Below are 144,179 nucleotides of genomic sequence, written 5' to 3' on the forward strand. Positions count from 1 at the left end.
GGTGGGGCAGGGGGAGGGAGAGAAAGGAAGTGTTCTGAAATAACTTCCCTTTACAGCAAGATCAGTTTAATCATAGTCAGTTTACAAATTCTAGCTTTGATTCAGAAAATCAGTGGTGATGTTATCTTACAGGATACACAATGTTTCTATATATGCCAAACTAACACATTTATCTCTTTGGTACATATACCAGGCATCTCTGAACTCTCTTCTGAAAACTATGTAGTAGAGAAAACAAAACTATGGAAGAATTCCAGCTTAATTTAAATAGATATTTGAGAAATAAAAACAAGGAATTTAAAAGCAGACTTGCAATATGTTTTCTACAATTATCTCCCCCCCCCCCCCCCGCCCCCAGGAAATGTCTTCGGTGCGAACCAATAAATATATATCAGCCTGCCATCACAGCCATCCTATGATGGCAATCCTGGCAGAATGCTTGTGAAATAGGGGATAGAGGAAGAAAAAGAAATTAATAAGGATACAAGGAAGGCTGTATTTTCATATTTTGTTTGAACAGTCACAGAAACAAACCAAAAAAAACCTATGCAGAGGCAAATATGTGGAAAGATGGTGGAGCAACAAATATTTTGTGCAATTTAATGATTTATAAGTCAGAGGACCCTTAGGTATTATAATCCAGGGCAATCTCTGAGACATTAGTGGTTTTATTCAAAATCTCGAGTGACAAGTGACGATTCAGGCAACTATAGAAGGGTCACGTTAATGGATCAATGCATAATGGAAGGAGGATAAAATATCAAAGTTCTGATGTTTATCTAGGATACTTATTTCTGCAACACAAGGACATAGTGAAACACCTCACAGAAACATGTTGACTTGTTCCATTGCTTTAATTCTAATGAGATAATTCTGGAGATGTATGAAGCAGTGTATATTAAAAATCCTGAACTGTAACTTGAGTACCCTGATATGTATTTATGAATTTTAGATTCATCCTACATTTCTGCTCCACAAAAGAACGCTGATGCAGTTTCCAGAATAAAACCACAAAAATACAGTAAAAACAACAATATAAAAACCAAATACCCCAAAGCTTGGGAATTCTAAGAAACCAATATATCCGCTTTGAAAACAGTAGTTAGAAACAGCACAGTTTTGAAAAGTTCCGTCAGCCATCTTGATTCAAAATGGCATCCAACTGTATTGAAACATAGATGGTAACCTGCTCCTTAATCTCAGGAACTATCATACAAAATTTGGTTACAATACCTGAAGAAGTGCCAAATACATACAAACAACTTTCCAAAATATATAGTAGATTAAAAAATTAACTTGGTCAATTTATAAACACATTGCCATAGGCGAGGGCTGAAAAAGATTCAAGGCATGGTGAAATATAATAGTCCTTTGCCTCCATCCTGAAATATTAGCTATTGCTGTCTTATGAACACACTGATATATATTTAATAGTATATTTCCCCCACGTTATCAGTCTCAGAAATTGAAATGGAAACTGTATGTACTCCCTCAGATTTTCTATTCATTTGCCATGTAGGTGAGCAAGGTCCTGGCTTCCTGCTGGTATATTGTAGTCATTCAGAAACATGGAGTTTGGAACCAGTTACAATTAGCAGGCGCTAATGTTTTACTCTAAACTTAGACTGGACATACTATGTCTTCAGATGCTATTTTCACATTACAGGAGAGGCTATTAGCTGATCACTGATATTAGTTTTCTAGTGAAAGATGCACAGGCATGCTATATTATGGCATGAAGAAGGGAAAGGTTTTCCCTTAGGCAAGAAAGGTTGATACAAGATTATAATTAATAAACGAAAGATAGCTGTCTAAAATTCAGGAACTATTAGAATCATAGAACTGCAGAGTTGAAACGGACCCCGAAGGTCAACCACCCCAACCTCTTTCATTGAAGGAAATTCAACTGATTCATACATGCTAGACGGCCATAAAGGTAAAGGTAAAGGGACCCCTGACCATTAGATCCAGTCGTGCCCGACTCTGGGGTTGCGGCGCTCATCTCGCTTTATTGGCCGAGGGAGCCGGCGTACAGCTTCCAGGTCATGTGGCCAGCATGACTAAGTCGCTTCTGGCGAACCAGAACAGCACACAGAAACGCCGTTTACCTTCCCGTCAGAGTGGTCCCTATTTATCTACTTGCACTTTGATGTGCTTTCGAACTGCTAGGTTGGCAGGAGCAGGGACCAAGCACCGGGAGCTCACCCCGTTGCGGGGATTCGAACCGCCAACCTTCTGATTGGCAAGTCCTAGGCTCTGTGGTTTAACCCACAGTGCCACCCGCATTCCTCCAGATGGCCATACAAGCTGCTTAAAAACCGCCAGTGTAGGTGAGTGCACCACCATTCCACTGTTGAATAACTCTTACTGTCAGAAAGTTCTTCCTGATGTTTAGTCGGAATCTCCTTTTTTGTGACTAGAAGCCAGTGGCTTGGGCCCTACCTTCTGGAGCAGGAGAAAACAAGCTTGCTCTATCTTCCATGTGACAGATACTATTAATCATGTCACTGACTACTGAGATTGCATATTTAGCTGAGAATAAGCAGTGCTGGATCCAGGAAAATAGGTACCCTATGAAATTCATTAACCTCTCTGTTGTTACTCAGATGGTTACTTACCACCAGTAGTGACCCATGTGGCAGTGTAAGCAAGCCACTGATGCTCCCACAGCTTCTGAATACAGCAGGGTGCTTACAAGGTGGGCAGGGGTGAGGTACAGGGAGCTTGTGGCTGTCCGGTATGTGTGACACACTTGTTGTTACATGCCTGCAGAGCCCAGGGATCCTCGCACCTCCTTTTCTGGTTAACACCAGTGATACCCTACCTTAGGAAACCAAGAGAGTAGTGGTATGCCACCTATGTATCACATGAGGGACACTGTGGTCTGAACCATTGAGCCTCTTGGGCTTGCCGATTGGAAGGTTGGCAGTTCAAATCCCCGTGACAGGTCCCTTTGCTCTGTCCCAGCTCCTGCCAACCTAGCAATTCAAAAGCACGCCAGTGCAAGTAGGTAAATAGGTACCGCTGTGGCGGGAAGGTAAACGGTGTTTCCATGTGCTCTGGTTTCCGTCACGGTGTTCTGTAGTGCCAGAAGCGGTTTAGTCATGATGGCCACCTGACCATCATGTCATGCCTGTGGACAAACACTGGCTGCCTCGGCCTGAAAGCGAGATGAGCACCGCAACCCCATAGTCAGTCCAGGGGTCCTTTAGCTTTAGCTTTACCTTTATGCCATCACATGGGGCACTACTGCTTATTGAAAGCCTGCGGCGTCTCACCTTGGGATGGTTTGCTCATCTGTGAGATTCCGCCAAGAGATTCCACATATGAGGTGCAGAGGGTAAAATGTCTATGCAGAAAACAGTATTCACTCAGTATTTGTGAAAATGGAATTATACGTGACATGGCTTTGTTTTGGTTATGTATGCTCAATATTTTATTTTATTTTTTAACATGATAAAACAACAACAACACTAAGACTTTGCCTCCTCAAGAATGGTTGTGCAAATGGTATGTTACTTCTGTTGTTACTTCTATGACTTAAAAAGAAAATACAGTAATATAAAATATAATTTTGAAGCGCCTCTTTTGGTCTTCAGGTGAAGTTCAGAAAGATGAAAAGAATACTTCCTCTAAAATAAAATCAAGATATTTGAATACCTCTTGTTTGCAGTCTTTAGAATAAAGGAAGGAAGGAAAGAAGGAAGAAGGAAAGAAAGAAATCCTTACGCCTGGATTCAGAATCTCTCAGAACAGCTCGGTAAAGCATTGACCCTCATCTGAGCATTACCTTAAACATTACAAGCTCCACTGGCTCCTTCCTGGTAGAGCATTTTTGAATTTCCAAATGGAGCAGAGGGGCAATATTATTGCAAGGCTTGAAACTGACCATAGCAGACACTTTTAGATTTAGCAATGCATTGTAATGAAGCGCCAGCCTGACAAGCTGACAATGAACTTTCACAGTGTAAGGGGCTTATTCCCTCCAGTAGATTGCCCGTTCTTTGAAGTGTGTATGAATGAGTGTCTGTCAGTATATCTATTCCACCAGCAAACATTCAGATAATACTTAAGGAAACTACAGTCTTAGAGCAGGAAGTACTGAAATATTAATTTTTTTGCTTCTCTTCACAGTTATGTCTGACTTTAGATTTGATTCGATTGTGTTTGCACACCTAGCTGTCTTTGGTGTTTGCAGAGTTGTTGCGTCAGGGAGTTTTCTTATATAGTCATCCTTGAGTTGTCTGTTGAACTTCCCCTGTTGAATTCAGGCTCCACACAGGTGATAGTAATTGAACTGACTTATTTACAAGGTTATATACAGTTCCCTGGAAGAGCTCTTTACACAGGCCTGCTTGCTGTTTCTCCTAGAAGAGATAAAAGGCAGGGAGAAGTCTAGAGGTTACTAAGCTGTACCCAAAGAGACAGTGCACACTTAATTCACTGCCTCAGAAACCAGAATACAACATGGCCTTGTTTCAGTAAAGGAGAACCAAAATGACCAGAAAAACGCCCAATTAAGAAAAGTTTAAACATTTGAATTTATTAAGTTTATGAAAGGGGGAGGGTAAGTCAAAGTGGTGTAACAAAAGTTTATAAAATATGTTTGGGGTGGAAAAAGTAGATGGAAAGGTGTTTCTTCTTCTTTCACAATGCTAGAACCCAATGTAGTAGTAGTAGTAGTAGTAGTAGTAGTAATTTATTTATACCCTGCCCATCTGACTGGGTTTCCCCAGCTACTCTGGCGGCTCCCAATCAAATACTAAAAATAGAATCAAACATTAAAAACTTCTCTAAACAGGGCTGCCTTCAGATGTCTTCTAAAAGTAGAATAGTTGTTTATTTCCTTGACATCTGATGGGAGGGCGTTCCACAGGGTGGGCGCCACTACTGAGAAGGTCCTCTGCCTGGTTCTCTGTAACCTCACTTCTCACAGTGAGTGAACTGCCAGAAGGCCCTCGGAGCTGGACCTCAGTGTCTGGGCTGAACGATGGGGGTGGAGACACTCCTTCAGGTATACTTGGCTGAAGCTGTTTAGGGCTTTAAAGGTCAGCACCAACACTTTGAATTGTGCTCAGAAATGTACTGGGAGCCAATGTAGGTCTTTCAGGACCTGTGTGATATGGTCTCGGCAGCCACTCCCAGTCACCAGTCTAGCTGCCGCATTCTGGATTAGTTGTAGTTTCTGGGTCACTTTCAAAGGTAGCCCCACATAGAGCGCATTGCAGTAGTCCAAGCGGGAGATAACCAGAGCATGCACCACTCTGGCGAGTCAGTCTGTGGGCAGTTGGGTCTCAGCTTGCGTATCAGATGGAGCTGGTAAACAGCTGCCCTGGAAACAGAATTGACCTGCGCCTCCATGGACAGTCCAAAGGGACTCCCAAGCTGCACACCTGGTCCTTCAGTTACCCCATTCAGGACCAGGGAGTCCTCCACACCTTCAATGAATCTGAATGGTGGAAGATTTGAGACAAACGAATGCAAGCACTTCTTTACACACACTTAAGCTGTCACATTTGCTTCCATGGGATACTGTTGACTGCCACCAACTCAGGTGCCCTTAAAAGACGATTAGACAAATTCATGGAGAATAATAACAGCTAATAGTTGTGATGGCTATATACTATCTTTAAGTTCAGAAGCAGTATGTCTTGGAATACCAGTTGCCTGGGAAGCATAGCAGGAGAAGGAGATTTTCCTCATGTTCTTCTTGTGGGTTTCCCCATATGCATTTGGTTGGCCACTGCAGGAAGCAGGATACTGAACCAGATGTGCCTCTGGTCTGATCCAACAGGGCTCTTCATATCCTTAGAGCAACATTGGTATGAAACAGAAGGGTTCCTTTTCTTACATTTTTATTTAGTACATTTATATCCTACCTTTCTACCTAGGAGATCAAGGTGGCGAACATAGGTCTCCTCCCGATTTTATCATCACAACAACCCTGTGAGGTAGGTGAGACTGAAGAGTGAGTGACTGGCCCAAGGCCACACAGGGAGCTTTATGGCTGGGTGGGGAATTGAACCCTGGTCTCTCAGGTCCTAAGCCAACACTTGTATCACCACACCACACAGGTTCTCACTTGTTCCTGTGTCTCTCTTCCATGTCAAACCTGCAAATGGTATGATCTCTTTAAAACTGTTGGGAAAAACTGAAAGGGGGTGTCACAAATTCCCACGCTCCTTTCCAATGCAGGCAACCCAGCACCCAACAAAGATTACTATCCAAACTCTGCTTGAAGATCTCCAATGTGGCATAGCCCACCACACCACTGGATAATTTTTTGGTGTTTATAAAATTTCACTTCCACTGTTCCTTCCAGAGGAGTCCAGGCTGGCAAATAACAAAATGTAGAATAGTACAGTCGTACCTTGGATCCCGAACGCCTTGGTATTCAGACGTTTTAGCTCCCAAATGCCGCAAACTCAGAAGTGAGTGTTCCGGTTTGGAACCCGAACAACCAACGGGGCTTCCGCAGCTTCTGATTGGCTGCAGGAGCTTTCTGCAGCCATCAGAAGCCGTGCTTTGGTTTCCGAACGTTTTGGAAGTGGAACGGACTTCCGGAATGAATTCCATTAGATTTCCAAGGTACGACTGTACTATTGGGGGGGGGGACCTATTTCAAACAACAACAATAACACTCAAAGCAATCACATATCCTCATGGTTACTAATTTCAAGTTTGCCGTGACTGGTCTCTTTCAGCCATCAAATGCCTGGGTAAATAGGAAATGTTTTTCAATTTCTGCTGAAATTTGGTGATGAAGGAGACAGACGCACCTCACCAAGAAGAACACTCCACAAACAGGGAACTGCCACTGAGAATGCCCTGTCACAGTCAACACAACTGGGCAGCAGCCCAAGCTGACACCACCAACAGGAATTCATCTGGATGATATTGGGGAAGGCACTCTTTTAGGGACTTGGGCCCCAAACCCATTTAGGGCTTTGTATGCCAGTACTAACAGCTTGAATTTGGTCTAGTAACTAACTGGCAGCCAGTGCAAAGCTGTCAGGACTGGTCCTATTAGGTTGCCCAGCTTATCAACCTTGCAGCCACATTATTGCAACCTCTGGACCATCATCAAGGGCAGGCCAGCAAAGAGTGCATTACAGTAGCATAACTGGGAGATGACATAGAGCATGGACAACGGGTTCAATTTTCAAACTGCTCTGGCTGTTCATAAATCTATCCATGTATTCAATTGAAATCTACTCTCCAGTAAGCCCATGTATATAGGTTTACACTCTGAGGCAGCAATGAGCAATTTTTTGGCTACTCCTGGGTTGTTGTTGTTGTTGTTGTTGTTGTTGTTGTTGTTGTTGTTATTTATTATCATCATCATCATCATTACATTTATACATACATACATACATACTCCACCCAGCTGACTGGGTTTCCCCATCATGTTCCCTCAGCCCTTTAAGCTTTTCCAGGACCATTCTCTATAAATTTGTATTTCTTCTGAACCTGTTCCTGCTTAATGTCCCTGTTGACTCATTCTCATAACCTTGGAGTTATGAGTTCATGGAAGCTATGGTTCTTTGCTAGCCCAGATGGATTTTCCCCCACAGTCTCTAGTGTTTGTGTAAATACAACTGCTGTTGCCAGATATGCATGGAGAAATCTTTGGCAGTGTTCATGTTTGTAAGAAAGGGTCATCCAGCTCATTAATTGCAAGCATACCTTGTAATCGTGCATACTATAGCAAGCCTTTCTATTGTGGAGCGAGGAGCACTGTGCAAAAGGGTAGCGTGCTCTCCTAATATAGGGTACGGACAACCCATGTATTGAATCATGGTAAAATCAAAACTGGAAGAATGAATGGCTAGCCCTGTGCAGAACGGTTGTGCGAAGTGGCCCTAAGCTGATATATGATCTTTAGAAGTGAAAAAGCTTTTTAACAATAGTAATATTGTTTTCCCTGCTGTTGCCCCTCTGTAGGGATCATCTGTAGTCAGACTCTGTCCCTATCCCCCCCCCTCTCTCTCTCACACACACACACACAGAATGTGCAAGGTGGTCATCTGCTTATGACGTGCAGACATTTAAACAAGTGATCTATCTAAGGGGAAACAGATTTCATTTGCCTGAATGCAAATCTGTCTCAAGCAGCCTTCCACTATCCCACTTCCTTACTCCTTCCTGCAGACCTATTCCTTCACACTCCAAGGTCTCCAAGTATCCCTATTTTCCATACAAACAGCATCCTGGTTGTATGAGTTGTACAGGAAACAAAACACACAGCATTACCGAAACATACTTTTGACCCCCAAAGTTGGAAGGTCCCTGGCCTATACAGGCACGCATCCTTCACCCGTATACAATGTGTGTTGCAGAGCTTATTCACGTAACTAAATGGATATGAGAAATTGTGTGTTGGATGGGGGGAGGCGGCAGCATACAAAGTCATCCCTAATTTGGAAGTGAACCTACGTTTACTACTATGCTGTAGGAAATCAGATGAATGGTGGTGAGTTTACCTGACAGTTTGGCTGAGAAGTTAAATCTCACTAGGATTGCCTCTTCCTGGGTAACAACAATGAAAACAAAAACAGAAGTGGTTGGTGGGCCCCATGAATTCACAGGAATCTGCCTTGCACCAAATCAGACCTTTGGGTCTACTAGCTCAGACTTGTCCACACTGATTAGTAGTAGCTGCCCAGGGTTTCAGACAGTGGTTCTCCGAGCCCAGCTTTGTGGCATTGCTTTCTCTCTAGCTTTGATGAGCTAGGCTAGTTCTCAGCTGGTTTCAAGCTGAACTGAAAGCAGAAAGTTTCAGCCGAGTCTATTTTTTCACCTACAAAAAATGCCTAACCCTTTTAGCCTAGGGAAACTGAGCTAGTTTCTTAAAGGCTAGCCCTACCCTTTTTAAATTTAAACTGATTCTCCCACTAGATAGATCAATATTTTGTGGAGCTATACACTTCACTGCTGCAATGTGCATTATTGCAGCAGACCTTTTCTGAGCCTTAAAAAAAACAAAGGGGGGGGGAGCATGAACAGCAAATGTTGATGCTGTGTGATTTTTTTTTAATAAAAAAAACAGATTGACTTGATGAACTCTCCTGTAAATGCTTAAAAAGTGATATTTGGATGTATCCTTAATGTTGTTCATGTTGTCATATAATAATAGCCAGCATCTGGGCAAAGATTAGAATGCATATAGAATGTACCTATAGTCATCTGGAAATGCAAATATATTTGCAGCCGTCACATCTGCATCCATTTAAATCACATAAGGGGTAGATTCAAATGACCAGTCAAGTAGCATTTGATAGGCGATTAATAAACTACTCACCATGTGAGCCCGGATGCCAGTCATCTAACAAGAGGTATGGACGTACGTAGTACTTAAAAGGGAACTGGAGAACAGAAGTACTTTTCTGAATTTGGGCCAAACGTTATTTTGAGGATTTCCAGTCACTTTTGTGCTTCTTTTTCTAAGGGTCCTAGGAAATAAGTCATTCAGCAACAATGTTAATTCAACAATAGTTACCATTTTAAGTTTAGATGTGTAACTGTGTATAAAAACAAGAGTATGCCACAAAATAGCTACATGGTCTAGTGCAGGGATGCAGGTAGCACTGTGGGTTAAACTACAGAGCCTAGGACTTGCCAATCAGAAGGTCGGCGGTTCAAATCCCTGCGGCGGGGTGAGCTCCTGTTGCTCGGTCCCTGCACCTGCCAACCTAGCAGTTCGAAAGCATGTCAAAGTAAAAGTAGATAAACAGGTACCACTCTGACGGGAAGGTAAACAGCGTTTCTGTCCGCTGCTCTGGTTCGCCAGAAGCGGCTTAGTCATGCTAGCCACATGACCCGGAAGCTGTACGCCGGCTCCCTTGGCCAATAAAGCAAGATGAGCGCCGCAGCCCTAGAGTTGGTCACGACTGGACCTAATGGTCAGGGGTCCCTTTACCTTTACCTTTACTAGTGCAGCCTTCCCCAATGGTCATCCCTGGGAGTTGTAGTCTTATGGGAGTTGTAGTCCAAAACATCTCAAGGGCACCTGGTTGGGGAAGACTGCTTTAGTCATAAGAGCTGGAAGAACATTTACTACTTCAGAAAATGTAATTATAAATCCTAAATGATAAATGCTGTGGGGTTTTTTGGGGGGGGGGGGTTAGTAACTTGTATCAGCAATCTGCATTTGAGAAAACACTAATCAGCTCTCTGCAACACTGATGCATTAAAGGCAATCTTGTACATTGAGTTCAGTCGGGGCTGGTTCCCCTTGTGCCCCTCAGATAAATATTACTATGAATATAGAGTTTCTGACAATAGTTTCTGTACCATGTGTCTGGACTCTTACCTCTCTGGAGGCACCATTACAAAGTCAAAATTAATCAAAAGAAAATAAAGGAAACCCCAGTGTTGATTTTCAAAACTGAAACCCAACAGAATCGCTGCTAAAATAACATAACTGCCTGATGCAAAAGCTACAAGTACAAGGAAATTCTGAGTTAGGGCAGATGCAGTAACCTTAACGCAACCCTGCCGAGCCAACCAATTGCATACATATGGTATGTAAACTAACCTGCTGCTCTGAGACTCTGTCAGAGGACCATATGTCTTGTAACGGGGAGGCAGAGGAGAGCTAAGTGTAGGGGGTATTTGAGATTGTCTCTGTTCAGAATGTCTTCATGTCTGATTGGATTACATTAACACCTTCATGCTACCGTAATATTTCCTGCTTCTTAACTCTGGTCTCCCCTTAACCCTGTACTGTTGGATTCGGTACGGCTACACCAAGTGCAACGGCACAGGGCCTTTCGCTGAAATAAATCACGCACCGCAAAACATCCTGAGCTTACATAAACATTTGATTGTAGGCATTTTCTGTCAAGTTGCCTTTTTTTTCATAAAGGCGAGCATATATTATCATGCCCTTCTGCAAAAGCCAGAAGTCCTGATTTTGATTCCATCACCTGCCCGCCCGGAACCTCAGAGTGTTTCTAGCTCGGAAGAAACTCTATATTTTGTCCTACCGGATGTGGCAAGGGGCTCTACAGTGTATGTCAGGCTTGAGCTGCAACATTTCTCAGCTTTGTTCTTTCCACCACTTCGGCTATCCTCTGGACAATTCGGCGCAGATTAACACAGCCCATTTTCCTGTAAGCAGTAACACAAACCAAGATGTGTCTTTTACTCCATTAAATATTAATTCGCATCATTTAATATTAAAGAGGTTGCATTCCTACTGTTCCCCCTCCTTCCCCCCACACTTCTCCTCTGATCCATACAACCCATTTCTGAGTGTCTCAAATATATATATATATATATATATATATATATATATATATATATATTACAAGGCCCATTGTATGAGGGGGGGAAAACATTGTTAATTCTCCAAGGAGGCTGAAGATGCCAATTGGATCAGTGACCTGCTTCAGCCGCACACACAGAAGAAACATACTGAACAAAACGCTGAGGAGGAAATTGTTCATCAATTGAGAACACACAGCAAGATGCCAGCTTATACCAGAATACCTATAGCACAGCCACAGAATACACCTTAGATATATAATATATGCTGTAAGAAATGGGTGGACATGCCTAGGGATGTTGGAGAATTGCAACAAAAACTGAAACGGGATCAGAAATTGCTGGTGTTCGCTCATTTGTCCCATGCCGAGAATGGAAAGCAATCCAGTGAACACAATTTGTGCTTGCAGTTGCTGTTGCTTTCATTCTGTGAATGATACGTAGTCTGTTACTTTGCCCCCACCCGCCTCCATCGGCATTGCGTTTCCCTTGCAGTGAAATGAATGGGGGTGGAAGGACACGATGAAAAACACAGTTTACAGGATTTATGGAATTAATTACTCGTGTAACTTTGCCACAGGGTACAGCAAAATAACGTGGTTTTTGGTGGAAGGCGAACTGCAGTGGGACAGAAACAGTGCTACATGCAATGAATACAGGGCAGAAAGAAAGCGCTGCCTTCATCCATCCCTATTCAGGCTGCAGATTTGTCAGAACTACCCTTATTTTTTTACTGGAACTCCATGATCTATCCATGAAGCCTGCTCTTAAAACGAAGCAGAGTGTCTTAAGATGATATTTTTTAGTATTTCTCTTTGGGGATTTTAGACCTAAGTGCATTCAATAACTTTCATGAAAAAGCAGGATATAAAAATGAAAATAAACAAACTGTTGAAGAACTATTACTGAGTCTTTCCACATCCCCAACCTCCCATGTTTCTGGACAAAACCCAGTGTATGCTTTGAAATGGGATGACAAATGCTTTTTCACATCTGTACTGAATCATGATAATATTAGTAAAATCAAAGGGCCCTGGATACCTAAGACATCCCCTTAACTTTCAAATGGGCAGGGGAGCAGGAAGAACAGAAAAGCAGGCACCACCATTTCCTCTTGGGTTAATAAGAAAGATTCCTAATTGAGGATCCATTAGTACTTAACAAAATTTGATAGGCTTCAATGTACATATGATGGCAATGTATGCCAATTAACTCCCACTTTTCTAATGCACCTCCATTCACTCACTCTTGTGGCCTATAGGCCGATGGAGGGGGATAAATGAGGAGTTCTCTCAGATTTGTTGCCAACAACAGATGGTGCTAAGAGCCCAGGCAGTGAGTTGGCAAATCCCTCTCCCTCCCATTTCCTCGTTCCCCAAGCTCTGTAACCAATTTAGCCTTTGGAGCTGGCATTGCTCCGACCATTCTGACTCAATTCCCAACCTAGGCTTGCTAGCATGCTACTCAATATGCTACTGGTTAGCCTGAGGACTGCTAATCATGGATTCTTTCAAATGCTATGAGAATCAATTAGCACTGGGGGTGGGGGAAGGAGAAGAAGAATTAAAGGCCATGCCCTTAATAAGCAAATCCGAGCAGAAAGAGATCCCTTGTTTAAATACAGTGTCTTCCCAGGATGCTGGAGGTTGCGAACTGCATCGCTCAATACAGTTACCAGCACAGCCACTCTATGGTTTTTCTTAATAAGGAGCGAAACTTCTGCAACACCTTTCCTGGGTCTGGTTCTTCCATTCAAATTGAAGTTTGCTTTGTTGATTGGTCCCAGTTTATAGATGCATATATTTATTTCTCCCCTGGGGTTACAGAACAGCTTTCTTGGCATCACGCAGATTTTGGGAAGGCCAGGGATGCTATGGGGAGAGGAAAAGAGATGCTGTATTAAAAGCAATTAGCTTTAACCAAAGAGTTAAGGCAAGCTTGTTGGCTGAGAAGTGAAGAAACTTCACCTGGCAGGGTTGCTGCGTCAAAGGGGGAAAATACTGTAACTATGGATACAGCGGCTAACTGAAATATAATTCACCCACCAAAAAGGCCCGAGCAAAAGGAAACAAATCACTTTGCCACCAAAGCCTTGGATATCAAACTCCCGGCATTAGGCCAAAAACGGAAACCCTTTCAACGGAGAGACTGACAGGCACGTAAATTTCAACAGAAAAATTTGCAGCATGAATGTCTCTTTTTTAGTGTTGTGTTTCTCCTGAGAGACTTTGTGTGTACAATAGGATGTTTTCTCGTGGATTTTTTCAGCTCCATTTCAGACACAAAAGACAGCCTGCTCCCCTTCAAGTTCTCAAAAGCTTCATTCAGAGCAGCATTCAATAAAATCTGAAATAGTGGAAGCGCAGATACGTTAGAAGATTCTGAATGGAGAAAAATATGAGATGACGGCTATTGGGATGCCATAAAGTTACACAGGGAATTCTCTGTCTAATTCTAAAAGATGGCAACTCATAGATTTGAAGTTTTGCATTTTGGCATACATAAATAAAAGGTCACAAGGTTGACTCCATACCCCTACTTTTGAGTCAGTGCAGCACAGCTGAATAACTGCAATGCCTGCATTGATGCTACTTGGCAACTGAAATTTTATGATTTTATTGTTTTCTTTGTGCTGTATATCACCCTGAGAACTTCGGCTGAGAGGCAGGCAAAAAAAAATCTAATTGATAAAAATAAATAATAAAATGGGTCCAATTTAGTGAAGGTGAACAAATCACTGTCTCTCGGATTCAGTTTGTATCAATGCCACTGGAATCTCAAGCTCTGAAGGCACATTAAAGAATTGTAAAGGACTTGGCAAGGCAAAGATGATTAAGGGGCTGAAGCAACTTGTTGACAAGAAAAGGCTAAACCACATGGGAACAGTTTTTGTCAGGGTCACAGAACAGTAGGGAAAGGTGCAGCTTCCACTGCCTTCACATTGCATTCTTGAATATAATCCCACATTTTTGGTATCTTTCTTTTAGGCAAACAAACTGATATAGCTGCATGCTACATATTTAATGTAGCGTATGGTTTGGCCTAAGGGACGCGGGTGGCGCTGTGGGTTAAAGCCTCAGCGCCTAGGGCTTGCCGATCAAAAGGTCGGCGGTTCGAATCCCCGCGGCGGGGTGCGCTCCCGTTGTTCGGTCCCAGCGCCTGCCAACCTAGCAGTTCGAAAGCACTCTTGGGTGCAAGTAGATAAATAGGGACCGCTTACTAGCGGGAAGGTAAACGGCGTTTCCGTGTGCGGCTCTGGCTTGCCAGAGCAGCAATGTCACGCTGGCCACGTGACCCGGAAGTGTCTTCGGACAGCGCTGGCCCCCGGCCTCTTTGAGTGAGATGGGCGCACAATCCTAGAGTCTGTCAAGACTGGCCCGTACGGGCAGGGGTACCTTTACCTTTACCTTATGGTTGGGCCAACAGTGCAATTGATTGGCAGTATAGTGGTACCTCAGGTTAAGAACTTAATTCGTTCTGGAGGTCCGTTCTTAACTGAAACTGTTCTTAACCTGAGGTACCACTTTAGCTAATGGGGCCCTCCCACTGCCACCACGCTGCCGCTGCACAATTTCTATTCTCATCCTGAAGCAAAGTTCTTAACCCAAGGTACTATTTCTGAGTTAGTGAAGTCTGTAACCTGAAGCATCTGTAACCTGAAGCGTCTGTGACCTGAGGTAGATTCTAGGCAAAGAAAGGCAAGGCCTTCTTCCACACAAAACAAAATGAATCCCCAGAATTCATTCTCATAAGATGTGATGGTGGCTGGACAGCTCTACAAGTGGATTAAACAAATCCACAGAGTGTGGGGCTATCAATGGATGTTAGCTACATGCCATCACCACTGAGGCCTAGGGGTCATGGGGCTATTGCTTTCATAGTCTATTTGTAGGCTTCCTAGAGGCATCTGTAAAAGAGGATGATGGACTAGATGGGAAAGCAGGGGTCTTCTAATGCTTGCCCACTTCTAATAAGGTGGAATAACACTACTATTTTAAATCTGGCCACATGTCTGCTGTGCTTGCACGCCATGATTCCAGATATGGGCTGGCATCTCAACTGGGGACAGTGTAGCTCCCAATCTGTCTCTATGAAACACATGGCATGTAAAATTGGTGTCGATGAAAACCTGGGGAGAGGGTCCAATAGGTTAATGAACTAGGTCACACGGTTTCAGCCCATCTCTAACAAAATCCTGGAAAACAAAATCTAGGTGGATAAATGTCACATTTGGGGACATTAAATTAAACAGTAGTCCCAGTGAACAAAGGAATTTGCCAAAGAGCAGCCAGATTTGGAAAGTGAACCATTATGCTCACAGAACGCAATATGCAAAATTCCAATGCAATATGTTTTCAACAAAAGGAAGAGGTCAGAGAGTGTAACTTCTAGCATGACTTTGCACAGAGATTTGGGCCTAGTCTATTAATCAGAAGCAAGGGGTAAAGGCAATGCCCCATGTTCATAAAAGCTCAGTGTTATAAATAATAGCAATGCTGATGCTTCAATATACAAAGAACTCAATGAATGCAATGGTCATATCTTTGAACAGTGAAATTTCTTCTACTTTAGGGCATGAGCTCAATCCCAGAAGCCCTCCATTTTAGTCAATAGCAAAAAAACTATAGTTTTTACTTTAAGTGCTCTGTGAGGGGCAATTCATATGTTGCTTTTTGTCAGTCAACACACCACTATTGAGAGTGATATCTGCGCCTAAACTTCCAGAGAAACATAATGTGTGATTGCTTCTCTGCCAGTGTGTATACTGCAGGGCTCCATATCGATACTGAAAACACTCCATTATCACAGATGGATATATAGTCCCTATGCTGGAACAAAGAACACTGAAATTATCTTCTGATTCGAAAATCCATCATATCTCATTATGCAGAGTCACAGAGTTGCATGAGATGGCACCTTAGTTTTGTCATTGATACAGCATGGACCAGATTGCAGCAGCCAGACTGAGGGGAGTCTCAGTGGACCTTTAGGATGGTCTGTCTTCAGGGAGTAATGCAGTCCAAAGGATTCCAAGTGATGCTGAAGGCTGACCCGGGACATATTCTAGTTGAAATGTGGAGCTCAAAGCAGCATACCAATTGTATGCTCTCAGCAGCCCTGTGTGGCAGGTTAGGCTGATAGGCTGCCCAAGTGTCACCTAGTGATGAGTGCCATGGCTCAGTGGGGATCTTAAACCTGAGTCTCCGGGTCCCCCTCCAATGCTCTAAGCACTACTACACACTAACTCACTTAAAGAACTGTAAGTCCATCCAGCCTGCTTAGAGAGCTCTGAAAAAAGATGGAAGGGAAGTTCCTTTGGGAACATGTCTCACATTCACTTACCAGATACATATGTGGATCACCTTGGTATGCTATGGGGACTTTAACTCAGTCTGTGGGTTTCTGTTCCCTCTTCTTCCAATCAGCCCCTTCCAACACTCTCTGCAACTGTTTTGGTGGGTTATATATAGAAATAATGAAGAAGGGGGGGGGGAAACCCTCAAAATACCTTCTCAGTAACTGTCTTGCTGCTGAGGTCTGATAAACAATGGGACTATTAGCAAGAACGCATTATCATGCCTGGTGATATTTCATAGGGTATTTGACAATCCATAGGGGCTGCTTCTGCTGCTCCATAAATAAGATATACTATTTAATGGGTCTCTTTTATCATACACATCATGGTGAATCTACAAGAACATCACTTAACTTGGCCTATCCATCTTTCACCCACCACGTCCTTACAGACATCAACAAACTGAAATAACATGTTGGATTTTCTATTATGAATATGTATTTTTGTACTTTACATGCTCAATTTTGCTTCCTCCCCATCAGGTCGGGTAGTGCCCGATATATTATGAAGAGTGATTGACTGAGGGAGTGTAGTTCTCAGACACCTGAGGGGTTATGTAAAACACTGTGGAACCAAGTGATTGTGAGCTATAGTCCACACACTTTAGCTGTAAATTTACCCCGTCAGCTAGGTACACTGGAAATACATATTATGCTAATACTCTCTTGCCCTCCCTCAAGAAGCTCCCTCTGCAGAGATGCACTGTACCTACGACATGCCATGTTTTCTCAGATACAGTTTTGTTATACATAAAACAAGCCAACATGCAAATTTGAATATTCCGTTCTATCAACCCATTAGTTATGAACTCATTAAAATAATGCATCAAATGAACTGTGATTCAATGTTTTAAGGCCAAGGGATTGGGCGTTTTGCAACCACAAACTAATAAACTTCTATAGCTTTTCATGGCAATGTACCTCTGCTGAAAATAGCTCTAAACTTGCTCTTCAGATTAGTATAAATGAATTCTTGCTATATTGGTTAATGTCAATTTTTGTATCAATTTTATTTTACTTTTTTATATATATTTTGCAAAGTCTTCTGATCATTATTATCGTTTCTATGTACAGCCTGCCTTTGATTTCAACAGGGCCTCAAGACAGCTTACAACTCATCAGATTTGGCTCTGATCCACTGGCTCTGAGATGCCAAGGGTTGAACCCAGGACTTTCTGCCTGCAAAGAGATTACAGTCTCTTCCCATGTATGCATGTAAAATAGTACACAAGAATACAGTGGTACCTTTGTTCTCAAACAGCTTAGCTGCTGAACAAATCAGCTCCAGAACGCCGCAAACCCGGACGTAAGTGTTCTGCTTTGTGAATGTTTTTTGGAAGCCGAACGGATGCTCCTGCAGCCAATCCGAAACCATGCCTTGGCTTTCGAATGGTTTCGGGTGTTGAACAGATTAAGTTCAAGAACCAAGGTACTACTGCATACTCATTACAGCACTAAAGCTTTCATGCTCGCTTCCTGAGAAAGTTATGACTATTTGCCCCACATCTTCTGCAGTGAAGACAGGGACAAATAATTCATTCAGCTTTCTTGCAGTCTCCTTACCTTTATTTAGCACATCTTTTACTCGCTATTCATCCAATAGGCCAACAATCTCCCTTTCTAGTTTCCTGCTCCTGACGTATTTAAATAAAGATTTCATTGTTGTTGCTGCTCCTAATGGTTTCAGAAACATAGTCCTCAGATTCTATTTTTGCATCTCTCATGGCAGTCACAGGGAACCTGTGGCCCTGTGGTGATGTGTTTCAACCACAATATGTAGTCCAGGGCCTGATTCAGTATCTCAGAAAAAGACTCAATTCGACTTGGACCAATTTGGAAAGTGCCTATTTTGGCTCAGATCTGCCTGGCTTCAGAAAATATGAAGATGCCAATATATATATATATCAGTAGCTCTTGAAACGTCTACCTCAACTGTCGGAAGTATTAAGCCTCTGAATATTAGCTCCAGGAAATGACAAGTGCTGTTCAAGCTTTCCATAGGCATCTGGGTGGCCACTGTGAGAACAGGATGCTGACCAAGATAGGTCTTTGGCCTGATCCAAATGGCTCTCTTCATGTTCTTATTTGGATTCAGATTCTAACGTATTTTGGGTACTAAATAATAGAAAACCACAGAAGAAATTGTAGACTTTAGAGAAGAGAATAAATAGTTTCATTCGTATATATTGTTCCACAATTTAAAACTACTGTCATGGGCATTTATCTCTCTCTTTGCTTCACCTTCTATGTAGGAGACCCCTCCCATCCCACATAATTCAGTTTGGCTCACTACCTTCCATACAACACTTTAAGCTATTTATCTTCAATCATACACCCCAGGGCTCCATTTTAATATTGTTACGTTAAGTTCTGAGGAATAAAATACTGAGGTGCATAGCTCACCTGGTGGTACAGATTGACCTGAGATATAAAGTTATATCATACAACCTGATATTTAAAGCTGGAAAAGCAAATAATCTGTAAGCAAAAGTTTTCAGAAGTCTGAGAATGTTCAACTACATCCAAACCATACTACGGCTCTCAATCCACAATTAGTTTATCATAGCGGCATGAGGAATCTTTTTCATCTATACAGCCACAGTACAAAGTGGATTACTAGACAGTTTGGCAAACTTACATAGCAATCAGTGAGAATCCTTAAGAAATGGTTTCTAAATTAAAAACACAGTTGTGATGGTGAACTTAAAGAATCAAATGATGACAGTAAATAAAATTCTAGGTCAAGGTCACAATCAGTAAAGTCTAAAATATAAAGTCTAAAAGGGTTGTACTGTATGACTTCCAGGGTTCCTTCCAAATATATGATTCTGTGAGTATTGTTCTGATCCATTTTGCTGCAAAAGGTGTCTTTAGATGGACCTTTGGATAGTGTTGAATTACAAACTAGTTTTTTTTTAAGTACATAAAAAGCAATGAGTAGGGTAGTTCCCCTAAACTCTTACCTCTTCCAAAGCCACTGGCAGCATGTGTGGCACAGCTACATACCAGATAATAACATGGTTCTGCCAATGTGGCAAGAGCAGAGCTTAGGAGTCACGTCTATTATACCGTATCCTAGAAGCTGATGCTTCAGTGCAGTTGCTCACAGGACTGGAATTCCTTTATGGTCTTGACTGGGGGAGGGGGAAACCTAGGGCACTCCAGATGTTGCTGAAATACAACTCTAACCAGCAAGCATGGTCAATGGCTAAGGATGATTGGAGTTCTAGTGCAGTAACAACTGGAAAATCAAGATGAAGGGTTGGGTAATCACAGGACCTGGAGCCAAATGTGGTCCTCCAGGCCTCTCTAGCCACTTCAGGACTGTCTTCAGGCCATATCGCCTCCCAGACCTGCTCTGTGTCCACTCCTTGTTGCTGGATTTTGCATGGCTGGAATGTGTCCTTGGATCTTTGGTCCAGGGCTGGAATGTGCCCTGATGTCTCTTGCTTGCCCAGATGGAGGATGCTGAGGTGTTTGTGTGCATCTATTGTAGTAGTCTCATTGCTGAGCAACGATGTGCAGAGCTCAATAGAGTGGGAAGCCAGCCAACCAGAAGAGTCTCTGAGGTGTACTTTCCAAGAGGCAGAAGGCAGCATCCAAAGTCCTAGGGCCAGGCAACTAGCAATCCATGTGGTCAAACAGTCTAGGGGTCAGGGAATCTAATGATCATGGGGTCAGGGGTCAAGACAAGCAGGAAGCAGCAAGGTAGGGTCAGGAAATCCAATCACTGTAACCAGCATCTGACTGCTGCTGAAAGCTCTGCTGAAGAAGGCTCCAGCCATCTAGTTCTCACCAGCGCCTTCTCCTCTGTGTCCTTGAAGGCTGAACAGCTGCAGGTGAAGTCACTCTGCCTTCTCCTCTCCCTTCAGGGTGGCTATTCAGAAGGTGAAGCTGACTTCTAGCCCATGGCAACTGGGTGCAGAATATATGTGTGTATAAAAAGAAGAGTCACATTCATTGCTCTGCCCATTTTTGCCCATTACTGGCACGCCCATGAGGGCTATGATGTTTCCCAAATTTTGGGGGCAGAAGTTGGCAAAGGGTGATACTGAATGGGTTGGAAGAAGAAGGGTGAGGGATGGCATGCTATGTGCAAAAGAATGTAAAAAAACAGCACTGTTATATCAGACCAAAGGCCCATCTAGTCCAGGGTCCTTTTCTCACAGGGGCCAACTAGATGCCCAAGTGAAGCCCAGGAGCAGGACCTGAGCTCAACAGTGTTCCCCTCACCAGCAGCTGGTATTCTGTGGAAGTAGAATAAAGCCACAAAGGGAAGCTCTGGTTGGTGCCCTATCTACCATCCCATTGACTCCACCTGCCCCACTGGCCTTTAACTGCTTGCGAATAAATAAATAACATTCAGGGGGAAATAATCAAATGTATATGGAGATAAGTTAATATTGACAAATTGTCCTCCACAAATGTGATGCTCTTTTGTGCTCTCCCTCCCTCCAAATTTCTCTACAAGCGTCGTGCCAGGGCTTCTCGTCAAGCCATGACTCTCTGCTCCATGCATCAATTGGGGTAATTGGGAATAAGCCAAAAGCGTGTCTGTGCTTCCTTTCATTGCCTGCAGTGCTCCTTTTGAACTACATGTTCAAGTGCTTCTTATTCATTTCCCCCCTCACAAACATACAACCTGAAATCCCAGATCAGTTCTGAAGCCTCAGGATTAGAAGCCAAAACTGAGCTGGTATTTGAGGATTCATATGGTTTTGAGCCATTTTTATTTTTCACTGCTAAAAAACAACAGCAACAAGAAAACACTCCTGACATATAAACTCCTAACAATTTCTGCATTTTATCTTGACATTAGGCATAACTGAGACAGAGTAGTCTCAACCTGCCGATAATTCCCATTTTACAAAAGCAGAAGCTGTATTATAATGGGAGCATACAAATAAGAGCAGTTTCCTGCCTCCTTGTATTTCAGATGCAGAGCAGATAAAAAGCTAGATTCAAACTGATAGTTCTCATCAGGGAATGAACATTAAAAAGCTTAGTGTCTAAGGCAGGCTAAAGAAGAAATGCCTTTAAAAGAGGGGCTCTGACAAGAATTGCATCTGCAAAGGAATGCGCAAGCACAATCCTGCACATGTTTACTGAAAACTTAGTCCCACTGTGCACCTCAGGGTGGATAAGTGTGCAAAGGGTCACAGTCTTAGAGACCCAAGTGCCAACAATTGTTGTGATGTTTAATAATATAGATTAGAAGGTGTTGTGCTGGATTACTGCTACTTGTTCTCCATGGGGCTGCCCTTGAAGACGGCCCAGAGGATGGTACAGAATGCAACAGCCTGAATGTTGATGGGCATTTCTGCAGGACACCATAAAACACCAGTTTTCAAAGGCCTGTGCTGGCTGCTTTTTTGTCACTGGGCTGCCAGGTTTTGGCATATAGAGAGCTAAACAGCTTAGGACCCAGTTATCTGAAGGAGCTCCTCTGCCCATAACATAAACAGCCTTGATATCTTGTTAGATGAAAGGCAGTATAGAAGCATAGGGAATCCTTCCACACACATGGTGTACAGAAGCAAGCTGTGGGCTCCTGTACTCTCCCACAACGTATAGATAGATGATAGATAGATATAGATATAGATAGATAGATAGATAGATAGATAGATAGATAGATAGAAGAACCCCAACCACCCAACTGAGTTGCCCCAGCCACTCTGAGCAGCTTACAACATAATATAAAAACACTGTGAGACATCAACCATTAAAAATTTCCCCATACAGGGCTGCCTTCAGATGTTTTCAGAAAGTTGTGCAGTTGTTTATCTGAAAGGAAGGTGTTCTACAGGGCGGGCACCACTACCGAGAAGGCCCTCTGCCTGGTTTCCTGTAACTTCACTTCTTTCAGTGAGGGAACCACTAGAAGGCCCTCAGAACTGGCGGCCTTAACTGCGAGCCAGAGCTCATGTTCCTTCAAAATGCAGCCATACATGGAGATGCTGAGGACCAGACCTGAGACCTTCTGCATGCAAAGTAGATGCTCTGCCACTGAGCTGTGGTTCTCCCCCTCCCCCAAACAGGCCATCTGTATGTGGTCCATCTGTAAATAAAAAAGGGGGAATACATGCTTTCTTCCCATGATAGTATCAACAGTGGTGAGTGTAAATCTTTCCCCCGCTCCTAAACTGTTTTTGGAGGAGTGAAGAATAAAGTGATGGGGAATCCACTTCACCCCAGTAATGTGAGAAGGGGCCCTTAATCTGGTGGTTTTTGTTATCCTTAAATTTTCAAGGGCACTGTCATATGAAACCTGACCAATTTGAGTAATTGTTGGATGTACGGATTTTTTTTTGAAATTTAGCTACTTCTTAAACTGCAAAGCATCTTCCATATCCACATAGATATTTTTAGGTGACTTTTTTGTAATATGGCCCAAGTGCTGTTGCAAATTATTTCCTTCCTTTGTTTTTCCCCTCTCTCTCTTCATGAAACATCTGAGCATTTGCTATTTGCCTTTAAAGCTTTGAAGCTCATATGATAGGAGAATCAAATTTTGTTTCTGCCGGCAATAAATCAAGTGCTTAGTTCTCAAAGTATTATTTTTAAGACCAGTGAGAAGAATTTGGCTACTCTCTCTGGCAAATGCTCTTATTTGTATCATGTGCAGATCAGGCAACTCATCCATCTAGCTCTGTAATGTCTACACACTGACTGGCAGCAGCTCTTTCAGATGGAAGTCTTTCCCAGCTGTACTTTAAGATGTCAGGGACTGATTCTGAGACCTTTTGCATGCAAAGTTTGTATTCTGCCATTGGGCTGCTCTGTCTTGCCAAAATAGAAGAGTCAGAAGCGGGGGCTGCAACAGGATCAAAGCTATGGTTTGTTGGAAGAGTATTTTTTTATTGCAAATAAATATTACCGTTAGAGATCAATAATGTATAAACAGCTTTATGATATATGTCAGTTGCACCTTAGTGCCATATAATAACAGTTAGATTCTGCTATCCACCACCATCAGTGACTTCTTAAAAATGCTTTTAAGAATTTTCCCAACCAAAAATGTAGAATCTTTTTAAAATATTTTTCTTCAGTGGAAATGTGTTGGAATTCAAAAACTGTTTCATTATTTTTTCTCCAGAAGGCCTGTAATCTTGGCAAGTCCCTGACTTCCACATACTGCCTCAAAAATACAGTAGTAGAAAGAGCAATACCCATCTTGAATATTGCCACATTGACTTATAGAACTGTGCCCTTGAGAAAAAGACTCAGAGAAAAACGGAGAGCCATGTGGTGACAAAAATGAAATAGAACTGTCATCTAGCAGTTCTTCATAGTCCATCAAGTAAACTATTAAAGATATAAGAAGAGGCACAGTGTGCTCGGGCAAAGGTTGTTAAACCACTACTCCAAGGGCAGGTCACAGCACATTGCTAAAGATTGTTAGTAAAAGATAAACCAGTTTTCTCTATGAAACCTGACACCGCCAGTTCCCAGCCTCACCTTTAATGCTATGTGCTTGCAAACAGGGAGCCAGCTGGATAAAGTAATATTGTAAGACCTTTCAGAGAGCAATTGTACTTCAAGTTCAGGATATTTTGCATTAAAGAAGCTTCACAACCTTGTCGTACTGTTGGACTTCTTACTTCCTTTAGCTCACGTATCTTAGCCTTACTGTAATTTAAATAAAGGCGTTTTAGTTATATATTAGAATTTCCAGCTGTTCACAGCTCCGAAAACTCAAACAGGCAAATACTCTTTGCCATGTAAATTCAACAATTCAACAGCTTCAGAATGTAACAAATATTCAGCCTCAAACCCTATTAGAAAGCTAAGCCAGATTGAATTATGTGTCTTCCACCCAAATCTTGCTTAAAGGACAAGGTAGAAGAAGAAGAAGAAGAGTTTGGATTTGATATCCCGCCTTTCACTCCCTTTAAGGAGTCTCAAAGTGGCTAACATTCTCCTTTCCCTTCCTCCCCCACAACAAACACTCTGTGAGGTGAGTGGGGCTGAGAGACTTCAAGGAAGTGTGACTGGCCCAAGGTCACCCAGCAGCTGCATGTGGAGGAGCGGAGACGCGAACCTGGTTCCCCAGTTTACAAGACTACCGCTCTCAACCACTACACCACACTGGCTCACTACACCAAGGTAGGCTCTGAGGGAGCAGAAGTAGGCTGAAACTTAACAACTAGAGCTAATTGGAGGCAGGATTCAGGGTGTAAGTCAAGGGTCAAAAGGAAGTAAGTACTCCTAGTGTGTGACACCAGTTGTCAGCAGTCAGGAGAGGTATGCACAAAGAACCAAGTAGCAAACTGGGTCTGGGGATTTAGAGGAGATGGGAACCTGCAGAGCAGGCATATGGAGTCATTGGACTGCAACTCCCATCACCCCTGGCAATTAGCCATGCTGGTTGGAACTGATGGGAGTTGGAGTACAACAACACCAGGATGGGGAATCCTCTCCATCTCTGCTGCAGAACAAAGATTCAGAAGTCTGAGCTGTTAGCTTTTGTATGTGCAAAAGCCTACACAACATGTATTAGAAGCTTGTTCTAGTCAGTTACACTGAGAATTATAATGTTGCTTCTGCAGTAATTTGGACAGCCCAAGTGCCTTGGGGTATCTCATAGACTATTGAAACAGAATGTCCTCACCTTCTACCAGTTTCCCAGACTCTCAGGCTCTACTCAGTTATGTTCCCAAGAGGATAGAGTTTCAAGCTGTTGGGAAGTTTCCAAATATACTTCTCTCTCTAGCTCACAGCCACAACTATTGGGAGGGCACCACCAATGATCTTATGTAACATGATGAAACATAGAAAAGGATACTATTGCTGAGGTGCATCGAGTCTGGGCTGCTTGAATCTTTATGAGTCACATCCAAAATCCAGTGTCTTTCATTACCCCTGGAAGACTAGTTGTAGCTAGCGTAAACAGTGGGGAGTCTTGTGACACCTTAAAGACTAACAAATTAATTATGGCAGAAGCTTTCATGGGTCATAATCTACTTCATCAGATGCATACATTGCCATCCTAAATTGGCAGATATATAAACATGGGGGGGGGGGCAGGGGGCCAGATGGTAGCAGTAAGATCAGAGGGGAATGAAATGCAAGGAATACAAACATCTGACCTATCAATGTAAAAACAAAAACGATATGGTGAACATTCTTAGAGTTCTTTGAATGCAAAAATAAGATAGCCAAATGTTACTGGTTGTAGAGAAACGAGGAAATGCTCATCTATCAAACATCAAGCATAACTAATCAGTGCCTGCTTTCATTTGAAACACTAGAAATAGTTCTCCCCATGTCTGAAAGTGGCTGAGACAAGTTTGAGATCCCCCCTCCCATACCAGAAAAACTAGGACCTCCTCCTCCTTCTGCAAATCCATATTTGGATATATATCTCTTCAAGTTCTCTCCATCACTTTCTGTTACTCCCTGCTTCCACATAAGCCCTGCAGTTAGTTTTAGATTGTCCACATATCACATAGGTGGTCATACCCTTGGTCTTTAAAAATTATAGGGATCCACATGAGAACTGCTACACACTTGGACCTTCTTATACCCCCCGTAATTTCACAATAAGCTTCCTTTAAATATTCCCAAACACCATATTTCATCACTTCCACCTCATTGCACCAACCCTGTTCCTCACAAAAATAGCAAACTTCATTACATGTTTCCATAGCTTGATCATCTAATAACAGTCTCTTGTCCAATATCACCGTAGTGGATATCTCAATTGTTTAACCATGCATTGAGCATTCTGTACAGCAGGAATGGAGAACCTGCAGTCTCTCAGATACTGTTGGACTACAACTCCCATCATCCATGACCACTGGCTCTGCTGGAAGGAGCTGATAGGAGCTGGAGAACAAAGACATCTTGAGGGCCATGGGTTCTCCATGCCTATCATAAAGGTTGGGTCATCCATTTCAAAACAGGCACATTAGGACAGGTAAACAATAGATTTGCAACAGTGATCATGTGTGTGGAAAGCTTCTGTGAAGTTATTAAAAAGATTAAATGGATTAAACCAAGGACCAGAACTGAGTATCTTAGGAAGCTACTGTGGCTTTCAGAGACTCCATTGACACTGTCTGATTCCCAGCAGAACTGAAAGTTATAGGTCATCCCCAGTTATGCCCCAAATAGCCATATATCAAGGAGCAGTGTAGTATTTTCAGAATGAGTGAGTTCGTCTTGCATATTTGCAGCAGCAAATCAGTGGGGTAGGGTTTTTTTAGCGATGTAACTTTTCTCTAAAGATACATATTTTTCTTTGGTTTCTCATGAATGCCTCAAGCCCAGCCTGCTAGTCAAATGACCTTGACATTATCGAAAGGGCTCTGACACACATCTGGGGAACAGAAAACACTTCAACAGATCCATTATGTAGATCAAAGCAGAACTCACTTCTTTTGCCATGAAAGAGGGATAGAACACTTGGTAGAAAGAAAACATTTTCTCTGGGTTAAATTAAAAGTAAAGATTTTCAAAGCAATTTCACATGCATGTAGTCATGGTGTGGGTATAGTGGTCTAACATCTACCAGCTGAAGACAAACTCGAGGTCTTGTGTTGCCTACAAGATATGATTGTGTTTCTTTTGATAAGTTGAAGTTTGGGGAGGATGTATCTCAAAGTTGCTGTAAATCTGTTCTAAAGAAAACCAGAGCAGACGTCTGCTGTCTAGAATTTCTGCAGCAAATATTAAAAACATTTTATGATGCATTCTCATAATATCTTTCTCACCCCACACATTCCTATCATTTTCCTGAGTTCTGACATTTGATCTTTGCAGTACAGGGAATGGTTCAGAGCAGCTTCTGAAAACCATTGCCCTTTTCTTGGCTCATGGGTTTCTTTGTGAAACAACGCATGTAAAGAGGTCTGCAGTGGAGCCAACAAGCTGTGCAGAAGCTTGTCGTTCCTGACACCTTGACAGGATCAGGAAACACCAGAAAGGTGTTGCACAAATGCACCAATGAGGTTTAAATAATGATAGTGCTTTTGAACCATCTGATGCTCCCAGCCAATCCTCCCCAATTCATGTCAGGTACAAGATGTAGAGTGTTGTAATAAATTTAATGACTCCAAGTGGGTAATAGGATATCATACAAAGTGTTTGTTGGGAGGCTACATCTTCCTAGATACTCGGGACCACCATAGTGTAATTCTTCTTATGCTGTGGTGAACTGCATGTGGCAATCTTTGCCTGCGCAAACTACAACTTGCTGTTTCTATAGCCACATTCTGGATAGCATTGGAGTTGCCTAACAAGTTGGCAAAGCTTATTGCGTCTGGTGGAACCTAATACTATGTAATGATAGCTCTGCTAGCACAGCAGTGGTCCACATCAGGACATTTGCATAATGTTGACTGTCACTTAATGATCCATAGGCCAATATTATGCTTGGTGTTTGCATATGTTAGAATGCTGGTGCCAGTGTTCACTAATGCTCACAGTTGTCCTAAAAGTTACATGTGTGTAAAAAGCGTATTTGCATGTGGCCATTGGTTTGGGCTTCATCTTTAATACAAATGTCTTTCCCCACTCAAATCAAGCTGTGTTAATTAAGTAGGTGAGGAGACAATGTTCACCTTATTCAGGAGCACCCACAGCATGGCCACATCTCTTGGCCTGATTGAAGGCTACACAGCTAACTACATTATCTGTTAGGACAGTTATATTCTCTCATATGACAATGACTCCCAATATGTAGTCACAGTCTTCTGGGGGAAGGAAAAAAACAGCAATTACCGTGCAGCACTCGAATCTGCCTGCCAACAGCAGAACAGTGATTTGTGAGACACATCAAGAGCTTCTGGCAAGATCAATCTACCAAGATCCCTCTGATAGAGGAATAATGAGTTGACAAAGACCAATGTTCAGTTGGGTCCAAGCCCAATAAGATTACTGTACAGCATCATCAATATTGTCTGTGTTTGGAACTGACACAATCAGAATGGAATCAATTGCATTTTCCACAGCACTGTCACACATGATTTTTAACTTTGGCTCACAGCGGTGTGGAGGAGCTTGCAGATGTTGGCAGATTTTTTGCTAACTTATGGAATGTCATTATTAAGTAGGAACTGCGCAGTACAGTAATTTGCAGTTCTGCTGTGTTCCCTTGTATGGTCTCTCGTTTGGAGGAGGGAGGCGGAGGAGAAGATGCAGTAGCCGGAGGGATTTGTCTGTTATCACCCTCATCTTGCTGTGATGGCTGAAAGTACCACATGATATACAAGGTACAGCTTGCTCTTTTTCGTGTTTGTGTGTGCACAGGTTTAATTTGAACTGCATAGTCTGAGCAATGTACACAGATGCACGGATTCCACCCCTTCTTTGACACAATAAAGAAAATAGTTTGTTTGGGGTATTTTAAGAGCTCAGTGGTTATGTAGATGACCCTATTTGCCAGATCATCATTCCAGAGTTTTTTTAAAAAAAGCTTAGAAATGGATGGAGGCAGTTAAAAAAAATCCTTCAACCTCTACTTGGGTGTTTTATAACCCAATGTTCAGCTGCAAAAAGCTATCAGTGATATGTTCCCCGCAATCTATTTTATGCAGTCCATCCTTTATATAGCTTGTGGGAAAGCCCCATCTATTATGTTATTTTACTGGTGTGGTATATAGCATGATGGTAGATTTGTATGTAAGGGGAAATGAAAACATCTTTGAAATGAGAGGGAATATTCAATATGCAGGGCTAGGTTCCTTTGGAAAATGATTATGCAGATAGGTGTAGAGAATCACAAATGCTGGAAGAGGCAAAGTGGCCACTCGTAGGGCAACAACCCTCCACATCAACACCCCTCCCCAAGAGATCAGTGGATGCAATCCATACTAAATGTGGCATAAATCGGGATGGTTGCTTAAGCAGGAAAGCTGAGTCAAGTGCTACTGGGCAGGGGCGAGGTGCATGCATCTAACTGGATATAATTTCTTCTCAAATGCAAACATAGCAATCAATTAGATATTGATGGTGAATTGGACCCATTCACTAAGTTTTACTTGGTTTAGGGTAAGGGTTTACCAACCTTTTTTGGTTCTGTGGGCACACTTGCAAACTGGATAGGCTACTGCGAGCACACACTCTGCAGCCAAGCACATTCCACAGCCTACTCTGGCTACAAGAGAATGCTTCTTACAAGCCGAACTCTGGGGGGTGAGTGGGGCTTTGTGGGCACCAGTGGAGACCTTTGTATGCCTCAAGTACAAAGTTGACAACCCCTGGGTTACCCATGTTACCCAACATTATGCTTCTATCAACCACCTGGTGAGCCAATGCCCTCAGAGAGATTGCCCTTATTGCGCTTGGGAAAACGTTTGCAACAAAGTCCTGAAAATGTCGCCCTAAATGCTGTTCTGTACCAGAGTGTTCTGTTTTGGGGCTGCAAGTGCTTATCACAGTTATGGTTATGAGCAGCATTACTACTGCTCAAAAGAGTTTCCATTGGGCAGTGGTTCCATGTGAGGGCTCAGGTTTTGACCCAATGGGCCCTATGAAGTGAAAAACCTCCATTCCTGAACCACTCCTTTCTGGGAGCTGCTGGTATGGAACCTTTCCACAAGCTAGCTCTGGTCATTCATATATGAAGAATAAGCTGCCCCTACCATGTAAACAGGGACGCGGGTGGCGCTGTGGGTTAAACCACAGAGTCTAGGACTTGCTGATCAGATGGTCGTCAGTTCGAATCCCCGCGATGGGGTGAGCTCCCGTTGTTCGGTCCCTGCTCCTGCCAGCCTAGCAGTTCGAAAGCATGCCAGTGCAAGTAGATAAATAGGTACCGCTCCGGCGGGAAGGTAAACGGTGTTTCCGTGTGCTGTTCTGGTTCGCCAGAAGCGGCTTAGTCATGCTGGCCACATGACCCGGAAGCCAATAAAGCGAGATGAGCGCCGCAAACCCAGAGTTGGTCACGACTGGACCTAATGGTCAGGGGTCCCTTTACCTTTACCTTTACCACGTAAACATTGTATTAAGGGGGGGGTGCTAGAGAAGGGTGTGCAAAACATGCATGGGATTTACAGAACAACCCAAAAGCATAAGGGGAGTAGTAGAACAGAAGGCTGAAAAGTCACCTTTTCCTATGCCCTGCTGGGCTCACATCAGCATGGTGGAAGATGGAGGTTTATGGTTTTCCATTGTTCTGTTTCCTGTTCTGGGTCTTTTAAATATACAATGAAAAATCTTCACAACCTTTTCTGGGGGCAGGGCAGGGGAACAGCAGGACTCTCCCAATACAATCCCAACATGCTCTCCAAGAATCGCATCACCGCCATCATCATCATTTAGAGGTTGTTCTCTCCCCCCCCCCCCCCCCGGTGAACTCAAAGAAACTTACAACAAACATTAAAAACAAAGTACAAAATAAGAGTAAACAGAACATAAAATGCTTGCCAATATATGTATAAAAGAGCAGATTCAACATAACACAATCCTACTAAAATAAAAGCTGGAAATATTTTGCCCTCTCCAATGTCAGAGCTCCAACGCTAGAGAGGCATCAAGTTCCACAGCCTCACAAAGGCAACAAAGAAGGTCAAGCCGCCCTGTTCAAAGGGCTACCTCTCTCTCCACCCTTGGAGATGGCAATCCAATGAACGCTATGACTGTTAGGACACCCTCTAAGGGTCCTAACATCTTAAAAGCATGTCTGACCTTGAGGTCCTCTTTTCCTCTAGGTCCTCAGCGAATTATTCTGTTGTCCACTCCCAAAAAACATTCGTTGCTGATGTTATTCACCTGAAACATATTGGCCACAATTCAACACAGTGTGCTTAGGTTTGTGTTGGATTGTGCCCATTGCCTTGAGTTGGTTTTAAATGTCCTTTGACATACACTAAATAAACCTTTATTTTATTTTCTAGTATAAATTGCAATCTGAACTGTTTTATAGCAAGCATTTTTGTATAGGAATGGAATTTTCAGTGCCCTTGGCATGCTTGAAATGGAAAAAAAAAATTCAACATTTCTGCTGAAACAAAGAAACTGTTGAAATGAAGGGAGGCTGAATTTTCACATAAAGTTCAGCTTTTCCTGAATATAAATCTCTTCCTGGATATAAAACCTTTTCCTGGATAAAATCCTTTCTGGATATAAAATCTACAGAAGACAGGGTAGGTCATACAGGGGTGGTGTTGCCCTATTTGTCAAAGAAGGGATAGAGTCTAATAAATTAGAAATCTCAAATGGAGAAAAAATAAATTTATTCACAGCAACACTATGGGTAGAAATTCCAGGCCAAAAAAGGAATATAGTTCTGAGGGCATACTCCTGTCGATTCCTCCTAACCAAAACTTTGATGGTTATCTTGAGATGCAAATAAAAATCAGAGTAGCAGCTACATTAGATATTGCAATAGTAATAGGAGACGTCAGTGACCTGCAATCTAAACTGGTGAATATAAATATGAAGTTGAAGAAAAAATGCAAAAGACATATCCAGTTTTAAAAAGTTCAATCTGGTGATCTCCAATGGAAGTTTATCAAGCTGAATACCAAAAACACTGGTGTTTGACTGTCCTGGAATGGATGTAGGCTAGCCAAGGCCATAGTGTGTAACAGAGTGCTGCTACTGGAGCTCTCTTCTTCATCATTCACCATTTAGGATTTGGCCACATAGATTAAGCCATTGCAGCCTGTACCCAACCTGGTGCCATCCAGATGTTTTGTACTACATCTTTCATCAGATCCAACCTACCCCATCCTCATTCCCAGCATGCTTCACTCACAGAAGCTACTGCTAGGAGTTCCATGTGCATCCTTATTTTGCATTACACTGCTTAAATTGATCATTCACACAAGCTGTTATTGTGCAAGTATACCAGCTGATGTAGTCAACTGACTTTTAGATTAGATCTTTAGCAATAAGTCTTTGTCAATCTATAGCAGTCATGATCATCTTGATAAGCAAAAGGCAGGAATTCAAGGAAAGTAACTATATTTTTTACACTTGCCTTTAACTTTTCAAAACAACCTTCCAGCAGCCATTTCTGTTGTTAAAGCAAACATTCCAGATATTTTTTGAGTGCTTTGGTTTCGATGTTTTAAAATCCCTGTACAATAAGGTTACCAGATTTTTTCAATGAATCTGGGGACACTTTTCAACTTCAGTAGGAATGATAGGATTTTGTCAGGGGACTGATTTGTAAATCCGAGGACTGTCCCTGGGAAACAGGGACGTCTGGTAACCTTACTGTAGAAGCAGTTCAGGCCTACATTTTAGATTTATATGGCATGGGTTGCTGGTGCTGCTCTTAATATGGAATGTGGTTTAAATTCTTTGAGCTGCCTGGCTTGGATATTAGCCCATTCCCTTTGGGCTTCATTGCTATCTTCTGCTCACTTCCAATTCATTTGGATTCTGGGCAGGGGTGCCAACTTGAATAAAAGATTGGGGGACAGGGAAGGTAAGCCCCACACCACATAATTGATCATATGGTGTGGTGCATGCACACCATTTGAATGGCAATGCCGATCAACTTTGGAGAGGCCCAGCCCCCTCAGATATTTTACTGGGGGGGGGGGCAAAGACTGCTTTGACTCTAGGAGCAGGCTTCTATGATTCCAGGTGATTATAGACTCTTATACAGCTCCCTGAATGGAGGAATTGCTGCAAAAAGTTGTTTCAGTTGGACTTTTCCCTTCTCATGCATAAACATGAGCAAGCCAAACATATTGTCAGACAGAGATTAATGGATGTTGATCTATAAGAGCATTATAGTGTGTCTCGGGGACCTTGTTCACCCATCTCTTGGTTTGCTAGGTTCCAGTCCTAAGTATGACACACCTTATTTGACCTGGCTATCCATTTCTAGAAAAGCTTTTTCTTTGGCACATTTTAATGCCTAACCTTCAAAACTTTTAGATGGGAGATGTAATGAAATCCCTCTAGTGCTGTGCATGGGATCCAAGATTTGCTTATCTCTGCATTAATTAATAAATAAATAAAACGAGTTGCTCTGTGCCATGTCTGCTTTGATCTGTGTATGGGTTGTGAAACACTGCAAAATGAAGCACAGTCTTCATTTAAACGAAACAAAGCTCTTTGTTACTCTTTGGACCAAAATGGATGAAATTTTCAGGGACTGAAGCTCCTCAAGAACAAATTAAACCAGCCAAATTACAGGGACTGTTTGTGGGGAAAGTAAAAGGGAAAGTAGAAGGTCTAATGAGACACTAGGCATTGGACAAAGACTCCCTGACTGGTGAATTCCATAACAGGCTGCCTATTTTATTGGGGGAGCCATGCTCTAAACCAGCTGGAAAAAGTCCAGTTCCCACTTCCACTTAAAAGTTCAGAGGGACCAGCCATCCGCTTTACTGAAATCAAGAGGCGACCAAGTCTTGGTTGTAAACATTGCAGCTTCATACAGACTTTCCTAATGCTAGGTTTTAGGCAACATTTTGGGCAGTTTCACTTCTTGCAAAGCTCATGGGCCTCAAGAAACATAGAGATATTTAGGAAAACAGAGAGCTATATAGACAGAAAGAATTAGAAACAGAGAATTAGAATTAGAAACAACAGAGCAACATGAAGCTTTGTCTGGGCTCTGATCTAGCTTGAGATAGAAATTAACATTGTGGCTTCAACATAGGTGGTGTTTATCTGTTTGCTTTGTAACACAACCCCCCCAAAAAAAAACCTATTAAAAAACAAACAAAATAAATGATTCCCTAATTACCTTGATTTGCCTTGCGATTTGACCCATGCCCAGAGGTGATGCACACCCCTAACACATACTGTCATAGAATCATAGACTCTTAGAGTTGGAAGGGACCCAAAGGTCATCTAATCCAACTTCCTTCAGTACAGGAATCTCAGCTAAAGCATCCTTTAATAGCAAAGAGGTGGAGTCAGTACCATATGTTATTTTAAAATGTACTTTTTATCAGGGGTCTAAATAAGCTCTGAAGTACCTCATTACACAGGCCCTCCAAGGATGATTTTAAAGAGGCTCTCTTGATTGTTTTATTAGAGGACTTTAACTTTTTAATTACTAAGCAATTGAACATTACTAAGCATTACAATTATCCTTGGACAATTTGTGTTGGCTTTCTAAATTTCCTTTCTTTTAACGAATTTATGTATTTTATATTCTGGACATTTTGGAATGTTTTTTTATTTCTGGTTGGTGGACCATAAATAAATTACAATCATATTCATTAAACAATCTAGCTGAAACTAGGCTGGACAACTACTAGACGACTGAAACTACTAGACAAGGTAACTGCTCATGAAGGCTAAGTTATAAATGGTTGTATTATATATACCACAGGCAGTGGTATTAATTTTTCCATATTCAGCTAGCATTTTCATTATTATTCAGAAACTTTACCAGAAAGTGTTCAACAATTAGAATAACAGAATGACACCCAGCAATTTGGAACCAGCACTTACACAAGCAAACTCATTTAAGCCCAAAGGCCTTCTTCATAAACCAGGTTTTGGCCTAGAAACTGAAAGTATACAGTGATGGGGTTTGGCAGGCTTCCTAGTGAAGGCATTCCACAAATTTGGCACCACCACTGAGAAGACTTGTGTTTCCTAGTAGACATATAGATCAGGACCTTAGCTGTTGAATGGAATATGTGAGGGAGTATTTACAAGAGAATTAATCCCGCAGAGTGACCTCTCTAAAGTTATCCTTGAACATGGGCCCCAAAGTGCCATTCATTTTCATGGACAGCTATAAATTGCATTTAAATTATTACTTTATGCATATTTTGCTACTTCAGCTATAATAAAATACAAAATTGTGCTTAAATGGCATACACCAAAGTGAGGAAAAATATATGCAGGCTTAACTGTTCAGGTATTTAATTGATTTTTTGCGCCTTCCATTTAAAACATATTTATAAAATTGCTTTCTCCCGTACGTTGTACTGATACTTGGAAAGTCTTAACTTCTTCTTGTTGTTGTTCTGAAGGTGACAGGCAGTTCTCAGCCTCCACATACTTTTCATCTGTGAGCAACAATGTTGAAACCCATGCATTTTAAAACATCCTGTGGTGCCATCTCCCTTATATAATTTGTTGAGAATGCAACAATTCTATCTTGCTCCTTTTTTCATATTTTCTGTAACAGAATGTAAGACATTTTTGTTGTGTAGGAAGGCTGTGTCTTCATATTGTTATGCCATGCATATCCTTTATTTCCTTTTGTTGTTCATCATTCTCTCCCCATCCCTGTTTTATATGACATTTCTGAGATGGTACCCATAGCAACACCCACTAGTAGGGATGAGACTCTGAAGCTGTTTTAGTCATCCCCATAGCTGAGCACTGACAATGCCAGTCATTAATCTAGCGGCGTCTGCCTACTCAGATCTGTACAGTTCCTTGTCTGGTCTTTCCCCCCCTCCAGCAAGTAACCACCTAGTGCACAGAGATCCAGAGACTTGCAGTTAATGATTTGTCACTTATTCAGAATAGCTCCAGTTGGCAGCTGCGCTAGCCATCCGCTATGGCACAGCCACACTGTATTATGATACAATTAGGTATCTCTTGGACTTCAACATGGGTACCTGATATTTCCAGTTAATCAGTAGGGGTTTTTTTGTGTATGTGTGTGTGTTTTTTAAGTGACTACATACTTTAGATGTAGAGAAAGCTCCACAAAGGACTTAAGGAAAATTGATTTCAGTGTTCCTGTTGTGGTGGTGCTGTGTGGCTGCATCCCAAATGAGTTTAGATACTTTGCACACCCAATTCCAAACACTCTTCTGCTTTAAAGCCCAAACTTGTCATATTTGTCACCTGTGTGGCCAGACTAAAAGAAATGATTGGATTTTCTTTGAGATATGCATTCAGCATGATGAGGAGCTAAACTAGCAAAGGAAAACGTCAACTTCTGGAAACACTGATACTATTTTATACAAGTCAGCAGTGCTGAACTGATGGCTATTTCTCAGCTGTTCACCCACCTTGAAATCAGCTCCTTTGTTTTGCTAATACCTTGGGGCGAGGCAAATTTTTTTTGGCTGGGGAAGAAAACTGGAGAAGCTGCCATTTTCTTTTCCTCAGGGAGCCCTGTTCAGAGGTGTGTTTTTTAATATTGGAGAATACAAAATGGCTGTTACCATTTTTTTAAAAAAATCTCTTGCCACACCATCACAACTGCAATTATAATGGACAGCAATTGAATAGCTACAGAGAAACAGACACTTTTACTGAACAGAAAATCGTTCACCCACCACCTCATTTTATTTGAGAGGTGCAATGTTAAAAACCCTTCAAAATAAAAGGTAGTGACTGAAAAAAGTTAAAGTGTGATGTTGCATGCACATCTATTTTTAATTATGAGCTAGTGGGGGAAAACAAACCTTATTTTCAGAATATTTAAAATATAATAAAGGTAAAGGTACCCCTGACCGTAAGGTCCAGTCGCGGACGACTCTGGGGTTGCGCACTCATCTCACTCCACAGGCCAAGGGAGCCGGCGTTTGTCCGCAGACAGCTTCCGGGTCATGTGGCCAGCATGACTAAGCTGCTTCTGGTGAACCAGAGCAGTGCACGGAAACACTGTTTACCTTCTCACTGGAGCAGTACCTATTTATCTGCTTGCACTTGATGTGCTTTTGAACTGCTAGGTGGGCAGGAGCTGGGATCGAACAACAGGAGCTCACCCCGTCACGGGGATTCAAACTGCTGACCTTCCGATCAGCAAGCCCTAGGCTCTGTGGTTTAGACCACAGTGCCACCCGTGTCCCTTAAAATATAATGATGCCGTGCAATTTTTTTTTTAAAAAATCAAATATGATTTACTCAGAGGTTTGAAAAACTTATGCTGTTGGGGTGGGAGGGACAAGGGATCAGACATTAACAGTGCAGGCCTATGAGTGTGTATTTTTGAATCAGGTTATCCAGATTGATTTATATGCTGTCGAGGGATTTGATTTGAATGAATTTTATAATGAATGATTTTAGAGTGTTGTGTTGTGTTGTACTGTTTTATTGTTGTTAGCCGCCCTGAGCCTGGCTTCGGCTAGGGAGGGCGGGATATAAATAAAATTTATTTTTATTATTGTTGTTGTTGTGTTGTTGGGCTGTGTATGTGATAAAGGGGAACCAATGGTATACTTATTTGTATAACATTATTCTTGTCTGTTTGCCAACAAAGGTCAGTATAGTAAAAGCTATGGTTTTCCCAGTAGTGATGTACGGAAGTGAGAGCTGGACCATAAAGAAGGCTGATCGCCGAAGAATTGATGCTTTTGAATTATGGTGCTGGAGGAGACTCTTGAGAGTCCCATGGACTGCAAGAAGATTAAACCTATCCATTCTTAACGAAATGAGTCGTGAGTGCTCACTGGAAGGAAAGATTGTGAAGCTGAGGCTCCAATACTTTGGCCACCTCATCAGAAGAGAAGACTCCCTGGAAAAGACCCTGATGTTGGGAAAGATGGAGGGCACAAGGAGAAGGGGACGACAGAGGACGAGATGGTTGGATAGTGTTCTCGAAGCTACCAGCATGAGTTTGACCAAACTGCAGGAGGCAGTGGAAGACAGGAGTGCCTGGCGTGCTCTAGTCCATGGTGTCATGAAGAGTCGGACACAACTAAACGACTAAACAACAACAACAATTCTTGCTTGTAAAATTCAATAAAAACAAAAATTAAAAACAGTGTATGTCTATGCATATCTGCCCATGAGTTCAAATGAGACTTACTCCCAAGTTAATGGGCTGTGAAAAATCAGCAAAATGAATTGGAGTAGCAGCCTCCTTCTTGCCAGCCCTACAAGTCAGTAAAAGTAAGAAAAGAAAGGAGAATATTTTTATAAATATTTATTATCTGTAAAAGGAGTATCTGTATTAGTTAATACTTTGTTATCCCTTTGGATCTACACTGTATCTTTATATTTTTGTATTGCTGGGTTGTGGCGCTTTATGGTTTAAATTTTTGATTCTTTTTTTCTTTCTTTTTGTTATGTTTGTACTTTTTCAATTAAAAAAAAAGAACGAGGAGGGGAGAGGGGGGCAGGTCTGTTTCCCTTGGCTCAGCTTGCTGGTTCTTCCCTCCATGAGACTATTATATCACTTTGACCCATTTCCAGTTCTTTCAGGGAAAATACCAACTTTGTCAATTTTTGAATGACAGAATGGTGTAAAAAATACAAAAGCAAGCAAATCCAACTCAGTGACCAGGGAATGTGTGTGTGTGTTTAAAAATGGCATGTGCAAAGCCTTAAGAGGCAAACTTCCATTAATGGAAGCCCTACAATAATGTCTCCAGTTGAAGCTGACATTCAGAATCAAGTGTATTCTTCTGATCTAGCCTGTTCTTGTGGGCACTCCATGTCAGAGTGTCTTAATGCCCACAGCTGTTTCACTTAATGTCTAAAGTATCAGCCTTATTTAATTGAATGGGAAACTCCCATAAGAGTGCTGTGAGTGCATGGCAAGATACAGGGATTTTGGATCACATTAAAACACTTGGCCCATTAGGCGCAGCTCTACCGTTAGACAGCTAACTTGGGTGCCGTGAAAGAAAAGCAAATGGTTGATTTTGTTGCTGTTTGTTGTTGTATTTTTACTGTATGGGAGTTGGGAAGTATATGTGGGATTTTTCTGCCTCAGGTGAGAAAATAACTTGGCTAATGAAATATACTCAGAGTCGCAAAGTGATTTCATGCTCTTTATTCAGCTCATAGTGGTGGGGAGGAATGAATGAATGTCCCCTCAAAGTATCTGCTTTATATACATTATTTGCACAATGGGCTGCACATGATTGGCTAATTCCAGAATTCTACTGTAAGCCAATCAGGTTGTGGTTTTGCTTCTATCTGGAGAATGATTGGGTGGTTCCTGCCAACCAATCATACTGCTGCATTGTTCTAGGACCAATCAGACTGCTGCATTCTGAATCCTATTGTTCTAGGACCAATCAGACTGCTGCAGTTTGGATCCTATTCAACTCAGTACATAACAGCTAACTTTGAGCGCTCCTTGAGAGGCAAAGGAAGAGGCATTTGTTACTTGACCTCAGGCAGTAAAATGTCTCCAGCTGCCCTATAGTTAAGCATTGGTGAAAAGTGGCAGATCTGGGTATTGAACAAAGTACTTTATGCATGTCTTAAAATACAATTAATTCTCTCTGCCAAGGAGGATTCCACTGCTGCTGATCCATTGGAAACACTCCTGATCAATATTGACCAATTTACATGGAAATCTATAAGCAAAAGACTGACTTATACAGCAAAAATGAACTTCCTTTAATATATAACTCTATCCAATATTTGATCTTAAATTAGTTCTAAATTCTCAGCAAATTAGAAGATTACATCCACATTAATCCAAATTAAGTCATCATGATTAATGAAATTTCAAATACCAATAGAATTAACTATAATTAGTAACTTTTGTAAAGCGTTGCTGAATTAAATCTCTTGGGCAATAGATTTCCCACCCCAACCCCAGCATTGACAGTAAATTCAGTACATATTTAATTATATGGAAAAAGTAATAAGTATGCTATACACACTTTATAGGACTATCCAAGTATGCTAATGAAGCTGAGAAGAGTGTTTGGAAGTCAAGAAATTGGTTCAAGAATACTTGAAATGAGTGCATGTGGAATCTATCCCTAAGGTATCACAGTAGGTATGTGTAACGCCTAAAGCTATGGGTCACAGAGAAGTATAGCCACTCAATCTGCTGCTTCATGTATGCTGACATATAGTCCCCCCCCCCTATAATCTAGGATGCTAAATCATGCTATAATGAAGTACTGAATTACTGAGGCTTTTCCAATTTCCACTGAAATGGACTTTAATTCAAAACTATGCCCAGTTAATTAAACTTTCCCCATGATCTAATTTGCTCTAATTATTTCTATAAATTGAAATGAAACTGGGGTTGTATAAAATTACCCTAAATTGGAGCCAGTCTCCAGTTAGAGGAGAGTTTTTGAGAGAGGGGGAGAGAAGCTACAATGAGTGAAAGAGCAGAAAGTGTGGGTACTCAACCGCATAATGCTTGCTGATAGTTTGAACAAAGCTAAACAAAAAATTTAACTTTTATAACTTGAATTTGAAATTGTCCAATCTCATTCCATTTATTTATTTATTTGAACGGTTAGCTCTCCATACCTTGAGGGCTAGGTACAGGGAGTAATAAAATTAAAAAGCAAATGTAAAAGATTCCATTAAGCTTCAAATAAAATCTAATTAAGGAGATTAAAAATATAGCAAATGCTAACAACTTCAACACCGGCCGTGAAAGACCTGTTTTAGAAAGTGGTTCGAGCACTGGCAGATTTCCAAGGAAAGAGAGAGCCATCATTGTGGTGAAGCCAAATGGCTGCCGCCTTGTACACACTTACTTGGGAGAACGTCCATAGAATTCAGGGGGACTTACTTCTGAACAGACAAATATAGGATTTTTTCTCAGCAATATTTATACAATAAAATATTCATATTTTTTAAAAAAATAATATTTATTAAAGGTTTAATAGTTACAGGGGGGAAAGGAAAAAAACAATAAAAAAATTTAACAAACAATACATCGAAAATAAAAAGAAAAACAAAAAAACCATACATCAAAACAACAAGAAAAACAAAAACATTTAAAAACACATCCAATATTTCCATATCTTTACCTTTCATTTACTTGTTTCATCGACCTCCTCACACCTCCCTTTTTTGTATTCTAGTTCAATTAGCTATTTCAGCAAATCCTTTCCATCTTTCTCAATTTTTTGTTCTATAATTTATCTTAACACAATCTAACTTTAAATTTTCCACTTTGGCCCATTAACAATCAGTTTTTGCTTAATTCTTTATAACATTTCTGCTAAAACCATATAACTTCATTCCGGCATTCTTCTAACATTCATTTATACAATAAAATATTCAATACCATGTATAACACAATAAGCCAAACAAGAAAGGAGAACATTCAAGCAGCAGATTACTAAGGAGAGCAGAACTTCATTTTAAAGAATGCTGGTTAGTTATCAATACAGTCTCATACAAGTCTGAGAAAACACAATGCTTCAAGGAACCCACTCCTGCAAGGAGATGGAACACCATTTCCCCCAACAACATAGGGCCAAAATAAATTTATAAGAGGGACAGAGCTGTCACCTCTCCATTACTTTCCCACCATTCTACTCAGTCCCATTGTCTAAAGACTCATGAGACTACCACCTTACTGAAGGTCAGCAGGTCAGATTTGGGTCAGTGTCTGGATGGAGGACCTCTTGGGAGCAATCTGTGAACCATTTTAGGTTCCATAATGGAAGAAAGATGGGATATCATTGAAAGGGAAACAATACAGTGGTACCTTGGGTTAAGTACTTAATTCGTTCCGGAGGTCCGTTCTTAACCTGAAACTGTTCTTAACCTGAAGCACCACTTTAGCTAATGGGGCCTCCTGCTGCTGCCGCGCCGCCGGAGCACAATTTCTGTTCTTATCCTGAAGCAAAGTTCTTAACCCGAGGTACTATTTCTGGGTTAGCGGAGTGTGTAACCTGAAGCGTATATAACCTGAAGCGCATGTAACCCAAGATACCACTGTATAGGGAAAAAAGTAAAGTCTTACACACCAGCCTCTCACACCATTATCCAGTTTCCAGAATGTATTACTCTTCTGTTTCTAGATCTTTGGAGACAAGTGTGTTGGTTATTGTTCTGTGTGTAAAAATCTTTTAAATAAAAACCTTTTTTCAAAAGAAGAAGAAGGGGGAAGGAGGAAGAATGCATTACCCTAATTCTACTCACTGCAATGAAGTTTTCAAGCAGAATCTTAAGACCTTAGCTGGAGGCAAACAATTCAATCCTTTGTGATTCTCTTGATTAAAAGAAAATATGTTTCCTAAGCAACAAGATGCCATAACACATATTCACATGAATTACTGTAAAATAAAAGTACACAAAAAATTTAAAACATATACTTCTTTGTCTCTTTATCTCACAGCACTCTTTGTCTCATGCTCACAATTGCTCTGCAAGACTACAGAGTGCATGAGTATTTGAAGAAGTAAAAGAAAATAGGCTACCACGTGAATTTAAGAAACGTGAATTTAAGTTCAATCTGATGGCATAGCAAGAGTTTCAACATAAGCTCCCTGACCTTCCTTTTCCACTGATTCCAACCTTGACCCAAAGGGACTCTATCCCTTGGGACTGAGGGATATGTTATTGCTTGTTATTTCATTACAAGGTTCCTGCTGAGTAGAGACAGCCAAGCGGATTAATTAAATTAAGTGTGCCTTGTAATAGAGGTTTGCAGCCTATTGGAGGGAGTGTGACTTGCAGTTTATTGGTGTGAGTTGATACTGACAGACATATGTCATTGTGTTCCAAATGTACTATATTTAAATGCATGCACTTTCTTGGCTCATGCAATCCCACTGGATATTATTTTTGTTGAACCAGAATAATTGCAGCGTAAATGTATAATCTAAATGCTATGGATTTTCTTTGTCCCTGCCTCACTGAAAGTGATGGATTGAGACAAACAGTGGCTTCCAAATATAGTTTTGAGAGGTGCCTGTCCTTATACCAGCCAATCAATGAACGCAAAGTGAGCAACTATCCACAGTTGCAATTTGATGACCAACATATGCCTGAAGTCCTGTAGCAAATCTTCTGATTTAATAGTATACACTTCCAAACCGTAGAAGGGCAATCATTGTTTCCCATTTATTTATCAGTGGAATGTGTATACCACCTTTTATTTTTGAGAATAAAACCAATTCAATAACACAAAATTAAATATCAGTCAAAATAAAATAATGTTAAAATATCAGTCACGGAATGGCAGGAATTGGTATTAATGGTTGGGGAAATTCCTGGGTAAAGAGATATTTTTTCAACTGTTATGGAAGCAACCAAATTCACGCACATATGAAGACTGCTAGCATAGGCTCTTCTTTCTCACCTTCTTCCCTAAACGGCCTCGGCCCTGTATACTTGAAGGAGCGTCTCCACCCCCATCGTTCAGCCCAGACACTGAGATCTAGTGCTGAGGGCCTTCTGGCGGTTCCCTCACTGAGAGAAGTGAGGTTACAGGGAACCAGGCAGAAGGCCTTCTCAGTAGTGGCACCTGCCCTGTGGAACGCCCTCCCATCAGATGTCAAGGAAATAAGCAACTATTCTACTTTTAAAAGGCATCTGAAGGCAGCCCTGCTTAGGGAAGTTTTTAATGTTTAATACTGTTTTGTGTTTTTAATATTCAATTGGGAGCCGCCCAGAGTAACTGGGGAAGCCGAACCAGATGGGCAGGGCATAAATAAATTATTATTATTATTATTATTATTATTATTATTATTATTATTCCTTCTTATTGCTCAGTTAAAGCTTCTCTACTTCCAACTGCCTTCCTTACTTATAAAGAATAAGATTATCAATGGCTACCAGCCATGATAGTTACCATATTTTTCCGCCTATAAGACGCCCCTATGTATAAGTTGCCCCCTATTTTTGAGGACCCGGATTTAAGAAAATGGGGGGAGTCACTATCTGCGCATAAGACACCCTATAATTTTTAACATTCTTTTAAAGGGGGGAAAAACTAGTCTTATACACAGAAAAATACGGTATGTTCTACCTGCGCTGTTGGAAGGAATGTGCCTCTGAATATCACAATTTCTGGGAATCACAATTGGGGAGAGAAAGAATAAGTAGTCTTGCTTACCTAATTGCCTATCAACCAATTTATCACGCAAGACCGAAGGACATGTCCTCCAGACACCTATTTTATAGCCAAGACCAACATTAAAGTGAGATTTGGCTGCATAATATAACTCAACAAATAACCACCAGGTAGGGATGTCCTTCCAGGCACCCAATGTTTGGTCAGCTCTTGTCTAACTTTCAAAAGTCTTAAAGGAACTTGGAAACAGTAAAAGGTCAGAAAATGTCCTCATTACAAATAGATGGGCATCGTGTCACTACCAGTAACAGTTGCAGTTACAGAGTAACTACAGATAATTACAATCATTTAATTCAAAAGTCCCAAGTCACTTCATGCAGAACGCAAGTCATTTATCATTATTGACCTTAGTTGAAACAAATCTACCAAATCAATAAGGGTTTCAAATATCCATTAGAGGAGGCAGTGATTGGTTACAAATGATAAGCACTTCATATATATACCTATATTAATAGGGGGAAAGCTGTCCTGGATGTTTTGGATTAATGAAGAAGAGTTGGTTCTTGGTAGTGACAGTTAAATAAAATAGAGTTGACCTTAATTCTCCTTTAATTAACATTAAGAAAAACTGGTTGTTTTCAGTGAGTCCTATTAACTACTGAAACATAGGTAATTTAAAAAAACAACACCCTATTGTGCTATATAAGTGAAAATTTAATACTTTACCCCTGTTCCAAACACAATGGTCTCAATCCAGCAAGGGTAAATGGGTGTGGTGTGTGCTTTTCAATACAAGGATGAAAAGTTCGACCCATGAGCCAGAGACAGAGCAGATCACATATTTAAAGGAAGCGAACGGGAAGTAGAGGATTCAGATTTCTCTCTCCCCAACAAAAATCATTAAAGGCAGTGTACTGTATCTAACTGAGTCCTTTCCATCACAGAAATCTCTTCAACCCGGCAAAAACTTCTGTGAATGTAAGCGTGGAAGGAGATTTTTGCTGATTTCCACTGGAACATGATTGGAGGAACGGTATTGGATACAACCCAATCTGACCAATGTTATACATGTGCTGTTCTGGAAGCTGCATTACAGTTTTTAGGTCAGAAAACCCATATGCAGTTCCCATTTTTTAGTGGTGAATTTGCTTTTGTCTTCTGGCTGGGAGACCATTGCTCTGACATCCTTGGAAGTCTTCTGTGACAAATTTTGAGCACTTCAGTAATAAAACCCCACTCATATTCTGATAGAATTTGATGCTACAGAGCAAGTCCTTTAGAAGCATTCAGAGCACTGTCTGTTTATCTGAGCTGGATCATTTTTGAGGATGCGGACAAGGTGCTTGCAGCGATGCAGTCAAGCACCTGTATTCTTCACTCTTGCTCAACTTGACTTCTTAGAGCTAGTCAAAGGATTGCCTGGATAGGTCAAGGGATGATTAATGCTTCATTGGAGCATGAGGAGGCTAGATGAGGAGAGCAAAAGTTGGCTGAGCCAGTGTGGTGTAGTGGTTAAGAGCGGTAGTCTCGTAATCTGGGGAACCGGATTCGTGTCTCCGCTCCTCCACATGCAGCTGCTGGGTGACCTTGGGCCAGTCACACTTCCTTGAAGTCTCTCAGCCCCACTCACCTCACAGAGCGTTTGTTGTGGGGGAGGAAGGGAAAGGAGAATGTTAGCCGCTTTGAGACTCCTTAAAGGGAGTGAAAGGCGGGATATCAAATCCAAACTCTTCTTCTTCTGAATCCTTCTGGGGCTGAATTTCTTGGGTTCAAGAGGTGAGGAGATGGCTTGCTCTGGACCAGGTTACAGAAGGAACAGGCCCATAGACTGGGGATACTAATGGATCCAATATTGCCTTTGGAGGCTCATGAGACTTCATTGGCTAGGAATGTCTGGCTAGGAATAACTGCCACTGATACACCAGCTATGACCCTTTCAAGAGATGATTCAGCCATTGTACTCCATGCTTTAGTAACTTCCAGACTGGCTTATTGTGACATGCTCTACATGGGTCTGCCCTCGAAGAAGACTCAGAAACTTCAACTGGTCCAAAATACAGCATCCAGATTACTGGCTGGGATTCCATTTAGAACGCACATAACCTCTATTTTAAAGCAGCTGCATTGGTTGCCGAGTTTGTTTCCAGCCTCAATTCAAGGTGCTCACATTAGTGTTTAAAGCCCTGTAAACAAATGAGGCCCCATTTCATAAAGACTTCTGCTTGCCAGATGGAACAGTACTCCTCCTCTCTCCCTCTCCTGTTCTGCTCCCACCCCCCAGAAAACCCTGGTCAATTTCAGGGGTGTGGGGGCATGCAGGACATGCTGAATGGGGAAAGCTAAAAAGAAAAGAAAAACTAACCTCTTTCTCTCCTTGGCCCCAATCTGTGGGCCACGCTGTGCATCTGCATCTGGGTATCAGTTTTTTCCCCACCTGCATCCTGATAGCCAAATTGACAATGTCACAGTCGCACCTTTGCAGAAGTAGTTTGGGTGATCAAGTGCAAAACAGAACAGCTCTCCTGCAACTTTGAAAACTTGTTATGCAAGCCTTACCTGCTGAATTTCTCTTTCTACACAACTGTAAAAAGTGAAGGAGCCATGTTGTCTTTTGCAACCATACAAATGGGGTCTTCAAAGCTTCAAGATAAGCTCCCTGTCATGCTAAAGAAGCACTGGGATTTTTATTTTTATTTTTTAAAAAGATTTGCAATTAAATGTTGACCAATCTCTGTTGCATATAATAAAACTGTTTAATAAAAACAAATCACTATCTTTTTGTCCTGATAGCTGCTTTCCCAGAAAATTTATTTTGTGGCCAGCCTTATTCCCCAGAGAGTGTGAAATGACATAGGATATTAAATACCAACACATGTATCACAGAAAATATAAATTTAATACTGTGATCGGTGTCTAAAATAGGAGGAACAGAAGGGAGGGGGCACTTGAGTATGTAAATAAAGCAGTATCACAATGCAACAGAACCTTTTCGACAATGAGCTTTAATCCAAGCGGCTAGACGACAATACAATCTAAGTCCGTATGACATAAATGTGATTGATGTCTTCCTCCTACAGCATGCCCTGGGAGCTCAGAAAGAGGCAGTAGTAATAGCAACACAACTCAATGGTAAATCACACCATTAGTAGTTAATAAATGCATGTATTTCTCAAGGCAGCCATGTAAAACCAGTACACAGCCTATTATTCCAATGCCTGTAAGCTTTAATTACAACCTTATTAAAGTACATTGTGCTAATGATTCTTTCAAATTCTCTGATTTTTTCCTACTGGCAATTCTATAAAAGGGAACCTGGATTGCAAAGTTTGTTTTTTGAACCAGGAGGTAAGTTACAAAGAAAAGCAGGGAAATCCAAAGAGTATTAAAATAATCTTAGTTTAAACATGACAGCACCCAAGTGGAAGTAACAAAACCATCCTTACTGATTCCTGTATATCTTCCCACTCTAAAGTTGCAATCCTAAACAAACTTACAGTCGTACCTTGGTTCTTGAATGGAATCCATTCCAGAAGTCCGTTCGATTCTGAAAACATTCGAAAACCAAGATGCGGCTTCTGATTGGCTGCAGGAGCCTCCTGCACTCAATTGGAAGCGGTGGAAGTAGTGTCGGACATTTGGGTTCCAAAGAACTTTCACAAACCAGAACACTCACTTCTGGGTTTGCGGTGTTCAGGAGCCAAGACATTCGAGTTGCAAGGCGTTTGACAACCAAGGTAAGACTGTACTAAAGAGGAAAGCTCTTGAACACAACTGGAAACTTCTGAATAAACATATAGGGAGTAGTGGTCTATGTTGTGGGGTAGGTCCATTAGGTTGGCAGAAGCTGGGACAAAGCAACAGGAGCTCACCGTGTCATGTGGATTCGGACTGCCAACCTTCCGATTGGCATGCCCTAGAGGCTCAGTGATTTAGACCACAGCACCACCCACATCTCACACAGTGTTGAATTAGGGTTTAAAACCCCAAATAAACATGGGAGAAGAAGACATATGTAGGCTGCCCATATGCATCTCTTCCACCACTGCTCACCACCCAACAGCCCCCCTTGACATACCCAGATCACTCAGGGTGGACCTGATCTGACCCAGGGTAATCTGGGGCTTCCTGAACCCATTCTAGCTAAACCGTAGGTCAAACCAAATTGGCCCAAATTGATTCAAGGCCCATTTGGAGTTACCACATAGTCTTACTAGAAAGTGTGGATCATTTTCACTGTATAGTTTAATCACTACTCGGTACTAAAATTAGTTGTATTTGTTATTGTCTACTGACTGGTGTGTCTTCTAAGGCTTCCATGACAGAAATGCCATGTATATCTTTTTCAAAAATACATATATTGCAATTTCTTCATATATTTGTTCAGAGGGGACAAAAGGAGTAGAAGCAGTCCAAATAACTGCCAACAAAATAAGCCTAGACTGTGCATAGATGTTTAATTTCCCAGTGCCTATTTCTGACTCAAAAATAGTTTCCTCCTCAGCAGACGTTCCACCGATTTCTCCTTTCCACACTTATCTGTCTTAAAAATTTCTGCCGTGTCTCTGTACTATTGGCCCCTTTGCGCTCTCCTTAATAAAGGACTGTTATAATGTGTATCCCCTTTAGAATTAGTTTGACCAGTAGCAGAATGTTATGAATTTTGAAAATGCTGTCAGTTGGGATTGGTTGCATTTACCAATTTAAAATGAGTTTTGTTTCAAAGCACTTTGCCTGCCATCCAAGGTAATTGGAAAGCAAGTTTGAAAAATCTTCTAATGTGCTTTTTAAAATGGACCAAGGCTACAGAGGCAGCCTCTTAGACAAAATATAATTAATTTCTATCTGTCTAACCTGATCAGTGCAGGCTGACAGTCCCTCTGTATTCCTTATTTTTAATGTATGTGTATTTTTTTCCAATAGACTACATCTTCCTTTCATCTGCCTCTTTTCCTTCGGTAAATTGGCATTTTCTGTCTTCTAGGAATCTCATTACCATCTAGTGATTCTCCATTTCTTCATAATAAAGGTGCCCAACTTATGTGCCCAAAAGAAATGTAAATATGTATTTTTCTTTACCAAAGCTTTATTCCCCATGCCTTTTGTGAACTGATGACACATGCCATTAGTGTTCTGAAATCATTCTAAACACCCAATAAGAGAACAGTCTATCCCTCTTGTAAAACTTTCTGCATATGCAGCACTCTGCTTTCAGTACTGAATACTCAACAGAATACTCATACATGAGTCTACATTCTCGGGAACTGGATTACATACTTTTGGAGGGGTTACATTTCCTCATATGGATATTATTATTTGCCTGGGGTTTGGGGGGAAGGATCTCCCAAAAAGAGGACTTTGTTTAGTGAAGCCACGTGAAGGTTTCTCTCAGCATTTTAGAAAAGAAAACCAAGGTCCAACTGTGGTTGAACAGATTTGTCAATTTCAGCTTGTCTCAGTTTCTCATCTCTTTCCAATCCGAAGGTGAAGTCTCCACATTTCTGTATCAGTTTGCAGATTTTGGGGGGTCGGGGATACCCTCATAAAAATTCATCAGCATTTCAGTGCACTTCTTTCATAATTTACACAGTTTGGGAAGCAATTCCTCCTTATACAATGACAATATTTTCCCCCTAATATATGGATTTTTTTATGCATGGTTTCCCCTAATAAACATATTTTTGTACATGCCTACTTGATTGGAAAACAGCATCACAAAATTTGGAAAAATGAAGATATCAGAAGTTTGCATTAAAATGCAAAACAAATTTCACTTCTTCCCCATTGCTAGTCCAAATCACATGTGTGTATGTGTGTGTTTGTTTTGAAAAGTGTGATATTCATACTTTTTTAAAAAAGGCTTAAGAACTCCATCCTCCCAAAGGTCACTGTTACCAACAGTCCTGTGAGAAAGAGAATCATCAGGAAGCAAGACAAAACACCATTACAACTATCCACGGCTAACACCCCTTTCTTTCCTTCCCAAGGCCATCAGAACCTGTGCAAAAGAGAATCAGGGTCATCTTTTCTGGGAGTGGCTGTGTGATGCTACCCTGAAATACACCTGGACATGTCACCAACAAGCTCCAGAAGGCCACTTCAAGGTAAACTGAGTAGCCAAGTGTTGCCATGTAGTATGGTTCAACTGTTACTCTACACATGTCCCATAACTGTATGTTATTTGGCTTTATTTTGAGCAAAGAGCACAGAATTGTGGTAAACCAGAGACAGCCCCATATATGGTACAATCCAGCAGTGATCTCAGCACATGCCAGTCACAGGCAGGAGGTTGCACTTGGTTAACTGGCTCACAGAACCCATTGCAGCCATGTTTTTGAACTATGCACACCCCGCAGTAGCTCGGGTGTGTGTGTGTGTGTGTGTGTGATGCTGGCATGTCCCCACCCAAACCCAGCCTTGCTTCCCATGAAAAGTTTGCTGAGGTGACTGCAGATTTCTGCTAGGCCTGAGAAGATCCACTCTGTAAGGTCAACATTGACAGTCTCTTCTGAGGTGTTTGGATTGCTGGGGGCTAACCAAATATATATTAAGAAGAACTAATGCTTTCCCCCCTTCCTCTCTAAACATCACTTTTCTTTTGTGTTTAGCAGACTTTTTCAAGTGTAAGGAAGGGTAAACACACTTTAAGTGTTCATACTCCTACAAATACTACTACTACTAAATTATATTTAAATACCGCCCTTTATATGATGATCATAGGGTGGTTTACAATATAAAAACACAAAAGACATAAATGCTAGTTCATCAGGGTTACCACACAGCTGCTTCATCTACACTATGGCCACATGCACAGGTTATGTTCCAGGTTTTCATGCGCATTGTCAGAGTGCACATAAGCACTCTCTATTACATCCCTACCCCAGTTCCACAATCTTTTCCTGCAACTTCCAGGTTCACAGTGATGCTCACATGCTTGATTGCACATTCTTTGAACGCGCGCAAAATGCCTGTACGGTGGTACCTCGGGTTGAGAACTTAATTCATTCCGGAGGTCCGTACTTAACCTGAAACTCTTCTTAACCTGAAGCACCACTTTAGCTAATGGGGCCTCCCACTGCCGCTGCGCCACCGTCACATGATTTCTGTTAGGATGAGAACAAAGTTCTTAACCTGAGGTACTATTTCTGGGTTAGCGGAGTCTGTAACCTGAAGCGTCTGTAACCCGAGGTACCACTTTATATTTCTAGACACGCATTTGTCCACAATTGAACAGCCACTGTGGTGTAGTAGATACAGCAGTATACCTGAACTAGAGGAAACTGTTCTCAAATTATAACTTTGCCACAAGGCTGACTTCATGGCTTTGGGTAACTCACATTCTCTGCCTGTCAAGCCTACATCCTCATAGGGAATGAGTAGCCCTGTATGTGGCTCCTTCAAGCTGCTTGGGCATGGCAAACAATGGTGATGAATAAATAAATTATTGTTTCACTTCTTTTCAGTGCCCAAAACTTTGCTGATGTCATACATATGATTTATGTTGTTCATTTGTACCCCAGTGGAGCCACCAAGAAGCAGGAACAATTCTGTTAAAAGTTAAAAGCCACTGTTAGAGAGAGCAAAAGTCATTTATGTATACAGAATTCCGTAATACTTTTTGTTCAGCACAGGTCTTTACTAGTGTAACTTTTAACATTCTTATATAAGAAACCAGGCGAGCCACACATTTTAAATGGCTAGACCCCTATGCTTTGCGCAGCTTGTAGTAGTAAACAGCAACATAAAAGGACCCATAAATGTCAAAGCAATGTACTTCTCAATTCTCATAGTTTACCTATGAGACGAGAGCTATTTTTTCCCAGCTAAAAAATGGTAGATTTGTGTTTTCAATGGGCATTTTCCAGGTATTTTATGGAGCTTTCCCAAGTGTTTCATTGTAGGAAGGTGAAAAGTATATCAGTGATCAAGTTTTAGACAATGAATGTTGGGAGGGAAATCAATAGTCTGATTAAAAAGAAAAAGCTCAGGAGGCTCCTAAACCTAAGAAGTTGATTTCTTACCTCAGTATATCTCACTCAAAGCACCAACTGGCCTGGCCTTCAGATTTACTGGGCCATTACTCCTTGCGTGCTTTTAAATGAAGGACGGTATCAGTATGAATGAGAAGCAATTAGCACCTAGGGAGTGTGTGTCCCCTGATGTAACTCTCCAGAGAGCAACCCCTCAACTGCCACATGGAGAAATGGGATGTTTGGAGTTGAAATTCTTTCTGTAGATGATTGCCGTTCAAAGTTATTAGGAGCCTTTCAAAATTATCAGCACCTAAAACCCTGGAAATGGCATAAATGATGGTGGATAATAACCTTTGGGGTGGGCATCAGACAAAATAAGCAGTAGAATGTCCTCATAAACCAGAAGACTCTGAGTATCCTTAGGAACTAGAGGAGAGTAAGCCATAATGAACTTCTCACATATTCTGCAGCAAGGTTCAAACATTTAACAGGCCAAATGAAACCTTCTACTTCTCTACCATATACCATATTTTTTGCTCTATAAGACTATAAGACTCACTTTTTCCCTCCTAAAAAGTAAGGGGAAATGTGTGTGCGTCTTATGGAGTGAATGCAGGCTGCGCAGCTATCACAGAAGCCAGAACAGCAAGAGGGATCACTGCTTTCACTGCGCAGCGATCCCTCTTGCTGTTCTGGCTTCTGGGATTCAGAATATTTTTTTTCTTGTTTTCCTCCTCCAAAAACTAGGTGCGTCTTGTGGTCTGGTGCGTCTTATAGAGCGAAAAATACAGTATACTGTATCTGTGACTAAAACATGGGAGCTCCCGACAAACATTCCTTGGGCGTGTGTACAATCGGGTGTCACCACAGAGCTCTCGTCTCACATGTGATGATGATTACAACTACCTACTATTACATTTTAAAACTGGCCTTCATCCCAAGGGAAGATTTTATTTGCATGGTGCAAGGGAGCACACTTGCTCCGAGACTCTTGCCAGCCTGGTAAGGGTGCAAAATGGCCTACGGATCTACACATCTATTTGAAAAAGTCATCCAGTGGTCAAAAGAAACTGTCTTGCTTATTTATTTAATAAACTTATAACAATAATATAATAATAATAATTTATTATTTGTACCCTGCCCATCCCAGCCACTCTGGGAAGCCACTCTGGGAAGCTTTCAGCATATATAAAAATATAGAACAAACATTAAACCTTAAAAAGTTTCCCTAAAAAGTTTCCCTATACATTCAAATGTATACTTGTATACTACTTTTTAAACTCAAGGTGTTTTGTAAACCATACGTCAAACATATACCGTATTTTTTGCTCTATAAGACTCACTTTTTTCCTCCTAAAAAGTAAGGGGAAATGTGTGTGCGTCTTATGGAGCGAATGCAGGCTATGCAGCTATCCCAGAAGCCAGAACAGCAAGAGGGATCGCTGCTTTCGCTGCGCAGTGATCCCTCTTGCTGTTCTGGCTTCTGAGATTCAGATTATTTTTTTTCTTGTTTTCCTCCTCCAAAAACTAGGTGCGTCTTGTGGCCTGGTGCGTCTTATAGAGCGAAAAATACGGTAATAAAGTACAAGACCATGAACTAATACAATATGTCAAAAGAGTATTTCAAAATGTTACCTAAAGCCAAGAAAATCAACACTTACAGAGCATAATCAGGAGAAAATTAGGGATCTCTGGAAGTGGTCCAGAGGAGAAGACAACACTTCTTGAAAGTGTTATGCAGGGCAATATGTTTCAATGAATGTGGTCCTCGCTGTACATAATAAATCCAAGTATGAGTAGGAATGTACCTGGATGTAAGAATTAGAATGTCTGCATAAGGTTGCTACAGCAAAAATAAATCACATACCTTTACACATTTAATATTTCCATGGTGAATGCCATGCTGATACTTGCATTGCAAAATGCAAACATCTAATCTTTCGTCAAGATCACACGTATCAACCCAGTCCAGTGATTAAATGACTTCTTCCTGGTGAGCTAGTTTTCGTGGTAAAGATAGGAGTAAATGCATTAAGGGCTATGTATTGATTTTAATTAGAATGGGCAGTCCACCATTAATATGAGTTGTGGTGCCCCTAAAACAGTTGTCGGGGGGGATTAATTAATTTATTGTAAATTAATATATTAATTGAGAGTGGGTAAAAGCAGTCAGGGCAAATTAATTCAGAGTGAGAGAAAAATAAAAGGGGGATTGGATCAACATAAACCAGAAGAGGAAGCTCTAGCCTGTTCATCAAGACCAGAGAGTATTGAACACCATATTAAAACAGGATACCAGTTCTGATTCGAAAAAACAAAGCAATTATAATAAAGGCACTAAATTAAATAAGATGAAGCTATTTTCTCTTCCACAGAAGATGTGGAAAATAGGAAATAGGAGAATGTGTGTGTGTGGATAGCTAGAGAGAGATAGATATAGTTGCGTGTCGAGGTCCCCAATCCACCCCCCAAATAACTCACAACAGACACGTAATTTTTGTTTAAGATTTTTGGCATGATTTTGGCCACAACTTTATTCAAATACTAACCGTGAGTGGTTGTTTAGCCATTGGTTAAGACTATCTGTCCCGCCGCCTGGGGACAGAACTGACTTCCGGGCACCACCGAAAGACAGTGCGGGGGAAAGCAAGTCGGGGAGGCATTGGAGCTGAGACACAGACCCTCAATTCTCATCCGCCTGCTCCCCGAAGGCTTGCCGGCCCTAGTCCCATTCCAGGGATTGGACGAAAAGATGGCAAGCCCCAGGATTCCTTTAACGGAATTCCCTTTCCGCAGCAACCATGGAGGGGCAGGCACAGCCTATCCTGACCCCTCCTCCACCAGATTTATAACCAATGCCTAACCACAACCTTACAAGTTGTGACGATTTGCTATGCAGTAGGCAAAAACCACCCAGCCAGCCAATTTGCCAGGTGGAAAAATTCCTACCAGGCCCCTGCTCAAAGGCAGACGACCCCCATGACAGGCAATAGCAAGGTCAACGCAACAACCCCTTACTCTAGGGCAGGTGGGCGGGTGATCCGTTGCACGCAGCAAAAGAGAAAGTACAAGGCTGCGTGCAGAGTATTTAAACCTTTTACCCCTCCCACCAAAATTGCAACATAACTTTTACCCCAGCAACCCAGTGAACCAATCACTGCCCCAGGCCATCTTTAGAGACCCTGCCTGGTAACAGAGGGGTGGCTCAGTAGACCCCACCGCAACACGTGCTCTCCCTGAAGGAGAACACGCTTTGGTGATTGATAAGCGTGACAAAACTGATCTAGAAGCCCTGTTCTGTGCCCAGTAAGCATGGGACTCCTTTACCCAGAAGGCATTGTGGTCCATAGATTGGAGCAGAATCCTGGGCAAGGTTTTGTTCAGTATCTTCTTTGTGTGATGGGCTCATGAGCCCTTGCTGCAGAAGGGAGGGGAAAGTCTATAATGCTGCTTCCCCTGGAGCTCACAGCCATTTTGCTTTGAGAGCTTCCTGCCCGCCCCACCCTCAGGTTAGAGTCTTTACTGAGCAATTTTCGGTCGCTGGTTGACAGGGCTGGAAAGAGTTCTCTCTCTCTCTCTCTCTCTCTCTCTCTCTCTCTCTCTCTCCCTGATTGGCATTTGGTTGGGGGTTTTATTCCCGACTTTCCCTCAGTGGAATTATGGCTTTCCCTTGTTAGGCGGAATAACGTTGTTTTTTATGAAGGTGGAAATAGCATTGGTCAAGGTCAACATAGTATATCCCCCCCCCATAAGGGTCCTGATGGGAGAATTGACCATGGCAAACCCAAGTGTGGGTTCGGTGTCTGCCTGGTTGGAATCTGCACCCTGGTGAGGCCTTATTTGCTTGGCTTGTACCACAGCAAGGTTCAACACTGGGCGACTCCCGTTGTACAGGTTCGGAGTGACCCAAACCCAGAGGATCCATTCCATCAACATGGGGCTTGTGGAATGATGAGCTAATCCTGGGACCCAGTGCCATGCCAACCCTTGCCCTGCCTGCTGCTACTGTCAATAAAGATATGGCCATATTTTATCTTATCACCGTTGTGCATTCTGGTTACCGTATGTTGCTGCTCTCATGGGTCACATAATGCACCTGCCTGGGCAAGGCTATCTAGAAAAGAGGCCAGCAAATTAAACTGGAGTTCTTAGAACTAAACTGATGAAATACAATGAATCAGCCAGCACAGTCCTTAATATTTGTGCCTGGTTTCCAGAGTAGATGCATTAGGTATAATGCCTACATCCCTGGCAGGGAATCTAGAGCCTGTAGTAGGTCAAGAACATCTCCCAGTGTTTCTGTGAATCAGAACCTTCTAAGCAAGGCCCAATAGAACAGTCTGAGCTGATCTACACATTATTTTAAAAGCTCATAATAAACATAATCTGAGACAATTTATGCAAGGCAATCCATGCAGAAGATGTACCCCAAAATGTAAAATCTCTTTTCCCAGAAGTTTCCACTGCAATATCCTTTGACTCCCCCTCTCATCCTCTACAGTGTACACCACAAAGGCAAGCAGACCATTCAGATGAGTCACAGATTAAGAATGGTACCGCCAGGACCAAGAGGATGCCAGTTCTGTTAATGAGCAGAATCAGATAAACTATTAGATGGAAGAAGGCTTCTTTTGGAAAACAGAAGTCATGTCCAAATGAGAACAAAAAGGGGAAACAAACTTTGGCAAAGTGCCAACAACAAAAAATATTTAAATACCTCAAAAGACTGGCTAGGGAAGTGGCTGGACCTTTGGATAACAAGGGAGTCTAAGGTGTGCTAAGGGAGGATAAAGAAATTGCAGAGAAGCTAAATTTATTATTTGCATCTGTCTTCACAGCAGGCAATACAGGGTGGCATTCAGCTAAATAATTGCATGAATGGAAGAACTTCTGCTTGCACAATGACACCAAACTCTGGAGGCAAAGGCATAGCCTACAAAGATCTAACAGTCAGCTGGTAGGGTCTTACGGACCACTATGTGTGGGACTTTACAAGATCCAATGTTCAGCTGAAGGTTGAGTCTTGTGAAATCCTGTGCAGAGCACTTTGCAAGCTCTACTGTACCCACCCACTGATCACTGGGCTTTGCAAAGCTCAGCATACAGCACTGTGCACAGTCCAGTGCCTTTCAGCTGAGCCAGGTCTTTCAAGTGTAGGGCAAATGTCGGCCAAAATGGCATTATGGGCCAAATGAGAAGATCTTGCAGGCCCAATTATTCCCATAGCCTGGAGCTTCCATACTGCTAGCTAAGGTGGCTTCTTGTGCCTCTGTAAACATTGTTTACACACTGAACAACATGTTATATTATTTATGCTAAACCGATTAGTTGGACTTTTCCTAGATAGGACTGCTAGCCTGCTCTCTTTCTACTGGTGCCCCATAAAACTCAAAGGAAGCCAACAGCACAACCTGTCCCCAGCCTCTGGTTATAGCAAAGGGGGAAAGGGTTTTTCATTGGTGGCTTGCTATTCAAGCTGTTTTAGCGAAGATCTGGTTATAAAAATATAGACATGTCCATAAGGGCTGGCTACATACATCTTCTTGCTTCATTCTAAAGATTCTTCATCTGTAAAAAGCCCTATATTTATTATTACATTCATAGTTCACCTTTTCTCCAAGAAAGGAAATCTGTGTACACGACTCCTCTCCTCAGCAATCCCCATAACAACCCGATGTGGTAGGTTAGTCTAAGTGGAAGTGAATGGCCTCAACATCACCCAGTGCGTTTCATGGATGAACTCGGCTCCCTGCAGTCCAAACACTTTAACCACTATCCTACACTGTCCCAATATATGGGTCACATAATTTATAATTAAACAATTGTACATGGGGTCTTGTTGATATTGCTAGGAACTACACCTTAAAGTATACTTAATAATATCCATTTTAAAAAATCAGCAGATCTATAAATTTCCCTTCTAAATTTTGTCCATAAATCAGGGTTGCCTTTTTGGTTGTTACTGGACTACAACTCTCAACATCCATGACCATTGTGACTGGGGCTGATGGGAGCTGCAGTGCAACAATGTCTGGGGAATACCACATTGGTTGCCCCTGTCATAAACCATTTGCTTTTTAAAAATATAATGGTATAAATTATTTTTCTGTGGCATGAGTGGCTGTGATGCTGGTATATTAATGGTCATTGCCATTTGTGCTCTAGCTGGCCTCCAAATCAATAAGCATGCTTAGTTGCCTGTCATTAAAATTGATCTCTACTACCCTTCCAAATTGACGTCACATTCAACTGTAAATATCATCAAATAAGCTGTCACCTCATTTCCCTTATCTGTGTTTTTTTCTCCCAAAAGATAGATTTCTTCTGTAAGACTGAACAGTAGAATTCTTCTTAATTATTTCTGACATTTCACCAATGGCATCTTCTGGCTTTTCCTCAGAGGACAGAAATGTCTGGCCTCTGTCCTTTAGAGGCAAAGGGGAGAAAACAACATCCACTTCTGTTTCAAATGGTCTGAACCAAAATACACCTCAGAAATTAAACTCTGATGGTCATAACGAAGTAAAAAGAATTAAAGAAATGAATGCGAACCTTTCAACTTGTGAACAGACTTCACAAAAACCTTATGCCAATGCTTTCAAACCATGCGCTGAACTTTTGCTTCTTGTGTACTTAATGATAGCACAGAAGTGGTCATGTGAATTGGCCCTCAGGGATCTCAGGGCCAGGTAGGGTGCTTCTGTATAAACAGCAGATTCCTCCTCTAAGACAGATGCAATTATGTGACAGAGAAAACAGAGAGATGGAATTTGAAAGGTGTACAGAAGCAAACATTTTAACAGCCCAGCACGTCCTGAAAATATTCTTCCTCAGGGGCACTTAGATGTAAAACACTATACCCTACACCGTTATTTCAAAACAGGGTTGTACATCAGTGCCTCTGGGGAGGGGTGGATCTTAAAAACATATGTCATAAAATGCTTATTTTTCTGCACTTTTGAAATGGCATCTTGACTCCCTTCTTTTTCCTTTGAAATTTTGTAACAACCAAGGGGACTTTTGAAAATCAACAGTCATTTGCCCTTTCTGCATATACAGTACACTAAATGTGCTGTGGGCATTTCTTGGGTGCCAGAGGGCATTATACTGTCGCTGATGCTACTTAACATCTACAGCAAGACAGGGAGCAGTCATTAGGAGTTTGGGAGGCATGTGAGATCAGTACGCTGATAATAACTATTTCTCTGTAACATCTGAATTGGGACAGGGCGATAAGGCCTTTGGACCGATGCGTGGATGCAGTGGCGAGCTAAATGTGGGCTAATAAAATACATCCGAATTCTGGCAAAACGGACACTGTGTGTGAGCAGTTCCTGAGCCCAGGAAGTCAGTACCCTGCTGTCCTGGATGAGGTTACACTCTCCTTGAAGGAACAGATGCATAATTTGGGGGTGCTCGGGGGCAGATTACTTGAAAGATTACCTTCCCCTTTATATACCCAGTAGATCCCTGTGGTCTTTGGGAGAATTTCTCCTCTACGTTCCATGCTCTGCAGTAACTTGGAGCTCCTCCCTCATCGAACTTTCTAATCAGAGATTTTAAAATGTACAAAACGAAACAGGGCTTTCAGTGTGACTGAGAAGGGGAGACTGATCTCGACAAGCTGGAATGTGTGCAGAGGAGGGCAACCAAGGTGATAAAGGATCTGGAAACGAAGCCTTATGAGGAATGGTTGAGGGAGCTGGGTCTGTTTAGCCTGGAAAAGAGGAGAGGAGATATGATATGATATCTCAAGGATACCACAAGGAAGATGGAACTAGCTTGTTTTCTGTTGCTCCGGAGGCCAGGACCCAAACCAATGGATTCAAATTACAATAAAGGAGATTCCAGCTATACATTAGAAAGAACTTTCTGAAGGTAAGAGCTGTTCAACAGTGGAATGGACTACCTTGGAAGATTGTGGATTTTTTAAACAGAGACTGGATAGCAATCCGTCGGAGATGCTTAAGCTGTGATTCCTGCATTGCAGAGTGTTGGACAAGATGATCCTTTGGATCCCTTCCATCTTTACAATCATGGGCATAGCCAGGGGGGCAACTGTTACTAGCTGGCCAATTGCATCACAGGTATCTTGGTTCTGCCCCCCTAAAATAAATCCTGGCCACACCCATGTCTACAATGCCATGATTCAAAGTTTGATTTTATTGTTAATATTTTGTATTTTTTTATGGGAAACTGTTTAGAGGTTTTTGTCTATCAATCTTGAAAATTAAATGGAGAATTTTGCATGATTGATACTCTCTATGTGTAGCAAAACTGTAAGTGTATGAAGAATAGTTTGTGTGTCCTTTGGGAAAGAGTTTTGAAGTTGTAATAGGTTAGAAAAGGTTGAAGATAGATACCTTCCAGCTGTGGCTATTCTCTATTTTCTCGTTCTATGTACATGTTACTTGCATCTACTGAACATTTAAGTAATGCAGCATCTCATATGTTAGCTACCTGTTTTACCTGGCACAAAACTGTCTAATATTCTCAGAAACTAAATATCATAACCCTTCTGAACATTATGCACTGTGACCTTAAATGTGCAAATTTGATTGTACAGATGTGGATTCTCAGGTGTAAGGAAATATATACCGTAATTTAAAGTTAACACATCGAACATTTGCCATTAAACCCCATGGAAGTGGCCTTCTCCTTTGATTTGCTAACTGCTATACTATGAATCCCTTGTTCACTTCATGTAAAACAAGCATACCTATTTTCCCTTGTCGAATGTTAGATGGTATGGAGATGATGTATTATGTTTGTTTAATCCAGTACTTTTAGCAGAACTACAGGAAGCAAAGGCAGGGCAAGCACAAACCAGGTGTAAAGTAATCTATCAAGAAAACAGAAGATAAATTACTTACAGCACTGTCAAATGTGAACTGCAAGGCAGTGTACACACAATATTAAACTGAAAGGCAAAGGAAAAAAGGCATAGACTCAATGTTTCATGCCCTTACACACACACACACACACACATTCACACACACACACAACATAGACAAGGGTTAAACAATAATTGCGTGGCAGTTTAGATAGACACAAGGCAGAAAATGGATGCTCTTTCAAGATAAACTGCTTCTCCCTCTTCTCTCTCACTCAGTGGCAGGACACATTTACATTATCAATTGCTAATTCTGTCACCAAGTTTCGGCATGGTTGGACATTTACCAAGGACCACGTTTCAGCAAGAGCCAAGCTGAAAAGAGCCCCAGAGACTTGCTGCAGGAATGAGCAGCAGGCCTGGCTGGTGGGGTGGGGCGGCCCTGCAGAGCCACCCTCCCAACAGCAGCATCTTTGCTGCTTACCTGGGGTGGGATAGGATGGTAGCAAGATCAGGGATGCATGGGTGTCCCAGTAGGAGGGCTGGATGGCTCTGCTGGTGCAGTCACACAACTTTGTCCTCACCTCTGCCCTACCCCACCAGTCCTGCTGATGAGACCGATTTATTGAGGAACAGAGCCCATGGAGAATGTCTTGCCCAAAGACCCTCCAAAATCTGAAGCCGACACTGAATCTGAGGATAGCTGAAGCGGGGACAAAGAGGAAGGAATGTGAGCTTACTTACCTTACCCATTTGCTGATTTCTGAAAGTGTGGGGATAAATATATCTGGAAGACATACTATCTGATCTAGAAATGCAACTGCTTAATCCTATAGATCTGGAAACAAGCCGGGACTATTCAAGGCTGGTTCACAAATGCACTTGGTCACTAGAAAGTGATTGCTAGCATGTAATACTGTAATGCGGTCACTTCATTATATACAAGTCACCAAGGCTGTAATTCTAAACCCACTTACTTCGGAGTATGTCCCACTGAGTTCCACCAAAGTTCTGTGTAGATAGATACAGATATAGGATTACACTGCATGGCTATGATCATACATATGCTTACCCAGAAACATTGAACTCATTTAGACTTACTCTCAGCTAAGTATTATCAGACTGCAGAATGTCCCATTTGTGCACATTAATGTGAAATATCAAATAATAAGAAATCAGGTGATGTCCTTCATGTGTAATGGGAGATCTGTGGGGGCAAAAGAAATTTCACTCTGTTCACTCTTAGATTTTCTATCTTCCTTATCACTATGTTGCTTGTTCCAGAGAAGCGTACTTCTATTCATAAAATAAATACAGAAACAAAAGGTTCTTATAATAAATGTAAGATTAACTCTGAACAATCTCAGAGTTACTTTGTCAGGCTTACTTAGAGATATTTAATTTTTTCTGAAATCATTATCTGTATGTAAATCTTAAGGGAGGGAACATTTATAAAGGAATTGATAGGATTAGTAGGAGGAATTGATCCTTATTTATCCTTTAATTTCAGTATTCTGCATCCATTAGCTCATGATATTAAAATACTATTAAGCTGCTCACTGAACAAACAAATTGACAAGACATTAGAAAAATCTGAATCACTAAATGAATATTTCAATGAATGAATGTCTATTTAGTGTGTTAGTAACTAGTTAACACACAACAGACCACTATGGCATCTTTATACACAGGGCAAACAGCACCTGATTGCATACAAATAGAATAACTGCCCTACCAGCACATATATTGTATCTGCTCAGCAAATACTGTGCAGCAACAAGGCCTAATAAATTCATTGCAACAAAATCCTCTCATAGAATGCAGGGGTTATGAGACCAGGTGTTAAGGGAGGTCTGATCTCTTAAATTTCCCAAGATGGTAGCATCTGCGTTGTTACTCCTTGCACTTCATGTCAAGTTCAAGCCCTAAGGTAACCTAAAAACCCTAAACAAGTAATACTCACAGGAATATTTTGGTGGCTGAAGGAAATTCTGGCTGCAGCAGATTTGAAACAGCCATTGTTGAAACAGGGACCTATTTTTAGGGGAAAGGGTTTTATTCAGTGCAGGGGTTATCAGGACAGAAATGTGCTTACTCCATCAACAACTGCAAGTGCACTCCTTTATATTTTCCGCCTCTGGGAACTCCTATGGGGAAATGCAAAATCTGTACCTAATGTAACTGTTGCGTGGAGGGCAAAGTCTGCCCTCCATCCTTAACACAGATACAAAGCCCGGGGGGGGGAGGAGCTGTACAATATATATCTGTGCATAGAGGACACACATACCTGGTTTCCCATAATATACAAACCCTCCACATAAACAAACTCAAATCGCCCATGATTATGACAAACATTTTGTTATTTTTTTTATTTTAAAAAAATCGGTTACAGCTTTTTTGTGTGTCACTGCTCAAGAACTAACTTGTATTGATATTGTTTTATTTCCACCCTCACTTTAGAATAAGCCCTCACAAGGTGACTTACAATAAAAAAAATATGTTCAAGCAGTTGAACACGCACATAAAACAACAGATGCAATTACAGTGGACGCTCAGGTTGTGAACGTGATCCGTTGGAGAGGCACGTTCGCAACCCGCAGCGTTTGCAACCCGCAGCACCGCATCTGCACACATGCGGGTCACAATTTGGTGCTTCTGCGCATGTGCAAAGCACGATTTAGTAGTTCTGCGCATGCGCAAGCGCTGAAACTTGGAAGTAACCCATTCCAGTATTTCCGGGTTCGGCGCGGTGCGCAACCCAAAAATGCGCAACCTGAAGCGTCTGCAACCTGAGGTATGACTGTACACAGTAGGAGTCTGCAGGGCAGCACTGCTCACCTGGCTTCCCAATGCTGCCCGTCACTTCCTGTTAGGAAGAGGGGAAGGGGCAAGGCAGCAGGGAGCTCGGTGTGAGCGCAGCAGCCGGAGTATCCGGATTGGCTCTGCCATTGTACCCGCACTGCCTTGCCCTCCCAGTAACCAGCAGTGATGTGTGGCATTGGGAACCCAGGTAGGCCACACCCCTCTGCCCATGCTTCCCTACCAGCGACTACTGCAATCATATATAGAGGGCCAGCAGTAAATGCCTGGCAAGATTATAAAATATTTAGGGACTGTTCAAAGCTGGTAGGAGTTGGGGCTCAGTAGAGAACTTGAAGTAGGGAATTCTGCAAGTCTGGGGCTATCATTAAAAAGGTCCAGTCGCTGCTACTGCTAAATTTATCAACCTGAGTGGCCTCTCAAGTGGATCTTAGGGCTCAGGACTTCTCAGGCAGTACCATTGACAAGGCATTGCTCATCCATGTTCCCAGTGTCACACAGGAAACAAGGGCAAGGGCAAGGCCACTTGTCTTAGATGGATTGAATTTCAGTTTCAGGTTGCCTACATTAGCCCTGTGATTCTTACATTGCAGGGGACTGGACTACACAGCCCTTTACAGTTCTAGAAGTCTATCTCAAAACTACCTCAGGATCCTTGTTTAATGCTTCTCTGCCTCTTGGGGTGGGGCGAAAGGTCTGGCCCCACTCCTCTCTCTACATACATATTCCTTGCACACAAGTAACATGTAAACAGGGCTCATGTTTCAGATGTTTGGAAGACGACTGACCTGGGACAAGTGTGTGGGTCAAAAGCACATAATATCCCATTACAGAGATCACAGTCTCATCACCCCCTACTCAGCAAAGCAGAAGTGTGTGTTTTTTATTCTAAAAATGTACCCTGGAGCAAAATAACTTAATCAAAGGTCTATGGCCTGATTTCCTGACAATACAAACAAGGAATCAGGTAAAACATTTCCCCCCCCCCTTTTCTTTTTAAGAACCTATGTGATGGAAGAGGGTGAACATCGGAAGCTTCTGTCCGTTGTTTTTTCATTTATTTTTGTCTTTGCACACGAAGGCAGCAAACAAGGCAAGTATTTTTTTTTTTAGTCAGCTTACTGTGGACTGACTTCAGCAGTCTGAAAGAAGCAATAATTGATTTCAATAATTAATTCCTGCTGACTAAAATAATGCTGCTGTTTATGCACACCTCCCTGAGACCCAGTTAAAGGGAACTTTGAGTCAGGAATGCATAAACAGTAACATTACTTTGGGGAGCAGAAGTCCCCTAACATACTGCAGATTTGGGAAGGGCTTTTTAAGCCCCCAGGCTATATGAAAGTTTATTTCTGCTTTCCCATATTGCCTCATGATAACCCTGAATGAAGTTCACAGAATCTGAAAAGCTAAGCAGAGGAAGCAGGAATAGCTTTGACAGCAGAGAAGGTCTCATGCCATAACACTCCTCTAAGTTTGATCAAGGCAGAGACAGGGAGTTCATATTTCTTTTCCATTCTTCTTTCTTTTCAGGTTTGTTTTAAAAGTATCTTTGTTGCTGCTGTTGTTATTTGTAGTGGGACGCGGGTGGAACTGTGGTCTAAACCACCGAGCCTCTTGGGCTTGCCGATCGGAAGGTCGGCAGTTTGAATCTGTGTGATGGGGTGAGCCCCCATTACCAGTCCCAGCTCCGGCAAACCTAGCAGTTCAAAAGCATACCAGTGCAAGTAGATAAATAGGTACCGCTACGGCAGGAAGGTAAACAGTGTTTCTGTGTGCTCTGGCTTCTGCCATGGTGTCCTGTGTGCCAGAAGCTGTTTAGTCATGCTGGCCACATGACCCAGAAAACCTGTCTGCAGACAAATGCTCCCTTGGCCTGAAAGTGGAGATGAGCGCTGCACCCCATAGTCAAATTTGACTGGACTTAACTGTCCAGGGGTCCTCTACCTTTACCTGTGATTTGTAGCATCCCATGTTTCCTGTTGGCATATCTTTCCAGAAAAGGTAAGGGTACGAGCCTGACTTCCGCCTCCTCTCCTCACCAGCAGACCCTCCAGCCACCGCCATATTTGCCGCCCTGTCTCATGCGGCAACTGCAGAAGATGGTGCAGAGAGAACAATTGGACCACGGCCACATCCACACTGCAGAAGGTGGGCTAGGTGGGCAGGATAGTTGGACCTCATCCATGTTGACTGCTGTGCACATGGCAGTGACACGGAATCGGGGTCCACACTGAGCAGGCAAAAGCGGGAAGTCAGTGGCAGCTGGTGAGAATCTGGCTTAGCTGGGAATGCTGAGCAAGAGGACGCCCACTATTGCTCATTGCAATGCCCACCCCTCCAACCGCAGCATGGGGAGCACTGGACTGCTTTGCTTGTCTGGTTGGGATATACAAGCATCCCTCCACTTACACAGGGTTTACATTCTGGGCATACATGCAACGCAGGATGAATGATTTTCTCTGCACATGCTCAAAAGACATTATCTTTTATTCACAGGGTTGTACAAAGTCAGGTGTACTTCTAATAACTTCATGCAATCTGACCCAAGCAGCTTCCTGCATGCATTTGCCTGGCAAACCTAACTTGTGAATATGGACATCACCACAATATTACAAAGATGGCCAAGAAAAAAGTGTTTTCTCTGAAGCTTTCTGTGTAAAAAAAAAAAAAAAAATAGGTGGCAAAACGCAGTAATGTAGGACAGACCTAGTTTTGTCAATGGCTCTGTTCCAGTGATATTACTGTATGAGGTTATTATTAGTTTGTTTGACCCACAAGAGATGAGAAATGCTGAACAGCTAAAAAACAAAAACTCCAGAAAAAATAACAAAAATCATCTTCATTACTCAATTTTCTTTATACTGTATAAACTTGCTTATATATACCTTTGGAGATTTGTGTAGTTCAGAGGCTTTCAGAACACTTTAAACCACTATAACTGGTCCAATAAATGATGTATTTCTCTGTTTTAAGGATCCTAAATTGAACAAAGCACTTTACACATTTTTAACATCTCCTGCGGTGTTTTCAGGATATTAAGTCTGATGGAAGAGAAAAATTCCACACAATACATGTTTTACTATGTATGATGTATGAGTACAAGCTTGGACACAGATATTTGAATATTTTAAATTTCAGATGATTTACAGTACTTGAACACCTCGATTCTTTTATCAATGACCTTATTTATATTATATCAACTATTGGCAAATTTATGCCCCCAGATTTCCGATTCTCTACCAAGCCTGAATTTACTGCAGCTGATTATGAGAGCAACCTTTTATCACTAATGTGGTGCCCATAAAATATCTCTCTCTCTCTCTCTCTCTCTCTCTCTCTCTCTCTCTCTCTCTCTCTCTCTGTGTGTGTGTGTAAGCTCTGCACTGCTCACATATATTCACTATTAACTGCATGCAGGTATACTACGAAATGTTGACCTTGTCTGACTCCACTGGTCCCATGGTGGTGAGGTTCCTGCTGTAAAGAACAGAATAAAAGCACAGCTAGGCCAGATGTTTTTCCTATTAAATAGATTAACTTAGCCCAAATGTAAAATTAAGAAAACATACTGGTTCTGATTTACTATCAGTCCATGATCTGTTGCTGCAAAGGGAACAACGGACAGTCCTGAACAGCCAACTTGCAATTTATTAAGAACAGCAAGGGAATTCCATACCCTCACCCCTGACTGCTCTAAAAATGCTGAACGGAGGGCCCCGGCCTAGTGATGAAAGCTGCTTTCTGACAGTAAAAGCTGAGTAAAAACAACATTAAAATCATTTAGAGAATGCCTGGTAAAGTACTGCCACAGAATACTCAAGACCCCACAAAAGATACTTGTTTCCAGAAGGCTCTAAAAGGTATAATTCCAAGGTCTGCCTGAGGTACTTCCTTTTGCAAATGAAATTTTTAGCTTTCTTGTCATATTTTTGTGAGCCACAAGGGAGCAATGTCCAGGGGATTAAATCCCTAAAAATAAAAAATAAATTTAAAAAATGAGGCCATGCATTATTTTCCTTCGTTAAAATGTGATTTTGCTTCATAAGCCTCCCTTCCGTAACTGGGAACGCAAATAAAAAGGTTTGTGTTCTGAAGTCATTAATGGCGGACAGTGCTTATTCACCTCATAATTGCTTTGCCATTTGTGCCATAATCAGGGACCCTCTGAAAATTCTCACGAATCTGAGGAAGTGTTTATTGTGTTTCTTTAAATTGACAGAACTATTTTATAAATAGACATATGGAGACTCAGAAGATGGGGGGGACACCCAAAATGTGGTCACCATGCAAATTTGCACCCCACATTAGCACTGACAATTATTGCTCCCTTCAGTCTCCCTACTCCCCCAAATTCCTTAGGCTTTACTTAGGTCAGGCTTCCTCAACCTCGGCCCTCCAGATGTTTTTGGCCTACAACTTCCATGATCCCTAGCTAGCAGGACGCAGGGATGCTGGGAATTGTAGTCTCAAAACATCTGGAGGGCAGAGTTGAGGAAGCCTGACTTAGGTGCTTCCATTTTCCCTGATAACTTCTGGAAGCCAACCATCCTCAAAGAGCAGCATTGTCAAAATGGTGGTAAAAGGAGCATTCCCAACTCAGTACAGATGTCGCCTCCCCCCCCCCCCATCTGCTGGAGCACCTAGGTAATAGATGGACCATTTGTTTTTGCCAGTGAATGAGGTGATAATGAGGCTTTCAGGTTTTATTATTGTTTGTGATGTATTAGCAGAGATGAAGTCAGAGAATGACACCACATTCCTATTCTAATACACACACACTTTCTATACCACAGAAACCTTTCTAGAGTGCTTGCATAGAACCGCTATAGGCTGGCTTCTGCTGCACAGAAAGAGTCACCTGAATGTGGGGCTGCCTGGTGGGCAGGGGGCAGAAGAGCCCCATTTGGTTACAGTAAATCCTATATAGTATAAGCAAAGTCATTTCTCAAGTGTACCCTTGTGTAACCAAATGGTACCACTCATGCCTAAGAAGGAGGAGGTATCAGCGACTTGGAGGAAAGCACATGAACCTAAAAGGGGACCCTCTCCCCCAAAAGTGTCCAATGACAAGGAGTAAACATGCTCAGTGGCCATGCAATACTGGCTCACTGATGGAACTGGGGAGGGTAATATGGGAAACTGGGGGAGAATGGAATTAAATGGTGTGCCCTGGAAGAGGGCATGGCTGACTGGCTAACACCCCCCCCCCCGCCCCCCAATGATCCATAGTGCAATGTTTTGCTGCGAGTCCCACTTTTCATTCCTTGTTCTCACCCTTCCAACTCCATCCCACTGCTGTAGGTGGTACTAAGTGGTATAAAATGTATATGGAAAAAGCAGTATAAAAATAATAGTGTGCCAAGTTCAACTAAACAAATGCTGGAGCCAGTGCATTGAGTCCAACTAGGGCAATAGGGATTCCCCTCTTTCCCCCTCCCCCATGTGCCCCTGAGCCATCCCAATGAGCTCTTGGGTGGGTTGGGAGAACCCCCAGGACACCATGCAGGGGGAGAAAACAGGAGTTTGTTCCATCTGGCACAGCAGAAACACTTGTGCTGAAGGAACTATTGCCTTAGTGAGACTTGAGGGTCTTGCAGCATTGCCTTATCAGCCTATTCGTTTCTCTTTGGGGGGGGGGGGTTATGCACCATTCCTGACAAGCTGCATTGCATCACCCGATTATAAGTTTTGAAATATTATTTGAACAGGATGGGGCAGGGGAGCCACTATTTACAGAACTGCCTGAGTGGAACACTGGGAATTTAGCTGCCCATTAAACTACAAAGAATTATTAATCTGGTTATGAAAATTTCCCTTTAGATCTCAGCTTTGACATATCATTTACACAGAGATACGAACAATTTCTTCTTCTAAGGGACGTTTCCTACTCGCATCCCACTGTAAGAGAGTCAATTTAGGGAGATTTGCTGACTGTTAAAAGTCCCTTTTCCACATCAGAGGAAGAAGCAAAGTGCCACTCTCAGCAGTGTGAATCTGGCCAGGATCCAAGGAAGCAAGGGCTGACTTAGATCTCAGTGGGTGGTGACCATTATGCATTTGGGGGAAAGCCGTTCCAACCTGGCAGGAGAACTGGTTGTAGCATAGAGGGGAAGGGGGGGAATAAAGTACAGCTACTAAAGTCACCTAGTGCCATTAGCCTTCCCTGCTGTGGGTTAGTATATCGAAATTAGGCTCTAAGAAGAGATTGCTGTTCGCAACGAGGATATCAAACAAAGCAAATTGGAGGTAATATGATGCTGTTAACATCAGACGCGCCACATAAAATGCTGGTAAGAAGCAGGGATTATGAAGGACTTCCACTGAGAACAAGCATTTGGTTAAACAATGATACAGCGAAGGCCTTAACCTCATGTCCCCCCACAATGATTTGGCCTTTAGACGAGAGAGAATACAGAGGGAGCATTTTGACAAGCAGCCCTAAGCCAGTGGCAATTAGTCCCATATGAAATGTGAGTCTATAGTAACACATGCATCCTCCTACAGTAGGAGCGGGGAGGGGGGGATACTTTTTCAAACAAAGGAAAGAAACAGAATATTTTAATTCAAAGGAAGCTAACTTGTAATACCTTGAGTCATATTTTAATAAGGTAGGCTACCTGTGAAGAGACCAGAGATGTAATTCCCTCAGTCCACCGGACTTCCATGAGGCAAATCAGTTATTAATTTAAACCTGAAATTAAAATACAGAAGTAATAAATACGAAGAAAGACGCAATTAAGAGCTCTTCTTATGCTGCTACAAATCTTGCATTCTGAAAGTCGGCATCAACCAAAATCTTTATGAGAATGCTGCATCTATTATTTGAGTATGGCTATCACAGAAAGTTAAGTCAAAATCCATGTTATAGTCCTGAGAGGACTGAGCATCTCTCCCCATCCAGAAAGATTGGTAAGTAACCACATGTTGCCATGTGATTATACTTTAGTAACTCTTATCTGTTCAAGGGATTCCCATTTTTTTTGGTGAAGCCACACAAAAGCAGAGTTTTGGAGATGTGATCAATAAAATAATTCTTTAGAAGCTTCTGTCCTGAAGGCAAGCCAGCTGAAGGCTGGTGATGATGATGCTTTGGATATCCAAAGTGCGGACTATGTCCCATTGAGACCAATGAAATAAATTCATTGCAAATAACTCTAGTCCCATGGTTTTCCATTGTGTTTAGTCAAACCAGATTTTAGCTGGATCAGGGCTATACAAGTATCAAGGGTCACTGCTATCCTGCCCCCTCATACTGGTGATGATTAAATATCCCATCTGCATCCCTTTTTACAAGCCCAGAAGCAATACAGATTTACCACTCAATTTACTAGATTTACCATCCAAAACAGTTGATAAAACTGAATACATCTAGTTTTATATTTGTCTCCAAAAATAAAATAAAAAATAGTGCCAGCTGAGACTGGTACTCATGAAATTAGAAAGTTACATATCAGAATTCTTGTGCAGTTGATAACCTGATCAGGAGTGGTCCTTCTGAAAATTAACCTGACTTCACTACGGAGAAGGCAAGTGGATGAATGCAAAAGAATTGTGCATGCTGCAAATAGGATACCCAGTACAAGTTATAAAGTGATTTCCTTTATAAAGCAACCATTTCACAATTTACTTCTGCAAAAGCACAAAAAAGAAAAATCAAGCACAGTCCACTGAAGATAATTGTGGTGATGATGAGGCAGAGATATTATTTTTATTAGGTTTCAACAAATATGCAGAATGAATCTAGGAACTTGGAATTAGCATGTGAAACCAGATACAGAGGAAATGTGAATTTCAAAACTGAACGAAAGCAGACTGTAATGAAGATTAGTTACTCCTATGTGCCTCACTTATAAAACTAAACTTATTTCGTGCAGGAGGTTCCGAATGTGACCACTAGCAAAATTCTAATAGCATATTTATATAAGAACTGATATCACTCAGTGGTATGTGAAATATTGGGAAAGGAAGTTTCATGTTTGCTTAGGTTGAAGGGCAGACTGGAAATGGTCAAATGAATATATAACATGTCTCCTGAATAGAATGGAGAAGATATTCTTAAAGAATTTGATGAGGTGTTTAATGAGCTTGGATACATTATGGATATAATACATCATGTAATATAGATCCAAATGTGCTGCCAAAAATATATGTGCCATTTAAGCCCCATTAGCACTAGGGAACCAAGGAGATGCTGAAATCAACCGGATGATAAAATTAGATGTCACTGAGAAAATTCAGCTATCTCTTCATTCGTCTTCAGGAAGGAGAACCCTAACATGAGCAACACCTTTGACTCTGGGTGTGGGGTGAAGAGGTTATGGGTGTTTTCTTCTGCCTGCAATGGATATTTTCATGTGAGTTGTTCAGTGATGAGAGTCTTAACTGCTATAAATTCCATTTTCCTTATTGGAGATATCACAGCTTTCAAGACTGCTTGACTTTGCATGTAACAAATGGAAAGAAATGCTAGATAGTGATTCTGAAACTGTCACGGGTGAGCTTCCTCTTTATCTACTATCATTGTCTTCACTCATACGTTGATCTTGAATAGCAACCAATGCTAATGGGAAATGGGCAAAATGACATGCTTTGGCAATGTCCAGACCAATTTAGTAGTCACTCTGCTCTGAAAGTAGCAGGACACACTCAAAACATATGTGGGACAATGGCTTTAATCAGCCGAGTGTCAAGGAGAAGTGAATTCCATACTGTGAGACCTTCCCAAGGTCTTAATCACCATCCCCTTCACAAAAACAGATGGTATCCAGGAGAAAATGTCAATCAAAGGAAAGTAAGTTTTAGGTTCAATCTGCATATTCAGAACTCTGACTCCCTGTATCAGGAGCTAGTGATCCTTCAAGGACCATACAGAAACAATATCCAGTCAGTGCCTCATCAGCACCTAAAATAATGAGCAAGGTTGTAATAGCTACAACTAAGTGATGGAGAACAAAAGACTAAAGGGAGGCTGGGATGGAGAGTTGTGTGAGAGAGCAGGCTGGAAGAAGCTGGGGACAGATATGTCCTGCTGTGAGCTGGACTAGGGATCCCATAGGAACTGAATGAGGAAGCAAGATCTTCTGTGAGACCATCCATCATATACTCAGGTTGTGGATATGTGTTAATAAAACCATATACCCTAAAGACACCACAGTCATTATCTAACAGTTGCAGCAAGGTCAGAAAAGCTAAAGCTCAGGCGGAACTCAGGTTTGCAAGAGAGGTTTAAAATAATTGACAAGTTTTCTTCAACTATGTTTGAAGCAAGAGTAAGAACAAGCAAGTACTAGGTCCTTTGCGTGGAGATGATGGAGAAATGCTATAGGGTGACAGAGAGAAAACAGAACTGGTCAACACCTACTTTCCCCCTTTCTTCACCAAAAAGGAAAGCAGTGCCCAACCTGATGATAACAGAGTAAACAATGCAAGGAGGGAGCTGCAGCCCAAGATACAAAAAGAAAACGTGACAAGTGGGGTGCTGCAGGGTTCTGTCCTAGGCCCATTGTAGTCCAACATCTTTATAAATGACTTGGACGAAGGAATTGAGGGGATGATCATCAAATCTGCAGATGACACCAAACTGGGACGGGTAGCTAATGCCACAGAGGACAGAATCTGGATTCAAAATGGCCTTAACAGATTGGAGAACTGGGCTAAAACTAACAAAATGAATTTCAATAGAGACAAATGTAAATTTCTGTACTTAGGTAGGAAGAACCAGCTGCACAAATATAAGATGGGGGACACCTGGCTTGCTTAGTAGTACATATGAAAAGGATCTAGGTGTCTTAGTGGACCACAAGCTTAACATGAGTCAATAGTGTGATCCAGCAGCAAAAAGAGAGAGTTAATGTTATTCTAAATTGCATCAACGGAGGTATAGTGTCCAGATGAAGGGAATTAATAGCCCCACTCTGTTCTGCTTTGGTCAGACCACACCTGGAGTATTGTGTCCAGTTTGGGGTGCCACAATTTAAGAAGTATATTGACACTGAAGGTGTGCAGAGGAGGCCAACAAAAATGATCAAGGGTCTGGAAAGAAAGCTTTATGAGGAATAAGTGAGGGTGTTTGGTATGTTTCACCTGGAAAAGAGGAGACTGAGAGGAGATAGGATAGCCATCTTCAGATACCTGAAGGGCTGTCACAAGAAAGATGGTGCGAGCATGTTTTCTCCTGATCTGTAGGGCAGGACCCTAACCAACGGATTCAAGTTACAAATAGGGAGATTCCAACAAAACATCAGGAAGAACTTTCTGATGGTAAGAGCTGTTTGACAGTGGAACAGACTCCCATGAGAAGTGGTGGACTCTCCTTCCTTGGAGGTTTTTAAGCAGAGCTTGGATTGCCATCTGTTATGGATACTTTAGTTAAGATTCCTGCATTGCAGGGGGTTGGACTAGATGACCCTCAGGGTACCTTCCAACTCTACAATTCTATTATTCTATGATCGAATTCAAGCCCTGTTGATGCAGAAAACCCACTACTACAGCATCACTGAAAGGTGGCCACTAAAAACTTCTCATGAAGGAGGAACCACCACCTTTTCTAACTTGAGGTAAGTTAGAAAATGATTTATTTACATTAAAAATGATATCATACACGCCATCCCATGCTATCAATAATTTCTGTTGCCACAGCCCACCCTGGCTATGAGCAGCAGTGCACCCACAGGCAAAGCAATTGATTAAATGGGGCTTGTGCAATGGGTATAGTCTTCCTGCCTTCTCTGCCTCGTATTTAAATAAGGCCTAAGCAAAGGCTGCTCATTTATATGGCCAGCGCTCATGTCTCTTGGCACATTGCACCTTTATGGATCTTCCTTGGAAGATACAACGGCCAAATATTTATGAATGTTCTATTTTCTTTATGTTTTTGTTTAGTTCATTCTAAGAATTAAAAACATAAACATTCTGTTTAAAAATCTGTTCTCTACATCCAAACGACATAGAGCAAAATGCTTTTGGCATTGTTTATACACTGTGCATGTGTGTGTTTGTACGTGTTGCTATCGCCGTATCCATAATATATATTAAAACTCTTTGTTTTACTACCTATAGTAAAATTATAAAATGTGCAGTCCCTGTAATTACATTGCCCTTTGCCGTCTGTCTAAAAAAAGACTGCGTTCAAATTTTCCCCCTGTTTTATTTGCACCCTATTAACAACTGTTACTGGAGCTTTAATTATGCCCCTGTGATTGCAGAGATGCGGCTGACTTGTGTCATTTTCCTCCCAGGGGATGCTTTATAATTACCAGCATCCATCGTGGCTGCCTGTAAGCTGATGCTTTTTTATTACCAGTTCAATAATCACTGCATCCTTGTGAACATCTGCTCTGCAAGCCATGCATCGGAGGTCCCTGTGCCTGTCACTCGATGCTCCCTTGCTGTGGTGACCCTTTTGCCCTCACCTTCAGTTTATATCTAATTTGCCTAGCAGAAGCTCAGTCCAGATTGCCGCACAGGAATGCAATTAATGCTCCACATTTGCAAACAAAGAATATGTATGTGTGTGTGTATATATATATATATATATATATATATATATATATATGCTACTTTCCTCCTCCTCCTCCTCCTCCTCCTCCTCCTCATCCCCTCCCTCTCCCTCTCTCTCTCTCTCTCTCTCTCTCTCTCGGTTTTATTATCTTATTGTCAAGCCCCATAATTTGTATTCACAGCAGGATGAATCAATATAAGTCCTGAGGAGAAGATACATTATTTTGTTAGTGTTTTAGGCAGATAATGAAAAGTATGCAGGCTTGACTGGATGGGTGTGTGTGGCTTTTATCTGGAAATACACAGCTGTTTAAAAAGAAGCAATGTACACAAATTTATTTTAAAACACATACCTGTAGGTTCCCATAGCATGCGTTCAATAGCCTTCAGGTTGCCTCTGTTATACACAGCCAAGGACATTAACTATTGTTGGGCAAAACCAGCAGTGCTGCTCTGCAGAAAGTTTGGGGGCTTTCCAATATTTTCCATTCTAAACCTTCTGCCATGGTCTACAGTCTAGATTACTGGTCTGAGGCAGATTCTGCATCTTCCCAGGCATATGTAGAAACATCCTTAGTTAGCATGGATCAAAGGCATCACCATGTCATGCAACACTGCGAACAGCTGGACAGCTCAGTTGGTTAGAGCATGGCGCTGATAACACCAAGATCGCAGAGAGAACCTACTGGATCCTGTTCAGCTTAGGCTGCAGTTGAAGAAGAAGAAGAAGAAGAAGAAGAAGAAGAAGAAGAGGAGGAGGAGGAGGAGTTTGGATTTGATATCCAGATTTATCACTACCCGAAGGAGTCTCAAAGCGGCTAATATTCTCCTTTCCCCTCCTCCCCCACAACAAACACTCTGTGAGGTAAGTGGGGCTGAGGGACTTCAAAGAAGTGTGTCTTGATATGGCCTACACATGTACATTTTTGACCTACAGTTTTGACCTACAAGCATTGGATTGAAATGTTGGTTGTACTTTTGAGCGTAAAATCTCATAATACAGTGGTACCTCGGGTTACATACGCTTCAGGTTACATACGCTTCAGGTTACAGACTCCGCTAACCCAGAAATAGTGCTTCAGGTTAAGAACTTTGCTTCAGGATGAGAACAGAAATCGTGCTCCAGCGGCGCAGCAGCAGCAGGAGGTCCCATTAGCTAAAGTGGTGCTTCAGGATAAGAACAGTTTCAGGTTAAGTACCAACCTCCAGAACAAATTAAGTATTTAACCCAAGGTAACAATTCAACATATTCTAATGAGAATTTATACTTCATTTGTGAAAACATAAGGGTATTCCTAGAAGTATATTATCTATTAGCCACATTTACATCTTAAGTAGTTTTTTTTTTAAGAATTCCAAATCCATATCCTGTGTTTGGTACAAGCCTTTTTCTGCAACTATAATTAATAAACTATCTTACAAAAAAAGTATCTTGTCTTTGCTTTGCATTCTGAGGTAGCATATCAGCTTGTCCACTGAGGCAAATTCCAATATTCCCACCCACCCACCCATCCATGTTGGTGCTTCTCAGTGGGAGACAGCCTTCTCCCGGCACCGGTCCAGAAAGCATAACACAGCATTCACTCTTACAGACATTCAAGCAAGCACCAGAGCTTAGCAGAAGCTGAGACTGAGGATATGTAGTATCTGGGTGTGGTGATTTATTTACAGGATCGAAATAAAGAACAGAGCCATTATGGCGTGTCTCTTCTCCTCCGAGACAGAACAACAGAACAGAACAAAGGACAAAGAAGACGGAAGTGGCGCACAGTTCCTTCCATTCCCATGCTTCCAAAGAATGGAATGCCAACACACAGAGCATGTGATCTAGTAGTCACACACACACACACTGCAATACGGGAGAGAATGAAAATCTTGACACCCCAACCATTTCTTAATGGACTGTGTAGTTGAAAATTACTTAACATAAGAACTTAAGATGAGCCGGCTGGATCAGGCCAATGGCCCATCTAGTCCAGCATCCTGTTCTCAGGGTGGGCAACTAGATGCATAATAATAATAATAATAATAATAATAATAATAATTATTTTATTATTTATACCCTGCCCATCTGGCTGGGTTTCCCCAGCCACTCTGGGTGGCTTCCAACAGAACACTAAAATACAATAACCTATTGAACATTAAAAGCTTCCCTAAAGAGGGCTGCCTTCAGATGTCTTCTAAAAGTCTGGTAGTTGTTTTTCTCTTTGACATTTGGGAGGGCGTTCCAAAGGCGGGTGCCACTACCCAGAAGGCCCTCTGCCTGGTTCCCTGTAACTTCACTTCTCGCAGCAAGGGAACTGCCAGAAGGCCCTTGGCACTGGACCTCAGTATCCGGGCAGAACGATGGGGGTGGAGACGCTCCTTCCGGTATACTGGACAGAGGCCATTTATATGCATGATCTGAGCACAACGGCACTCTCCCTTCCTGTGGTCTCCAATATTTGGAAGAATTACTGCCTTTCTGCATTACTGCTATCCTACATTGTTCAAACAGAGATGTATATTTTCAATGGATTTTTTTAAAATGGTGGTTATTACATGCTCCTCTCACTAACACTTTGCGTGGAAATGTCAAACGAGGGTGTCAATGGCTATATCCAACTAAGTTAAAGCAGTCCCACTGAGATTAATAGACCTAAATTAGCCATGTCCATTAATTTGAATGGGTCCACTCTGAGAATGGCTAACTTTGGATACAATCCAATATCAAATTTTTTCAGAGATAGCATTCACTATTAAAGACTGCATTGATTTCAATAAGAAAGAAATTCAAAGTGCTCTTCTGAGCAGTGCTGGACTGACTGGTCAACTGAAACGTTATGGCCATTTGGGTTAAATAAAGCAGATGGGGAGAAAATATAAATTCATTTACTTACTTAGTGGAAGATCCAGTCTGTGAGACATTTGATACTTTTTATAGAGTATTAAATACAGAGTTTTGCCAGCTGGTTACTGTAGTTGAATGGTTTTTCATCTACGGGCACAATCAGGAATACTTACTAAATAGATAATACGTTTTGCTTTTCAGGTTTCATTTTTAACTGCATGATTTTCTTTTAGAAATTGCTAAGCAATCTGCTGCTATTTTCCCTGTACAGCACTTCAGAAATAGTAGTAATTTCTAAAATGAGCATATGACTAACAAGCACTACATGTTAGCCACTGCTTGCTGCTCTATACCAAATAAGAGGGACACATCTTATCAGGCTGGGGGAACTCTCTTGTCCCAAATGGATCACTGACTCAATGCTTTTCCCTAGTTGCTACAGATGACTTACAATCCCCCAGGACTCCTAGAAATCCCAGCCACCTGGCCCATTTTCTGAGAAATGGAGCTAATACTTGTGATTGGGATTTCTTTTAAGACTGAAGGAGCCAAGCTCCATGAAGCTGGATTTCTTTTATGAGCCTAGGAGCAGGTCTCTAGATGGCTCTTTCATCATATTTCAGAACATGGAACTGCAAACACCACTAGTTCAGGTGACAATTATTTTGCCCCACCTATACATTGCAGGAAAGAGTATAAGGTATATGGTTTTAGCTCTACCAACTGGAAGTCCAATGTTAGTTTGCTACCTTTCCAGGATACAAGTACTGCATTTTTAAAAGAATAGTCCTAAGGAAAAGTAAACTGAAAAGTAAACTAGGCCTAGCAACATAAATGAATTAATGGAACTAGCAACTGTGTTCCAAGATATCCTCCTACCATTTTCTTACTATACTTGGAACAGGAGTCTCTGGTATACTCTTCTTTAGGGAAACTTCCTGTTAAATTTTTAACAACACAAGCTTCTTTTCTTTCAGTGATGGCATCCAAGTCCCATAATGACTTGTGATATCATTCAAAGCAGCATTCCCCAACCCAGTGCCCTGTAGATGTTGTTAGACTCCAACTTCCATCCGCCCCAGCCAGCATGGCCAATACTTGGGGATAACAACAACAACAACAACAACAACAACAACAACAATATCATCATCATCATCATCATCATCATCATCATCACTATTCAAGGACCCACTTATGTGGAGCCACTTGTACATTGTTGGCTGTGGGGTTTAAAAAAAATCTAACTATGCAAAATTACATATATTATACTTATACATATAATACATATAAAAGAGCAATGCCCCATGCTCTGCTATATTTCCACAGCATAATTAAGTATTTTAAAAAAGATATCTGCATTGTTGTATCTCTTAATGTGATTGTTATTTTAGGAAAACTGGTGTGTATGTGTATAATACGCATATAATATTATAAGAATAATAAGCATATAATATGAGAGCATGGTGAATATTTTTAGCAGAAACAGGTGAGGGAGATTTAAGATGAGAATTAGACAAAATCCATGCAAATTAGCTTGATGTCAAGATATTTTTTTTTAAAAAAAAAACCCCATCCTTATTCAGCCCTTTTACTGAGAACATGTTGAGTTTCTTAAAATGTAATTTTCATATTATCTGATGATAATTACAAAACGAGCAGGTATTATCCATACAGAAATATTACATCCATACAGAAATATTACATCTGAAATACCTTTGCTAAAATCATTTAGATTTGTCTGGTTGTTTTACAAATGCTAGAAAGGGCAGTCACAAAACTATCATACTATATTTATGAGACTGGGGGGGGGGGGTTCCTTTGATTTGTATTAATGCATTAATGTTAATCTTCATATTTACTATCAGCCGTAGGGGCAGGAGATGGTTGGGCAAAACCAGAAGACCTTAAAGATGACTGAGCTAACAAAATGTGTAATTTCAGCCCTGTTTCTTAGGCAACTTTAATCCTTCTCATAGATTCCAATATTTTCACTATATTCTTAGATGTCATAAAACTCATACTTTGTTTAAGTTGAAATTCACTATATAAATATATGTTTCTAAGCCAGATCTGCTGAAAACATAAGATGCCTCCAATATACCATAAGTGTCAGCTGGAGATGGACAAATCTTTCAGTTCTAGTTTCTCAGTTTCCAAACCTTAAGTTCAGTTTTCCACATTTCTGCATCAGTTTACAATGTTTTAACTGCTCATGAAAATTCATCAATTTAGTGTCTATTCCTCTTACCATGCACATTTTTGTCAAATATAATGCAGTTTTGTGTGTTATTTTCCCTTATATATGCATTGGTATGCATGCTTTCTTCTAATATACTCATTCTGGTACACATTTTTGGCAGCAGAACAGCAGTCAGAAATTCAGAGAATTTTGTTTCGCTTTGCATATTGCTTCATTAAGTTCAAATTCAGTACGTTTACATGAAAATGCACAGCAATCCACATTTCTCCCCTTCTCCTAAACAGCACACATTTAATCCTAAACCAGAGTTGTGAGCAAATGATCTCTCAAAATTCTCCATTTTATTAGTCCCTATCTGCTGTCTGTAGATCAGCCACAGATTTTCCATTTCAGCTAAACTGGGCTTTTCTTGGTCGCAGATGTTTCTTTCAGATCACAGTGTTAGGTCCATAGGTACTCAAATGCCAAAGCAATTGGTGACAACCAGATTTATAAACCTCTGAAATCAACATGACTTGCTTTCATGGTATGATGCAATAGTTTTTGCACGGCCCTCCTGTACCACAGCACAGCAAGGTCAACGACTGCTTCCTAGTGTGGGATCCTAATGCTGGTCTGTATTTAGCACATATTGTGCAGCTGATCAGCTGGGATTTCTGATCAAATAGGGCATCATGGACATGCCGTGATAATGCCCAAACATTTCCTGATATGGATCCACCATGACATATATGAGTTTTAATTCACTTATAAACAAATATCCCCTGTGCCAAGAACATGTCTCCAACAGTGATCGGTCATGACTGAAAATATTTGGATGACAAATACAAAATGGATGTGCATAGACAATAAATATGCACAAATGGCTAAACCGGGTTGGCTACTGTTTCTGAAAAACCAGTTTATATTAAACACCAAGCTAATATTAATACCAAAGATTCATAATCCAAAAATAAATTTACAACCTCTTGTTTGTGTGTATAGATCGATACCGTGTAATATGATATAAATATAGTCATGTACCTATTTTATCGACTAGAAACCTAGAAATGTGTTCTGTTTATGCCAAATGTGCACTCTTGTGAAGAATGTGTAGCTGCTGTGGATTCAACTTGAATCATTCCTGAAAATGGTTTCGTTCACAGTGATAAAGAGCAGTGCAATTAAGACTGGCCTTGTAGCACTTATTCCTGCCGTTATAGCATCCAGATTGGATTACTGTAATGCGCTCTGCGTGGAGCTACCTTTGTGCTTGATCTGGATGCTGCAGTTAGTATAGAATCCTGCAGCACAGTTGCCAACAGGAAACCCTGTCAGCATATAACACCTCTGATCTGAGAGCTGCACTGGGCCAAGTTCAAGATGTTACCTATAGTATATGAAGCCCTTAATAGCTTGGTTAAGTTTACTTGTGAGATAGTCTTACCTATGCACACCTGAGCACTTCGATCTGTAGAACTGGGCCCATTTCGGGAGCCAAAAATACACATTTTAGTGTGGTTGCACCTACTCTTTGAAACTCCCTGCCTGGTTACACCAGGTAGGTGCCTTTGCTTTCATCATTTTGGTGTCTGCTTAAAGTATTTTAAGTATACCTGAAGGAGCGTCTCCACCCCCATCATTCAGCACAGACACAGTGGTCCAGTTCTGAGGGCCTTCTGGAGGTTCCCTCACTGTGAGAAGTGAGGTTACAGGGAACCAGGTAGAGGGCTTGTCAAGGAAATAAACAACTATCTGACTTTGAGAAAACATCTGAAGGCAGTCCTGTTTAGAGAAGTTTTTAATGTTTGATGTTTCATTGTATTTTTAATATTTTGTTGGAAGCTGCCCAGAGTGGCTGAGGAAACCCAACCAGATGAGAGAGGTATAAATTATTATTATTATTATGATTATTATTATTAGTGTTTTAGGCAAGTCTATCCAGACATGCAGATTAAGTGTTTTAATCTTTTTTGCTGCTAATTTTAATTACCTCCGTTTTTAATTATGTTTACCTGCTTTTATTGATAATGTTAATATTTATCATAAACTGCTTAGAGGTTTTATTACAATCAAGCAATATATAAAGAAATATTAGTTCATACCACCTTTTCTGAGCTTGGTCAAGAATTGTCCACTTTGGTTGCCAGCCCCTGAGATCCATCTTTCCCTTCCCAACCCCAGACTGCAAGACTTGGTAACATAGATCTCTTCAACAGATTGTATGCAGTGTGTGCTATCTGAGAGCCACCTGCGGAATAGTCTCTGGGGATTGTGACCTTCTTGAAAACAGATGGTGCCTTGCCTCATTGACTTTGCACAATCCATTGGTTCTATCATGCAGAAGGACTACAGACCTTTCAAGAGGCATCATAGTATTGTCAAGCATCCATGTTGGTGCTTCTGTGATGTTCCATGCATCCCAATCTCACTTTTTGTCTTTCCCAGAGATGAACAAGGTGGACAAGGTGTTTCCTTGTTCATGGGCCTGATATTGTATTGTAGAGAATGGGTACTTTGTTTTGTGCACCACAAACCACCCAAAGCAGAATTCTTGTTCTGTGGCCAACACCTTCCCTTTCTGCACCTTCTTCCGTAGAAAACGCCCCTGAAGGCAACACAAAACCATTCCTAAAGGAGGACTCAGCACAGCCCTGTATCTCGACTCTTTTACAATGTGTGGAGCACAAGAGCGGCAGCTGAGAGTACAGTGGTACCTCAGGTTACATACGCTTCAGGTTACATATGCTTCAGGTTACAGACTCTGCTAACCCAGAAATAGTGCTTCAGGTTAAGACCTTTGCTTCAGGATGAGAACAGAAATCATGCTCTAGCAGCGCGGCGGCAGCAGGTGGCCCCATTAGCTAAAGTGGTGCTTCAGGTTAAGAACAGTTCAGGTTAAGAACAGACTTCCGGAATGAATTAAGTACTTAACCCGAGGTATCACTGTAACAGGATACAGATAGGAGGAGGTGGTGCATAGCAGGCTGAAGGCTGTGGTGTAAAGATAGCAGCGGACCAAGAGGTTCATCGCGGGCTTGAAGCATAAAGTGAGCAAAGAACAAAAATGCACACATGTCACTCTCAGCCCAGGCAGCATTGCTTATTGTGATCCATACCAAAATTGTTTAAATGTGCAATTTTAGGCTTAACTGTCCTTGCTGGCCCTTGAAGGGGCATTGCTTATGGACACCATATTAAAGTATGGATGAATGCCAAGTTTCAAACTTTTAGTCAGTTTTAGCTTAACATGTTGAATGCTAGAGCCCATGAACTGCTGCTGCAGTGCATTGACTCATATCACAAAGCCATGAAGTCCGTGTTTATTATATGCACTGGATAAACAAATTGTAAAAGGCAAAGGTAACTATACCAGTGAAGGAGGAGAGCTAAATTCTTCCATAAGGAGAGGAAGCTGACTCTTCAGGAAAAAGAAACAGCTTAAAGAAAACCTTTCAAAACCAAAGGACAATACTTAGCATCAATAGAAGAAAGGGGCACAAGAAAGGACATGATGGTTTAAAAACTGGCTGCACATAAACAACATAATGTTACAACTTCTGAAGTTTACCAATTCGGCTAATAGTTTTAACAGCCTCCGTCCCCAGCATGCTGGACGAATTCCAATCTGAGTTGATCTATTCTACGTAATAACATTTTCCCTGTAGTTTTGGCTACCTCGTCTCTTCCTTTTCCTCCCCTGACCTATTGAACAGCATATAGACCACATTCATCAAAATGCTCTGTTAAAGAGGTGCCATGTTCATTCAACACCAGAAATGTCCACAGTTCAGGGGCAGGTGAAGTAATTTTGGTGTATAGTTGAGGCCTCTGGGAATAGAAATCAAAAGACCGGCATATCAGCTGGTATTAACTGGCAGAGTTCCATTAAAACGGGGGGGGGGGGAGGGGGAAGCTGTACATATTATTACTGCTAAATAAAACGCTCCACACCTATTTTAAAAGGATGTTGTTTAGGTTGCAGATTGAGTCAGGAAATGTCAGATTTATAGTTGCCCGTGCAACCTCCTGCTTCCCTGTTTGTCCTTCCTGTGCACAGAAGAGAGAAGGTGTCTTACGAAAGACGAAACACAGACTGCATCATGATCCCTGGTGGGACAGCATTAATTATAGTATTTCCTAAATTTTGCAAACTTTGCTTCCTTTCAGCACATTTGTATTTTACACTAGTCGGGGACACACGCACACACACACACACACACACACACTCTCTCTCTCTCTTTCACTCCTCTGACTCCTACAATATAGAGACTGAAATTAATTTTTTAAGACAAATATTGGTTTTGAAGGTACTAGCAGTTTAATGATAACACAGTTTACAAACCGCTTTATCAAGTGGTATATAAATTTTTTGAAATAAATAAAAATTAATAAAGCACACCAAACCCTGGCTGTTTTACATCTGAATATGACCCTTGGTATGGAGCGCTATGATCCGTGAATGAAAAGCAGCATAGAAATTTAATAAAATAAAAATAAAGTACTGTAGATCAGAAGTCTCTCTGCCATCACACATAGTTTCACAATATGTGGTTTCCCAATGGAAGTACAGCCATAATGATGCCTACCAACAATAGAAGCCATTGGAAGGAGGTGCAATGTGTGTAAAGCTGAGTGAGCTCCCCAAATCTCTCACTAGATTAACTCGGGGGGGGGGGGATTACAGAGGTGGGGGAATGAGGAAAATTGAGATAATTTTCTTGAGCTTGGAAAACGCATTCTCCCTTCCCTGAAATCAGTGGCTGCGAAAGGATTCTGTGGAACTGTAAAACAACATGTGGTTTGTTAGGACCTTATGAACAGACAGGTGGAATAGACACTATTATACAGATTGACCTTATGCATGAACTGACTGGAGAATGATCTGATTCACTGGGTCTTCTGCTTTGTTCGTTTGTTGAACTTTTATGCGTTACTTCTGTTGAAATTTATGATTTGATACTATGAATAGTATACCTTATTTATCTAAGAACACAGCCGGTTACGTCTTGTGTGTTTATTGAGTATGCTTTACGTGACCATAGGTTTGTTTGTTGTTGTTTTGCTAGGAGCACGTAGAGCAAAAAGGTAGGTTTGTTCTCCCCCCCCCCACTCTCTGCACCTCTCATGTACTGGTAACAGTACCCTAGAACCCAAGGTCTAGGAACTATGGAGCTATTCCATGGTCCTCAGAAGGTTTTCCTGTGTACTGTACAATCAGGAGCATAAGGGCAACAAATAAAAAGGGTGGGAAGGAAAGAAATCTACTTCCTCTCACCATTCACTACCAAGAGCTATTCCCACAATTACTGCTTTTCATGTAAGTATGGGGGGAGAGTGTGTTTTGGAGGTCATGGGTGAGCAAGGTGGGGGTTTGTGGGGAATAGTGAGGACTAGCAAACAGGGAGTGGTATTGCTGGATCAATCCATCAACCTCTGATGGGTGATTTAGAAGGATTGGGTCTGGCATCACTTTTGCTGTGTGTGTGTGCCAGTATCCCTACTCAGCATAGTTACATCTCAATGCAGCTCCTTCCTTGGAAGGGTCTTTGGGGTTGAAGGTACACGCAGTAGGCAATAAACACTCATGGACACCATGAAGATTCAGTCAAGTGTAGAGGTTTACTTGACAGGCACAAAAGCATATTGGTAGCAAATATATACAGACTGTCATGGTCAAGGCATGCTTAGAGTCCAACAAGAGTCCAAGACTCTCTCTCTCTGCTTCTCTCACCGCAAGACACAAGCAAGAGACTCACAACAAGTTGCAACAAGTTACACAGAACCATTGATATCAGTACTTCCTGTCACACTGCGCATGCCCAAAGAACGGTTCCCACAGAAAATGTCCTTGCATAGACAAAACAATCTCAGCCTTTCGCTGCTTCTTGAAACTTCTTCTCTGTTCTTCCCTGTTTCGGGAACAAATGATTCTCTCACACACAGAATATCCAATAGGTATGACACTCAGAATTCTTCGGCTCAGATTTTGATCTGAGAAGGCAAATAATTTGAGGGCTTTAAAAGTTTCTCTCTTGTTTGATAGGGGCTTTACCATCCCTCAGAGTTGATCTCTTAGACTGGCTCTAAAGAACTTCTCTGTCATCTCTAATTATGTGGCTGAGTATAACTTGGGATGTGCAGTTTGGCTGTCAGATGTCTTAAAAGACACATATAGGTTCTGCCACTTAGACTCAATCATTTTAGCTTTGCCTTTATATTGCCCTGGCATCGTCTTTCTGTCCCCCCCCCCCCAGGCACTGTTGCCATGGGCGAGAGACTCACACATGTCAGAGAGTCAAGGGCCTCTGAACGAGATACAAGACTCCTCATAGTCTTGTACACACATATATGAGAAGTCAGTGAAACAAGCTTATCCAGCGATATGCCAGCACAGAGAAGAAAGCCTGCATTTCTCACCTCCCTTTTTCAAGTGTGAAGAACAAAGTATGGTTGCCACTACACAAGGCTGTCCTCGTCTTGGTTGTCCATTGTAACATCTTCTACAGTCCACCTCTTTGCATGAAACTATCACCGTGGGAGGTTCCCTCCAGTGTGACAATGTCCACACTATGACAGTGTCACGTCAAACAAGACGTTGCAGTAGATCTTAGGGCAGGGATGGAGAACCTGTGGTCTTCCAGATGTGGGACTCCAACTCCTTTCAGCTCCAGCCAGCATGACCAACAGTCAGGCGTGATGAGAGTGGGCAGTGTGACAACATCTGGGCAACACAGGCTCCCTCTTTATATCTTAGGGGTAAAACTAAGACCTAGATATTTTCGAGAGAGAATGAGGCACAGAGCTATGCTGTGTTTTTGGCAGCAGACCCATGTCTAGAACTTCTTACATAATCATCTAAGAGTATTTTCACATAACCTATATTTAGGTTTAAACTCACCTGCAGGGGAATTTGCTCAGGCCAAATGGGATTTTACCTAGGGTTGGAACAAGCTATCAGTATTTCTGCTGAATTACTTTTACATACTGTAGAAACAAAGAACAGAATGGAATCCTAATTTTTATGCTGTGTTCTGTTAGAAACCACACAAAAGCTTTCTATTTACACTTAACAGCAAGGGATTGTTTGTGGCAAAGAGTCTATAGGGATCTTTTTAAAAAAGAAAGAAGGAAAGAAACCCTTCCCATTACCTCTACATTTCAGTTCTCCTAATATGGCAAACACATTTTGCAAACTATAGCCATATTTTTTGGATCAAAAGGAAAATCATATATGCCGCCGCATTGAAAAAAGGGATTAAATAATAAGGCCCATCCAGAGAAGTCTCTCATTTTTATGCATTTCTGTATTTTCTGGTTTTGTTAATCAGAAGCAGATGAACTTCTCTTCGCAAGAGTGTTACTGACATGGCTCGTATCAAGAAGTATGATGTTTCCAGCCATATATCCAACTTAAAGAGGAATAGTTACATTTGAATAAGCAACAAAACATGTGGATGTTTGTCTGAATTGAAATGAACTTATGAACCTTAGAATTCACAAGCCAGTCCTAATCATAGCCAAACATCGCCAACATCTGCTTTTTCATCTTGGCCAATTTATACTGAAAATCCTAGAATCTCATCATCCCAGCTTCAGGAAGAGAGAAAATGGCAGAACGGGAACTGGATATGCAAAGCTTTCTGCAATTTATTCTCTTATCTTCCTTAACCTCTAAGAAGGGGGGAGCGGGTAAATAGTTGTGGTGCGAGTTAGCAGCAGCGTTGTCATTCTCTCACATGTGGGTGTTCTAAGGAATCATTCAAATGAAATACAAGTACAAACTCACCCAGTGTTGGCCTCAGACCCAGCACTCACCACCACTTAGTGCCCCCTACCAGTGGGTGCTCTTCTTCAGCCACCAGCCTACACCCTTTCATCCTTCCTCCCTTGCAGGTAGTCTGGCTCAATGGCAACACTCTGTTACAACTGCATGATCCTCTCTGTTCCTGCAATACATGTTACTAAGTCTACTTGTTTGTATTGCATTGCATTGCATTGCATTGCATTGCATTGCATTGCATTGCATTTGCTTGTTTCCTACTACAAAAAAAATTCCAAGTTGACTTAGAATTTTGTCCCTCCCAAGCTGTCATTCATGAGCTGAGATCCAAGAAGTTCTCAGGACACTTCTACTTTTTCTTAGAGTTAAGTCTTTGTTTGATGCCCTGGGAACCTACCAGTTGAAGGACTAATCTCCTCTCTCTCTCTCTCTCTCTCTCTCTCTCTCTGTGTGTGTGTGTGTGTGTGCTTCAGACAGCAGTATTTGGCTCTGCCACAAACAAAATAAAAGATCTCAAATTTACTCACAAGGCCTTCCTTCACCCCCAGGTATTTTGGTAGTGAAAACAGAGTCCCTTGGCCCCAGTCTATGCCTTTTCCCTTTGGCTGTACAAACAGCAATCCAAATAATCAGAGGCTGCATATCAACTGTGTGCCTAGGAGCAATTTCTCCTTACGAAGTCTAAGCTTAGGTTCAGTACGGAAAGTACCAAAGGGGTAGCGCTGTGACTCTGTTGCAGCAAAAACAACAAAGACTCTTGGGGCTCCTTAAGCTTATGCCACAACAAATTTGTTAGCATTTTAAGGTGCCACAAGATCTGTTGTCGTTCATTAAAAACAAAACAGAAACCTATGCTGGCCTTTTCCCGTTTGTAGATGCAGATCATTCTACAAAATCAGTTGAAACTCTATGCTATTATTTCCTGCTTCTATTTAAATAAAAACATGGTTGGAAACTGCTGTTCAGGCTTATAAGTGTGGAAGCAATTGCCTTGTGATGGAGAGGTTCTTGTTGCTGCCAGGGAAGTGTTACATTTAGGAAGGACCACAATAGCCACAAATAAAGAGGAACATGGGGTTTGGGGAATATTTTGCATGGAGTTTCTGTGATACAGGATTCAAAGGGTTTTTGTTGTTGTTGTTGTTTGCCCAAGATGGACATACAAAAGAGACATGTTTTTAAAAGTGGACAAATAACATTGAGCTGACTCTTCTCCCTTCTTTCTGCTCTTTGATGGAATTTCCATTTCCGTAGTTTCCTCGGTGTTGAATAGCAGAAGGTTCCTTGGGTTCTTATGACTAATTTCCTCAAAAACTACACTGTGCCTATTAATGCAGAAGCCAGTTTTTGGCATGTAGTTGTGAAGAAAAAGGATGAAAAATAAACATGTATAACTTTGGAGCACTTTCGGAACACAAACTACTCTTTGTTTGGTATTTGGCTGTAGGTAATGCAAACTCAGCAGTCCCAATGTGACAGCATATTTAGCCAAAGACTAAAGTTAAAAAACAACAACACTGGAAGTCGAATTTTGTTTTGTTTCTAGGATGCTCTTCGGACCCATGTGCTAGAATCCCCAGGTGCTCTACTGTGTCCAGACAGAGAATTCAAGTACAAACTACACATTCTGCTTAATGCATCGGGTACAAATATGTCTCAGTTTTGTTAAATTACCGCTCTGTGTGTATGTGCATGTGTGCCCAATTATTATTAGGATTTCAGGGCACAGGGAGAGGGTTTTTTCCTTCCTAGCCCAGCCACACACCCCTCCCCCAATTATTGCCCCCTGAATGGCTATGAAGCTTATTCAAAAAAGTTCCCATTGGAACCAATGGGAACAATTTTCTAAACTTTGCAGTCATGTCGGTGGGGCTGGGAGCACAATTTTGAGTGGGCAGTTTGTGGCTGTAGTTACTTTACCAAAACCACTATGCATGAAGCATACTGTGTACTTTCATTTCATTTCATTTCATTTGTTTTTATTACAGTGCAACAAGACAATAACCCACCGACAGCATACAAATCAATATGGCTAACTTGACCCAACAACCCCTCTCCCCACACACAAACAAAACTCACTGCAGCCAACTGAAGGTAACCAACCATGCCCTGCTCCCCCCCCCCCAAAAAAAAAATCTTTCTCACTTAATTATTCCAAACTCCATATCTGCTGCTTAACATCAGGCAAAAAACATTCCTCTTCAGTCAGGTCTTTGGCTGATGACATCTGGTACCCTTTTAAATATGCTGTGGGGAGAGGGAGGGTTTGGGTAGTTTTTATTATGTATTGGGGGGGGGGGCTTTTTATATATTGTATCTTTGTGTTGTGAACCGTCCTGGGATCTGCAAATTTAATAAATAATCATGATCTGCATAAAGTTGTTGGGAGAATCCTTGGAGAATGGTGTCATTAGTACATTGCTGACATCCCAACTCTGTTTCTCAGTTACATCCAAGCCAAACAAGTTGGCTTTCAAATAAGGCAGGCATTGGCTGCAATGTCATTTCAGTGCTTGCAACCACACCTGGAATACTGTGTACAATTCTGGTTGCCTCGCCTCCAGAAGGACACTGCAGAGCTAGAAAAGGTTCAGAACAGGGCAAGGGAAATGATCAAGGGCATGGAGCAGCTCTTGCATGAGGAAGTTGCAACATTTGAGGTTTTGTGTTGGAATCCTGGCAGCCAAGACCCAAGTCTGGGACAAGTGCTCTTTGGTGAGCGAGCCCCAGCAGAGGGGTTATTGTCACCTTCCCTAACAGAAGCAAGGAGCAGGTAGTGATATATCCTTAACTATTGTCAAGGAAGTTAGATGTTCAAGAGATCTAGGGCGTTGACTGCATTATATTATTTGTTGGTTTTAAACATTTCTAGGCTACCTTTCCAAAACACTCAAATCAGTTTACATAAAATATGTAATCCAATTCTAATGGCCTTAAAACAAACTCATAGAAGTTAATAACCTGTAAAAAAAAATATCTGCTAGCCTGCTGGGGTTGGCAGGTAAGGGATGCAGAGAGCTGGTGCAAAGGTAAGAACTTCCTTCCTCTAGCAGCTCACCTGATTTCTTCATTTAGGTGAGGGGAGAGACACTCACTTGCATGCAATTTCTTTTCACCAGTGACTATCGTGAGTGTGCTTAAATACAAGGCTGAATTACAACAAACCCAAAGTAAAATCACAAAATTAACATGAGGTCCTAGATGGATGTGAGATGCCACAGATTTTTGCCATCTGCTAAATAAGTGACAAACCTGTCAAACCAGAGAATTTGGATCATACCAATTTAGCACTACAGGCATCCTTTGCTTACCACACTAACTGTACTTTCCTTGTTGTTATTGAATAGTCGGAAATGTTCCCCCTTCAGAGTAACAAACTAAGAAACCCAAATATTGCTAACCTAAAAAAAAGAAAAAGGAAGAGGCAGCAGGGAGAAAAAGTGTTCTAAACAAACAAAGTGTTGATCTGCCTTTTATTAATTTCATTTTTTATCTTCTTGTATACAGACGTTTGACAGCTATGACATTCATGGGCAATGCATTTGAAAAAGAAGACATAAATATTCAGAGACATATTAGAATGCTGTTCAATGTAAGCACCTGTCTACTTAGTGTTGACAGAAAATCATTTACTTTGCTTTATGCATGTTCTCTCTGGAGACCACTGAGGTCCTATTTTATTTAAAGAGCTGGTCCCAACATCGCTGCTTCCACTCGAAAATGCAATATATGCAGCTAATTATATTTATCGAGGAAACAATTTTGGTTTATATTTTCAATAATCCTTAAACAATTTTGTCAATTCCTTACCTCAGGATTGGCTTCTCCCTGGGTATCAGAAGGCACGTGACCTCATGGTGTCTTTATTTATGACATCACAAAAGAGGCAATGAAGTCTATGATATCATAAACGTAGCAGCACCAGCAACGATGCATCACTGTAGGCAGCAGCGTTTACTTACAGAGCAATCTTGTACTCCGTGTGTGTAACTCCGAGTTCAGTGGGGCTGAAGACTTGCAGCGAAGACTGGATAAGGTTACAGCCTCACTCATAGAATCACTTTATTTATATTGTTTATCAAATGTTACTGCCACTTGCATTAAGTACACAGGGTTTCTCATCCTAAAACCAAGAAGTAAAAGAGACAAAAGGTTTCTTTTTCAAGAATTGGAGACATTTGTAATCTATTTCTTCGATCAGGTTTCGGTTTGAGAATGCAAACTCTATAAATTTACTGAACTCTACTCTAGTTCAGTAAATGGGCTAAATTTTATAAGTTGCTGAACAAGCAAATCAGCATGTAGGTTTAAACCAGTGGTTCCCTAACTCCTTCCCCCTCCTCAGACCACTTGAAAATGCTGAGGGTCCTGTTAGACCACTTCATTCCCCCCCCCCCCGCCGCCAGTTGTAGCAGTTATAATGCACTGTGCTAGGTGCTGTATGATTTTTAAATTATATTTTGACAGAAATGCTGAATGAACTTTGTGGAGCTCTGGTGGTAGGACCACAGCTTGGGAACACCTGGATTAAACACAAAGATTGCTGCACCAGCATGTGTTACAACTTGGGGCATCAGAAACTGACCCGGAGCACAAAAGCACAAATTAAGTGTGCATACCCTCCAACATTTCTCTGATGAAAATAGGGACATCCCATTCCATAATGACAATTTCACTATTTATACCCCACACATCTGACTAGGTTGCCCCAGCCACTCTGGGCAGCTTCCAACATGTATAAAAACTTAATAAAACATTAAACATTAAAAAGAAACCTTCCCTATATAGGATTGCCTTCAGACAGCTCAGGGGTTGGATAACGCCATACCCTCCAACATTTCTCTAGTGAAAATAGGGACATTCTAAGGAAATGAGGGGCATTCCGGGATCAAATCAGAATCCAGGGTGCCTTCTCTACATCAGGGACATCCCTGGAAAATAGGGACACTTGGAGGGTCTGAGTGTGTTTCCAGATATTGTGCACATTATTTGTGCTTATTAATATTGCAAAGGGTCATTCAGATATAGTTGGCAACAGTTATTTATTTATTTATTTATTCATTCATTCATTCATTCATTCATTCATCAGATCTTTCCTGATGAGGACAAATCCAAATAAGACTGAGGATGGGTGAATATGGACTAGTGTTTTGATGCTAATGATGTTGCATGGGCACTGCAAAGAGAGAGAGAGAGAGAGAGAGAGAGAGAGAGAGAGACCCCAGACCTTGCACACAGGAGAGGCAACTGTCTCATATTAAACACCCATCTAGTAGCGCCCTAAGCCCGCCAATCCTGCAACAGCACCTGTTGTCAGATGCACAATAACAGCAGTGCCTGATAATTATATGTGGTATAAAACCTGATTGAAGTGGTTGGTGGACAGGACTGGAGAAAACCCACGATTCACTCTAAAGGCCCTATTCATGTCTACTCGGAATTAAACTTCATTGGTTCAACGGGACTTTCATGTATGTGTGCATAGCTTTGGTGCATAACTCTGGTATGCCAGCATAACAGAAATACAGCATAAAACAGTAATATGAAAGTGCAAATTAAAAACTAATAATAAAAGAAACTGCAAGAAAGAATGGCTTCTCAGTTAAAATTACATTTAAAATTCTTGTTTTCCTGAAAATTAAAAAGGAACAGAACAGGCAAGCTATACTAAGAAGGGAGTTTTACATTGGGGGACCCATGCCTGAAAATGTCCTATACCTCTCCACCTACTTATAGTCACCAATATCAGACCCTCCAATGTTCCCAATTTTACAGGGACAGTCCCAGATTTACAGAAGGCATAGAATCATAGAATCATAGAATCATAGAGTTGGAAGAGACCACAAGGGCCATCGAGTCCAACTCCCTGCCAAGCAGGAAACACCATCAGAGCACTCCTGACATATGGTTGTCAAGCCTCTGCTTAAAGACCTCCAAAGAAGGAGACTCCACCACACTCCTTGGCAGCAAATTTCACTGTCGAACAGCTCTTACTGTCAGGAAGTTCTTCCTAATGTTTAGGTGGAATCTTCTTTCTTGTAGTTTGGATCCATTTCTCCGTGTCCGCTTCTCTGGAGCAGCAGAAAACAACCTTTCTCCCTCCTCTATGTGACATCCTTTTATATATTTGAACATGGCTATCATATCACCCCTTAACCTCCTGCTTCCTGATTTGATTCCAGAATGTCTCGCTTTTCCTTTGAACATCCCTATTTTCATCAAACAAATGTTGGAGGGTATGAAATATAACTTCAGATCAGGGGTGGGGCAAGTCAAGCATAAAATGGCCAGTCAAGTTTTTCTGAAACCTAAGGCACAAAATCTCCACCATAACAGTAAAATAAAGGTAAAGGTAAAGGACCCCTGACAGTTAAGTCCAGTCGTGAACGACTCTGGGGTTGCAGCGCTCATCTCATTTTACTGGCTGAGGGAGCCAATGTTTGTCCGCAGACAGTTTTTCCAGGTCATGTGGCCAGCATGACTAAGCCGCTTCTGGCAAAACCAGAGCAGCACACGAAACACCGTTTACCTTCCCGCTGGAGCGGTACCTATTTATCTACTTGCACTTTGACGTGCTTTCAAACTGCTAGGTTGGCAGGAGCTGGGACTGAACAATGGGAGCTCACACCGTCGCGGGGAATCGAACCGCCGACTTTCCGATCATCAAGCCCAAGGCTCAGTGGTTTACACCACAGCACCACCCACGTCCTAACAGTAAAATACAACAACAATAATAACCAACAGTTTGCTGCCCTTTTGTGGCACTCAAAACCAGCCGCCTGAAGCAGCTGCCTCACTCTGGCTAACAGTTGGGCCAGCCCTGGCTGGAGAATCCTTGGCCATCAATATATTATTGGACTGCAGCTCCCATCAGCCCCAATCAAAATGTTCAGGAATGATGGGAGCTGTAGTCCAGCAATGTCTGGAGATTCATTGCTTCCACACCCCTGCTATGGACAAAGATGGTATCCGGAGTAAGGTCTCATCTGATGATCTGGTGATTAAATTCATAGAATCATAGAACTGTAGAGTTGGAAAGGACAAGGGTCATCTAGCTCAACTCCTTGCAATACAGGAATCTTTTGCCCAATGTGAGGGTCGAACCCATAACCCTAAAATTAAATGTTGCCAGCAGTCTTGTCCCAGTGGCTACGCTTGGGACATCGCCTTAGATATACTGACATGAACAAACCCACTCTCTGTTGACACCATTTCTGCTGTAGGAAAAGGCACAAGGAGCCAAACCACAGCTAGATGCAGAAATGACTGTCCACAGCAAAATCTGGACTAAGCAGCACGTGGAAGCAATGTGCCCTGACCTGCTTTAAGCAAAAATTATAATTAATTCAGATTGTGCATACAGTACATGCTTAGTAAATGAGATTAATTCTGCGGCGTGTACTCATGCTTGCTTTCTGAAAGCAAGCTTCTGGCTGCACTGTTCTGAAAGGAACTGCATGACCCCCAAAGTGTAAATTTGATACCACGCCTTGTCGTCTTTGTGAAGAGCCCTGGTTTCCACCGGATTAGCACCGAGGCCAGAAAGAACTCCTTAATGCCAGACTCACACAGGTCAGAATAGCAAACATATCAGATTATCAAAAATATAATCAGAAGCAAGCTAAAGAGAACAGAAACTAATTTGAAGTGAGCACGAGTGTTATGATATTTTAATACATTTTATGTTACCTGACAGACATGTAATGATGTTAACTAAGACCTGATGATGTAGCAATTGGGGGGGAGCAGGAAGAAGAGGCTTGGAAAGCAGAGGAAAATCATTAGTTTTCAAACTGCAAAACCTTACAATGCTGCCACCTGTAGGGAAAATGCTGCAAGGACAGCGGTGTATATTTCGGTCGTGCATCCTTCATTGACACACAAAAGCACAGAACGGCATTGACTTCACAGATACAGGTGCTTGCTTGTAAACAGTTAATTCATCAGGTGAACCAAGAGAAGTGCCTGTTTTGGTCTTGTGTCTTTGACTCTCATCTATAATTTAATTAGGATCATGAAATAGCAGTCCATAGAAATTATGAGCTGTATGATTCCAGATCACGCATCGATCTTTTTGTCCAATTAAGCAGATTCTTTCTATAGAAAATTGCCCCCATCACTGATGCAATCTCCCCCTTTCTTTCCCTCCCTCTTCTCTCCCCAGAGAACATAATTGGCATTGGTGCATAAGATGCCTAGTCTCATGCAGATGATTTAAGATACACAAACTTTTGTGCTTCAGATGATTGTGGCTGGGAAAGTGGGTATTACTGCATGTAGAAGAGGGAGCAAACCTTTCTTCCCATGTGGAGATCCTCCTTACAGAAAGCCCCAATCTGCCTGGGCAGGAGCCAGTGCTGCTGCAACCCAGTCAGGCCAGCAAAGAGGAAGGCAGGGAGCAGATTCTACCACTAAGGCCTCAAGAACTTAAATAGCCAAGAGGCAGTAAGGAGGGGAAGGAAGGAAACAGGGCTGCTGGAGAAGAAAAGAGGGGAACAGAGGCTGCAGGGAAACCTCCTCTCTTGGATCCTATAGTGAATGTCACCAGAGAGAAACTAGGCACTGATGGGCAAGGTAAACTTTCTGAGAAGGAACATAGCTATTGCTCTAATAGCTCGTGGGACATTGGAACTGTACTGCCTAAGGAAGGGAGGGCAAGATTGGCAGCCTGAGCCTCTACCTAAAACTAAAGCTCAATAAATCTGGAATTTCCACATTTCACCTGCCCTGTCTCCAACTGGGCCTCACCGTTGAGTGCATTCTCCATGGAAGCCATGGATCATGAGGCATTCAATGTGCCACTCCCCCAGGGCAGCTTCACACACAGCCTCCTGCCATGTGTTTGTAGTAGGCATTTCAAAAAAGAGACGACAAGGGAATAGTCCTGCCCAGTCCCAGCTTTGAAGCCATTTCTGCCTTAATGAAAGAGTAGACAAAGCTGCATGGGTTTGTATGTGTTTATTTCTCGCCTTCCACACATGCATCTCAAGGAGAGGTACAATAAAAACAGCTGATGTGTTTTTTTAAAAAAATACAAATTGGATACCCAACACACAGACTCATTTGTCCAGCAGGGAAAACCTTTCAGAAGAAAAATGTCACAATGGTAGCTGGGTAGGGGCAGAAGGAACAGCCTAGTCAGAAGAGAAGATGATCCAAGCACAGGAATTCTCACACTTAAGCAACCTCTTCCATAACTGTATTATTTTAATGCACTCCTATCTCTAGGCTTCCCCCAGACTAGACTATTAACTTCACGTGTGAGTGTTTCATACATCTGAAAAGCAGAGCACCGGGCAAGGTTATTAGTCACTCTATTGTCCATCCTTCATGGATGAAATGACACAAGATAATATCTGGGCGACCATTTGCAACGTTATCCATTGGAACAGTCAGTGAGTGCGTTTGCTTGCATTTCCACATAAGGGTGCAAGAAACGTGTTCTGAAACCAGCACAAAGCCCCAAGGAAGGTAGAATACTTGGGAAGGGTATATCATCTACCTGGCCAGAGTCTAGAGAGTCTAGAGAGCCAGTGTGGTGTAGTGGTTAAGAACGATGGACTCGTAATCTGGTGAACTGGGTTCGCTTCCCCGCTCCTCCACATGCAGCTGTTCGGTGACCTTGGGCTAGTCACACTTCTCTGAAGTCTCTCAGCCTCACTCACCTCACAGAGTGTTTGTTGTGGGGGAGGAAGGGAAAGGAGATTGTTAGCCACTTTGAGACTCCTTAGGGTAGTGATAAAGCAGGATATCAAATCCAAACTCCTCCTCCTCCTCCTCCTCCTCTTCCTCTTCTTCTTCTTCTTCTTCTTCTTCTTCTTCTTCTTCTTCTTCTTGGGACTGAACCTGTCAGGCATCAGAGGATCCAACCCCCACAGCAGGTTGCCAGGAAGGATAAGACAAGGAAAGTTCTTACCAATGCTTTTTATTCAATATTCACAGAGAGAGGCTTAGAATGCAGCCACTTGGAGTAATGGTGTTGCTCCTAGTAAATCTCCCCTCCCCTTCTCATGTGTCATCCCTTCTACAGTTGGCGCTGAGGGCCCTTTGCTTCTGAGCCCTTTGCTCTCCTATTTTTAAGGCTTGCCAGGTTCTGGGAGATGGTGGGTCTGAAATGCTTTCTAATGATAATGTGTCAGCCAGCTGCTCAGGCTCTGCCTCCTCCTCCTTTTCCCAACTTCCTCATCTTCCTCTGAGCTGTGATGTCCCTCAACCCCCTGTTGTAATTCTGAACTGTCTTCTTCTCATCTGGAAGGGTCAGGCTGGGGAGGTGGTCTCCACCATTCCTCCTCTGCCCAGTCACTGACAGAGCCAAACTGAGGAGCTCTTTCCTCTTCACCGGACCAAGTTTCAAAATTGTTCTTACATCAGGATTGGGCATGTCATGTCTTTGAGATTTTGTGGCATCTAATGAACTAGGAATGAGATGTTCTTCCTCCTGCTCAGCATCTCTCTCAGCAATAGCCCTCTCCAGGTGTTATAAATCAATACATATGTAATAGGTGCAGGGCAGATAACGAGCCTCTTATGTTCATCCAGCATCCTATCTCAGTAGCCAACCAGATGCTTCTGCAAAGTCCACAACCGGAGCTTGAGTGCAACAGCACAATGCCCAGCAACTAATTCTTGGAGGCACAATGTGTCGTGATACTGGAAGCAATATGGCCACATACCCTCCAACATTTGCCTGATGAAAATAGGGACGTCCCATCCATAACGGTAATTTTACTATTTATACCCCACACATCTGACTAGGTTGCCCCAGCCACCCTGGGCAGCTTCCAACATATATAAAAACACAATAAAACATTAAACATTTAAAAAAACAAAACTTCCCTATACAGGATTGCCTTCAGATGGCTCAGGGACCAAATAACTCCATACCCTCCAACATTTCTCCAATAAAAATAGGGACATCCTAAGGAAAAGTGGGACATTCCAAGATCAAATCACAAATTGGGACGGCTTCTCTTAATCAGGGACATCCTTGGGAAATAGGGGCACTTGGAGGGTCTGTAGCGATCAAGATTATAGCTTCCTTTTGCCTGGCCTTGAATCTTCAGCTTCACTGGAAGACTCCGATTCTAGTATTATGAGACACAGAGAAAAACTTCTGTCTGATCACTTTCTCTACACCATGCAAAGTTTTATTCACCTCACTACAGAAGGTGCACATGGCTAGGCTTACATGTATTGAGCATGGCTGGTTGCCATCACACTGAATCTATTTTAGCCAGTTCCCATGTGGCTGACACAACATTAAGACTCACCCTGACACCTACAGATGCTGTTTGCAGCAAGTTCCATATTGGAGATGCAAATTAACCATCAGAGCCCAGTCCCTCTGCCAGTTTCCACTTCCTTGCATGACCAAGGCACAGAACCAGCAACTGCCTTTCATGTATGATGCCAACTATGCTCTCTGCTAAAGTCAGGATTTTATATTTTGACCTTGAGCTGTTATACTTGTCATTTTGAAGGTAATGCCACAATTTCCTTTTGTTAAAAGGAAATGGCAGCGATTATATCTAATGCTTTTGATTGTTATGTTGCTGTTTCCTCATATTCGCCCTTTCGAGAAATGTATTTGTTAAAAAATGCAAATGCTTTTCTTTGTAAATAATTCTGGCATTTTGCTTTCAGTGCAAACACAATGCTAACTGAATTTATAGCCATTTTATTTATTTATTTTTCAAAAAAGAATACCAAGATAGGCAGCATTGTATTGTAATTTACTCTGACTTGCATTGTAGTTTACTCTGGGCTCTTGGGACAGGTTGAGTTCCAAATATAACATCCTTGGTCTTGCTGTAAAATGACCCACTTCTTCCCATAGAGGCCATTCTAAATATCTGTTACCTAGTGGCGAGTTGGAGAGGAAAGGGCAAACATCCTTGTAACAGTATCACCGTATCATCTTTTGCATAACCGCAGTGGTTATTTCATAGACCAGATGCACTTGCTGGTTGGGACTAGTGCCAATGGGTTTGTGGGCAGTCATCTCTTGGCCATTTTGAGGCCAATGGAATACAAAGAAGGACCTCTCATTTGGATCGTAGACAACATGCATTGTTGATCAACTTGCTAGCCCTTTTAATATCTCAAGTTCTTTCAGTTCTTTCTGTCGGCTATATGCACACTATGCACCAAACCGTGACCTTATATTCCATGCTAATTAATTAAATTAATTAAAGGGGGGTTAAAAAGGTAAAGGTAAAGGACCCCTGACAGTTAAGTCTAGTCGTGAATGACTCTGGTGTTGCAGGGCTCATCTCGCTTTACAGGTCGAAGGAGCTGACGTTTGTCCGCAGACAGTTTTTCTGGGTCATGTGGCGAAACCAGAGCAGCACACGGAAACGCTGCTTAACTTCCCACCAGAGCGGTACCTATTTATCTACTTGCACTTTGACGTGCTTTCGAACTGCTAGGTTGGCAGGAGCTGCGACTGAGCAATGGAGCTCACCCCGTCGCGGGGATTTGAACCGCAGACCTTCTGATTGGGAAGCCCTAGGCTCAGTGGTTTAGACCACAGCACCACCCATGTCCCAATATAAAGGGGGGTTAAGGTAAAGGTAAAGGGACCCCTGACCATTAGGTCCAGTCATGACCGACTCTGGGGTTGTGCGCTCATCTCGCTCTATAGGCCAAGGGAGCCAGCGTTTGACTGCAGACAGCTTCCGGGTCATGTGGCCAGCATGACTAAGCCGCTTCTGGCGAACCAGAGCAGCAGACAGAAACGCCGTTTACCTTCCCGCCAGAGCGGTACCTATTTATCTACTTGCACTTTGACGTGCTTTCGAACTGCTAGGTTGGCAGGAATAAAGAGGGGTTACAGATGGTTAAAAGTTGAACAACTGTGGGATGGTCCTGAGTATCGGGCTGCAGTTAGATGATAAAACTTTCACAACATTCTCACTTACCAGGGACTGGTCCCTGTTTTCTGGCCCATCTCCCCTACTATATCTTTCTCCTAATGCTGTCATTACCCTTATTAAAATGTTATTAATGCAGATCACTAGATTTGCCATTTCCCAAATTTCAGCCCCCAACCTAATCTCTACAGAAATGTACAGAGGAATGCTATACATGTCCCACTGAGTTCAATGGTGCTTCTTTCCAGGTATCACTCTGAGATGCCAGTGGGTTGCCAGTGCCCAGGGCTGCATGGAGGGGACATGGGGAGAGAGGAGAATGGATGGAGTACGCATGCCCATTCAACTGCCCAGCGGCATTGGTGTCACCCAGGAGATCGCAGCCACAGAAATAAGAAGAGTTCTTCTGATGTCTAAGGAGGTTACTTCCTGGTTCTCATGGAGAAGCCATTTTCAATGGAGCCCCATGACAGAAGAACACAGCTTGAGGCAGTACGGGTGTTGATATTTTGCACCCCTAATAATTTTGCAGCCGGGGCAACCACCTTTGTGCCCTTCCCCCACGCAATGCCACTGCCTGGTAAGCCACTCAAAAGAATAACAGGTAGAAAGTCCTCTGCCTGAGAATGTGGCGACAACACTTAGCCAGATGGATAAATAGCCTCACCTGGTATGAGGCAGCTTTCTACGTGTGATAGCAGGGGTCCAGGATATGATCCCTATTCTCAGCTGTGAAATATTTCAGATAGACAGGCAGGCTTGTAGAGTTTTCAGGGACCACAGGGGTCATCTAGTCCAACCCCACCCCCCCTGCAATACAGCAACCTTTCACCCAACGTGGGACTCAAACTTTAATTAGATGCTTTAATTAGATGCTACAAACTTTTGACCGAAGTTCATATTATTTTATTACTGTGCAACACCCTGTAATACATTTGGCACATCACTTCTGTTCTTAAGTCTGATTTTTGCGAGCATTTCAGTGCCTGTTGATCGTGGGAAAGTTCCAGTCCATGGTGAATCCCCTTCAGCATGCACCAAACATGTGCTATCTTTTATTCCTCCATCATTGAACCATGCATAGAACCATTTCCAGTAGTGTAACAGAAGACACTAATACAATTTAGTGCATGGCAGGGATTGCACACGATAAGCACGTAATGAAGTACAAGTGATTGGGAGACAACATGAATTTGTGGTTTTAAGAGAAGTGTTTTAAATGCAAGGGATAAGTCTATACCGTGTATTAAAAAGTGTAAGTGCTATGTTCTGCAAGTGTTTGTCTTTCCAGATTTATTATTTTGTCTAGTTTTCTAAAGCAGAGATCAGCCAAAGGTATCTAGTACATCCTTTGATTTTAATGTATATATATAATAGTTTACTATTGCCATCTACAGCCTAAAATACAGATAGTTCATGATGTAAAAAGTGATTTTTACTAAGTATCCATGCGTCAGGTACTTCTGGAGATACTGAAATGGTTATTTTTCTTGCATTCGTGCACAGATTTTTATAGGATTAACAGTCCCTTTAAATACCAGTTAGATTTAGCCATAATAAGCACGCTGATGTAAATACAATAGGACATTCCTAAGGGGAATGCAATTTTTAAAAAGAATTTCCATATTTACTACAATAAATGTTATGCCAAGAATTTTTATAGCTAACAGAAACACAGAATATACTACACCCAAAGCTAGAAAACAGTTCCAGTACAAAGCATGTCTAATATATAGCCTCCCAAGTACACAGCCTATCCCTAGAAAAGTTGTAAATTAGGGTTGCAAATGAGGCCACAAACAAAATCTTGCTCAAGGCATGAATCATAAATTCAAACAATAATCATTTCGTATATGAGGCTCAACTACTTTGTTTACTTATCATACCCTGTTTCCTAAACATGTAGATGAAAGTAGGTCAAGTAAATTTAGCATCTTTTTCTCATGAAATACGTTATGATATCGGGTGGCACTGCCTAATTTACAATTACACAAATCCTTTGAATATTAAATTGTGTTTTCACTGTGCTGTGTCATTACCCATATTGACATTTTACCTCACAATGATACAGTATCATAGAAAGCTGTGGAAACACGCATTTATAACAAAACAGCAGCCTGCAGCATAAAATTTGGAGGGGGTGGGGGATAGATATGAAAAGATTATTAAATGGTGGTGAATGATTATTTTTAAGCTAGTTATGAAGGGGTGAGAGGGATTTCTCCCCCCCCCCCAGTAGAATAGAGTGTCTGTGTCTGTGTGTCTAGACATGCTCAGTAAGAGATGTGTGGGTGCATAGCTGAACCTAGCTAAGGGCTCATTCACACTTCTGATTGCCCCATGTTTTCTTCTGCTTGCCCCATGCTTTCTAGGCTTGTGTCTGCTTTCCTGGGAAAACCCACTGTTTACTGCTGAATTGGAACAAACTGCAATTCACAGAAAACCTCATTAGTGTTAGTTAGCAATTCAGTGGTAAACAGTGAGTTTGCCCAGGGGGAACGGCAGGGCAAATGATAAACCTCTCAGACCTGTGCCTAGAAAGTGTGGGAAAAGCAGAAGTATGGATGAGCCCCGTTATGACAGTCCTTTCTGAGGGGACACCTGTGTTCACTGCTATGGAGCAGCAATAAGGTTCGTCAAGCTACAGGGACGAGGGAGACATTGGGTTCAGATTGCATCTAAAGAGAACCTACCTAATGTGCACTTTCCAAAATAGTACACAAACGAAAGCACATCCAGGTTTCTTATCTTTGCTTTTCTTTGAATTTTGCAGGCACACAATGTGTACAAACAGGCATCTATTGGAATAAAATGCGCATAAAAATGCATATATTCATGAAAATAAAATGCATTATATTAGAGGGAACAGATCTGCAAAAAAATGTGTTTCAGTGGATTTGTACTAAGATGTTGCTAAATTTCCATGAGGACTTTTCTTTTTTAAAAGAAAATATACGTGGGAATGTGGAGAACTGGATTAAGGATTGGAAAAACAGAAAGAAACAAAAATGGACAGGTTTGCCCATCTTTACTGAGATATTCCTGCTCCAGCAAGAAATTTCAAAAAGAGAAGACAGTTAAGAAATGGTAACGAACTAGGGCTGGGTAATATCTGGTTTTCAACACCATGATATATCACCAGCTAAACATCGCAATATATTGATATATCACAATGTCTGAAATAAGGATGGAGTTAGGCAGATGCATTGGCTGGCTTCATGTTTTCCCCTGCGTCATTGTTTTTTGCACACACACATCATGATTCACGATATATTGCCAGGTCAAAAATTATGCAACTGATATCATGATATGGACTTCCAATTGGTTGTGGACAATATACCAAAAACCAATAGCTAACAGACATGAAATGAGCACGAGAAGACAATTCAGTCTCTTTTCCATATGCACCCACAAAGCGCATGATCAGCATGCGACAACAGCAGCTCTGCTGGTTCACTCAACAATCCCAAACTCTGGTGATTTCTTCTCCCCCACCCCCAAGTTAGTAAAAAGCCCAAAGCCTTATGGAGGCCTTCTGGAAAATGGATGTAAGCTTAAAGTGAGGTAGGGGCAAGCACACAAACATCCCAGTGAATGCTGGCTTTGTCAGTGACCCTCCTATGCTTCCAGGGTCCCCAGTTGTGGAGCCAGCATGTGTAGGGACACTGAGGGCAGGGCTTCTGCACACACACACACACACACACTTTGAGGCAACATATAGAATTGTAGAGTTGGAAGGGACCCCAACGGTCATTTAGTCCAACTCCCTGCAGCGCAGGAATCCTGCCCACTGCCATCCCTGGCTTGGCTCAAACCACCAACTTTCTGGTTAACAGCAAGACACACTGACGCATTGTGCCTCTTTGCATGCATCCATGCTCACTTGAATGCATGTATTTGCAGCAGCTCCCCCATTCCACTCATAAACACACTTGAATGTGTGCAAAAGGGATCTACCCATATTCCCAATGTACTTCTATGCAGAACACAGAAACACAAAAAATGACATAAGTCCATCAGCTGCACGCAGTTTTGGGGGGACTTCAGCCCTACAGCAGCAGTTCCCAAAAGCCATTCTCTCCTCTACTTTGCTTATTTTGAGAAAATTTGGGGTGGGGGCAAAGTGGCAGGAATGTCTCCCTGAAACAGCTGCTGCAGATTTCAGGGTCTGATCTGCTCTGGAAACAATTTGGAGATTGGATCATGTTCCAAACATCCAGAACTTAAGTAAAATAAACCATTTTCCTTACCTATTTCCAGAGTAGACTGTGGCAGTACTAGTGTGTTTGATGTATCGCAATCAATTTTTCTATTGTCTAATGTTTCAGAATAGCTGAGAGCCATCTGCACACACTCTAGGGCCATCCATACTTCACTTTTCCCCACAGCTTTCCCTCAAGGAAACCTGCTGTTTACCACTGAATCAGAGCAAACGTCAATTGGGTTTTCTCCAGATTGACCTTTGCTCCGATTTAGCCCTAAAGAATGGGATTCTCGGGGGAAAGCAGCGGGAGGCAAAGGCAAAACCTCTCAGACCATGCCTAGAAAGCATGTGATGAGTGGAAAACCTCTTGGACCCAAGTTTTCTAGGCATGGGACAAGCAGAAGTGTGGACAAGCAGTGTCCCAGAGCTCTGTTGGTTTCAGAAGCTGCAGACTGAACTCTTTCACTAGGAAAAGGTTCCAAGGCTAAGCTCTGATAAGTCGAGTCTCAGATTAATCCTTGTTTCCTAGACATGCCTGTGCCCAGCTTTAAAACATAGGGAGGAAGTTTAAACCTACCAATTCCCCATTCATGACAGAGGATCAAGCTATTATTTTCCCACTATATTACACTCTTGCAGTAATATGTCAGTGTGACAAGGAATTTCAATCTAAGCGGGTTCTATTACGATTTACGATACCGTTTGATTATGACAACGCTATCCATGTGTTTGAAATATCATACAGAATGTTTGCCCCTAGCCTGAGACTTTGTCTACAGAGTTTCAGCCTCAAGCCTTCCCCCATCTTCCCCCATCTCCTGCAGATGAGTAATAAACCCCTGCAAATAGAGGGTTATAATGGAAAGCACAAGTTTTGTTCGGTTGTTGTTGTTTTTCGAAAATGATTTTCTCCCGGCTTGATCTGATGAACCACAAACCACATATGAGAAATGTAACCATATGTTTATCTTGTTTACAACTATAAATGTGCCAAACAGTGCAAAAATGAAAACTAGAAGGGGAGCTAGTTTTCCTCAGGCTAAAGCTGGCTCTCAGATTATCGAAATATAATGTAGACATAGGACAGGATGGATAAGTCATATATGAGTTTCTTGCTTTACGTGCTTGCTCATCTTGCTAAACTCAGTCCATTAGAAAACCACAGCTTTGATCCTCCAGTTCTGTTTCACTTCAGTTGAGCTGGCAGAGGCATATGTGGAACAGCCTTTAACAGAAAATATGTACCGTATATGGAGGTTTTGCCAGGGCTTGAACGTGACCATTCCACACATTCAATGCATGACACAGGGGGTAGAATTCTATGCTGAGCTCTTCAGATATGTTCCAGCATTGCAGCTTGCCAGATGGAGTGGTCCCCCCTCTCCTCTCCCTATGCGCTGTTCTGGGGTTTCTCCTGAACCCCACACCCTGAGACGATTCCAGGGAGACACAAGGGGAGTAGGGAGGAAATTCCCATTTCTCCGGTGAAAATGCTTGTGCAGGATTTTTGCTGATAGGGATGGTTCAGTGATTCCCTCGTGTGTGTGTGTGTGTGTGTGTGCGCGCGCGCACGAGCTGATCTGCAATAGTCCAGGCAACAGAAGAAGAATCAAAAGGATACTGCAGCCAGCTGAGTCCACAAATGGAAATTGTACTGCAACCCCCCACACAAGCTATGCCCCCTTCCTGCTTGCTAGATTTCTGAAAGGTACTGAAGCAGTAGTTATAGGAGGAAGAGGTGCTCCTGAGCAGGCAAAGAATGTCCTAAGTTTCTTTTTCCTTTTCTTTTTTTTTAAAAAAATTATACTTTTCAGGTTTATACATTTCACTAATTTCACAATCATTTTAACATTTCTTTCTGCAGTTCCTTACATTTACCATATTTTTCGCTCTATAAGACGCACCAAACCACAAGACGCACCTAGTTTTTGGGGGAGGAAAACAAGGAAAAAATATTCTGAATCTCAGAAGTCAGAACAGCAAGAGGGATCGCTACGCAGTGAAATCAGCGATCCCTCTTGCTATTCTGGCTTCTGTGATAGCTGCGCAGCCTGCATTCACTCCATAAGATGCACACACATTTCCCATTACTTTTTAGGAGGGGAAAAGTGAGTCTTATAGAGCAAAAAATATGGTATTTTTAATATCTTCTGCATATCCTAATTAACTTAATTTGCTCATTTAATCCATCCTCTTTAAATATATACGAATGTCCTAACTTTCTAACAAGAGACCAGCAGGAATGGGGGAGAGAAGGAAAGAGCTGAAGCAGAATCGCAAGGTCTGGATCAGGGTTTCTCTTTAGGCATAACTATTTCTTTGCTGCATCAGTCGCGGTGTAGTCTGCCAGGTGTTGCCAAGGAAGCACATTTCCTTGCTACTTTGTGTGCTATTGCGGCAACTTGTGGCAAGAAGTCTACTTGGGAATGTGATTGAATCTAGCATTGATCAACAGGGGCAGAAGGCATTGCAAGACTACATGGGCATCTCTCTTTTAGACCTTTCCACCTTTAATTCAGCAGGCTTGGGAACTCTGGAATGTGTTGAATTCCCCCCTCTCTTTCCTCAGTTCCAATCTAATTGCCACACAGCACCTCTGTTGTATTTTTCCAGAGGTTGAAGAAACCATATAGGAATCATAGTGAAGCTAGAACAGGAACATGAATGTATTAGCATCTATTAAGGTCAAAGACCCACACTCAATAAGATGTACACACAACCCCTTTGCACTGCATACAATTCTGAACCCAACACCCTAAATAGAAGAGAACTCCTTTGTAGACTCACCTACGCATCTCTCCAAGACAAAGGTGTTTCTTTTAGTTTAGCCTGGGAAGTCCCATCCACAGACTCTCCTCCTTCTTTTGCAAACCCCTCAAGTCTATAACCGCTTGCACACACCAGCAAGTCTCTCTTTTGGTCTTTTGGCACTCCTGAGCTGCACCCTTCTCGCATCCAGTCCTTCTTTCCCTGAGCTTCCACTTTCCCTTCCCAAAATTTGTGGGCTTCTACCTTGTATCTTTGGCTTCACTTGCATTCAGTAAGGGCCTAAGTGGAAGAATAAGCCACCATCCCCTCTTCCAGTCTAACCTACTTCCTTTTCTCAGTCCTATTGCAATTATCCCCCTTCTTCCTCTGCCTCTGAGAGAAGGAGATGGGCTGAGGTGGATCTCTAAATATGTTCCCCCCCCCCACTCATTTTCCTTTGCCTAAGTTGTTTCAACCTATGTGTTGTTGTTGGAATCATTTACCATTCAAAGTTAGGCAGATATGGGAAACCATGGAGGTTACTTCCGTATGGTCCAAGCCAATATTGCCACAGGCCATGCTAGTATAGGAAGAAAACATCTTCACCTAAGCAACATGGCTCCTCTTTCCTCTGTATAAGCATTACAGATGAGGCAAAGGTGCAACACCGACATGTAACTTGTTAATTTAGAGCCTAACTATACTAGCAAAAACAATCCTAAACACACAAATAAACACACACACACATGCAGCAGTCATGGGGAGCAACTGATTTTGATGAAGTTCACAATGTGTGTGGAGGGGAAGTTTAACCCTTTCCCTTCTTACTGTTTTCTCAATAAAAAACTTCCCTCACCTGCTGTTTTTATTATTTTTTCACTGGTGTGGTTGCAAGTGACTCATTTATCTTCATGTCAAGTTTGGCCCTAATATTCCAGATCACAGTGACTTCAAAGGATCTTCCATAATAATTGGATTGTTAGAAAGGCTATTTTCTTATGATCCTAATGCATTCTGACTAATTCAACCTCGGCCCCTTGAGTTGAAAGACGACCGTTTCAAAACAGGGACTGGAGGCAAGCCTATCACCTACATGTCCCCGAGGTGATGTGAGCTGACCTTGCTGAAACTGCCAGGGCTGCACAATAATAGCTGGGCCTTGCACTAAACCACTTTGCAGAAATATTTTTTTGTCCTGGCACCATTTATCATTTTTACTTGTGTGTGTGTTTTGTTTTCTTGGACCCTTTTCATTCCACACATGTCCAAAGGGGAAATGTTTGCCAGAGTTGGAAGCTAAAGCAACTTAAGGGTTCATCCATTCATTTCTCCGAAGGGTCTGGCAATCCTTTCCTCTAATTGCATTTTGCCTTAACTGAATTAAACCTGCTGTTTCTAACACTCGAGGAGCAAATGAAAATTCTTAATAGTGTGGCTGTGATTTGTTGAAATCTCTATGTACTCGTCGGCATTCTCAGCGCGCACAAAAAAAATATGGAAGCATTGATGTTAAATACCTCGCCTGCTAAATTCCTCTTGAGCTTTTGAATATGCTGGAACACTAAAGCCAAATACTGCTAGAGTCAGAATTGCCAAGGGCAGCAGGGAAGCTGGAAGATGTATGTTTTGCTCCAGGAACTGTGCTGGTCAGGGCAAGATTCCATGGGATGAACTGGAAGGAATCGCTGCTGGTTTCATTTCAGCGCTGCTATGAAAAGGAGCAGTGTGTGCCATTAGCTAGTACAAGTTGCCAACTGTTTTAAGCATGCTAAATAGCAAAGCAGCAAGAATCCATTCTGAATGGCAGACCATCCCCCTCTTGGAGGTGGCTTTCTTGGAAGGGCCCTTCCTACAGCTTACAATGGACTAGTGACAGCAGGGCTGTCTGCCTAAATGGTCTGCAACATTATTCTGTTATACATTTTCCCCTTTCCCTCCCTCAAGCATTTCCCCAAGACATCAGGAGAATGCCCAATGCACAGAATAAGTGTGGGTTTTTATATTTATACATAAAGCTAGGGAACATAGGAATCTGCCTTATAACTGAGTCAGACCATTCATCTATCTTGCTCAGAATCATTTACACTGACTGGCTATTCAAGGTATCTGACAGAAGGGTCTCTCAGACCTCCCTGGAGATGCCAGGAATTGAACCTGGGACCGTCTGTGTGCAAAGCAGATGCTCTTCCACTGAGCCACAGCTCTTCCCCTCCATCCTCAGCACACTGACCAGGCTACACTTTGGGGACAGAAGGTATAAGAGGAGCATCCACAGCTTCATTGGATGAGTTTCAGCCGATGATATGAACAAAGTACTTGGTACACAAACACATACACACGCAACTCTTTAGTGTCTACTGAGCCATCCTTGTTGGCTAGTGAAAGCTAGTCAGGTAAGGATTTTATTAATGCATCAACTCCTGAATAGCTCAGTCAGTAGAGCATGAGACTCTTAATCTTAGGGTCGTGGGTTCAAGTCCCATGTTGGGCGAAAGATGCCTGCATTGCAGGGGTTGGACTAGATGGCCCTCATGGTCCCTTCCAACTCTATGACTCTATGAAATCATTGTGTTGAATTGAATTATCAATTGAATTATCAATTTTAAATTGAATTATCAATTTGAATTGTCTGGATATCTTTCATTTGGGCTTCCAGTTGGGATTTGGAAAAGGTGGCCTTGATCACCCTGATAAATAACCTGCATTCATTGGGCTACAGAGCACATACTTGAGTTGCTAAATATCCCAGGTTCAATCCGAAACATAGAATCATAGAATTGTAGAGTTAGAAGGGACTCTGAGGGTCATCTACTCCACACCCCCCATGCAGGAATCTCAACTATGGATTTGCATTTTGATCTCAGATATCTGGTGTCAATCGAATAATTGTTCATCCCTAAAGATACTTGTGTAATTCACCTATCAGTTTTCATTGTCAGTCTCTTGGGGGGGAAAGGCAAACAATGGCCTGCCTGCCTCACAAGGTTGGTGGGAGGGTAAACAAAATAAGGAATATAGAAGCATATTATATAATAGCAGACTACACTGTTAAATCACAATATGCATTTTCTACGTCTTTAACATCCAGTTCTCAAAAAGCTGTCTCTTTATCACATACTAGCTTAGATAAGAAATTGAACTGCAACAGATGGATTGGGGTGTGCACAGGAGAGCAAATTTGTTATGGCTCAATTTAGTTCCACAAGACAAACTAAATTGTCTGATTGGGGAGGAGCAAAGGCAGTGCCTCCTCTGTATATTTTTAATTATTGTGGGTTTTAAGGGTGGAATACTCAAACTTCCATTCCCTCCATTCAGTGGAGACAAGTTCAGCTTTCTGTCGATTGGGAACAATGCCTTAAAAAGGATGCTGTGGTTACTTAGAGCCAGCATGGGCTTCTCAAAAACAAGTCATGCCAGACTAATCTTATTTCTTTTTTGATAGAGTTACAAGCTTAGTGGATCAGCAGAATGCTGTGGATGTATCATGTCTTGATTTCAGTAAAACTTTGGTCAAAGTCCCCTATAATATTATTGCAGCGAAGCTGGTAATAGGTGGGTTAAACAATGTTACTCTTGGATAGATTTGTAGATGGGGACAAATATAAGGTTCTACACTTAGGCAAGAAAAATCAGATGCACAGATATAGGATGAGGGGCACTTGGCTCGACAGCAGTGCAAGGGAAAAAGCATATGGGGTCTTAACAAGGTTAAAAAAAGCTAATGCAACTCTAAGCTACATCAACAGTAGTATAGTGTTCAGTAAGGCACAACAGCCACATACAACCTTCCCTTCACTGGCACAAGCACACACACATACACACACACACACACACACACACACACACACACACGAAGCCGACGAGAACCATCACACCTAGTGGGATTAAATCGTACCAAGTATATATGAGGAGGAAAGTGGACAGTTCCTTTAAAACAGGAATGGGGAACCTTCCCCCCTCCCCCAAGAGCAGCATTCCCTTCTGGGTAACCTTCTGAGAAGCCACAGGCCAGTGGAGAGCAGGGGTCACAGACGAAAGTGGATGGAGCAACAAATACAATTTTTCCCTTTCTACTGTTGGCTACTTTCTATACACATCTTACTAGCCTCAGTCCAGGCAAGCAAGAGGCATTGCTGTAGTTCAAGGACACATTCCAGTTAGACGAAAACACTCAAGGAAGGTGCAAAGGTGGATTGGTGAGGACATGGCTGGGAATAGGGGATGCAGCTGAGAAGAGGCTGTGATGTGAGGAGAGTCCTGAGGGCAAGATAGAGACCCAGGCCTGAGGATGTCCATCTATTAGGAACTGGGGTAACCAAGTGTTGTAGACGGGTCCAGCCCAAGCCTTATAATGTACCTGAGCATTAGCACATCCAATATCTGCAGCACTGCTATTCCTGAGCAGGGAGTTCCTTTGCTTCTCAACTCTGCTTTCTGACTAGCCATAAGAATCCACCAGGAAATGTGATGTTAAAATGCCTGCTGAGAACTGCAAGCAACAATTTGTCTTGGTGATGGTATCTACCCTAAATAATGGTGTCAGTTTCAAATAACATGTTCTTCTTGGTTCCTGAGGCATTTTTCCCATGCTGTATTTAAATTATAAACTCTGTTCGCAATTTTTACAACAGATAGAAACAATCTTATACTTTGAAAACTGTGTAAGCTATATTGTGTTTGAAGCTGTCAGTTCAATGCTATTCTGAAACATTCCTGTGCATAGATAACTATCTTTGTGGGCATCTTCTTAAAGCTGTGATTGGTAATAATGTTCAAAATTTTCACATGTGGGGACTCTCTCTCACACACACCAATGCTCCAACCTTGAGGCCCAGCTCATTTTGAGTTTGCCACCAGTCCATCTTACTTGTCTGTTCCTCCAGCACAACCACCACATCAGCTTAGATACCCTTGTATATAAGGGGAGGAGGGTTGGTGCAGATGTAAGCAGTCTTGTAAGTCTCATCCTTAAGGCTTACATGTTCCTGAGAATATTATTCAGGAATATAATTTGGGGGGTGGGTTGGTGGAGGGTTGAGGGGTGGGGGTGGAGGGTTGGTGCAGATGTAAGCAGTCTTGTAAGTCTCATCCTTAAGGCTTACATGTTCCTGAGAATATTATTCAGGAATATAATTTCTTGCTATGATGCATAGGAGTTTTACTTTCCTATGCCTCCAAATTCAATGAACTGGACCAGTCTAGGCAGAGAAAACTAAAACTTCCAGGCTGGTCAATTTCTTCACAAGTTCCTTTATCAGATGATTGGTCCATCTACCTCATTATTGTCTAAACTGATTGGCAACAGCTCTTCAGGGTTTCAGGGAATCTACCTGGAGATACTATGGATTGATTTTCTGCATGCAAAGAATGTGGTCTGTCACTGAGCTAAAGTCTTTCACCTCACTGAAAGTACAATAAAGTTGCCTGGATAAACAGGAGTCGGTGAATGCTGGAGACAAGCTATCTGAGGCTTCTTTTTCAGGAAAAGGGAAAACCTCAAGAAGGCAAGAAATTCCCCATGAATTCTCTAAGAAAATTCAAGGGGGGACCAATTCAATGATGCGGCAAACCAGAGGAGTTTGCCTGCCACTGTTGATTGGCCACAGAATTCACATATGCCCTCCAGAAGTTGTTGGATGTCAGCTACCATCAGCCCCAGCCAGCATGGCCAATGGGCAAAGCTGATGGGTGGCTGAGGCTAATACACACAGGTCTTGCTATCCAAACACAATGCATTCTCAGGAAATTGTGTGTTAGGCAAGCATTTGCATAATGAACTGACGATTTCTATTGATTCTTATGTGAAAATTTCTAATCCATTCCTTACCATGGTATGTTGACCCCCAAATGATGAAAATCCACTTCACATCCACTTGTTTTTATGCTAACTTGCTCTCAACCTGTGAAGCTTATGAAGCTTACAATGCAATTCAAACATACTCCAAACAATACCTGAACATTCAAAGTAAGAGCAACATTTTACAAGTTTAATATAGGTAATTATTATGTCCATTTAAATGTGTACGAATTATGAAGAGTTATAATTCATATTTTTCATGCAAACTTTATTCCCCCCTTAGTTTTCAGCACAGCTTTATTTCTTTGTTTTCATCTCTTTTTCAAAGCTTCCACAGTATTTTCACCATACATGTAGAATTGTATGATCTAAATGCAACCAGTCTTCAATGGCTTTTATGAAAACTAGGAGCAAAACCAGCTCTTAGGCAAACTGCTCCTTCCATGCAAACAACCTACTATTGGCATTAAATTTTTCAAAATTGGTATATTCACATCTTCAAAAACACCTGGGAAACAAGCATAATGTGAGGTTTAACATAATATAACTCCATATACATTATGGAAAACTTCTGTTCTGTAAGTGATTGTAGGTTTTATATATACACATACACAGCTCCAAAATCTACCTACACACAACCCTTTTAATATCCACTTTCTCCCCCACCCCACCATCTCTATTTATAATATGTGATTTTAGCACACTGTAAAATGTCAAAAGATGACCAACGACAATCAAAAGCAAGCCTTAACAAAATCTTGTTTTATAAACTCTTGAGAAACCGTGACATATACTGCAACCTTATTCCCTGTATGTCTTCCTCTGTGTAAATGATTTGCTTCCCTCCCTTCCTGTGTAAATAAACAGAAATGTGTCTGTATATTTGGTGTTTTTTTCCTTTGGTCATGATAATCAAGGGCTATTACGGCAATAGATCTTATCTGTAGAATGGCAGTCCCTCTGCACCTTCAGTTCAGATTTTTGTTTATGCTTGGCTGCAATTGTGGCTGTTTCTGATAGTTTTAGGTCAGCCATGACAGACTATGGGTGACACTAAATAAACAAGCTTGGAGACTGGGACCAGCCAGGAAGGAATGATACTGGTACTCACTCTTTGAATTTCCTTCATTAATCAACTTTTCTTATTATTTAAAAGACCTTTCTGTGTTTGAGTCTGTGTATTATGCTGAGAATAAGATGCAAGCGTCTAAGAATATCAAAACAGGTAAGTCAGAAGGAAAGGTTTGACTATAGGTAGCATAAAAAGAAAAGAGTGCTCAGTCTTATGGGAAAACGAGTTTTGTGCTTCTTGAGAGTTTGTTTATAATTTTTTTTACCAATCCAAATTAAACAATCCCACCATCTGAAGCATGATCACTAGAGCTTCTGCTACCTGCAAAGCTCTGTAAGTTCTCTTAGTTTCCAGGTCTTATTTTGATGCTCCTATTTAGCTCTATTGCCCCTACTTCCATTTCCTTACAAAACTCTTCTGATTTCAGTAAAAAAAACCAAACTTTTCTGATCAGAAATCTCTTACAAAGCAAGTAAAATTGCCTGAGGCCTCCCCACCCCCCACCTCCTGAGGCCACAAAACCCAGATTCTCAAAGAGCTTTAATTGTATTCCATTCCCCACCCCATCACGCAGATTGGCTTCAGGATACATATAGTCCTCAGAGGCACAGTGTAAAAGGGAATGTGGAATGGCATCATGTATACAAGGAAGCCAGTGCATTCAAACAGGCAGGTGTAGGTGCCTTGGCTGCTCTATGCTGTGGTGCTACATAACATACAGTTTGCACTCTGTAAATGCAAAGCATACCGACACAATGCATTTGTCCACTTCCTTGTCAGAAAACTGTATCTGAAAACTATCCCATCTCCTTTGAGGCCACCAGCCAATGCAACAAAATCCTAGCCACTCTGGCTGACACTGCTAGAGTTTAATTAGTTCCACATTTGCTTCTTAGCCAGCTCCAATAAATATGCACGCCTTGGCACAGCTGCATCTCAGCAAGTGCACTGAAATTGAAAATGTTTCCTCTGAGGCTGTTGCAATCTTGGCACCACTTCACTTTGCCAGAAGCTGCATCAGTTAACAAATTGCTTGTCCGTTCATAATCACAGCGTAGGTAGATACTTGTTATATGCTTGCGAACATGTGGGCCCAGACTAATTGCTCACCCACACAGTGAAGTAACCATAGAACTCACCCCAAGCAGTTGGTTTATAGCTAGAGATAAGGAAACCGCACCTCCCGTTTTTTTTTACTTGACTGACATGAAAACCTGCCAAATGAGCTAGTTTACTCCAAATAGCTTGGAGTTCTTTCTCACATACTCTAGCCCAGTGGTTCTCAAAGGGTGTGGCTCAACACACTGGTGTGGCAGGAGAGGATGGCAAGTGTGGTGGGAAGGTTCAAGGACAATCAAAGAAACATTTAAACATTTCAGTGTTGTATAATATAGTATCAAAATATTCTTTTTTATTTGCAGAATATGGATAGATGTCTTTTCAAAACGAGAGCAACAGCATCAAGTGATACTGTGTTGAATTTGTATACATACTTTAGGTACATATGTAAGAGGCCTGTTTATAATTATATTTTGGGAATGATTCATGTTCTTATGTCGCTGCATTTTACATGGGTTCACCTATGTAAGTGATGAAATTGACATAAAAGATAGGCAATTCTATTCCAGTTCCTGATCAATATAAAATATAACTCATTTCGACCCCCCCTCTTCCTAACTCTTCTTCAGGCACACCAACCCAGCTGAAAACAACAGGATTTGGGCCTATGGCTGGGTAACTATAAACTTTATTCCAAAATGTTTGGCTATGCTAGGAAAATGATGGGGCATGTTAGGAAACTTAGCTTTGTTTATTTTTTTAAAGCAAGGTGGGCTAGACTAGAGGAAGTTGGAAAGAGACCAAATCTTTAGTTGGATTAGGAAATAGCATCTTAAGATTCTCATTCAATTTTCTCTGATAGCTTTGTCAATGCACCAGGTGTACAAATCAGTGCAGGTGTACAAATCAGTGCAGTTCAGAACGGATCGGTACACCATCTTGATTCAAAATGGCATCGGATGGTATACAAACATAGACAAAAACTGGCTTTTCCATCTTGGGACTTGTCATGCCAAACTGGGCAACAATATCTCAAAAAGTGTACGAATGCATAGAGGACTGACAGATGGACAGGCGAAGGGGGGATCATAGATTTTTGTGCCATTCTTCATACAAATTTTTTCCACTTTCCTTTATGTTGCCAAGTCTTTCTTAAAAGCTCAAAATATTATCTTCTATAGGAAGGGAAAGGCTGTACCTCAGCAGCAGAGCATCTGCCTGGAGAGCAGCTGACAGTCAGTGCAGACGCTACTGATTGGATGGACCAATGGTCTGACTCAGTGTAAGGCTGCTGCCTTTGTCCTAAGATAATATTATTTGACTGTAGTGTAATCTGTAAACAATGCATTATTTATTTCAGTTACGATAATTTCAGTTAGAATCTTGAGTGTGTGGTCTTTTATCACTGGCTATGTTTTACTCCATGACTCATTGGGTTGGTAACATGCAAGCCCAGATTAGATCAACAAATTGATACTGGGTTTGAACCAGGAAGGCTTAAATGCATGCCCTGAGTCTCTGCATCTTGTGCCACCAGAGATCTAGAGGAGAGAAGGGAGCTGCACACATTTCTAGCTGGGGCATTGACATCACAGCCCACAACCCTCCTGGCCTAGAAATGCAGGTGATTTGCCTAGAGTGCAAATCCTGTGCTACCAGCTTATATAAAGACTCTTAAGAATTGCTGCCTGCAGGCTCCAGACCCTCCCACTGCACTACCCGAATTCAGCCTGTCATCAGCCTTCAGTTGCCTCCCTGCCTGGCTCTCCTGCCCTTGGGCCCAAGCGGCTGACAAGTGTGAACGAAATAGTCAGTATGGTGTCTACCACCTAGACAGCAGTTATCTCTATCAGAAAACAATAATCAACTTCAATATTAGCTGACAGGTATGTTGACTCTCTCAATGACATACTTGTTGGTCTTCTCAGAATGGCAACCATCAAACCTTTCGCTGACAGAAGCACTGCCTCTAATGTAACAAGGTGGCGTGTGGGAAGACTGTTGTGGATAACTTTGTGTGCAGTCATCCATAGCCCCAGTCCTGTAAATAAAAGAAGGCTGTCTCACAGGTTATAATTAAAGTCCCATCCATCACCGTTAATGGCACCTTTTGAACACAAATCCTTTGTGCAAGTTGTTGAGATCTACAATTAAATTGCAAGTGTCTGTCTTTCGAGAATGGTCAAATGGCTTCTTCCAGAAGAAGGGTGGAAGGATTTTGAACTTCTATCCTACTGAACAATTCATGATGATTCACCCCCTCACACACACACATTTCCAATAGCCAAACCTAGGTGGGTTGATAAATGGCTGTGAAAGTGGTAAGCTGTCTCCTTGCTGTGCTCTGCACATTATGAATGAATGTCCAACCTGGCTTCTTCTGCACAGCTGAAAGTGCTAGAAGGCAATGTCAGAGAAGGAAGAAGGTGAAGACAGTCTGCATTCAACAAGAGAAAGTCCATAGCTTTATTATTTGTTTTGTTGTTTACATTTCTAACCCTCCTTTTCATGCTAAGCATGCAGCAATAAAACATAACATTACAATCAAAATGCAACACAAAGAATGTTATCAGAAGTACAGAAAGAACAGATTTAAGCAGAGCAAATGAAATGAGAGCAGCTAAATAAACGAGAGTCTGAAGCCCCTTCCATAATGGCCAAATTGTGGTTAGGCCATTTGTGTCTAAACTAGGCTACTGAGTCCTTTGGTGCCAGATAATCATGCTAGATAAGGAATATTTGTTAAAAAATAATAATAATACAGTGACATTGGGGCTTGAAAGCTTACAGAGTGCACATTCCTTCCACAGTGAAGAATACTATTTGCTGAGAGGTTTGAGCTGAGTGTGTGCTGCTTGGTGCTGGATGCAGAAGAGATTGCAAATTAGTAGTAGGAGATTGTGTACATGACATTAAAAGTGATATTCGGCATAATGCTCCTTGAACATTTGTTGGTGTGGAAGTGAGACTCTGTGTGCTATATAAAACACAGAAGTACCATAGCCTGTACCATACCAATGACTTGCAATGTGCATGCAGCAGATGAGGCTGGATTTCGACAGCTCTGTGTTTATCACTTTAATCAGACCACACACACACACACACACACACACACACACATATATATATATATATATATATATAATTCATTTTGTTTCATTTACCTCATATTGCTTAGCCCTGCCCCCCCATGAGCTGCCCATAGACAACCCCTGAACCCACCCTCACTTTTTCAGGTGCATTTGTAGTAGCGGAAGGAAATGGAAGTCAGTGTATGTGCCGTTCTCTCTCTCTCACACACACACACACACATCCTTCCCACAAATATATCCCAGCGCTCCATTTCTGGAAATTGGAAACAAGAGTGTAGTCTTGTGGACACGTAGTGAGTTATTAACCCCTTAATGTTTTGGGAGCCAGGTTCCAGCCTGATCCCTACCTCAGCTAGCTTGCCTCCATCCTCCCAGCCTGCACCCTCACTCACTCACTCATCATCGTTGCCTTGCCTCTTCCATTTAGGCACCTGAACCACTGGCAAAAATGACAGTGACTCCTCCACCCCCAAGTGTCAGCTCTGACCCATTCACTACCCTACACTGACTGGAGGACAGGAATAGGAGTAAAAGAAATAAGGAAAGCTTTTGCAAGTTGTAGGGAGAGATGACAGGGCTTTGGGTTGGTTGGCGCACTAGAGTGTGCATTGTTTGAAGGTGTGGCAGGGGGGTTTTGTCTGTCCCTCACAGCAGCCCCTCCCCCTTGGTGACCCACAAGCAAACACTAAACCCAGTGACCTTGAACTACTAGTAATCTTACAAATGAATAAATGAAAATCCAGCCTGCAGTCCTTACAGAGTAACGCAACTAATAGCTCTGTCTCGGGTACTTCTGCTCAGAAGTAAGAGAGTATGGAGAGCAAAGGGACTTCCTTCCAGGTGAATGCATCTAGGATTGCACTATAAAAGGGTAATAAGGAGATGGGCATGTTCTTGGGACCACCCTGTCATTTGGTCGACCTACCAATGAAGCATGAGTGCATGTTAGTACAATATCCCAATGTTGCAATGCTACAACATTTTCTGCTGCTCCAGAGAAGCGGACACGGAGCAATGGATCCAAACTACAAGAAAGAAGATTCCACCTAAACATTAGGAAGAACTTCCTGACAGTAAGAGCTGTTCGACAGTGGAATTTGCTGCCAAGGAGTGTGTTGGAGTCTCCTTCTTTGGAGGTCTTTAAGCAGAGGCTTGACAACCATATGTCAGGAGTGCTCTGATGGTGTTTCCTGCTTGGCAGGGGGTTGGACTCGATGGCCCTTGTGGTCTCTTCCAACTCTATGATTCTATGATTTCGTACAAAATAAGATACAGGAGAAGATGAAAAATCCAAGAATTGTCAATGCCATGGTTTTCAAGATTTAAAAATCCACAATGAACAATCCACCCAGGAAAGGGAGAAAAGTACACCCAAAAATGAAACGAAAAAGAAATGGGGCAAGAAGGTTTGAGACTGGGTGGAAGGGACATGAGCAGTGAGAGGGAAGAAGAGTTAAGAGACAGAGTGGAGGGATATATGGCTTCACATCAACCTGTAAAAGTGCTGTGAAATTGATTTTGAAAACCTTTTTGGGTTATGGGTGGTTAGTGGAACAGCAGATTTTAACTTAAGAAAAATCAATATGAAGCAGAAACTTCATATGGTTCTCCTTCCCCAAAAAAAGGAAGGTGCAAGTGAACTGCAAAAGTGCTACTCAAAGTGGTGGTCTGGGAGCCATCAGCTGCTGGTCTGTGTCAGTTCCACCGCAGCCCAGGCTGGATGGGACATTTCAGGGAACCATATGTGGTACTGGTCCCAGGCAGAGGGGACAAGACTAGCTGGTCCACCAGATCAGTTAGTTTGAAATGCACTGATCTATAAGCAACAGCGTGGATGAGCCATATGCATTTAGGTGAGCTTTCATGTGTGCGTTCTGTTGTTTAAAGTTATTTTGTGCTTCCACCTTTCAGGTTTTGATAGCGCAGCCATGCCCTTTTCACATGGGAATCCTACAAGATAAAGAGAAAACTGAAGCCTGCTCCCGAAGCACTTCTTCTTTTTGGGAGACCAGTAAAGCAATATAGTGTTTCTTCTCTACCTCCTGTTTCAATTTCCATTTTTAGTTTCTAAAGACAGAATATAATAAAAAGAAATCATGTATTCATCAAGAATTCTCAAAAGTGTATTATATTAAACTGACAGCACTGATACCACTATTCATGTTGAAATAATTAGCAATTCCGAGGCTATTAATAGTATGTTATACCACTGTTGTAGCCAGGGAAGGCTGAATGAAAAACCTTTTGGTGACTCTTGCTCCTACTAAAGTTTAATTAGCCCAAGTTATTGACCTAATGTTTAATATAACAGTGCACTCTAGAAATGATTGAGTAAAGAGCTCTCAAAGTGAGGAACTTTCCAAGTAAAGGTATTATATTTTCTTTATCCTAGAACAGCATAATAGGGCTGTGAGCATTTAAACTCCTTTTTCTTTTTTGGGAAAGTATTCGTGTAATTGCTAACATCACCTATGGGACTGAAAGCCTTTGTATTTAATTGATGCCAAAGTGCATCACTTTGACAAGGTCAATTTTGCAAGTGGGGCTTTGTGCTGAAGTTTTGATTCTTTCTGAATTAACTCTGATCTATAAAAATTATCAATAAAGAATAATATCTCTGTCATCAAATATAAATAATGATTGCAACTGGAATATTCTGACTTTAATGCACATCAAATTATGGGTAGAAAATATATATTCTAGAAAGCAGTGTTTTGCAAAGAATGTTAATAGAACAGATTATACAGCCAAATGGAAAGAAATTTTTTTCAAGGGCTTTCTTTCAGCCGGAACTCACTGAAACTCAGTTCCAGCACCTCTCGGGTGGGCACTATTGCCATTATAAGAGAACAAGGGAGGAATTAATGATGAGTTCCAGCTGCTCTTTTTCTAGAAAAATAGCTTTGCTCAAGTGTAACACAAATTCACCATTGGTGCTTGAAATCCTCGATTATAATGATGTGACTCAAGGTGTGTGAATAGATGCCATTGGATTATACAACAAAAAAGGCCTGTCCCATGAACCCAAACCATGTGCTGCACCTAGCTGCAGAACAACAAGAATGATCTGCCCCACATATCTTAAGGCACAGGCCAGTTCATATAGGGAGAGGTGCTCCTTCAGTTTCCTGGTAACAACAACAACAACAACAACAATTTATTATTTGTAGCCTGCCCATCTGGCTGGGTCTCCCTAGCCACTCTGGACGGCTTCCAACAAAGATTAAAAATACATTAAAATGTCACACATTAAAAACTTCCCTAAACATTAATCATTTAGGGCAGAGGTTTTCAACCTTTTTGAGTCCACGGCTCCCTTGACCAACTACATTCTTTCTGCGGCACCCCTGTGGGGCTCAGGAGCTTAGTTACATCACCCCTTGCCTGCAGAGCCAGCACCCTCTCACCCTTTTTCAAACAACCTCCCTCGTGGAGGATTCACTCAGCCTCCTCTCCTCTCCCCTCTCCTTGAGAGTCCTCTGGGCAGCTGCAGCTGCTCCCCCCTACCCCAAAGAGAGGTGCCTCCTCACACTGCCCCACAGGGAGCACCCCCTGGCCAGAGGCACCATTTGCCTGAGGAGCTTGTAGCCAGGGCTGATGCAACAAACAGCTGTGTAAAACCTTGGGAGGCAGAGATGCAAGAGGGCATCAGAGGAAGGAGGGAAGGAAAGAAGGACAGAGGCCAGGGTTGCCCATGGCACCCCTGACCCATCATTCAAGGCACCCCATGGGTGGCACGGCACACTGGTTGAAAATCATTGATTCGGGGCAATCATTGATTCAGAAGCATCCTGTTGTTTTTAGGAAGACCTACCATCTAGTACAAATGTTAGGATAGGAATTCTAATCTGGAGAAATCTACTCAGCTATTTAATAGTATTTTCCACTACAAAGGTTGGAGTTGTGGGGACACTGATAACTCACTCAGTGTTGTTGGAATTTATAATCACAAAGTGAAACATCTACTGGAAATAAGATGGTAGTTTGTAAGAAAATATCTTCCCATTTCCAAATGTTACACGTGTGTGTGTGTGTGTAACTAGGCAACTGTGCACATGATGATAGAAGTTAGCAGAAAGCAGTAAGAAATACATATCTGTATATTCTTGCTCCTTTTTGGTAACTTTTATTGGGATGTACATAGAGTTGCCCAGTTTTATAGAGAAGCCCAAGAGGCAGTGCCTACCTCACTTCTGCCACCCAACCTGTCACCTCTGCTACCAGAAATGTCAGCTATGTCAACATAGCTCGACTGCTATGGCCAAACCATAGACCCCCCTACTTTTGAAAATTTTGATATCTCTAGGTAGTTTTTGCTATGTGGATGGTGCTGCAGACCCCCTGGGTGGGTTACGTGGACCTCCTGGGAACCACTGGTTTAGGGTGAAACCTTCTAGATCTCACACAGTGCATAAGATCTCACAAGACTTCAGTGACACCACACAAGGTCTCACTGGAAGTTTGCACTGCTGCCGGTGCCTCGCAGGCACTGCCACACAATACTGGGCAGCAGCAGGGCAGTGACACCTTCCTGTTTCAACTTAAATGAGAAAATGATATTTATGTATGCCACTACTGTGGCTCATGTTTTGTTAGCCCAAAAATGGAAAACGAGCAAAGTCCCAACTAAAGAAGATTGGCAACTTAAACTGATGGAATATTCACAGCTTGTGGCTAGCATATAGAATAAGAGAACAAGAAGAACATACATTTAAAGATTATGAGAATTTTTTTTATTGAATATAAGGAGGAAAATTGTGTTTATTTGAAGACATGGGCAGCATTAAGATAAATTCAACAGTGTAAATAAGTTTTGATGGCTGTAATAATGGAATACTGAATGGTATAAAATGAGCCATGGAAAGAGAGGAAGGGGAGTCATTGATATTTTAAGGTTGTTTAGGTGAATATTCTAAAATGTAAAATACAAATTTAATAAAAATTATAAAAAAGAAGAAATGAGATGCACCACTGCTGTTCTTAAGGCAAGGAATTTTTTGAAAGGGATAGTGAATGAGATTCAAGGAATGACAGGACTACCATTAGAGTACTTGCTTTTCCCAACACAGAGTCAATGTCTACATAGCAAGGTATTGTGTAGGGCTCAGGCAGTTTGTCCAAATACAACAGAAGATCATGAATTATGAAGAAGATTGTATTCTGAACTGTATATTTTGTAGTGCTGAATGCTAAATCTTCAGTAGATTATTTTGCTTTTTCACAAAATTATTGTCTATAGCACCCACACATCAACTACATCAATTGAAGAGCACAGGTTTATCCTGAAATGAACCCCCGTTTCCTTTCCTTCATCAGTTATATATCTGGAAGAGAGAGTGGGCGTTTGTAAGTAGCATTTCATGCATCCCTTCTTCCACACATTAAACCAGAAAGGGCATTACTATTTTTGTAACTCTTTGATAGGAAAGCTCTGCCTCTGGTAAAGTTTGTAAATTATAGGCACCCCAATCACTTTCAGATTTCTCCTTTTTCATGTGTTTATGTTGAAACATTACTTCTCAAAAATGAATTTGATACAAATGCACACAACACTCTCATTCCAGTGAAGCTGTTCCACTTACATGTGCCATTTCCACTTATGCAAAGATGAATGTAGTGCCTGTGATTTCTATGTATCCCCATGTCTCACAGAAAGATGATTATATCTCCTCATACCTCACTGAATTCCAGAGAGTCCTCAAACCACTATGCACGACTTTTGGAGATATGCAAGGAGCCGCAGTAGGAAAGAAGACTCAAGAAAGCCACATTCTTGCTCTTGCCACACCCAAAGAAACTGAGGTAGACAGCCATCTTAGCTAGCCTCATGCATGCATGTGCGCGTGCACACACACACACACACACACACACTCTTCCAGCAAAAATAGGAAGCTGAGCTGGGCACTGAGTCATTTATGCTTGGTCTGCCTTTTCCTCAGCCTTCTTTGGCTTCACAGCACCCATGTTCCCACTCTTAATTCAGTACAGACACTGGCTGGTTGCCTTTTGGGGAGCCGAGTAAGAGAACTCCAGTCATGATTCTTTTAAAACAACAACAACAACAACAACAAAAGTGCCACAAAATCATGGAAAGCTTTTGAGTTCCCCAGAACTCTTCATTAAGTGGGATATTACATAAAGCAGGGAGGGAGGCGGGGGGGATAAAAAGTACAAAAATTAGGTTGGGTGTTGTATAGGTTTGCCATACGTCCAGATTTTCCCAGAAACTACTGGGTACTAGGATTTCAAAGGCGGAATTGATGTCAGGTGCTTTGTCCTGAATGTTAGGCAAGTCAATAGAAAAAAATGCATGTTTTTTTTAAAAAAAGCTCAACAACTTTCATCCTGGTTTTTACTTTTTGAAATAAGGCAACCCTAATGTTGTAGCTATAAGATCACTGGCAGGTCTCTGCTGAGGCTTTGATTCTTGGAGGATAAAGAAGCAATGGCTGCTCCCATTTAAAAAACGAAAACACAAAAAAACACAAAGCCTAGCTGTTACCCAGATCTTTTCCATGTCTGAAAAAAATGCACCAGTTCCTGGTTAGCCAAAAAGCAGAAGTGAAGAGCACTTCATGGTTCTGTAGCCAAGCCAATGTTTGTTTTTAATCAGATACTCTCTCAAGGACACTTAACACAGATTAGTTTCCCCTTAAAACATTGTACCACTCTGTTGTAGTAGTTACAATCAGAGTTGTAAGAGGGTAGAATTTTGCCACCCTTTCAGTGCATACTAATATTTGAAGTAGGGAATTAATTCACTTTGGTGATTGTGAGAGTATAGTTTCCAGAATTAATTAAACTTGGAGTGATATTGGTCTGTGATGCAAGTCTTTATTAGTAGTACACCATGCAAATAATTTTCTTACCCTTGGGAGTCTACATATTTTGATTAATATTTTCTGTTTAAATACAATTCAGATACAAACCAGTTAAACAAGAAAACTTGGATTTGAGCTAATAAAAATCTGGCTGAAATCAATAGAACTTAATTGTCTTAAATTAACATTAATTTATCTATATTATGCCTTCAGCTGAGAGTACCCAATCTCATTTTAGAGAATATTTTATTCTGTTTAAAAACTAGTGTACGTGAGCTGACACATATATTCAGAAATACACTTTGGGTTCCAATAGTTGGGTATCTGAGCAAGTATATATCTTAATTGTGTTACCTCAGTCACACAGCAAACTCAGTGGTATGTCTGAAACATATTTCTTTTCCTTCTCTATTTCAATCTAAATTAAGCTTAAAGTCCATTTAAAATATATTGGGAAGAAAACAACAAGAACCAAACCAAAATATTCCCAGAGAGGAATATTTTAAAAAGGGCCCCAAATTTTTCCAGAGCACCTTAATGAGGGTTAAAGGTCACTGCTAAATAAAACTATGAAGCAGAGGACCAAGATCCTGTTTCCATTTTAATGTGCCTCTTGTTTATGTTTTGCCTTCTAAAGGGAAAAGGCTGAAACAATTCCACAGGCGGGGAGGCCACAAACAGACTGGGCATTGCAGCTGGAGGGGAAAAGAGTTCTACTCCATAATGCTGAGGTGAATGTTAGTTCACACAGCAGAAAGACAGTTATGAGAAGCAGAATGTTCGCGGACAAAACTTTGGCTCCGTGTGTTTCAGGCCAGCTGGAACTAAACTCTTTCTTCAGCAAGTACCAGAATTGATTTCTCAGAGTAGTCTCTGGCTTCAACAATGTCAATTGGATGAAGATGACATCAGATCATTTGGAATTTTGGAGGGATTATTTGCCCCCCCATTTATCTCAAGAGTATGGCAGGGTGTTTCCCCCTGATAGTGCTGCTGAGGTGGTGAAGTATGAAAGAATGGTGGAGAATGGTGGAACTGTGGACCTTTTTGAAGTGTGATGGAAGCAAATATGCCTGGGCTCGCTACTAGTGGCTGAGGTGAGAAGGGGGAAGCGACTGAGTGTGGCCGCTGTGCCCTTCCAGGTGCTTCCAGGCACTTTCTTGAGATTAAAAGGGTTATGGTTCTGCTGTGAAAGTAGTTTGTCGTACTGCTTTTTTTTGCTTTAGGAAGAAATGAGGCATATAAAATTATTCATGATGTGGAGAAAGGTTTTCTCCCTCACCAGTGAAATTGAATGTTGGGAGATATAAGACATACAAAAGAAAGTACTTCTTCATCCAGTACACGGTTAAAACCATGGAATCCGCTCCCACGGGGTGTGGTAATGGCTATCAACTTGGACAGGCTGAAAAAAAGGGATTTAGACCAAACTGGGTCTGTGGGCATGTAATAACATTTGTTGTTGTTGGAATTAGACAAAATCGTGTACAATAAGGCTTTCCGTAGCTACTATATAGTACCTCCAAGATCAGAGAAGGATGCCTCTGAATGCCAGCTGCAGAGGAATATTAATAGGTGAGGGCAATTCTGCTTGTGGACTTCCCAGAGGTACCTAGTTGGCCACTATGGAAATACTGGGTTCCACTAGACTGTCACTCTTTTCCAGGACGAATTCAATTGCTTACAGGTATTTGAGGTTTGTACAATTAAAGTGAGTCAAAGTGTTTTGTTGCATCACATCTGCTTGAAACAAACAAACATTTTTGCAGTTAGGGAAGTGATGGGGAAATGCACCAAAAGTATGAGATAATAAGCAACTGACAGGAAGATATATGACCTCGCAAACAAATCAGGATGAATGCCTGTCGCTGTATACTGACCCCACAAGAAATCAGAGTGAAAATGTTCTATAAAAGCCCACATTTTGTAACCTCTGCATAAGCTTTGTGGAGTCAGGATGACCCCGCATTCTGAGAGAGTAGTGTGCACACTGGAAGGAACAAGGAAGAAGCCTTTTGCTGTCTGAAATACTGAAAGGTTTGAAGATGGCTCTTTTTAAAAAGAAACCTCACTTTTGCATCCAATCTAGCCTGTATCTTCATATACATCTAGTTCATTCTGATGATCTTCAAGGTGTACCATTGAACAAAGATAAAAAGCTCCTGCACCTTTGGCACTGCCATTCAACCTTTCAAGGTTCCTAGCAAATCTAAGCATAGTTCATGCATTTCTTGCAAAGCTTCTCTTTTAGAGTATTGTGACATTTCTTCTCATTTTAAAGATATCATGCAAATCACATATACTAATGGTCTAGAAGCATATTATTAACAACTGCTTTATTACATGAATAAAGTTGAAATACCCCCACCTTTGCATCTACAATTTCACCTTCATATTCTATATTCTCAAAAGCAATTATGAAGTTTTCTTTTGCTAGTGGGGGCAAATATATTCCCACCCACCCAGTGGTAATAACATAGACACACACAACCTGGTTAAGTAGTTATGCTTTGGCGGTATAATGTTAAGAGGTCTGGTTTTATTGTTCTTGGTCAATGTCAAGAGGGGTTAGATGCGGAGGGACTCCATTCAATGAGAATCAGATGTAGGCCTACATTTGAAACATTTTGCAAGGCTAAAGGCATTTGCACATATATTCACTCTCAAGTATATCAATTCATCACAGGGAAAATGAATTTAGACCATTATGGTTGTTACTTTAGAGCATGAGTCACATTATGGGTTTAAACATTAAAAAAGAAGGCAGTTAAGCTAGGGTCAAGAAAAAAATATACTATGAAAACAAGAGGGTGATAAGTCTTTAGAAAACAAAGGATAAACATGCAGGACTAGATCTGACCATTGTATTCTCCTGGCAGAGCTTCATTTGTTTCAGGTGGAGAGGGCCAGTGGCTGGAAGGAACTAGTTCAGTTTAACAACATTCATTGAATTAGTTCAAAAATATCTGAATCCTACCTGAAAGTAGTCCCTGTAATCATCACATGAAATGAACCCTGAAACAAGTTTATTTGGGGGTAGAACTTTGAAGAATTTCTAATTCATATTTAAGTTCATTTTCTTACGTGTGTTTTTTACTCTTTAGATGTGAACCCAAACTAGTTCCATTTCGTAAGAGACAAAGATGAACTGGAATTAGTTCCTTTTTTGACATATTGAACTAGAACTAGTTCCTTTAAAAAAAAAAAAAACTTTCCAATCTCTACATGGGACCCACTGTTGTTGAAAGTATAGGTGTGCTGGGATTAGATCGTTCTATTACACAAGTTGTAGAAGACATGAGTTAATGCAGTCAAATGATATAGGGCCGTAAAACCCAACATTGCTTAAGTAGAAGCAGTCCCATGCAATCGATCTTTCCCTTCCCTTCCTTTCCCCGCACAGCCTCCTGTATCCCCCATAATCCTTCTCTCCAGAGCGTTGAGAAGACCTACCAAACATTGTGGAGTGTGTCATATCAGGCTGCAGCAGGAGTTGGAGAAGCTCCTGAAATCAGATGGAGGCATCTTGCATTCCACTGGCTCAAGATTCTTCCACCTAATTTGGGTGACTACCCATCCCCTGTAATTCCACACTACTTTGCTCACAATTTTTAGTAGGTCCTCTCCACCTTCTAAAGAGGCCTCCTGGGGTGGTGGTACAGATGGCTACAGGAAAGAGGGAGGGGGGATTTCAGGTGCCCACCCTAGTTCTCTGTCTAGCCCAGTATTGCTACTGTGGCTTTGCAGAGGCTTTTCCCATCACTTGCTACCTGATATCCTTTTAAATGGAAACACCAGGAGCTGGATCTGGGAGCTTCTGCATACAGATCATGGCCTCCACCGCAGAGCTTTGGCAATGGAATGTGATATAATTAACTGTGCAAATGAAACTGAAGCTTGGACACCCATCTGAGCCACCATAATAAATGAATGCATCCGCTTACCCTGACTTCCAGTTATGTCAGTGGCGGGGCCTGAGTTGAATCTTTTGCGTATATATCAGATTTAATATCACTTCCACCACATACCTAGAAGAAAGCAGAGCTTTCCATCTCACCCACCCCGGATAGGCACTACAGGACCCAATAGTCATGAGAATTAGCAATTAGTGTGATGCCCTTGTGAGAGAATAATACAGATTGTATTTTTGGTGGGGTGTTAAAGTTGGCCAGAGCACCACTATACGCATAATTGAAGAAAGTCCCTTTTCCCCTTGCAACATAAAACTCATTATGCTAACAATGTCACAATTACCTGATTTATAAAATATAAAAAAACCTGTTTAAATAATGTTCTAAACTGCTAACAAAATAGCTAACAATTAAAAAAAAGGATTGAAGTTACCACGGGGAAAGAAAGCACTTCTGCTAACACTCCTAAATGTCCCTTAACCATGTACTCCTACTTACTTTCATAATGATTGCATGTTTTCCCTTTGGGCCCACTAAAGTATTTAATTGCAATTACACTCATTTACATAGCAGATGAGGCTAATTGCTGGTATTAGTTACCAAATGTATGCTTGCATTGTGAGGCTAAAAAAAATGCCCTACAGAAAAGAATACGACGATGCCTCTAATTAAGGAGCTATGAGTCAAAGTGAGCTTGTTCAGAGATGTAAATATAGAATCAAGTGTTGTTGTTTTCCCAGAGCTCTCTGGTGCAGTTGATTACATCCCAATATTTCCCCATATCCCATATATAAGTCAGGTGGAATATGAATATGCATGTTATAATGAACAATATTATTATTATTATCACAACAGATGCAATAAAGGACAGTGCCTAGATATTATGCTACCAAAAATGTCAGTTCAGTGTCCGACAAATATTGTGGCCCTGCTGATGAAAAGATGATACACTCACAAGCATACCTCACACAGCTTATTTCCTTAACAATTCCCCAATGCTTCCAGGTTCTTAGAAGGAATGCTCTTCTTTGGAGCAATTCCAAGAGGTCAAGGAAACCATTCTAATATGCCAACATGGACCATCAGAATTCCTAAGGCTCTGAATGGTGTCAGGACATGTCTACTTGCCAAATAATTCATTTTTCTTCTTTTTTCAGTTTCTAGAGCCACGCTAGTCTGTTGCTAGACATGCAGGTGGTTATGGGTGTTGAGATAACTAGAAAACCTTTGGGTCCCTTCTAACTCTACAATTCTATGATTCTATTATCTTCTACTCGGTGAGAATGGTACACACTATGCCCAGTCATTTCAATGACATTTGTGCAGGAAACGTTCGTGATTTTGATATTTGCTGTACAATATTTTCCATCTTCTGCTGTTTTTCACACAAGTTGAGTAAAATATGCATTTGGATAGTGCTCAGGTTATTTAATGGCCTCTTTGCATGTGCATCTTCTCAAAGGAATATCTGACATATTTGGAGTATAAATTGCTTCACCGCTACATACTATGCTAAGATGAAATTCCATTCGGCTTAGCTACAAAGGTCATTTTGTGAAAAAAGACTGGCACTCAGCCAAGTATCAGCCAGTCCCTATTTTCTCTGCTAAAGAGAAAAGAACAGAAAGCCTCCAAGTCAACCAAAATTACATTCTTCAGACTGCAGTGTCTCCGTCTTATGTGCAATGCTCCTTTAAAATATATACCCTTGGAAAACTAATTCTCAATTTCGTGATGACAGGGGTCATGCAAGTGTCATTCTTCAAATTTGTGTGAAAATCCCTTTCAAGTACTCTGGGCTCTTTTGTTTCGTCTCACTTCTTGAGAACTCATGTAGTGTAATTACTTAGCTATAGCACAGAATGTAAACAGGACATCCTTTCAGATAGGAGATCCCAGCATGTTGTAAAGTAAATGTTGTAGTTCTTGTGCTGTTCTGGAAGCAGCCCCGAGCCAAGTACTTCACAAAAGAAGATGCAGTAGCTGGGAAGCTTGCCTGCTATTGTAGGACATAAACTCAACCTTTATGTTTTCTTTCTTTTCCTTTTCCTTTTTTAAAAAAGTCTTGAGTTGTGGCTTCTGGCTTCAGCCAGTAAGAAGTATCCTTGTGTCACAGCAACCCCTGCAGGCTAAATATCATTCTAATTTTCCTCTGGACAAGCGTTTATGATTATGTCCGAACCATGCAAAGCATGGTATACTTTTAGCTACACAACCTGATGAGTCTCTGTTCATTAAAAATCATCATCATCATCATCATCAGTGGAACTTTCTGCAGCTTTCCCAGTGGGGAAACAGAAACATTATGGGATTTGTTGTTGAGAGTGCAGCATTTGGAGTAAAAGGCTGAAGCAGGGGTGTGTTTTTTTCTGCTAGGAGATGGGGGTTGTGTCATCTTGCTGCTATATATAGTTCCTATTGAAATATTTACACATCTGTTTTAATGTTTTTATGTTATTTTGTTAGCCACCTTTGGATTTCTGGGTGGACACACACTGTTATTGTTGGCACCCATCTGTCTCGGGAGACAATGGAGGAGTGTGCCTTTGGGGGTGAAGCCAAACTCTTGGAAAATTACAGCGCCCGTTGTGGCTGTAGAGACCAATTCAGGAGGGATATAAATCTGTGTAAGTCAAAATAAGTACAATGGTTGTTTGACACCAGCAGAAAGCACCTACAGGGCTTGGCATCCAATTTTCACTGATCCTTCTATCTGTGCCATATTTCATGCAGTTCTAGAGCCAGTGTGGTGTAGTGGTTAAGAACGATAGACTCGTAATCTGGGGAACCGGGTTCGCGTCTCCGCTCCTCCACATGCAGCTGCTGGGTGACCTTGGGCCAGTCACACTTCTTTGAAGTCTCTCAGCCCCACTCACCTCACAGAGTGTTTGTTGTGGGGGAGGAAGGGAAAGGAGAATGTTAGCCGCTTTGAGACTCCTTCGGGTAGTGATGAAGTGGGTTATCAAATCCAAACACTTTTTCTTCTCCTCCTCCAGTTCTCAGGAACAGTATTTCAAGGAGTGGAAAGCAGTGCAGTAGGGGGAGAAGGGGGGCAGTAAAAATTGGGCACCCCATCTTGCACAAAGCTGGTGCAAAGCTGCTATTAGATGCAACCCTTTGCATCTGCCCCCCCCCCCAGCCCAAACATGTCAAGATAAGAAATACACCAAAAGCATATTTAGTACCACATATTCATTTTTCACATTAATCACACAGCAATCAGTTACTGCTTCTCAGTGAAGGTGGGTGCGACAATGCTGATATGTATATCTTTGTCAAACGTATAAGCATACAAGTCTTTTCCTACATAGAAGTAATATCTCTGCAGGAATATCACCAAACATGAAGCAATCCTTGGCCCACCAATGTTGCCTGGAAGAATCAGCTACTAACTACCGAAATCAGTCTCTCCAACTTCCTCTTCTTTCCTCTCTCTCCCTCTCTGTAAGTTGGTGAACACATTTGTGAGCAAACTGTTTCGCTTTGCTCATAACCCTTAATAAATGTAAACCAAGATTTCAATTAACTGATAGTCATCAGCAAAATATCTTCCACAGAAAATAGTCTCTCAGCAGAAAACGCTCCAGAGGCATGGCAGACAAAGTGCAACATGCCCACCCTTTCATGCCATGCTATAAAGATGGCTAATTAAGTGTAAATAAAATATGCAAATGAGCCATGGCCCTCTGGCACATGATATATTTTCTTAAGATTCTAGACAAGTTATCTAACCTGGCGTTAGACATGTTTGCATTGTGGCAAATGTCTGATCTGTGTCTGAAAGAAGGTAAAATTATTGATATATTATTATCAGTAATACATCAGTTTAAGACCACTGTACTTGGTGGCATTAAAGTATAGGATTGGGTTAGGGACAGGCAACACTGTATCCAGTCATGTCACTTTTGCATCCATAATTCCGTCCAGTTCCAGTTCCTCATTCATCTGCATATTAAAAATCTGCACATTACACACACACACACATATTAAAATAGTATTTTCTCTCAAAATCCATATTTAAATACATATTTTCTCTCAAAACATGTATTTCAATGCTTATTTGTATATACTTTTGCTTTTTACATAGCAGTGTTGGCAGAAAAATTCAATGGATAGCTGCGTTCCAATTTGCAGGCTCTTCCAAGAGATTGGCTCATATAATTTCATAAAGGGATTTGCAAATTTCAGAATCCTCAGCATCCCCATATGGAATTTACATCTCCCAGTACCAGGCAAGGGAGCAGTAGAGAAGAATCTGTTAGCGCCGGTAACAGGGGAGATGAAGAAGGGGCAAGACAACCACTCTGCTGTCCCTTGTTTCAGTAGCAGCTGGCAAGGCAGAGCAGCATTCCTGAACTGGCCCTCCAACACTCTGCATTATTGCCAGTTACCAAGAATGGGCAAGGCAGCGGGCAGCTCAGTGTAGTGTGGGCACAGCTGCAGAACCCATCAAATGCCCCCAACCTGCGCCACACCAAGCTCCCGTCTAGCTACTACTGCCTGGCTTTTCATCCTAAGGGTTGCCAGTGACATCCCAAGTTCTTTCATCTAGAGGCAAGCACAATACATCTGTCCAATCACTACCCTGCAATCGTTCTGCTTGTGCAGCAGCCCTTGAGAGCAGGGAAAGGATCAGCCTGCCCAAAAGCCACTTACAGTAGATTTGCCCCCAAATCCCTCTTCTGAAAGGCATTACTTTGCTGCATCGTGATATCCTTCCATTTTCAAAACTGCTATAGTAGGTGGTTAATTATCCCACTCCTTCTGCACAGCAAAGTAATTGTGATTTATTGATGGATAAATACAGCATTTGAATGGAAATTAAAGGTAATTAAAAGGTCTGTTTTATGATCAGCCTGAGGAGATACGGCTAAGCAATAAAAAGAATTTACTGTAAAGGGCCATTCTAACAGAACTGGAAAGCCAGTCTGACCTGAGGATTAGCTTGTGAGAAGACTCTGGGGTCTTATTGGGCTAGGCAACCAAACGGAAGGTTCTTTGAGATGTCATAACACTACTGTAGTCTGAATTAGTCTAGAAGAATCAGTCAGGTGAGCTACTTGGGGAAGGGAACCCTTAGCAAATTTCAAGTATTATAGCTCTTTTCAAGTGTTACAGCTAGAATAAAATAAACATATGAGAAGGGGCACCAGGAGCAAGTACAGTAAATCCACTCCTGTTCGGTCACCATTTTAATCACTTTCCAATACATGGAAGGCAGAGGTTTGAAGTAGGGAGCCTACCATATTCATGGAGGCTTCTCCCCATTTTTCCCATGGGGGTGTGGTTGGCCACTGTGGAAGACTAGATGCTGGATGAGATAGGCATTTAGTTAGTTAGTTAGTTAGTTAGTTAGTTAGTTAGTTTTAGTTAAAGCTACATTTTAAAACATGACTATAAAACATGACTATTTGTTTATGCCACAAAAACAAAACAACCCCTGTGGTAACCAGAGGTAACCAGAGGTAACCAGAGGCAGCAACACCCTAGTAAGAGGCCTTTTGTCTCATCCAGAAAGGGCTCCTTTTGCATTCTTCTCTTTGGATTTGATTAATGGCACACTTGCTAAATAGGTTAACTTTATGGTACACTATATTCCACTGGTGGCATTATATGAATCATTAACCTTAACTTACCTCCCTGTGATTTAAAGCCAAACATTTGTATGTAAACAATTTCCCCCTTAATTATTAAGTGCATTTAAGCAACAGAACAAGAGGCGTTGCACCGGGCACTGATGAAATTTGAGACCCTAAGGTCTCACCGTTGCTAGAATACCTCAGTGTGAGTCCTGTAGGTCAGCTTGAAGGTATCTGCCAATAGCTAGAAATCATATTCCAAGAACATGTGACCTCAAGGATGACTTCTTTATACCTTATCTATTTGTCTAGGGCTTAAAATAAAAAACAAACAAACCATGAAGGTGGTTTATTTCCATCTTACATGTAATGGATGGTGGTATAACATCCAGTGGGTGCTACAGCGCAAAACTGCACCAACACTATCCTGAACACAGACTAACACTGAGGTGCCAATACTTCCCACTCTGAAGCCACAGCAGGAATGACAATGCAAAGCCACATTTATGGGCTGCACATGTGTTAGGTAAACAGCAATAGTATTTATCTATCCTTCCTAGCACTTGTTACAGAAGGGCCACAGTTCAGGGGTGCGCTACTGCAAAATATCCCAGGTTCAATCCCTCCTATCTCCATGTAGCACTGGGAAAACTTTGTCTGAGAGCCTGGAAAGCTCTTGCTTCCTAAATTTGGACACAAGGGGCCATAACTCACTAGGAAAGCACAGGTTTTTGCATTCAGGAAGCACCAGGTTCCACTTCTTGCATCTCCAGGTAGGGCCAGGAACGGGTTAGGGTCTGGCTAAAATCCTTGATGGCCACTGCCAGGCAATACAGACAATATTGAGCTACATAGATCCAATGGTCTGGTTTGGCATAAAGCAGCTGCCTACGTACCAGAATGGAAATGAGCGGAGATAAAATAAAAGAGCAATCTGATTGATTGTTTAATCCATCCGCCTAATTATTTTGAATTTCATTTTTAAACTTCTTCATATAAGATATCTGTCAAATCTTCATCATGGGAATCATCTCTGTCATATCTCTATTATGTTTGTCATTATTCATACTCAATGGATTCTCATGAATCAGATGCACAGAAAACAGAATTTAATATACCTTTCAATTAACCAGTGTGGTAGGTCAATTCAGACTCTGCAGGAGACAACAAAGACCTCCATACTGCAGTAAGAATTTACTTCTACACCACCAGTTTATTACCTGGGTGAGGGAACACCTTAAATAAAACACGAGACCAAGAGAATAGTAAGATGAAGCATCCTGTAGGAACCCAATATTTATTAGACCTATTACAACAGGACATAGTTGCCAATCGGCTGCTATGCAGAATTGCAAGTTTAAAAACTGCCCCCCAAGAATCTGCCACAGGCCAGAAGCTTCTCAAGGAGACAGGAACCCCAGCCCTGACTAAACTGGGTTCCTATAGGATGCTCCAGCTTGCTATTCTCTTGGTTTTGTGTTTTCTTTAAGGTATTCCCTTACCTGGGTAATGAACTGGTGGTGTAAAAGTAAAATCTTACCACAAGACCTGAAGGGAATATTGCTATATATGAAACTAATCATCTAGTAGCCATTAGTCCATCTAGGTCAATGTTGCATTGAAAGGAAATGGGGGAGGGGAGAGTTTGGGGGTTATGGGCTAGATCAGGTACCCCCAAACTCAGCCCTCCAGCTGTTTTGGGACTACAGTTCCCATCATCCCTGACCACTCGTCCTGCTAGCTAGGGATGATAGGAGTTGTAGTCCCAAAACAGCTGGAGGGTTGAGTTTGGGGATGCCTGAGCTAGATTGATGAAAAGCAGGGGTTAGAGGCAAGGTGCATGATTTCTAAACATTGGGTGGGCTTATAAAACCCATCTAATGAGTGGTGGCAGCTGCTAAGATGTGGAATTTTCTCCCCACAGAAGTGCATCTGATACCTTCATCATGTCTTTTTCTTTGTGTGCTGAAAATGAGACTCCTTGCCCTGGCCTTTGACACCTGAGCTATATATGCTTTAGCACCCACCTATTGTCCAGAGCGTAATTTATTTTAACTTTTTTTAATATCACATTTTAAAATTGTTGTAACCCACCCTGGGACCTTGGGGTGAATGGCAGGTAAGAAATCTAATGTCCTGGCTGACTCCCAACAGGCAGAAGCAGAGGCTCTTACTTTGAATGGAGATATCTCTGTCCAGGCAAGGAACAGCACAGGTTCAACAGCAGACACAGCTCTCCAGAGTCACAATTCAGGAGTTCAGGAGCAGGGCTTTTAAAGATGAGGCACACACACTCACAAGACTCTATCACCGTGTGGAAATAGTGGGATCGCAAGCATGCACTCCTTTAGAGTAGGTGGGTTTGCTCCCATATGCAATGGTGGCACCTGGTTCTTGGCAACAAGACTGCATCCTCCTGCTCAGGCTTCAGTCACTGCTGCATCCTGTTCAGCCTCCTCCTTTGGTTGATCAAAACCCACCCAAGCTTCTACTGAGCCTTCCCACTCAGCTGGAAGGTTGGAGACCTTCCCTCACCTCCAATCAGGATCCCTACAACTCAGTTCCCCATTCCAACTCTAAGATTCTATGCTTCTTCATCAGAGCCTGCCAAGTGAACGTTTATCTCAACAGTTCTGTTGAGCTCACAACATCTAACTCCTATTGAATAATGAATTAGTTATGGGTTGTTCATTATTTCCAGGTTGTTTGGTTTTTCTGGTTATTGCTGGGTAGTTATTTTTTAAAAAATAATAACACCAATCATTTCCATGCCAAGTCAAGACGAACAGGTATGTATTTTTCTATGACTACAAATAATAATATATTTCATAGAAATATTGAAGAGAAATGCCACTCACAATAGCTAAGGCTGTATTTGCAAAAGGCAGAATGGAATCACAAGTCAAACTTGTTATTTGGGAAAATTTTATCAGAAGGGCAGAAATAGTAGTACCATATGTTTGTTTCCTTGCATGGTCACAGGCTTTTAATTACATCTAATTCAAAATCATAACATTTTTCATAAGATTTTGTTGACATACTCCAATGATTTAGTTATTGCGGTGGTTACAAATGCTTACATTCCAAAAGGTCTTCGTGCCCATGAACATTACACCACTGAACATCTATGCCCAGCACTGAAATACGAAAGTTTGCCTTTTGTGCATTTCCAAACACATCATTCTTCTATAAATTATCGTGCTCCTTTTAGACAAAGTTATAATGCAACCTAATCTGTAGGCAACAGATACAGTTTTGACCAACTGTATTTGGCAAATATCAAGTTCACCACCAGCTCAATATCTGATCCATATGCTATCTAGGGACTACAATGCATCCGTCAGAGACAAAAAGCCGAATCTTCTGATCTCAATGGCTCCTTCCGTTTATCTTCTAATTGCTGTAAAACCAAGTAATACATATGGTGACAGATAAGAAGATATTATTATCAGTAGGAATACTATTAAACAAGTTTTATTTCCTATAATTAATTGGTAAGACGCAGAGAAATATAAGAAGATCAGGAGCTTCTCCTTCTCACTCTACTCACCAACTTGCTCTTCTCCTGCCTCAGTTTCCCTCCCCGTTTCCTTCTCCAGGACTGCAATATTTCTCCCCTGCCTGCCTCATTTTCCTGCCCCAAGACTACGATATTTCTTGTTTCCTCAGCTTCTGAACCCACAAAAAGGTCGCTGTAGTTTCCCCCCTCCCCCAAGACCACCCTCTCTCCCATCTACAGCTCACCCACAAAGGACAACAGAAACTCTCCTACAGCTGCCCATACCTCTATCTCCTGGGGAAAAAACCTCTTTTGGTGCCTAGGAGAGATGGGAGGAGGAAAATCTCCCTTGAAGGTCATGGCAGTGCTCCCCTCTCCTGTCCTCCTCCTGAGGTGACAGATTGGGGCTCTGAAGTACAGTAGATTCCTGCAACGAGTATTTCTGGCAAATAGAAACATTTTTAGGCAGTACTTCTCATTGTGACTGTTTGGGCTTTCTGCAATAAACTGTAAGTATTAGGTGATCCTTTAGTAACTACAGTACATTTTGGATATCTAGGAAGATGAAGATAAAGCTTTTACACGAAAATGCTAATTGTGGTGGTCCTAGAAGATTTCTGTATTTATATTTGTCAAGGTCTATAAGCAAATTTCACCAGGTGAACAAGTCAGTGATGGGAAACAAGTCTTAATAGTTTGTGTGCCTTTTCTCTAGTTAGATAAATATTGCACAAGAGAATTAAATAAATGAATTACTCCAATTCATAAAAAAGCCACACAATCCTATGGACCCCCAGATAGGGTTGCCATATTTTGAAGAGCAAAAAAGAGGAGGCATTTGCCGATTTCTGCTTTTAACTGTGGGTCGTTATGACGACTCTACCCATGAAAAAAGGACATGTCCTAGAAAAAGAGGACATATGGCAACCCTACTCCGGGAGGGCTTTCCAGAACCATAGAATGCTCCATGAAGATTTCCTCTCGCAGCCACTAAAGGTACTGTATTCACAAGTGACACTGTTGGTGCTCTTCACTTTCCCTTCCCTCTTATAAGCACTTCTGACACTTCTGTCACTCTGTCTGCAATAACATACCCTCCAAAAATAGGGACATCTCATTCCATTCTGGATCTGGCTGCAAGTTATGAGTGTTCCATGTGGCATATTTCTGAGCTTTCTATTGTTTTATCTGGTGCTTTGAAACAATGAGATTATGGTCATGTTCTGCTACATAGTCTCTATGGTGTCTTCCCGTCCATACACTAAAATGTCATCTAGTATGACACTGATACTCTGCCGCTGGTTTTATTCCAAAAGGCATCCTCAAGCCATCTGCAACTGCCTCCTTGGGGGTGGAAAAGCAAAATAGCTGCTTTCTTCATCTTATGAGACTTGCCAGTATCCATCCAACATAAAAAAAAATTGTTTGCTTTGGCAAAATCACGTAGGAATCCTTCTATGGTGAGCATTTGAAAGTGAGCTCTTAATGCCTTTTTGACTTGCTTGAGTTAATGTGAATGTGAAATTTTCCAAGTTTCTTCACAGCTACTGTGCTATTCATCCATTTTGGTCATTTAGTAATGATGTCATCCTTTTTGCCTTATTGCCTTCCTGTTCTTTTCTCTCAATGGGATTGAGGATTGACTCTGTGTAGTCCTGGCAGGGTTCTTTCATTTTCTATGAAATGCAGTATGCCTGGGAGACATTCAACTCCTTTGAATATATCGTTGTAAGTTTTGAGTGTTTGTGTGTTTTGGCATGCTGTCTTGTATCTGTTCCCAGCAAGATTTCTGTTCGCATCTAGTAGTGTAGGTGGCTTCTTACGTGTTAAATGTTACAAGTTTAATGCATTCACTAGCACTGGCTGAGAGGAGGGACTTTTAACTGGACTTTGCAAATTGAAATTCTAGATGGCATCTTTTCCCCCGGGGTTCTGCTCACAGGGCCTATCAGTGTGAAGAATCAGGATTGTAACATCATAAGATTTCCATATAGCTCAGTGCATTTTCAGCTGCAACATTGTCTATTCGGCATTCAGTTTCTTACTTGAGCCATCAATTAACCATTGATGTACAAGGTTCCAAGAGAAAGTTAATAAATCAGTCTGCTATCTTCACACGTTCTGTGTTGATGTCATGAATGTAGGACACATCACTGTCTGAACTGCAGTATAGATCATTGCTCTTAGTATTTATCTGCGTGGGTTTCCTCTGCTGAGAGTGTCTGCAAAAAAGCATTACCGCTTTTAGTTTATGTTTTAATTTTTTAATGTAATTTAGTTTTAATGTGTTTTTTTCTCTTATTGGTATTTTAAATGAATATATCAGACTGTCTTGTAAACCACTTAAGGATCTTTTTTGTTCTAGAAAGCAGCATATACATTTTGTCAAATAAATAAAAGAAACAATAATCTTAAAAGAACTAAAAGCCTCTGATTACATCACATTTTCTCTTTAAGTCAAACCTTTTTGATTTTAAAGTTGCCTGGCTCTCCTTGACCTTTTGAAAGTCTCAGCTGTCTCTCTAAAAAGCTGTAAGCCACAATCTGTTTGGAACGAAGAGAGCACAACTTGAATATCAGTAATCCACCCACCCACTCCAGTACACCAGGCTCATAGGCAACCCATGTCATATGCAGGAAACATGAAAGATGAATAGCTACAAATTAGATTACAGAGTGTTCTGGAATGCAGTGGCTTCTTGCATCTCTGAGGATGGGGACAAAATAATGGCCTGTGATCCTGTCCTCAAATCCAGCAAGATTTAACAAGGTTTATGAATGATAAGCAGATGCAGGATTTATAGTAGGCTAACCTACACACACACACACACACACACACACACACACACACACTTGTTGTTGGACTCCAACTCCCATCATCTCCATTCTGCAGGGCTGACAGCAGCTGTAACATCTGGAGGGCCAACAGTTCCCAAACCCAGGTTGTACTTCTGAGTGCACTTACTCAGAAGATAAGCACCAGTGAACAACACAGAACTTTCTTCTGGGTATACAGTTTGCATACAGTTGTAACGGAAGTATTGATTTATTCCTAAAGCAGGGAACAATGTAGGCATGTCTTTTTCTTATTTCTCCCTTATGAATGCCACCCATATTTATGGTCGCCTGTGCTATTTTATGAAAACTGCTGGCTTTGTGTGTGCGTTTGTATACACACACACACACACACACACATTATTTATTTAAATGGCAGTTTTTTTGAAAAAAAATTACGCAGGAATGTGAGATAACTAACTAGAAAAATAAATACAAGGAGTGTCACAATGGTGGTAAAAGTAATGAAAAGGTACCTAAGAGCTGGTTATTAGTCAGACAACAGGCAAAATGATGATGAGGCATGTAGGGCCATTCTTCAGTTAAATAGCACAAAATAGGGATTACGCTGCACACGACATGAAAGACAGGCCTATATTTTGTCCAAGTCCTCCCTTTGTACAGTTCTTCCTCCCTTTGAGCAAGCTAGTTCCTCAAAGTAGCTTGGAGGATTCTTTATTTATAGGCCTGCTAGTTCAGGGCCCACAAAGCCATTCATCATGTTCCTGCCTTCTGCCATCTGTTGTAAATGAACAAACCAGCCTGCAACTTTCTCAAGTATCTGTGTTTGCTATTATGTAGATTAATGTAAAATGGGGTGGGGGGGGGGATAAATCTATCGAGTGTGCTGCCTATATGCCTAATGAACCTGCCTCAAAATTCATCACTTAGCATGCAGTAAATGAAAATAAGTCTCCAGTAATGCAAGAAAAACGTCAACCTATCGTTTACTAACAACTGTATCAATTTGTTAACCTAATTAGCTGCCAAAAATGGGTTTATTAACTGACTCACAATATCACTTGCAATCATTAAAATGAGTTTCAGAATTTTAATTCAAACGTATAACCTTGTCATTTTGATTCTTGGAGTAATAATACAACAGTTGTACTTTAAATTTTGTAAAGCTGTGTGATAAATTCGGAGGCAATACTTTGTTACACACGGTTAACCCTTGTTTCTTGTTTGCAAAGTGGGCTATTAAAATTCCAAATTCATCTTCTAACTGCACAGGTAGAGCAGCCGTGAGCCCAACTTTACAGATGACAGTAGAGGACAGTCTGTTTGAAGGGCTGCCTAATCCAAGACCAGCTTGAAGATAAAGACCCATAAGAAGGAAGAAACAGGGACCTTGAAGTGACCCATCAAACAGCACCTGGACAGCAAACTGAGCAAGCATACAGGTCATCTGGTCCCAGTCCTGAAATGTATCGTATTCTCTCAATGTGCATCTATGCATATAAATTAACCAGCATATGCAAATGTTATGCAAATCGGTGTCTTCCTTTCTCCTCTTTTTTTATTGCTGCGTTTCCTCCAATTTGGCAATCCTTAACTGTTCACCCTATGTATGCATTTCTTTAGCCTGTAGTCTATTAAATGCAGAACATAAGAACTGCTCTTCTGCATAGCATCAAAGTCCCATCTAGCTTTTTGTTTCCCATAGAATCTGATCCAATGGTTCTGGCAAGATCAACACACACACACACACACACACACGAGAGAGAGAGAGCGCACCACCAAGAATGGTATGTGGGGTTTAACTGACCCCACAGTTATTTCTTTAAAAAATTACTACACGGCCGTTCAGCAGAGCTTTAAGGTTAGTTTTCAAAAGCAAGATAAAATACAAATAAATAGTATTTTAACAACAACAACATATTACAAAGCCTGGGGAAATTAAAAATGTATTTCCCTGGCACTAACCAGATGTTGTGAGAATGTGAAAAAAATCCTACAAAGGTGGCTTCAGTGCACAAGCAAGTTGGCATGTGAAAAGGTTACCTAGGTTATAAGCCCAGTAGAACTTTAAAGGGCACCACCAGCATTTTAAATTGTGCTCAGAAATGGACCAGAAGCCAGCAACATTTTTAAATGTTCCTGAGATCTGTTTCCCACCAGCCAGTCCCAATCAACAGATGGGCCGTTCTGTTCAACATAACACCTATTCTGCAATTGACATAAGAATCATATCAGTTACACAGGCACAATAGTACAACAATCATAAGCCCATGATAATGAATCAGCCTGTGCACATATCACAGCTGCATGAACAGGCAAAACGATTGCAAGAAGCCTTGCTGCCATTTTCTGCCATTGCCTTGACCATACAGATTATACCTGCCTCTTTTCTTTCAGTCAGTGCTGGAAGACCCTTATCTAAGTCTAAGGCCATGCCCCTCAAAATCCCTGGCAACTGGCCATGCATTTAGACGAAACCCAGCATTTGATCAACTCTCCACTAGGAAACTACATATTTCGGATGCCCACTCATCATCAGCTATTCAGCAATATCAGCATTTAAATAGGCAAAGTCTATGGTATTAGGCAACAAAACAAAAAACCCACCCTTGGCT

At 41.6% G+C, this 144,179-nt stretch overlaps 1 protein-coding gene and 2 long non-coding RNA genes across 19 annotated transcripts; 1 reads left to right on the top strand and 2 right to left on the bottom strand.

The window, feature by feature from the left end:
- Positions 1-9,318: 9,318 nt before the first annotated feature.
- Positions 9,319-76,000, bottom strand: LOC310683752. The gene is made up of 4 exons (XR_014514514.1): positions 75,673-76,000; positions 70,438-70,511; positions 10,989-11,112; positions 9,319-9,452 (listed from the first exon to the last, which is right to left on the bottom strand). It is a non-coding gene; the product is annotated as an uncharacterized lncRNA (long non-coding RNA).
- Positions 47,201-92,878, top strand: LOC310683593 (uncharacterized protein). 17 transcript variants are annotated; one of them, XR_014514431.1, is made up of 6 exons: positions 47,201-47,928; positions 50,179-50,295; positions 89,658-89,754; positions 90,622-90,884; positions 91,619-91,703; positions 92,579-92,878. XR_014514431.1 is itself a non-coding variant. In XM_083453636.1 (4 exons), exons 1-4 carry the CDS (start codon positions 47,761-47,763, stop codon positions 90,750-90,752), a joined length of 513 nt encoding a protein of 170 aa, XP_083309762.1. In that variant the 5' UTR covers positions 47,201-47,760; the 3' UTR covers positions 90,753-91,906. The 17 variants fall into 17 exon arrangements, 2 of the variants coding, with proteins under 2 accessions (XP_083309762.1, XP_083309763.1); XR_014514432.1 differs by having other exon boundaries at positions 90,622-90,826; XR_014514430.1 differs by having other exon boundaries at positions 90,622-91,703.
- LOC310683739 lies at positions 85,733-91,958 on the bottom strand. The gene is made up of 3 exons (XR_014514511.1): positions 91,922-91,958; positions 87,230-87,266; positions 85,733-86,240 (listed from the first exon to the last, which is right to left on the bottom strand). It is a non-coding gene; the product is annotated as an uncharacterized lncRNA (long non-coding RNA).
- Positions 92,879-144,179: the final 51,301 nt, after the last annotated feature.

This window comes from Podarcis tiliguerta (assembly GCF_965153285.1).
Source record: "Podarcis tiliguerta genome assembly, chromosome: 1".
NCBI classification, from domain to species: Eukaryota; Metazoa; Chordata; class Lepidosauria; order Squamata; family Lacertidae; genus Podarcis; species Podarcis tiliguerta.

Coding starts and splice junctions, on each gene's coding strand:
- LOC310683593 (XM_083453636.1), top strand. CDS start 47,761: ATGCGGCTTCTGATTGGCTGCAGGAGCCTCCTGCACTCAATTGGAAGC. Junction 47,929..50,178: donor CAAGGCGTTTGACAACCAAG/GTAAGACTGTAC, acceptor TTCCTTCCCAAG/GCCATCAGAACCTGTGCAAA. Junction 50,296..89,657: donor CTCCAGAAGGCCACTTCAAG/GTAAACTGAGTA, acceptor TTTTGTTTCTAG/GATGCTCTTCGGACCCATGT.